Source organism: Pelodiscus sinensis, chromosome 20 (genome assembly GCF_052426305.1).
Source record: "Pelodiscus sinensis isolate ZL-2025 chromosome 20, ASM5242630v1, whole genome shotgun sequence".
Lineage (NCBI taxonomy): Eukaryota > Metazoa > Chordata > Testudines > Trionychidae > Pelodiscus > Pelodiscus sinensis.
In genome coordinates this window covers 17311161-17417500 of record NC_143071.1, presented here as the reverse complement: position 1 = coordinate 17417500, position 106340 = coordinate 17311161, and the positions used below count along the sequence as shown (strand labels likewise).

The window sequence follows — 106340 nt, the reverse complement described above, 5'->3', positions numbered from 1 at the left end:
GTTCATTATTCACCCTCTCCACATCACTCATGATTTTGGATACCTCTATCACATCCCCCCCTCAGTCTCCTCTTTTCTAAACTGAAAAGTCCCAGTCTCTTTAGCCTCTCCTCACATGGGACCCATTCCAAACCCCTAATCATTTTAGTTGCTCTTTTCTGAACCTTTTCTAATGCCAAAATATCTTTTTTGAGGTGAAGAGACCACATCTGTACGCAGTATTCAAGACATGGGTGTACTATAGTTTTATATAGGGGCAGTAAGATATTCTTCATCTTATTTTCTATCCTTTTTTAATAATTCCTAGTATACTATTTGCTTTTTTGATGGCCGCTGCACACAGTGTGGACGTTTTCAGAGAACTATCCATGATAACTCCAAGATCTCTTTCCTGATTAGTTGTAGCTAAATTAGCCCTCATCATATTGTATGTATAGTTGGGGTTATTTTTCCACTGTGCATTACTTTACGCTTATCCACATTAAATTTCATTTGCCATTTTGTTGCCCAATCACTCAGTTTGGTGAGATCTTTTTGAAGTTCTTCACAGTCTGCTTTTGTCTTGACTATCTTGAACAGTTTAGTATCATCTGCAAACTTTACCACCTCACTGCTTACCCCTTTCTCTAGATCGTTTATGAATAAGTTGAATAGGATTGGTCCTAGGACTGACCCTTCGGGAACACCACTAGTTATACCTCTCCATTCTGAAAATTTATCATTTATTCCTACCTTTTGTCTCCTGTCTTTTAACCAGTTCTCAATCCATGAAAAGATCTTCCCTCTTATCCCATGACAACCTAATTTACACAAGAGCCTTTGGTGAGGGACCTTGTCAAAGGCTTTCTGGAAATCTAAGTATGCTATATACTGGATCCCCCTTCTCCACATGTTTGTTAACCCCTTCAAAGAACTCTAATAGATTAGTAAGACATGATTTCTCTTTACAGAAACCATGTTGACTTTTGCCCAACAAATTATGTTCTTCTACGTGTCTGACAATTTTATTCTTTACTATTGCTTCAACTAATTTGCCTGGTACTGAAGTTAGACTTACCAGTCTGTAATTGCCAGGGTCGCCTCTAGAGCCCTTTTTAAATATTGGCGTTATGTTAGCTGTCTTCCAGTCACTGGGTACAGAAGCTGATTTAAAGGATAGGTTACAAACCACAGTTAATAGTTCCGCAATTTCACATTTGAGTTCTTTCAGAACCCTTGGGTGAATGCCATCTGGTCCCAGTGATTTGTTACTAAAAAGTTTTTCAATTTGTTCCAAAACTTCCTCTAATGACACTTCAATCTGGGACAGTTCCTCAGATTCATCACCCACAAAGGACGGTGCAGATTTGGGAATCTCCATAACATCCTCAGCTGTGACGACTGAAGCAAAGAAATCATTTAGTCTCTCCGCTATGGCTTTATCGTCCTTGCAGTTACCCCTTGATTCAGTGGGGCACCATCAGGCCAGACATGCTTTCAAGGAGAAGAGCTCTGCCGGCCATAGTGCTCAACACTTTGCAGACCAAGTCCTTACCGCATTGAGGGCTGAAGAGGTGCATCATCTTACTATTTCCCCTGTGCACCAGGATAAGATTTCCCCCATGTGAATATCCTGCCACAACAGAATGGTCCAGAGCAACTTTCTGCAGTTTCTACATAAATGTAATTGTTCTTTCAAGGTCACTTCAAATACCCCCTTTGGGAGTGAGAAGGCCCGACCAGGGATTGGAGGCAGATGCTCAGCTCTAGTGAATTGCTACAGCTCCACTAACCCCAGAGGTGCTATGCGGATTTGCACCACCCAAGGATCTGGGCTCGTGTTCCTGGCAAACACTTTGCTGTAACTGAAGAGGCTCCCTCTCAAGTCTCCATTTCTCGTATCACACCAGGCCCAGTGCACAATGAAACACATACACATGGAGATCAGAATCCGGCTCAGAGTGGACATGCTCAATAAAAGCCGATACAGCCGGTCCCCGACTTACAAATGAGTTACGTAACAAACACTAGATCGTAACTCGATCTGTTCATAAGTCAGATTACATTCACTTACATACAGCCGTGCTGTTCGTAAGTGCAGATTTCGTTCATAACTCAGGTTCTGGATGTATAGGAGGTTGGTCATAAATACGAACGGTCGTAAGTCGATGCGTTCATAACTCGGGGACTGGCTGTTGTTTCTTGGATGAATGCACTTAGTCACCAGAGACATGTCACTTAGTAAACGAGCCCCTTTGACAAGAGGAAAGTACAGGTTGAACCTCTAGTCCAGCACCCTTGGAACCTGATGGTCCCAAAACAGAGAATTGGCAGGACTATAGAGGTCAATATTGTCTAGCAGCATTTCCAACACTGCCACTGCTTACTGGGCTCTTAGAAAACATTTAGAGGTAAATTAGAGCTAAATAACAGCACAGAACACTGAGAACCAGGGCTGGTGGCTGTAAACAAGCTTTATGGGATGGATCATGGGAAACTTGGCCACACTCATAAGTGGACATCCAGCTAACAAAAATCATGCTGGACCATGGATGTTGCCGGACAAGAAAGTGGCAGATTAGAGAGGTTCAACCTGTACATTCATACCTGAGCCCCATAAATAATGATGTCCACAGACTGTATTTCTGCTCCCAGCTTTTAATACCATTCTCCTGGGGATTAATTCATGTCATCTTCCATATGAACTATGTGGGAAGAAAAACTAGTCTGAGTGAACATGAAGACCTTGCAGGCACAGGATTTAGAGGCACTTTTATAAAAGGCAGGCAATCTTAATCACATTTCAATAAAGTATGGAGCATTTATAAAAATATGAACAACTTGTCAATTGCTTCATTACTTTGAACAACAACATTCCAAAGAACAAGGAGGTAACAGCACCCTGTTCATGCCCCTGCTGGCTTGCAAAGTTTTGGGATATCTGGCTCTGTGCCACAAAGCAGTAGTTTTCAGTAGGGAATATGAGTATAAAACAAAGTAATGTATAGCAAAATTTCTGCAAAACCTAAGAATATGTAAGGAATGAGGGCAAACAATAATTGGCATCTCAATCCATCAGATCGCCTGTAACTGGGCTGGCATGTGGCAGACAAATCTGAATACACAAAACCCATCAAGCCACCTAGTGGGCTAATGTGTCCAGAGAACAAAAGTTTTGCAAGGCTGTCTAGAAGCATATAAAAGCAATTTGACTTTTAAAAGCCAGCCAAAAGCTACGAGAGCTGGAACAGCACAAAGTGGCAACAAATGAAGAAGGCAGCGTTTCAGTTTTGCTTTCTGTTCCAATATAGGAATGTAAGTATCACCTTACTAGTCCCAAACCGAGGTTCATCTGGAGTGGGACACTGGCCTGCACCAGCAGTTTCAGAAGAAAGTTGGAGAACCTTACAGCAGGCAGAAATAGGAGATAGTTTGCTCCCCAGTCTAGGTCTCACACTGATTTCCAAAAGTTAAAGATCAGCTTAAATACTGAAGCATAAGGTTCTAAAGTTTTCATTATAATTATGAAAACCTTACAAACATCAAGCACCTTTTTGGATCATGCTAAGTTTTTGGCCTCTAACTTTTCCAGGGATATTAAGTACCACAGTCTCATTATACAGTATGTGGAAAAATTCATTTTATTAGTTTTGAATTTTCCGTCTCCTTATTTCCTTACATTGTTCCTTGCTCTTATGTCACAAGGCAAGAAAAATAGAAGTTCCTGGTCTACCATTCATTATTTTACATATACCCATTTATATACCCTCTTAGAAGTCTATTATTATAGAAGCATCCCATCATAGCCGTTGTGCTGGTCTCGAATATTGCTGCCTGACACACAGAGGCAGGAAAGCTCGCTGCAGGTTTTTTAGGGTAGTGTTAAACAATGGACAAAGCTACCATGATGCCTGCAACTATTGTGGTTTTTTCTCCTTATAAACATAGAGGATGCACATCCCTTAATTGCACACCATGCCATATGGAGTTGGACACATGAAACCAGATCCATTGGTCTGGTTGAATTGTGCTTAGCACAGGACTGAGCAGAGGTAAGAACGTGTGTGAAGGTGGCATTATCTACCTTGACTATCCCCAGATCCTGATGCATGTCTCCACAAGGAGAACAAGCCCCGTCTTTATTGTGTATCACTGAACGCATCCAATAGCAAACTAAGGATTAAAGGAGCCACTATTTGTATCTCATTACACATAATGGTGCATAAGATATACACAATTAATGCAAGGAAGTGGAGTTGTCAGGACAACGGATGAGTGTTTCCATCAGGCACAGTGCTGAGAGTTATTACTAGAGTTGTGGTAGCACTTAGGAGCCTCGTCCCTAGGCCAGGGCCCAACTGTGCTCGCATTCTGCAAACAGAACAAACCCTGATTGCTCAGGCACACGCAGAGCTCATTTAAAACCAGCATTAGGGCTGAGGGCATTATCCAGCCAGCAAGATCACTACGATCTGGTACCCACCCCTCCTGCAAATCTTACTCAGTTGCTTCCCCGTGTTCTTTGCCAGGAAAATAACTTTTCCTTCCTTCAAGCTGTCAAACGGTCTTTAAAAGATTTGCTTTCGTTGGTATTTTTAAATATTTTATGTACCAATCTGGGCAGCTTCCTCTCTTATTTAGAGATGCATCATGGGGTTAATTCAGGGCAGCGTGTATGCAGTCAGACACTGCTGGCCAAGTTCTTTCAAATGCATCAAACAAGGAAGCACTCCGTCTCATGTAACCCTCTTAGACATTCGCCAGGTGCTATTATCAGCGCTGTCTCAGAAAGCCTGTAAACCCCAGCCTGAGCAAAGCACTTAAGCACACAACGCTAAGTGTTCAGCTTGCCCCATCACCTTCTAGGAGACTACTCATGCTGAAATTACCCACTGAATGAGTTAGGCTTGGGCCCTTAAAGGCATATCACCAAATGCAAATGGGGTCACATTGGCAGATCACTGGATGGCAGCGTTTATATGCAGATAAAAGCTAATGAGCCTATCAGCTTATTGCCAAAAGCACATGATATTTTAAAGAAGCCTCAATTCTGTGAAGTTGTACTAAGCTTCAGACAAGTATAATTACTGAACCTTTCTCCTTCAGATTCCTGCCCCCCCCCCCCCCCACACTCTCCCCAGCTGCATACAGAACACCAGCAACTGATAAAAGGTCTTGACACTTTAACTATGCTGGGATAGTCAATGCAGCAAACAAGGTACCACAGAATGGGGCTTCTCCTGGCTTCCAAGCACACTGTGCCACACCCAGGCTCCTTTCAGAGAACATATCTTAAAACAGGCAAGTAAGCCAACAGAAAACAGTTCTTTGACTCACTTCATCTCAGTCTTCCGGGCCATCCCTCCCATGGTCTCTGGTGTTCCCACTCCTACCACCTTCCTGGCTACTGTCAGCTCTGCTCCTTTCCTAGAGCAGCAGTCCCAGGGCTGCTTCCCTGAGCAGCTTGCTCCACAGACCAAACTGTGGCTTCCTTTTCCCAGGCACTGCCTGGCTCCTTTCCTGCATGTATAGGCTCAGGTGTTGCTCGAGCCCTTCAACTGGCTGGCTGGGACTCACCTGCTCTGACACAGGGCCCAGCTCTGCTCACACAGCTCAGCTGCCCTGTGACACATGGCACTGCTAAAGCAGCAACCCCCCTTTAGCACACATGTAGTTATAGGTGCTCATGCCAGGAGAGCTTATTCTGGGTCAGAGAAGCTAAAGAAGCTGTACAAGTAGGAGCACTTTTGTATTGGTGCTAACTGTGTCTATACCTGGGGCTTTTACTGGCACAGCTATGTTGTATACATGGAGACCTTCAGCAAGTAGCAACTGTGCAGAGCAATAGCAACACTCTTCACCTTGTCCTTCCCCTTACGCCTGTTTCATTCACTTACACTCTAACTAGTGCTGAGGTACAGTAAATTCTTTGCAGTAGGGACTGTATCACCTGCCTGTTTGTACCTGGATTAGAACAATGGGGCCCTGTTTGGCTTCCAGGCCCAGCTGCAATACAAACAAGCGGCTCTGTCCAGAGCCTGGTGCTGCTCTTGTGTAATGAGGGCAAGAGGAAGTGAGCTGCTGATGGAAAAATAAATAAGAGATGAAGCGCATCAGACTGTCAAGTAAGATAACTGAGCCAATTGTCTATTTCAAGGGCTCCTGCCCCTCCCCATTTGTCTGGGTATTTATTCTGCTGTGAAATCACATCATCGGAGCATAGAAGGTGTTTCTGCTAATGCAGTTTGTCAGTGGAAAATATTACAGCAGAAAGAAGCCCACAGACGCAGCAAGGACCCAAAGGATTTTTAGTCCTTTCCTGAAGGGTTTTCTTTGTGCCAGAGGGGAAAAAAAACACAATAGTTGCTAGCAATTAACATTCTCGTGCAAAGCCTGGGCCCAGTCATAGAGCCCTCACTGCTGTGAGTAACTCCACGGCAATTAACAGGACTGGTCCCTTGAGGAGAGGAATCTAAACCAGCAAGATCCACAATGGGAATGGCACCTGTCTGCCTACAGAGAGGCTACCAAGCTGCCTGACACACATTTGCTCCCAGACCTGCCTGCTGCCAACCCACAGCACTTCCTAAGGCCCTGCACAGACAACTCAGAGAACTTTCAAGGAATGCTGTCCCAGGGTAGCACTAAAGGGAGTGACATGAACTGGGAGGACTACCAGAGTGTGGCATCCACGTATTTTTCCTTTCAATTGTTAATGGATTCTTTTCTTGGCCAAGCTAGATGAGTACAGCTAGCAGCAGCCTCCCTCCGAGCATCTGCTGCTGTGGCTGAATCTGGAGAGACCCTAGCAAGGACTGAGAGGGAAATGCATTCTCCCTAGCTAGTCTATTCTTGGCCCACTTGCTAAGGCTCCCAAACAGCAGCGAGATCATGAACAGCACTTTTTAGAATGCTGAGCTTCGGGGAGACATGATGCTCGGGAGCATTTGTAAAGTACGATCCAAGGGTCCCTCAGAGACAGGAATTGAAAGAAGGGAGGCAGGGAGGGATAAATGCATTTTGGGAGAGAGCCACTTTCACTGCAGACAGGTCAGAAAAGCCTGCTCTCCTCCTTTCAATTCACTTTGAAGCGGAACAGATTCTTTTGGAAAATGCATCCTGGAAGCATGTAAGAGCAGGATCCGGGGGTCAAATCCTGACCCCACTGAATCATAGAAATCTACGGCTGGAAGAGACCAGAAGATGTTAGGGTCATCCATCTCTCATTTCCCATCTCTCATCCCTCGAGGCAGGACCAACTACACTGACCAGAGGTAGTCGTTTTTTGTCAATAGCTACATTTTTTTGGTTAAGGTCCAGCCTCCAGATCAAACAAACAAACAAACATCACACAAAAAGCTTTTGAGGTCCTTTATCCAAAAGCATCTGGCTGTCCAGATTTAGCTCTGGTCCAACTATCCTTACCTCCATCCCAGACCATCCCTATTATGTTTGTCTCACCTGATTTTACAAATTCTCCAATGATGGGGCTTTTACAGCCTACCTCGGGACCTCAGCCCACTACTTAACTACTCTCATCATTAGAAAGTTTTCCCCAACATCTAAGTTAAATCCCCTTTGCTGCAGATTAAGCCCATTACATCTGCGGGGCACACGGAGAAGAACGGATCCCAGGGCTCTTTATTTATACCAACCCTTAACATATTTGAAGACTTTTATCAGGCCCCTCCCTCCTCAGTCTTCTTTTCTCAAGGCCAAACACACAGTCAGTTCAGTTAGTAGCAAAACTGGCTCGGAAGTCAGAGAAGCCAGGATTTCCCTCTTCCTACTTGTGATTCTCTGCCGGCCCTTTGCACCCAGCACGGAAGGAAGAGTTAAAAACTTGGCTCTGCTCAGGAGAACGCGTCGGTGCTCGTAAGTCAGAGAACAGTTTGTGCCGCGGATTTACTGCTTCAGGCAACCTGGCTGGGGTTGGGGGCTGGTGCTTTGCAAACACGCCCCGCGTCTGTTGCACCCCCCGTGCGTGTCTCTCTCTTTCCTAATGACACACATTAGCGCCTGGAAACCGACCCGGGCTAGCAGCTGCTCCCGCCGAGCCCTGCTTTGTTGATATTTCGTCTGCTCGGAGGGGAGGGAAGGGCGGAGAGATCATTAGCGCCCTATTATGGGCAAGCCCGAAGCGTCTCGCAGAGCCGCAGTTCGCACCCTATAATCAGCTGCCGCTGGGGAGGCGGGGAGAAGTGGGACCGGAGTGTTAGCGGGAAGCGAGACACGCAGCGGGGATGCACCCCGAGGGACCGCGCCGCAGGGCTGTTACAGGCGCTTCAGGAAACAAACAGCAATCACACGCAGCGGGGAATAAACCCCGCAACTGCCCCTCCCCCCGCGTGTGCCGGGACTCCGCGTGTTCGCAGCCCGGGGTCGGGGTCTTGTGGCCCCTTTGCGGAAGGGCTAATTTCCGCCGCTGTCTCTGTTTCTAACCCGGGTTTATTTCCCTGCCTCCCGCCCGCCCGCCCCCCCAGGAAGAGCAGCCCGCGCGGGTCCCCCACCTTGTGCAGAAGATCCTCGTCGTAGGTAGCGCTGCCCGCTCCCTGGGCGTCCATCCCCGACGCTGCCAGGGCGCCGCCAGCCTCGCTCTGGCCGTCCCAGCCTGGCTGCATCCCCTGCAATTACCCTGCGCGGCTCCCGGCTGGCTCCAATGCAGCAGGCGGGGCCAGGGAGCTTCCCTGCGGGAGCCCTCTACCTGGCCCGCAGCATGCCCTGGGCGTCCGCTGCGCAAGCCAGACGCAGCCCCTGCCAGCGCATCCCGGGAGGCGCGGGGCGGGACAAGAGCGTCCGCTTCGGCCCCCGCAGCAGCTCCGCTTGTCTGCAAAGTGCTGAGCAGGCAGGGTCCGGCGGCCTCTACCCAGCCCGAGAGCCACAGAGGTCGGGCAGGTTTTCAGCACCAGGGTCAGCTCCTACAGCCCCCTCTGCGGGACTAGCACCAGGGACAGCTCTTGCAGCTCCCCACTCCCACCCAGCGGGACTAGCACCAGGGACAGCTCTTGCAGCTCCCCACTCCCACCCAGCGGGACTAGCACCAGGGACAGCTCTTGCAGCTCCTCACTCCCACCCAGCGGGACTAGCACCAGGGACAGATCCAGGGACAGCTCCTGCAGTCCCCTCCTCCCGCCGTGGGATTAACACCAGGGACAGCTCTTGCAGCCCTCCCCCCCCCCCAGACCAATACTTGCAACCCTCCTTCCCCGCCCCCACGGGACTAGCACCAGGGACAGATCCAGGGACAGCTCCTGCAGCCCCCACGCGGTACTAGCCCCAGGGACAACTTCTAACCCCACTGATCCGGGACGGCGCTCGAGCGCTGCAGCTGGAAGGCGAAGCAGCAGCTGCAATTACTCACACTTGGAAGCGCTCGTGTTTCAACCCTGCCCCGATCCCACGCCCGCGGTCTGTCCCAGCTCCCAGCAGCTCCTAGCCTCAGCTCTGTGTTAGACGCAAATAAGGATGCAGCCGTAAGGGAAGGCTCAGGAAACGCAACTGGAGGCCAGGGGCTTCCTCATTCCTTTCTACGGGGACCCTGCCAGCGCAGCTGTTTCCAGAGCCCTGCAGATACCCACTTTCTCTCAGCAGGTATCCGCAGGTGCAGCTAGGGATGCAGAGACCCACTGCTTAGTTTTAGGGATGGGGATACAAATTTTGTATCCACGTAGGGCTCTAGCTATTTCCATCCCTCTTTGAACAGAAAAAAGTATCATCCCTCAGTGGTGGCTGGCAGAGTCTGGCTTGGACAAAGCACATGGTCGTTGGTGGGCTGGGGGTGGGGGGAGTGAGGAAGGGAATTTGGGTCAAGGAAAAGGAGCCATTTCCGATTGTCATAGAACTATTGCATTCCAGGATGGCTCAGCCCAATGGGCCCACAGGCCAATTTATGTCTGTGCCCCTCCTCCAAGTGGTGGGGTGAAGCAGAAGGAGTTTGAGCTCAAATTTAAAACCTTTTCAAACTCAGGAAAGAGACAGGCTGAGGCTGGGCATGAAGAATTTGAGAGACCTGCACAGACTCAGCAGCCACCCCATTGCAGGGCCCCAAAGAGCTCTGTGACCTAGTTAAACTGCAAGGACAAATCACTGGGAAAAATAATGCACCCCATCATTCCTCTCTCTGGCCTCACAGACTATCAGATAGGCCCTTTTCAGGAAGGTGCACTGCCAACAAGATCAGCTAGAGCCAAAAGTCCAAGAGCCATGTGTGAGTTTTAACTCTCATCTCTTCCTGCAGGAAGGACAGATCTGTCAGGGCCCCTAAGAGCTGACCCAGAATTAGTCACCAGGAGTGACTGAATATGGAGAGTCTTTTGACTAGAGAAATTAATCCTCTCTCTTATTTTTATGAATTCTGAAAATTATGACAGCCAGGCTCTAGGAGAGGGGTGTTGTAATCACTGTCATTTAAATAGGTCAGAACCCTTGCACAACAGGACTAAGATATTCCTTGTAGCATGGTGTTTCACAGAGCTGTATGGCTGGGACAGACTTTTTGCAGGCTCTTTGGAGTACCCCTCTTACTGGCCAAGCCCTCAGCTTGGTTCTTCACAAGGCCCAGTTCTGCAGCTTCCCTTCTCCAGGACTGGGCCTTCAAGTGCCAACACTCCCTGCATCTCGCCCCATATCCCACACTCTGCTCACAGGAGTTCAGGTTCCTGTTAGAGTTTTACCCCTTCAAGGAACACCACACCCACTAAGTCTCTGCAGAGATGCAGGACAGTCATTTCTAGACAAGCTGGCATTTGTTAGTCATCTGCAAAATAGCCCTTGACAGCCCTTAAATAGACATGGAAAAGCTAAGCCTAGGCCTGTTAGTTTGACATCTGTAGTATGTAAGATCCTGGAAAATTTTTTGAAGGAGAAAGTAGTTAGAGACATTGAGGCTAATGGCAATTGGGACAAATTACAACATGGTTTTACAAAAGGTAGATCGTGCCAAACCAACCTGATCTCCTTTTTTGAGAAAGTAACAGATTTTTTAGATAAAGGAAATGCAGTGGATCTAATCTACCTTGACTTTAGTAAGGCATTTGATACAGTACCACATGGGGAATTATTGGTTAAATTGGAAAAGATAGGGATTAATATGAAAGTTGAGAGGTGGATAAGCAACTGGTTAAAGGGGAGACTACAGCGGGTCATACTGAAAGGTGAACTGTTAGGTTAGAGGAAGGTTACTAGCGGAGTTCCTCAGGGATCAGTTTTGGGGCCAATTTTATTTAATATTTTATTGCTGATCTTGGCACCAAAAGTCAAAGTGTTCTAATAAAATTTGCGGGTGACACAAAGTTGGGAGCTATTGCCAATTCAGAAAAGGATCGGGATATCATACAGGAAGATCTGGATGATCTTGTAAATTGGAGTGATAGCAATAGGATGAAATTTAATAGTGAGAAGTGTAAGGTTATGCATTTAGGAATTAATAACAAGAATTTTAGTTATAAGCTGGGGACAAATCAGTTGGAAGTAACGGAAGAGGAGAAGGACCTTGGAGTCCTGGTTGATTATAGAATGACTATGAGCCGCCATTGTGACATGGCCGTAAAAAAGGCTAATACGATCTTGGGATGTATTAGGTGAGGCATTTCCAGTAGGCATAAGGAGGTGTTAGTGCCATTATACAAGGCATTGGTGAGACCCCATTTGGAATACTGTGTGCAGTTCTGGTCTCCCATGTATAAGAAGGATGAATTCAAACTGGAACAGGTACAAAGAAGGGCCACTAGGATGATCCGAGGAATGGAAAACCTGTCTTATGAAAGGAGACTCAAGGAACTTGGCTTGTTTACTTTAACCAAAAGAAGGCTGAGGGGGGACATGATTGCACTTTTTAAATATATTAGAGGAATAAATACCAGGGAGGGAGAGGAATTATTTAAGTTTATATACCAATGTGGACACAAGAACAAATGGATATAAGCTGGCTAGTAGGAAGTTTAGACTTGAGATTAGACGAAGGTTTCTAACCATTAGGAGGAGTGAGGTTCTGGAACGGCCTTCCAAGGGAAGTAGTGGGGGCAAAAGATCTATCTGGTTTCAAGATTAAACTAGATGGGTTTATGAAGGGGATGGTTTGATGAGATAACATGATCTTGGTAGCTAATTGACCATTCATTATCAGTGGGAAATAGGTCAATGGAGGGATGATAGGAGTTACTATAGAGAACTTTCTGGGTCTCTGGCTGGTGAGTCTTGCCCACGTGCTCAGGGTTTAGCTGATCGCCATATTTGGGGTCGGGAAGGAATTTTCCTCCAGGGTAGATTGGCAGAGGCCCTGGAGGTTTTTCGCCTTCCTGTGTAGCATGGGGTACAGATCACAGCTGGAGGATTCTCTGCATCTTGGGGTCTTCAAAGTATTTGAAGGCTTCAATATCTGAGATATAGGTGAGAGGATTATTCTAGGAGAGGTGGGTGAGATTTTGTGGCCTGCACTGTGCAGGGGGTCAGACTAGATGATCATAATGGTCCCTTCTGACCTTAAAGTCTATGAGTCTATGAGTCTATGAGACTGAGATGCAACTGCCCCATTTGTCCATGGTTGGCTGGAGTCCATCCCAATCTCTCTCTGATTCTGTGGGTCTGGAGCCCAGTTTATACCCCAGCCACTTGACACCTCCTGCCTTTGTCCCCCTAACAGCCCTGCTGTTTCACACATCTTCTTGGCTGCCAGCTGTTAAAAGCTGTTGTTCTAAATTCAGGAATTCCATTGTCTCAGCAGGGTGCTCCACTGTGTCCAGCTCATGATGGTGCATTTGGGTGAAACCATACAGACATATGGCATCCCTCTCCCTTATTACCCTGTCCCAAGGGGCAAATTACCCCTTCATAGCCAATGATTAACAATATGTGTGGGTAAAATGAGTCATGCATATTGTTCATAAAAGATCTCCAACATTCTTCACAACTGGGACAATGCTGCAGCTGTGTAAACTAAAGCAGTGCCATGAACATCACCGCTACATTACTATTAGGCCTATTTACCAGCATTCACATTAATGGCCCTATGAGCATCTCACACAGCAGTTTTTATTGGAACATGACCAGTTCCACATTTAAAAAGGTCTGTTTGGCTTCTTTGCTGATCCCCTTTTAAAAAAGAACGGCCCTATTTTTTAAAAAAGCTTTTTATCTTTGCCACCTGTTTCAGAATTCTTGGGCAGGATCTGAGCTAGTCCCTGAAATTAGGCAGTTTTCATACTAATTCTTCGCTCACATATTTGGTGGTATTCTCCCAACAGCTCTGGTGAGTTTGTCTCTCTCTGGGGCCTCGATGTCTCTTGCTGAAACTGCAAGATGTCTTCCTTTTTTATTTTTACTTTGCAAGTTTGTCTCTTCCTTGACTTCATTAGAGTTCTATCCTTTCCACACACCCTTTATTCTTTTGAAAAGCATTTTCTGTTCCTTTGTGCCATTTAAAATATATTCTCTAAAGCTTTTCTTCCTTCACTTGTTTATTTGTCAGCTATTTTTCTGCTCACCTATTTTCTCAGGACGTGTCTACTCTAGGAAATTATTTCAAAATAACTTATTTTGAAATAATAACTCCCCAAATAACTATTTTGAAATAATGTGTCCACACTACAGGGAAGCCTCAAAATTAGTCTGCACCATTATTTTGAGATAACTATTGTTATTTCAAAATAACTATTCAAGCATCTACACAGTCATTCTGTTATTTCAAAATAATTTTTGAAATAATGGCCAGCTTATTCTGAAATCTTTAAACCTCATTGTACGAGGAATAACACCAATTTCAAAATAGCTAGTTCAAAATAAGGCATGTGTAGACGCTCCACTGCCACTATTTCGAAATATCCCCTCTTTATCAAGGACAAGCTGCCTCAGTTATCTTTGGGCCTATGTCTAGACTGCAGGGTTAAATCAGAAAAAGATACGCAATTAGGGGTACACAAATTGTGTATCTTTTTCCAATTTACTTTTGAAAGAGGCTTTTCCAAATTTTGGAAAAAAGTGCTCTTTCGACACATCCATTAGGCCTGTTGGCCCCTTGGGCTGAGCAATCCTGGAATGCAGTAGTTCCAAGACAATCAGAAATGGCTCCTTTTCCTTGCCCCAAATCCCCTCCCTCCCGGAAGGGTCATGTGCTTTCCCCAAGCAAGACTCTGCCAGCCACCACTGGCGGATGATACTTTTTCTGTTCCAAGAGGGATGGAAATAGCTAGAGCCCTGCGTGGATACAAAACTTGTATGCACATCTGTAAACATTTTCGAAAAAGCAGACACCATTCCTTGAACATGGATTACTTTTCCAGGATACCTCTGGTATCACAGAAAAGCAATGCAGGTTAGATGTAGCCCTAGTCTCTAACAGGGACCATTTGAGGTTTATATTTTGACATGGATAAAGATTCCCAATAGCGGACTGTAAGGCTGGGCCCAGCAGCCTTATAAACAGAGAGGATGCATGTCCCTTAATTGCACACCATGCCATATGGAGTTGGACACATGAAACCGGATCCATTGGCCTGGTTGAATTGTGCTTAGCACAGGACTGAGCAGCGGTTAGAACATGTGTGAAGGTGGCATTAATCCACCTTGACTATCCCCAGATCCTGAAGTTGCTTTAACTCTCATCTAGCTGCTAACCACATGGATCACAGTGGCTGCTTAGGAGTGGCAGAGAGCACAGCACCCTGGCCACATCCCTTCCCTTTGGGAATGGGCATTTGCCACTTGGAGATTTCCCTTATGGTAGCCAGTCAAGCCAGCTCTCTATCTACTCTTCAGTGCAAGGTTGGCACAGAGCAACTGGGTGGAAACCAGACATTTGGCTAATGTATCTTACAAGTCTAGTTGGACAGTTAATCTACTGCAGGGGTGGGTGAAAAATTGTGTTGAGGAGGGACACTCCAAGATTTTGGAAAGTGATAGAGGGCTGCACTCTTCCAGGATATTAATGGAGGAGGTGCGGGGTCTGGAATAGAGGGTGGATGCAGAAAGGAGCTTGGGGTACGGGACTGGGGTGCAGGGTTTTGGAATGGGATCTAGAGGAGAGGACAAGGGTGCAGGAGTTTGGTTTGTAATCTAGGGTAAAAGGGGATTGTGATCTGAGCAGGGGATTTGGTCTGATGGGGGTATGGGTTCAGGAGGGGGGCAGAGGGTTCGGTTATGTTAAGTGGGGGAGTAGAGGGTTGGGGAAGGGAGAGGCTGGTGTGCCAATGCAGAATCCTGCCAGGAGACTTACCATCCAGCAGCCCAACCATTCTGCCTCCCTGCAGAGCTCAGGCTTGAAGAACTTAAAAAAGTTTTTTGGCCAGCCAGCCTCCCTGCCTGCCTGCCCTGCACCTGCACAGGCTGCCTGGCCATGTGCATACGTGAATAACTGAGCTGCTAGTGCTTCGTGGCTGCCTGTTATTCAAACAGGCAGCTCCCATTGCCCAGTTTCTGGCCAGAAGCCAGCCAGTGGGATTGTGCTGGGGGCAGGAGTTATGCCCAAAGCCTTCCTTCTCACAGTTTTTAAAGAGAAGTGGCCCCACAGCCACATTTCTGAGCGGTGTATAGGATTGCAGGACAAGCAGGGAAACCTGCCTATGGCTCTCCACAGCATCTGTGGGCTGGATCTGGTGGTTTGGTAGGCTGTATTTGGCCTGTGGGCCATATTTTTCCCAGGCCTGATCTACTGGGTCATATTTCATTTTAAATCCATGATATTAAAAAAAAGAAGTCCTGTGGCACCTTAAAGACTAAGAAATTTATTTGAGTATAAGCTCTTGTAGGCAGTGAAAGCTTATGCCCAAAAACATTTGTTACTCTTTAATGTGCCACAGGACTTCTCATTGTTTTTGCTGAAACAGACTAACATGGTTACTCCTCTGTCACTATATTTAAATACCATGATTAGAAGAACATTTGAAGTGAAAAATAAAAAAAACTGAACTCATTTGGCCAGAAGGTTAATCTGTTTTTAAGTTTTTATTTTAATTAGTCAATATCTTGTTTATTTTTATTTCATTTAGAAACTCTTTGGAGAGAGTTGGCATTGTGAGCTTATTTGAAACAAACACATCTGGAATGGGAAGTTTGTTTAAAATCAAGTCATAGCTTAAATGGGCTTCAGTGTACAAATCTCTGTCTTTCCAGGTCAACAGAAGGACCCCAAGCAAGAAAAACAGAAACGGATTCCAAAAACCATATGCATCCAGATAATCTGCTGTTTCACAGCCTGTTCCTGACAAGGCTAATTACGTCTCTCTAGTAATGCCTCAAATGTTTCTGCCAGGCTACTGAAGCTGGTCATCTGGCAACAGGGGAAAAAACCAGGGAGAGCCTGTTTGTTTTCCACAACCAACAAGCAACACTGAAGTCTGACATAAAAACATTACTTGGATCACTTAGGATGCATCGAATGGACACACAACATTGATCTGAAAATGTGAGACCTACTAAAAAGCACCGCCAGGCTGTGATGCCTTAAGAACGGTGCCAGGACCTGATCTTTTAAAAGTTACCAAATTGACATCATCATTGGCATCATGCCAAGCTATCTCAAAGAAAATAAACCAGTAGGATACAGTTTTGAGCAAGGGACTAACCCCATGACAGGAACGTAATTGATTTTAGCAGGAGCAGGATCATTCCCCGCACACAGATCTTTTTCCTTTCCCCTGGGATGTTTTAAGGATCTGATCCAAGCTCCATTAAAGTCAATGGGAATCTTTTCCATTGGCCCCTTAGGCACATGTTCAAGCTTCAACACATTTTGCCATCAGCATTCTTACCGCACTGGGATAGTTGCAGTTATTTATAGAAGCTTGCAAGGTTTAACAAAGCATGTGGGCCAAAATCTGCTGTGTGAATGTAGAGCACAGCCACTGCAGGCAATAGCACTGCTCAGGATTTACACCAATGTAAGAGGGCACAATTTTCACCTTTTATTCAAAACTAGCAAAAATACCCGGCATCACCAGGGGAAAATATAGTAAAAGGTGTGATGAATGCAGGGCTGGCCTTACCATGAGGTGAACTGAGGCACTGACTCAGGTGCCAGACTGTGTGTGTGTGTGTGTGGAGGGGCACCACTAGGACCCAGAGTGTAGAAAATTGTGTCTGCTGCTGGTGCAGATGTATTCTCTCTGATCTAGATGCACAGGGAGGGTAGAGTACCATGAGAGGAGTAGAACAGGAAGAAGGCAGAACTGAGACCTTTCAAAGTTTTGGCCCAAGCGAGGGGACATGGGGGTGTCATTTGAGCTCCCCGCCTCGGGTGGCAAAATGTTGTGGGCCGGCCCTGGATGAATGAACTACGTCAATGACATTAACATAGCATATTTTATTGGAAATACTTTTCTCTTATCTATTACTGTAAGAAATTAACATAGCTAGTACTTTTACTGTCATCATAGGGAAAGGATCTCGTAGTTGCAGTTTATGTGACATGCTTAACAGAAGAGTCTAGCAAATGCCTATGATCAGGTGCTACTAAAAGCTAATTAGTGGCCCAATTGGGACTCTGGGGGAAACGGGGGAACTGATTTCGAGATATAACCAATCCAGTTATTTAAATTAGGAAATCAGTAGTATCCGTGCCAAATTTGGTGTTTCTAGCTCTTATGGTTTCAGAGATCTTTTGAGACAAACAAACAAACAAACTTTCAGAAATATTTATAAGATGATATTATTTACCTGTAGGTAAATTTTGTCCGCAGATCTGTATCTGTATTTGCCAAAGAAGCCAACAGGGGTCATGTGCAGGTGTCCATATTCTGCCCTTAAATCATTAGGCAGCTCTTACACCTTGTTCTGCACACTTGGTGGTGCATAGGCTGTGTATTAGCACAAGCATGAACCTCACCCTGGGAACTAGCTTCACTTCCTTGCTGTATTGAAGGGTAAGCTCCTCTTTGTTCTGTGGCACAGGAACATTTTTAAAAGCGGGGGTGCTGAGGTCCCTTACACCAAATCCAGCTGGAGTATGTTTCCTAACACCCTGGAACAAGACAGCTCCTATGATATTGTCCACAATGGTTCAGTTTCATGATGTGTCTTGCTAGCCAAAGACAGACACTGCAGGCCCATATGCACCAATGCCTGATGGCCCCTCAAGTACGCGTGCCCCAGCCGGCCAGGGGGAAGGCAGGAGCGGTGCATTGCCCTAAGCATCCCTCCCTTGTGCTCCACCAGGGGAAGACTGGGGCACATTCCCACCCTCTTCCCCAGGAGCAAAGCTGGGGGTGGGGCCGGGCCACCATGGCAGGAGCGGAGCAGCCACCAGCCCCTCCCACGGCTTGGGCCAGGTTGCCACGGCCTGGCCAAACAGGCTGATTCTGCCACAAGGTAATTTCTATAAAACCTTTATCACTGTATAAATTGTTAGTATTTATAACAACATCATTTTACCAATCACTGTTTCCACTTCAACCTTTCATCAACTCTCTTCTGCGCACTCATTGCATGACTATTGTGAATCCCTTTATGTTAAAAAAACATTGCGGTCCAACATTTACAAAAAGACCACCCCTACCCCCACAGAAATTCCTGGGTACTGGCCTGCCCTGGTCACGAGAAAAAAAATACAGTCTCAGTTCTTCAGCTAGGGTAAACTGTTGTAGCTCCATTAAGCTAAACAAATGGACAATCGAGGAGATTCTGGCCCACGATATATATATATATATTGCTTCACAAAGATTTTACCAGAGCTAGGCAACCTAAAGACAGCCTTAAGGACTACAAAGCATATTCCTCCAATTATACTCCCCACCCCCTGACACAGCACTCATCTTGCAGAAAAATCCATGTATCCCACTGAACAGTTCATGTTCCTAATTAAGTGTTATCTGAAATCAATGAAGACAGGATACATCTTTGGCCTGTCTCCTCTCAAAGCAGAAAGAAAGGGCCTGGTTCATTTATTTGCCATTTTGCTCTACATTAAGGTTTGTTTTATTGGCCTGACAAAATGTAAAGCAATCAGTTGAATTACTTATCAGGTTACTCAGTGCAGTGCAGGTACAAAAGGAAAATCTACATTTAAGACAGATGTTTTCTTCACTGTTCTTGTTTTGATCATTCTCCATAGAAAATGGGAGGATTTAGGAGGTCTAGTGCCAATACTATCTACTCTATAGGGCATATTCTGGCACATTTGAAGTCAATCACAAATATTCCTATTGACGATAATAAGGCAAGGGTTTATCCTGTGTATTAAGTACCCTCCTCTGTGTATTTAAGTTCTCCTCTTAACATAATTCCTAACCTGTAACCCTTTGCTGGCTAGTGAGTTTGATTTACAAACAATATAACACAGATTAAAACCTGTACTGTTTTAGGTGCCGTATTTCTGTTACAAATAAAATAATGATGCCACGGCATCTGGCAAATCATTTTGGTTTATTCTGGTTATTAGCAGTGAGGTGTGATGGGAGAAATCAGAAAACAGATGTTTGTCATAGAGAAGGTAAACTGAAACTTCTGTCTACATGGACAATTTAACTGAGGATGAAAAGCAACATCATAGGCAAAAAATCCCCAACTGTTTTGTCAAACACCCATAGTTAATTCAGAGCCACGAAGAGATCACTGAAGCCAAGAGCATAGGAAGACTAAAAAAGGTGTTAGGCATTTAAATGGAAAATAATGAGACTGTGACAATTGCATTAGATGGGGCAAATACAACTGAAGAAATATAATCCCTAAGGGTCAGATTTGGAAAAGGCAGTGCCTAAGGATGCAGATAGGAATCAGGACTTTCAAAAGCACCTGTCATAAAATCACAAGAAGTTGGGTTACTAGGTGTTTTTGAAAATCCCAAGTTTACCTACATCTTTAAGCACTTAAAAACCTTTATAAATTTGGCCTTAAGTATTGGGGGTGGAGGGAAAAATCCTTCTTTCATTACCCAGCTTATTCAGTAATTGTCTACAATTTAGTTTCTTGAAACCTTTGCGCTGACCTCTGTCAGAGACAGGATACTGAGTGAGATGGACCACAGATCTGGTATTTTGCAACTAAGGGGGTGGATTCAACTAGTGGTTCTGCCCTTTCACTATTCTGTATCACTATTGTAAAATGACCAGATAACTGTCAGTCCCATTGGCCCCTCTGTGTATGAGCAGGTGTTGGCTGATCCAATAATAGAATGTGCATCTGTTTCAGGCTCCCGGGGGAAAATAAAGAGGTTTTCCTTTGGACAGTGTGAACTTTCCACTCATAGATTCTTGTTATGAATGAAAATTCTGTCCTAAGTCAGAGTTCTTCAGTAGAAAAACAAGCAAATCACAGCAAACTGGATCCACAGACATCTCCAAAGAGCTTGGTCTCTCTTGCCTTATGTGTTTACATCACCAGTTTAATGGTATCACCTGCTTGCTGTGGTAGGCAGACTCTTTTCTCACTTTTTTAATAGACACACACCACTTGCTTATCAGAATGTTAAAGCACAGGCCTTTTACCTCTGGAAACTGGAGCCCAGATCCTATACAGGCTCCAAGTGATGGTGACTTTGGTCATCTCCACACGCACTTGTCATATTGCTAAGACCACTAAGCAGTGCCTCATGATTGGCAGTCTCTACAGAGGGGAGATGACTGCTGAGCTGATGCAGCTCAAGATTGGGATGCTATAATAGAGTGGTGAGCTTCATGCACAGTGTGCTAAGCACTCGCCTCCAGCTGATTTCAATATCACTCGGGGTGTGACAGGGTCCAGGTCTGGCGTGTGAGGGACGATTTGTCCTGGTCGCTCATTTGCAAACAGTCCCTAGTTCTTAAGTGAAGCAGGAAGGCCCTGATCCTGCAGACAACTTACAGCTTGGAAGTAGTTCCATAGACTTTAACAGAGCTCCTCATATTGGTAAAGTTAAGCCCCTGTGCACATTTGTAGGATCAAGGCCTAAACTGGGATTTGATGCAATTACTTGCCAGAAGCATTTTTGAGTGGCTACTGACTAAAACGCATTTCCTTTAAACAGGAAATAATATTTGCATAATTAAGCAGGCAGCCATAATAGGCTTTAACCTGGACCATTTTAAATGCTTTTTTGAAATCTCCACAAGAAAAGGAAGCACTTGCAGCTTTATGGGCCCCTGGAGAGTAATTAACCATGTTAATTAATGCACAGAAATACACGCACATTTTAACAACAATTCACCCCATATGGTTGTGGACCTGCTAGTAAGTCCCTGGGTATTTGCTCTCTGCCCCAGCGCAGAGTTTCTGAGCTTATATTAAGCATGAGGACAAAACCAGGCCATGTATTGTGAGTTATGCAATTATGTTAATTGTTATTGTGATATTAATTACCAGATGTAGAGAGCATCCAGCTCATTCTGGCATCAAAACTTGAGCAATGCACAGATGCTTACCACACTACCTTTAAATATGGGCCTAATCCAAAGCCCATCAAAGGAAATCCATTGACTTCAATTGTCTCTGGAAAGGGCCCTAGATGTTTGGAGAGCCCGGAGGTAGTGATGGCAAGTGGAGGCAAGGTACAGACTTCCAACATGCCTCAAGCCCAAGCATTTTCACTCTGGGATTGAGCCAAAGCCCTGTGATATCAGTGGAAGGGAGTCACGTTGACTTCATTAATCTCTGACACAGGACCTCCAGTCAACGGTCTGTAATATACGATTACAGCAGAGGCTGCTTCTCTGTTTATGACCTTGGGAACCTCTTGCCCAGTTATCCTGGCCCAAGGACAGACATTCCCTCATTCCAGGAACATTCAGCATTAAAGAGGAATCCAAATTCTAGCTGCACCTCACCATCACTTAGGAAAATATAGACAGAAAGAACCAGAGAAAAGTGTTTCTGCCCATGCTCACTGAGCGGAGGGCAATGCTAAAGCCTGGAAGAATGGATCAGTGACTTTGGGTAGACCTGTACAAGAGCTGGAGGCGTAATTTCCAGTGCAAGGAGACAGCCTCACGCTAGTACAAATCAAGCTGGCACACTAAAGACAGAAGTGTAGCCATAAACAATGGTGGGGCCAGGCATCTAAGCACATGCCTAGGGTCTTGGATGGGATTATAATATGGCCACTAGCCTGTCTCACCAACCACACCATTGTGGCTACACTCTATTTTCAGCATGATAGCTTGATCAACACTAGTGTGGGTACGACTTCTCATGCTGGAATCTACACCTTCCAGCAACACTCCAGGCATAGCCACATGACAAAGTTATTGCTCACTGTTCAAGAGTCTGATTCTTGAGCTGAAATGAATAGTCACTGCTAATTGTTTGCAGTACATGTCTAGCACCACTAGTTAGAAACTCCATGTCAAACCCTGCAGCCTTTAAAGATCTCTCTTGGAGCTCAAAAGCACTGGAGCCTGGATTGTTTATTGTGTCAATGGTTTTAATCAGTAGCAAGAAATGACAGGGGAGCCAACCACCACTGTGGGCCCCTGGGCAAAGCAGGGAGACCCCAGCTCCATGCTCCTAGAAGGAGCAGGGCCAGGGGCTGCCAGCCCTTCATGCCACCTGGAGCATGCCATGCTCCCCCAAGCCCTCAGAACCACATGGAGCACACAGCACAGTGCTTTGGTGGCTAATCAAAGGGGCCTGGGGTTCCTGGCTGACATCAGGTTTATTTGCTGGGCCCCAAGGCAACTGCCCCCATTGGCAGGCCTGCCTGATGAGTGTTCAATATTAATAAAAAAATCAGCTCTTACATCGTCACAAGACACTAAAATAAAAAACAGTGTATTAGCCTCCCCCTCTCCCCATCACACATTTAACAGCAAAGCAGCTTTCTTTACTCAATAGCTCCCTTGTAAGGCTCCAGCTGTTAGATTCTTCAGCTGATCAAACTCTACAGCTGATGAGAAGCCTCTCTCAACATCTCTTCTTGTGTGTGTCATGCCCACCTTTAGTGAGTTTGGTTGGCAAGCGGGAGGGCAGGGAATACAGAGCCTCCAGTACATTGAGGACCAAGCATTACAAAAGGGACAAAGGCTGGTTTCATCCCCTCATCCAGTGCCTCCATCCCCCACCAGTGGAATGACGGCTGAAAGAGAGGGGAGGAAGTGAGATTGGTCTGGGGTGGTCAGAGCATTAAAATGCCTCCTCCACATAGCATCTGACCTTCTTGGGGGACTGTTGGCTGGTGGATCCTGAAGGGTCAGGAAGATGATGTGTTAAATGAGAGAAGAGATGACCACCCCGAGCAGTTCAGCACCATGGACAGCTCCCACTCAACCAGGTTGTCTGGCAAATGCAGACCCAGTCCAGCACCAAGGACAGATCCCAGCTGTCTGTGCCCAGGAAAGCTCATGATACCATCTACACGTTTTGTTAGTCTTTAAAGTGCTACCAGCCTATTTGTTGTTTTTTAAGTTTATCCTGTACAGACTAACTCAGCTACCTCCTGAACCTTGTAGTAAGTGTGAGTCCAACAGAATCACTTATTTTGGAGGGGGGGGAGGGGCGGATTAAAATAAAATAAATAAATACAAAAAGACTTGTCTCCATGAGGAAATGTTCCTCCTTCTCAATGAAAAAAATCAAAAAAACTTTGGAAAAATTGATAAAAATGGACCCTCCCCAAGAGAATTTACTGCAGCCTATTTCATTTCCAGTATCTGTGGGTTTTTTCCCTTTGTAAGCCCAGAAAAGTTTGACCTGAATGGAAGTTTTCAATTGAAGTCTGAATTGAAATATTTTGATTGAAAGGAAATCCCACCAGGCATGGGTTGGAATTGCCTCGTGCTGATGGAGCTGTCTAAATGGACAAGGACAGCTTTTAGTTATAAAGGACTGTCCATAAATTACTTAGGGCATTTAAGTATCAGAGGGGGAGCCGTGTTAGTCTGAATCTTGAAAAAGTGGCGAGGAGTCCTGTGGCACCTTATAGACTAACTGAAGTGTTGGAGCATAAGCTTTCGTGGGTAAAGACCCACTTCATCAGATGCATGTAGTGGAAATTTCCAGAGGCAGGTATAAATATGCAGGCCAGAATCAGGCTGGAGATGACAAGGTGGATCCAATCAGGGAGGATGAGGCCCACTTCTAGTAGCTGATCTGGAGGTGTGAATTCCAAGAGAGGAGAAGCTGCTTTTGTAGTTAGCAAGCCATTCACAGTCTTTGTTTAATCCAGAGTTGATTGTGTGAAACTTGAAGATGAACTGTAGCTCAGCAGTTTCTCTTTGAAGTCTGGTCCTGAAGTTTGTTTGCTGCAGGATGGCTACCTTTAGATCTGCAATTGTGTGTCCAGGGAGACTGAAGTGTTCCCCTACAGGTTTTTGTATGTTGCCATTCCTAAGATCTGATTTGTGTCCATTGATTCTTTTAACAGTAGGGACTGTCCAGTTTGGCCGATGTATATAGCAGTGGGGCATTGTTGGCACATGATGGCATATATTACGTTAGTAGATGTGCAGGAGAATGAACATCTACTAACGTAATATATGCCATCATGTGACAGTATGGCTGATCTGGTTAGGTCCTGTGATGGTGTAGCTGGTGTAGATATGTGGGCAGAGTTGGCACCGAGGTTTGTTGCATGGATTGGTTCCTGAGTTAGTTTTATTATGGTGCAGTGTGTAGTTACTGGTGAGAATATGCTTCAGGTTGGTGGGTTGTCTGTGGGCAAGGACTGGCCTGTGAAAGCGAGGGATCATTGTCCAGGATGGGTTGTAGATCATTCTGGCCTGCATATTTATACCTGCCTCTGGAAATTTCCACTACATGCATCTGACGAAGTGGGTCTTTGCCCACGAAAGCTTATGCTCCAACACTTCAGTTAGTCTATAAGGTGCCACAGGACTCCTCACCGCTTTTTCTTAGGGCATTTAAGGCTTTGGGGTGGGGCTTAATTTTGCACATTTATTTCAGTGTTACAAGGAGGGGGTGGGACTTTAAAAAGACACCCAAAATGTGTTGTGTCATGTATGGACAATGCCTACATGTGCTAGAACAATGCAGATCTGGGCTTTAGCCAGGAAGGCCAACCCAAATGGGGCTTCTTCTCAAGCCCAGAACAGCAGGACTAAAGGGTAAGTGAAAGAGGATCATCTCCTGGGACATACATGGAGACTTTACCCTAGCGTCTCAGTGCCTGATATCTACTCTGTGCAGTGCAACATGTACCTGTGAGACCCTGGCTGGGGAGATGGAAGATTCTGCTCCCCTTCTGAGCTAGGCTGCCATGGACAGAAGCTGAATGTGCTGGGGGAATGTGCAGTGGGAGAAAGACAGAGCCCCACACATGCTGGTATCTGGTGGAGCATTGCACTCCCCAGGATAGGTGCAGGGTAAGGGGGTCACCAGAGAAGGTACCAGGAGAAGGCCCAGCCCAGCCCAGACAGGCCCAGAGTCACATGATCCACATTCATGTGGCTCCAGCACCCCCATGAACTGGTGGGACTGTCTGCTCGGGCCCAAGGAGGCGGGGCTGGAAGTTCCTTACAGAGGAGGCACCAGAGGCTTCCTCCTTATATTGTGCCCTTCTGTATCAGGAGATAGGAGTTGTCTATGCTAAGAAGAAGAAACCCTCTCCTTCCCCCAGACAGGCATCTAGTACCAGAGACACATCTCAAGTCTCTCTGCCTCAGAGTGATAAGTTAGTGAAGTCTGCAAGGAACAGTGCTGCCCTCTCGTGACCAATTAGCCTGAATGCCATTCTGCATTAAAACACACCACCATCCTACTGAACATTGATAGCAATTATACCCCAGATGCTTGCAAAGAAGTGACACACTAAGGGTGTGTCTAGACTGCAGGCTTCTTTCGAAAGAGGCTCTTTCGAAAGCATCTTTCGAAAGAGCCTCTTTCGAAAGAGAGCGTCTAGACTGCACGGAGAAATTTCGAAAAAGCGGCTTGCTTTTTCGAAAGAAAGCATCCAGTGAGTCTGGATGCTCTCTTTCGAAGAAGCCCTATTTACATTGAAGAACGCCTTCTTTCGAAAGAGGAACTTTCGAAAGAAGGCGTTCTTCCTCGTGAAATGAGGTTTACCGCCATCGAAAGAAAAGCCGCGTTCTTTCGAATTAATTTCGAAAGAACGCGGCTTGAGTCTGGACGCAGGGGAAGTTTTTTCGAAAAAAGGCTACTTTTTTCGAAAAAACCCCTGAGTGTGGACACAGCCTAAGATATAGAGAGGAAAGTAGAAGGGTAGCTGTGTGTGTGTGTGTGTGTGTGTGTGTGTGTGTGTGTGTGTGTGTAAGGGTAGCTCTGTGTGTGTGTGTGTGTGTGTGTGTGTGTGTGTGTGTGTGTGTGAGAGAGAGAGAGAGAGAGAGAGAGAGAGAGAGAGAGAGAGAGAGGTGGGTGAGCTCATATAGATTTCATATATATTGTCTCAGAATTTGATGAAATTTGAACACACTGTGTGATGTCAGTTCTGATGTCTGCGGGATTTGTTTCCATTTGAATTATTTTGCTCTGATGTATTTTTCATACATTTCTGAACTGGCATGACATATATTAGCATTAAATGGTATAAAAATCACAGCTCTTAGTGCACTGTGATATCTTGTTTCAAGACTCAACGGCTTCTTTGTCCAGTTCCATCATCTCTCAGTTTGCTTCTAACCACTCTGGAGAGTTCATTTGCAATTCTGCCAGAAAGTGTGTATCATGCTCTTATTCAGTCCTAATTGGATTGTGTTAATTTAGGAATAAGGATTTAGAATGGTTCTCTCACTTCACAGGCAATTTCCCTCTCTTCACACCTCCCCATCGGCTGCTGGAGTGAGCCACAATCCACCCTGACTGAATTGGCCTCATTAACACTGGTCCTACACATAGTAAGGGGCTCCCTTCTTTTGATATGCCAGTGTGTGTATATTATATATCCCTGCCTCTGTAATTTGCGCTCCAATGCACTGGACAAAGTGGTTTTTACCCACAAAAGCTTGTGCCCAAATAATTGTTAGTTTATAAGGTACCACAGTTAATATCTGCAAAAATAATGAGTCCTAACACGGTGACCCCTTGGAGACTTCCTTTTATCGGTTAGAATTTCCCACCTCCTAATTGAATTTCCCATTGTTCTCACGTTCCCCATCTAGTTGTTGCACCCCAGGCTTTATAAAAATTGAGTAACACATTAATAAGCGAAAGACATTTCATACAAAATGCATCATATAACATATCGATTTTAAAGTTACAATCTGCTGAATCAGTATTCCCTATATCATTATTACATATCCCATTATTGTATGTGAAGTTAGAAATATGAAGTGTGAATCTGGTTTTCATTCTAAATATGCTAATGAGGGCTATTAGTGATGCTTGAGGAACTTAATGGCTCAGTACTCAAACCAATGACCCAAAAATGAGTTTATTTTTCCTGTAAACCCATTGCCCACCTAACCAACTCTGTCATCGTTCGGGCAGTTTGATCTGCTGGCCTGGCTACATGGCTAGAGCTGCGACAACACAACACACACAAGCACCCCACAACAGGTGTCATTGTATTAGGGCTTCCAGCACCATGGAATGGGGGTGTGTGATGGTTCTGGTATCCACCTGTCTCCAGTTAACCCCGTGACCTCTGGTGGGTGGTACATTCTGTGGTGATCAGCCTACAATATAGGAGAGAGGATACCACATGGCACAACGCTATGAGACAAAGCCAAGGTAGATTGTCCTGAGAGAAGGCTAGGCACCCACAGCTCCTACTGGTTCCAAGGGAGATGCAGGAACTCAGCTCTAGGGATGTTAAATATCGGTTAATTGATTAGTCGATTTACCTCATGAATTCTTATTAGTTAGTTGACTATTCTATAGTGCCCAGATATCCTCTGTCCGGGGGCGGGGAGTCTGAGGTCCCAGACCCGGCATGAGCCAGAACCGAGCTGGGCTGCCTACCTGCCTGGTTCCTAATACACTTCAAATGCAATGCCAGGGGGGGTAGGTCCAGGACCCAGTGCAAACCAGGACAGAGCTGGGCTGGGCTGCTGGCCAGCCTGCTAAAAAATGTACTGGCAAGGTGTGTGTGTCGGGGGGGGGAGGGGGGGGAGGAGGGAATCCGTATAGTCCATAGCACTGACCTATACACTTTTGCTTATCAGTTAATTGGTTAATTGACTATATATAAAGGCACAAAATGAGATCAAACTAGCTACAGGCATAAAGGGAAACAAGAAGACCTTTTATAAATACATTAAAAGCAAGAGGAAGACCAAGGACAGGGTAGGCCCACTGCTTAGTGAGGACGGAGGAGCAGTAACAGGGAACTTGGAAATGGCGGAGATGCTCAATGACTTCTTTGTTTCGGTCTTCACCGAGAAGTCTGGAGGTGTGCCTAACGTAGTGAATACAAGCAGAGAGAGGGTAAGTTTAGAAGATAGGATACACAAAGAACAAGTTAAAAATCACTTAGGAAAGTTAGATGTCAGCAAGTCACCAGGTCCTGATGAAATGCATCCCAGGATACTCAAGGAGCTGATAGAGGAGGTATCTGAGCCTTTAACTATGATCTTTGAAAAATCATGGCAGACAGGGGAGATTCCAGAAGACTGGAAAAGGGCAAATATTGTGCCCATCTATAAAAAGGGGAATAAGAACAACCCAGGAAACTACAGACCGGTCAGTTTAACGTCTGTCCCAGGGAAGATAATGGAGCAGGTAATTAAGGAAATCATATGCAAACACTTGGAAGGTAATAAAGTGATAGGGAATAGCCAGCACGGGTTTGTGAAGAACAAGTCATGCCAAACTAATCTGATAGCTTTCTTTGATAAGATAACGAGCCTTGTGGATAAGGGAGAAGCGGTGGATGTCATATACCTAGACTTTAGTAAGGCATTTGATACGGTCTCGCATGATATTCTTATTGATAAACTAGGCAAATATAACTTAGATAGGGCCACGATAAGGTGGGTGCATAATTGGCTGGATAACCGTAGTCAGAGAGTTGTTGTTAACGGTTCTAAATCCTGCTGGAAAGGGATAACAAGTGGAGTTCCTCAAGGGTCTGTTTTGGGACCCATACTGTTCAATATTTTCATCAATGATGTAGATATTGGGATAGAGAGTACGCTTATTAAGTTTGCAGATGATACCAAACTGGGTGGGGTTGCAACTTCTTTGGAGGATAGGGACATAATTCAAAATGACCTTAGCAAGTTAGAGAAATGGTCAGAGGTAAACAGGATGAAGTTTAATAAAGAGAAATGCAAAGTGCTCCACTTAGGAAGGAACAATCAGTTCCATACATACAAGATGGGAAGCGACTGTCTAGGAAGGAGCATGGCGGAAAGGGATCTAGGGGTCATAGTGGACCACAAGTTGAATATGAGTCAACAGTGTGATGCTGTTGCAAAAAAAGCAAATATGATTCTAGGTTGTATCAACAGGTGTGTTGTAAGCAAAACTCGTGAAGTCATTCTGCCGCTCTACTCTGCACTAGTTAGGCCTCAGCTGGAGTACTGTGTCCAGTTCTGGGCACCACATTTCAAGAAAGATGTGGAGAAATTGGAAAGGGTACAGAGAAGAGCGACAAGAATGATTAAAGGTTTAGAGAACATGACCTATGAAGCCAGGCTTCATGAACTGGGCTTGTTTAGTTTGGAAAAAAGAAGATTAAGGGGGGACATGATAGCGGTTTTCAAATATCTAAAAGGGTGTCACAAGGAGGAAGGCGAAAATTTGTTCCTCTTGGTTTCTGAGGACAGGACAAGGAGTAATGGGCTTAAAGTGCAGCAGGGGAGGTTTAGATTGGACATTAGGAAAAAATTCCTAACTGTCAGGGTGGTCAAATATTGGAATAAATTGCCAAGGGAGGTGGTGGAATCTCCCTCTCTGGAGATATTTAAGAACAGGTTAGATAGACATCTGTCAGGGATGGTGTAGACGGAGCTTGATCCTGCCTTAAGGGCGGGGGGCTGGACTCGATGACCTCTTGAGGTCCCTTCCAGTCCTATTATTCTATGATTCTATGATTATTCAATTCCTACTCAGCTCTGCTCAGAACAGGGCCATTGTGATGGAAGCGGAACATTCTGCTATAAGGGCAGTGTCCTAAACCGACAGACACAGACCGGGAAGAGACCCAGGCATCAGCTTTCATAGGCGAGGGCTGCACAAGTCCAACCCCATCCAGATCACAGGTAAGAATCGGGCCATGAGCCTGGAACACACAGAGCCCAGCTGATGACTCTAAATCTGAAGTGTAATTTGATTCATATGAGAGTTTTTAGAGCCAGAATGAGCCCTCCCCCTACAGCTCCCCTGGCAGGGATTTGGGGTTAATCACTTTGCTTACTGCCCAAATAAGGAGGAAGGGGGGACTGTCAGGGTGCAAGCCCCCACTGTGCCTCAGTGCCTCCTGACTATCCTCATATAACCCCTCTCAGGGTAAGTTACAGTCTGTATGGGTTGCTCATCATTGGCATTGGGATTATCTCTGCAGCCCCGCTTACCTAAGCCACGCTGTGATCCGCCTCCAAACCCAGGGCCTTGTCTCTGGCCCCTAACCAGGGGAGCCTTAGCTGGCCTTCTCCCATCCCTTCCTGGCTATCCCCAGCGGGTCTCCCTCCTGGGAGCTCCTGCTTCCTCTGCAGTCAGCCCCTCACTGGCCTTCCTCTCCTAACCACTGTGCTTCTCTCTGTATAGCTGCCAGCTGGGCTCTCACTAGCCTAACAGCTTCAGCTGGCCTCTCTGTTCCCAGCCCCGGCTCAGGGCCTGAGCCCTGGTCTTAAAGGGCCAGTGCAGGGCAGGCGCCCTGTCACAGGGACAATGACTCACGACTCAGTTGTGATGCAGTGATTTTATTAGCTCAATCACCAGGGCTACAGCATTTCACGCAAGGAAACCATGCAAAGCAGATGGCTACTGCCAGTGGGTGTGAAGATGGGGACCATGGCAAAAGAGTAGGGTCTTCTGGGGTCCAATTGCTTCCTCTGCTAAAGAAGGGAAGGAGACAAAGCAGGACAAAGGAGGAAGGAAAAGCAGGGACAAGGCTGGTGGGTAGAGAAAGGTATCGATAGGGAAGGAGGGGGGGAAATTAGACTAGGTAAGAAACAAACACCAGAGAAGTGCAGAAGGGACAGAGAGGAGGGAAAGGAGCAGGCAAAGAGGCTACAAGTGAAGAGACAGAGGAGTGGATGGGGGTAAAGGAGGAAAACTGGATGATTCCTTTAGGATCATGTGGAACCCTGGTTTCCTTTGCCAAGATAGCAGCAAAACACATTACATTTGTACAATGCACACAGGAAAGGGTGTAAGTGGCCATTGCTGAGAGGTGCCATCACCTTTCCAGAGATGGCATTGCATTGATGGTTCTGCTGATGTGATCTTTGCAGACGTAAAAAGAGAAAATGAGTCTTCTTATTGAGAAGAGAGGGATTCACCTTCTCATAGCAATGGAGAGGAATCTAACCAACCTGACTCTACTTTCAGGTAAAGGGCGTGAATCCATCTTTTGTTGTCAAAATCTACTAGCAAGTTTTGTAAGTATAAAACAATGTACAGAACCAAAGCTGCTGAAAGGTCGGAGAATTATCTACTTGCTCCATTCAAAGATAAGGAAATAGTAAGTTATACCCACTAGATTTTTAACCATACACCAGATGGTACAGAGAAAAAAATACAAACGGATACAGCAGTTCATGCCACAGAAGGTATGTATTTTACTCACTCTTCCCAAATTAATCCAAGGACAAATCATTCACATTTGTTTCCTGACTAGACTACTGTCTGTCAAACACCTCTTTGCAGCAGGACCAATTTTGAGATGGAAGGATGCAGTTTCCAGGAAGGAATTACCTGACCTAACTGATCTATCCCTTTTGGAAGGTAAGAAATACATTACACATTCCATTGCCCACAACAGTCAATGGTTCTGGTCATATTCACAGGTGGAAGAAACAGTAACTGATGAAATCTGCATGTCTCTAAAGAAGGGAAGTTGAGGCACACAAGGACACAAGAAGCTGCTGTACAGAACACTGAAACTAACTGGGAGCTCCTTCTTCAGACGTAAGGAAAGTAGCTGGCAATTCTTAACCATGATCATGATAGCACCTCTTTTACCCTTTCCAGATAGTGCTGTGGGTTGTTCCTACAAGGCAGTAGCGGTTATGTTATTTCATACAAAAATAAAACTAATTGCAACATAAAAAGGAGCTTTAACCTTCTCTTCCATTTCCAGAGATGAGTTAATCCACTGATTGCAGGATTGATCATTCTTGCCTATGGATCAGAGGAAAGAGGAAATCAGTGGAACTGATCATGTCTATCAAGAGGTAAGGAATTCATCTCCTCAGAGTGCAGGGCCAGGAATAAAAGTTTCCATTTCTATTTTTAGGTGAAATGAAGGTCTTACCATTGAAGAGAGGAAGATAGGAGGCAGCGGAACTTAAGGGTAAAGTCAGACAGGTGCTACACCTGTCCATAGGGAAGAAAAGTATGTTTTCCTTCTAGTCGAGAAAAAAACAAAAATGTGCCAATTTTTGGCTTCAAGTTTTAACCTATGTAGCTGGCCATAAGCATCCAAGAATCAAAGCCATGTGGTAGAACTCCATGAGAAGGAGGTGAGCATTGAAAAGCCTAATGATCTACGTGCTAAGGGAGAGTCTCCATCGAAAGCTCTTCATAGCTGGTAATGAGTCATAATACAAAATAAAAATCTTTAAGACATTGTTTACTGCAGGTTTTCCTGATTTGAAATGTGAAAGGGAAGTTATTCCTACCAGGAAGAAGGAAGGGGAATTGGCTTTCCTCCACAAGAGGTAAGAAATACCAGACTCCACATAGCCATGTGCATATCAAGCAGTGTCAATTTCACTTTCAGGTAGAAGAACTGGCTGTTGACCTTACCTGAGAATATGAAAAGCAAAAGACAAAATTTTCCGGTGTTCAATCCATGGAGGAAATGACAGCATCTGGGATTAGTAACAAGGAATTAAAGGTCTGTTACTTCAAACAGGTCTGCTAGTTGTAAATCTGAATTGGAACCAATTCAGCAGCTCATAACAGACTGAGGTGAGCATTTCAGTTTTCCTAGTTGTCAGATGAGTCTGGTGCTAAAGCCACATTTAGACACCAAATCAATCGATCAAACTGGCACTCACTGATCACCTATCTCCAGATGGAAGGAGGCCAGAGGACTATTGTGCTCTAGAAGGGATTAATGCAATTGGAATGAGCTGAGCCAGGCATATCAGTTGGTAACAAAAAAACTCTCATTTTTGAACATTTAAGTGGAAATGAATGGATTCTCTCATTTTTTCAGATGTGGGAAATGCAGCTGATTTGAACTCCGAGGGTGAGAAAGCTTCAGAAAGTTCCTAAAAGATTCTTCACTGCAGCCAAGAGGTAAGGAATTCACCTCAGAACACTAGAGAAGGAATTAATGGATCTGGATTTCCTTTTCAGGTCACAGAAATGCAGCTGATTGGACCTCACAGAGACTATAAGGCATTGCATTATTAAAAAAAAGGAAGACGTGGTCAAACCTGCCGAGAGGAAGTAAAAGTTGCCTTCAGTGACTAAAACTAAGACCAGCGTGTTTCAGACCCACAATGTGGCAGACCAACAAGGAGGTGAGTGTTTGTGGTTCGGTTGTACAAGGTGCTTGACAATCTGTTCCCTTTGGCAACATTTTTGGGACCATAAAACCAATGAGCAACCACATTCCTTGTCCAACTTTGACCCCTACAGCCATGGCTGGGCTTTTCGAGAACTAACTTGCAAAGCAGATTTACCTTTTCAGGAGATCAGGGTTACAGATGCTCAGATTTTCCAGCACCAATGAATGGCTCAAAGCCATTCCTATCACCTGGAAGGACAATTGGTTCTCTCATGATAGGAAAATCCATACACTCCATTCAACAGAGCCACAGAATTGGCTCTGAGGAGAGGTAAGAGAAGCATGTGACAAGCCTAACAAATGTGCAATCAGCTCCACAAAATTGCTAACTTATGTTGTCCCAATGAGTTTGTTACAGGTGATCACACATCTCAGGGTCTGACAGGTGTCAAGTGTGATGGCTGACACCAGAGGATGCATCTTTGTCAAGAGGTGAGGAACCTGCTTATCCCTGAATGCAATTCAGTGGCTGTGGTTGTATTTTCAGAGGAAAGAAAAACATCCCGTGTGGACAGCTTTCAAGAACCAATGTTCAAAACTTGCATGGGGCATCTATAGGCTAAGAGAACAGCGGGTTCCATCAGTTGAGATGCAAGAAGGGGGCTACATGGGAGAAGAGGAAAGCCCTGGAGATTGGTTAATACTGAGACACAGACCAGGGCCTGCCAAGACAGGGTATGTATTTATAGGGACCAGTGGGTCCTTGCTCGCATGCACAGGGTGAAACCGATCGCCATATTTGGGGTCAGGAAGGAATTTTCCTCCAGAGCAGATTGGCCAGAGACTCTGGAGGTTTTTCGCCTTCCTCTGGGGCATTGAGCAAGGACCAGCCCTTTGGGCCATTTAGATAATAAAATCTGTCAAAGAGAACGTGTCTCCTTTTATCTTTTGCATTCTCTATAGACTCATCCTGTGCCCCTCGACTGTGTCCATGCTCCCACCAACACAGCAGGGCAGAGATCTGCCTGGGAGTGCTGCCCCACCCCCATGCATATCCAGCATGATCCCCCACATGGCTCTCTCAGCCCAGCAGGGCCCCAGGGCAGGAGAGAATGTCCCTTCATCCCCAGAGGGGGACAAGCATGTGCATGGCCCCAAGGGACGAAGGGAAACTGGTCACGTGCCCTGGAAGCAGGAAGCCCAGGGGCACCGGTACCATGGTCCTGTCCCAGAATGCCCCTAGACACCAGTGTAGGGCCTTTGGACACACCTTGGATTGGTGGCTCTGGAAATGAGGTCAGTGAACCCAAAGCAACTGTTCCAGTGTCATGGTGGGGCCACTAATTCCTGAGCCCCCACACTGGGCTCACAAAATCACATGGAATTCAGCACAGGCAGCGCCTTTCTCCAAGGGGAGTCACTGGACCGGGGGCATGCAAGAAAGTCTTCCCTTCAGCCAGCCCTTTTATAAGAGCTGGGGCCAGAAGCCTGCTCTCCTCTCCAGTCTGCCCAGTTGGTGCTGGGTTGTTCTCTGAGGGATGGGTTGAACTCAGCCTAGGAAGCCCATTTCTCCAAGGAGAGCCACTGGGTGGAGTGTATGTAAGAAGGTCTTCCCTTCAGCCAGCCGTTTCCAAGAGAGGGGGTGGAAGCCTGCTCTCTTCTCCAGTCTGCCCAGTTGGTGCTGGGTTGTCCTCTCAGAGATGGGTTGGGTCGGCTCACAAGAACTCATTCCCACTGCCTCTCCCAGTGTGGTCTCCATATCCTGTTGCAGGGATCTGGGAAAGCCAGAGGAATTGCTGCAGGGAGTTGACTGAGAGCCCAACCCAGGACAGGGTCAGCGTTAGTAGCACCTCGCTGGAAGGGATGAGAAAAGGAAGGGGGACCAGGAACATATTCCTTCAGTGGGACATTTCTATTGAACCTACAGTTCCTGTAGCCTGTCTAACACAATCCCCCATGTCCACTTCCATCTCCCTCCAGTCCTCTTCCCAGCCACACACTGAGCCCAAACCACAGGGCAACTTAGACAAGCATCTGTAAACCCAGCCTTCCAAAGCCAGCAGGGAGAGATCTCCCCCAAGGTGAAATCAATCTCAGTGACTCAGCCTTGGGAAGATGGTTGCAGAGAGAACTGCGTCTGCTATGGGCAAAGATACCACATAAATTGTAGGTGTCACTCACAACTCACAGGAGGGGAGGACCTAACACTAGAGAAGAGCAAAATGGGGAAGGGCGTGGTCTTGGTTTTGCAAAATCTCCTCTGTTGAACTTCCGTTTGGCAAAACAAAACCCAAGAGGGAGGTCAGATCAGAGTTTTCTTTCATTGTAATTCCCCAGACATCATGGAGAGGGGGCAGAGTGATGATTCTGGCATATCTCAGACCAACCCTAAGGTCACACACTGCCTGTAGACACCCTGCCAGTGAGGAGTTGCTGTAAGTATGTAAAACCACTAGTTAAAACTGCCCAAGCCTTAACACTTGACACATTATGCAGTGCATGGGCTGAAACCATCAGGAAACAACATATAACATATAACCTCAGTCATGCAGAGTGCAATGCTGTACACAGCCTCAAAAACAAATCTAACTTCATACTCCAAGAGGCTGACTAAAGGAGCGCTGTAGTCATCATGCACAGAACAGATTATGAAAAGGCAGCTGCCAGCCAGCTCACCAACACCAGATTCCACAGGCTTCTCTCCTCTGATCTCACTAACAAAATGCCAAATACCCACTAAAACAATTGCCCACGAAGCTCACTGATACTACTCAGGACCAAATCTATGCAAACACCCTCCCTCATCCCCAACCAGGAGTCTGCTACCCAAGATACACAAACCTGGAACTCCCAGAGGACCCAACCTCTCAAGCATCGGCACTTACAAAAGAATTATCTGGCTATATTGATTCTTTCTACAGACCCTACGCTGCCAGCACACCTAGCTGTCTTCGAGACACTGCCGTTTTCCTGAGGAAACTGCAGAACATCAGTCATCTTCCTGAAAACACCGTCCTGGCCACCATGGACGTAGAAGCTCTTTACACCAGCATTGCACATGAAGACAGATTACAGGCTATCAGGAACGCCATCTCTGATGACACCACAGCACACCTGGTTACAGAGCTCTGCAACTTTGTTCTCACCCACAACTATTTCCAATTTGGAGGCAATTTATATCTTCAAGGCAGCGGCACAGCCATGGGCACTCACATGGCCCCACCTTGTGAAATGAGGTGTAACAGTTAATTCTAACTAAGGACTTAGTTCGAATTAACTTTTGACTGCCGCGTGTAGCCGTGGGCAGTTAGTTTGGACTAGGGGTATTTAAAAATGGTGCCCAGACAGGAAGATGCAAATAAAGCCCGGGATATTTATATCCTGGGCTTCATTTGCAACTTCGAATGCCTACATTAGCCTCCCTAGTTCGAACTAGGGGGCTAGTGTAGACATACCCTTAGAGACTAACAAAACAGGTTGATAGTATCATGAACTTGCGTGGGCACAACCCCCTTCTTCAGATGAATGGAGTTAAAAGAACAGTTCCTTGCATACACCCAGGCTCTGCACCACACCAGTGTGTGCTCTGTGTCTGCATAGGGCATTGGGTTATGTTTTCAATACATAAAGAAGAGAGAGAGAGTTTGTCTGAATGATCCATTTTAGTTGCAGGAAGCTGTAATGAACAGGAGAAGTGCTAACCAGCACCAAGGCTATGTCTAGACTGCAAGCCTCTTTCGAAAGATACTTTCGAAAGAGCCTCTTTCAAAAGAGAGCGTCTAGACTGCACGCGGAACTTTCGAAAAAGCGGCTTGCTTTTTCAAAAGAAAGCACCCAGTGAGTGTGGATGCTCTCTTTCGAAGAAGCCCTATTTACATTCAAGAACGCCTTCTTTCGAAAGAGGAACTTTCGAAAGAAGGTGTTCTTCCTCGTGCAATGAGGTTTACCGCCGTCGAAAGAAAAGCCGCGTTCTTTCGATTTAATTTCGAAAGAACACGGCTGCAGTCTAGACGCAGGTGAAGTTTTTTCGAAAAAAGGCTACTTTTTTCGAAAAAAACCCTGAGTTTGGACACAGCCCAAGTGACTAAGGGGTTAAGCTCAGTGAGCTAGCAAAGGTGTTGGCCAATGGGCCAAGTGTTCTATGATTCCCAAAGACCATATCACACCATAGAAGTGAAAATTATTCTAGGAGCCAGCTAGTCCCAAGGCCTTCAGCCAGTGGGCGGAGAAGCTTCCCTTATTCAGCCAGTGGACAAATTTGGCCCCGCTTCTTTGTTTACACATGAGACTAGAGACACTGCTGGGAGTGGAGCCTCCTGGTTTCCAGACTCTGGAGCATTTGCTGTTTCAACCTCAGCAACTGGACTCTGTCTGTTCTCTGTTCCCTGGACATACACAGGCACATCACACTCTCCCCGTCCCTGTCCCTGTCCCACCACCATCTCAGAGCTACCTCCGAACTGATCCACCTCAGCACAGGACGGGCCCGAGACAGTCTTGCGCCCTGGGCCCCGGGAACGAGGCGCCGCTCCCAGGAGTGCAATGCATGCGTGGCCCCGCCTCTGGGCACACAGTGCATGTGTGGCCCCGCCCCTGGTGGACAGCACATGCACGGCCCCGCCCACGGGCGACCGGCGCATGCGCAGTGCTGACCCCGCCCAGCCCAGCAGCCCCACGCGGCGCCCCCTACAATGGGGCGCACTGGGGAGTAGCCTGGTCAGCCCACAGCTTTAGCTGGCTCTGTCTCAGCAGCCTGTCCAGTAACCTACACACAGCTTAAGTAGGTGTCCAGTAATATGTTACTTGTTCATATCTGTGTATAAAAGAGCGGTCACAGAAGATACGTCTTTCCACTGCCCCTCAGCCACACAGAGCCCTGCTGCTGACCGAGCTGTGCTTTGTAAACAAGAAACCTGGTCAAGAGCCTTTGCCCACCTAACCAACTCGGTCATCTTTTGGGCAGTTTGATCTGCTGGCCTAGCTACCTGGCTAGAGCTGTGACAACACAACACACACAAGCCACCCACAACAGGTGTCATTGTTTCAGAGGCCTCTGCACCATAGAAGGGTTCTGGTATCCACCCCTCACCAGCTAACCCTGCCTCCCCTGGTGTGTGGCACATTCTGCAGTGATCAGCCTATAATAGAGGAGGGAGGATACCACATGGCACTGATGGTGCAACACCATGAGACACAGCCAATGTGGATTGTCCTAAGAGGGGGCCGGGCACCCACAGCTCCTGCTGGTTCCCAAGGGAGATGGAAGAACTCAGCTCTGCTCAGAATGGGCCCATTGTGACGGAGGCGGAACATTCCGTCATAAGGGCAGTAACTGAAACCAACAGAGACAGAGACAGACTGGGAAGAGACCCAGGCATAAGCTTTTACAGGCAAGGGCTGCATAAGTCCCACCCCATCCAAATCACAGGGAAGGAGCTGGCCATGAGCCTGGCACAAGCAGAGCCCAGCTGGTGACCAGATCTGAAGTGTAAGTTGACGAATTTCAGAGTTTTTAGAGCCAGACTGAGCCCTCCCCCTACAGCTCCTCTGGCAGGGATTTGGGGCTGGCCAATTTGCTCAATGCCCAAATAAGGAGAAAGGGGGGGACAATGACCCAGGAGTTGGTTGTGATGCAGCGATTTTATTAGGCCAGTCACCGGGGGCTGCAGCATTTCACACCAGAATGCCACACAGAGCACATGGCTACTGCCAGTGGGACTAAAGATGGGGACTACAGAAAACGTGCAGGGTCTTCCAGGGCCCAGTTGCCTCCTCTACTAAAGAAGGGAAGGAGACACAGCAGGACAAAGCAGGGCCAAGGCTGGTGGGTAGGGGAAGGTATCAACAAGGGAGGAGGGGGGAAAATTAGACTAGGTAAGAAACAAACACCAGAGAGGTGCGGAAGGGACAGAGAGGAGAGATGAGAGAAAGGGGCAGGCAAAGAGGCTACAAGGGAAGAGACAGGAGGAGAGGCACGGAAGAAGTGGATGAAAGGGGAAATTTTGGATAATTCCTTTAGGACCATGTGGAAGCCTGACTGCCTTTGCCAAGACAGCAGCAAAACAAGTTGCATTTATACAAGACACACAGGGTACAAGGGTACAAGTGGCCATTGCTGAGAGGTGCCATCACCTTTCCAGAGATGACATTACAACGACCTGGTTCTGCTGATGTGATCATGCAGCTATTCTGTCAGAAGCGCCTATTGTACCACTTAAGACGTAAAAAGAGAAAATGAGTCTTCTTATCGAGAAGAGAGGGATTCACCTTCTCATAGCAATGGAGAGGAAACTAACCAACCTGACTCTACTTTCAGGTGAAGGGCGTGAATCCATCTTTTGTTGTCAAAGGCTACTAGCAAGTTTTGTAAGTATAAAGCAATGTACAGAACATAAGTGGTGAAAGGTTGGAGAATTATCGACTTGCTCCATTCAAAAATAAGGAAATAGTAATGTATGCCCACTAGATTTTAAGCAATACAACTGATTGTACAGAGAGAAACTAACAAAAGAACCAACACAACAGGTCATGCCACAGAAGGTATGTATTTTACTCACTCTTCCCAAATTAATCCAAGGACAAATCATTCACATTTGTTTCCTGACTAAACTACTGTCTGTCAAACACCTCTTTGCAGCAGGACCAATTTTGAGATGGAAGGATGCAGTTTCCAGGAAGGAATTACCTGACCTAACTGATCCATCGCTTTTGGAAGGTAAGAAATATATTACACATTCCATTGCCCACAACAGTCAATGGTTCTGGTCATATTCACAGGTGGAAGAAACAGTAACTGATGAAATCTGCATGTCTCTAAAGAAGGGAAGTTGAGACACACAAGGACACAAGCAGCTGCTGTACAGAACACTGGAACACAAACTGGGAGCTGCTTCTTCAGACGTAAGGAAAGCAGCTGGCAATTCTAACCAGTTATAGTAATAGCACCTCCTTTTTCCTTTCCAGATAGTGCTGTGGATTGTTCCTACAAGGCAGTAGCAGTTATGTTATTTTATACAAAAATAAAACTAATTACAACATAAAAAGGAGCTTTAACCTTCTCTTCCAGTTCCAGAGATGAGTTAATCCACTGATTGCAGGATTGATCATTCTTGCCTATGGATCAAAGGGAAGAAAAAATCAGTGGAACTGATCATTTCTATCAAGAGGTAAGGAATCCATCTCCTCAGAGTGCAGGGCCAGGAATAACAGTTTCCATTTTTATTTCTAGGTGAAATGAAGGTTTTACCATTCAAGGGAGGAAGATAGGAGGCTGCTGAATTAAGGGTAAAGCCAGACAGGTGCGATACCTGCTCAGAGGGAAAAAAACATCTTTTCCTTCTCGTTCAGAAAAAAACAGCCCCAAAAGTGCCAATTTTTTGCTTCAAGATTTAACTCACGTAGCTGGCAATAAGCATCCAAGATTCAATGCTATGTGGTGGAACATCATGACAAGTAGGTGAGCACTGAAAAGTCTAATGATCTGGCTAAGGAACAGTCTCCATTGAAAGCTCTTCATAGCTGGTACTGAGTCATAATAAAAAATAAAAACCTGTCAAACATTGCTGATTGCAGGTTTTCCTGATTTGAAATGTGAAAGGGAGGCCTCTCCTACCAGAAAGAAGGGAGGGGAATTCGCTGTCCTCCACAAGAGGTAAGAAATACCAGACTCCACATAGCCACGTGCATATCAAGCAGTGTCGATTTCACTTTCAGGTAGAAAAACTGGCTGTTGACCTTACCTGAGAATGTGAAAAGTAAAGGCAAAACCTAAAACCTCATAGACTTTCTTGGTGCTCAGTCCATGGAGGAAATGACAGCATCTTGGGATCAGTAACAAGGAAATAAAGGTCAGTTATTTCAAACAGATATGCTAGATGCAAATCCGCATTGGAAGCAATTCAGCAGCACATCACAGACGGAGGTGAGCATTTTAGTTTCTCTGGTTGTCAGATGAATCTGGTGCTCAAGTCACACTTATAGACCAAATCAATTAATCAAACTGGCACTCATTGACTGTTATTGCAGATCACATATCTCCGGATGGAAGGAGACCAGAGGACTATTGTGCTCTAGAAGGGATTAATGCAATGGGAATGAGCTGAGCCAGGCATATCAGTTGGTAAGAAAAAACAAAAAACTCTCATTTTTGAACATTTAAGTGGAAATGAATGGATTCTCTCATTTTTTCAGATGTGGGAAATGCAGCTGATTTGAACTCCGAGGGTGAGAAAGCTTCAGGAAGTTCCTAAAAGATCCTTCACTGTAGCCAAGAGGTAAGGAACTCACCTCAGAACACTAGAGAAGGAATTAATGGATCTGGATTTCCTTTTCAGGTCACAGAAATGCAGCTGACTGTGCCTCACAGAGACTGATAGCTATAAGGCATTGCATTATTAAAAAAAAGGAAGACGTGGTCAAACCTGCCGAGAGGAAGTAAAAGTTGCCTTCAGTGACTAAAACGAAGACCAGCGTGTTTCAGACCCACAATGTGGCAGACCGACAAGGAGGTGAGTGTTTGTGGTTCTGTTGTACAAGGTGCTTGACAATCTGTTCCCTTTGGCAACATTTCTGGGACCATAAAACCAATGAGCAACCACATTCCTTGTCCAAATTTGACCCCTACAGCCATGGCTGGGCTTTTCGAGAACTACTTTGCAAAGCAGATTTACCTTTTCAGGAGATCAGGGTTACAGATGCTCAGATTTTCCAGCACCAATGAATGGCTCAAAGCCATTCCTATCACCTGGAAGGACAATTGGTTCTCTCATGATAGGAAAATCCACACACTCCATTCAACAGAGCCACAGAATTGGATCTGAGGAGAGGTAAGAGAAGCATGTGACAAGCCTAACAAATGTGCAATCAGCTCCACAAAATTGCTAACTTATGTTGTCCCAATGAGTTTGTTACAGGTGATCACACATCTCAGGGTCTGACAGGTGTCAAGTGTGATGGCTGACACCAGAGGATGCATCTTTGTCAAGAGGTGAGGAACCTGCTTATCCCTGAGTGCAATTCAGTGGCTGTGGTTGTATTTTCAGAGGAAAGAAAAACATCCCGTGTGGACAGCTTTCAAGAACCAATGTTCAAAACTTGCATGGGGCATCTATAGGCTAAGAGAACAGCGGGTTCCATCAGTTGAGATGCAAGAAGGGGGCTACATGGGAGAAGAGGAAAGCCCTGGAGATTGGTTAATACTGAGACACAGACCAGGGCCTGCCAAGACAGGGTATGTACCACACCAGTGTGTGCTCTGTGTCTGCATAGGGCATTGGGTTATGTTTTCAATACATAAAGAAGAGAGAGAGAGTTTGTCTGAATGATCCATTTTAGTTGCAGGATGCTGTAATGAACAGGAGAAGTGCTAACCAGCACCAAGGCTATGTCTAGACTGCAAGCCTCTTTCGAAAGATACTTTCGAAAGAGCCTCTTTCGAAAGAGAGCGTCTAGACTGCACGCGGAACTTTCGAAAAAGCGGCTTGCTTTTTTAAAGAAAGCACCCAGTGAGTCTGGATGCTCTCTTTCGAAGAAGCCCTATTTACATTCAAGAACGCCTTCTTTCAAAAGAGGAACTTTCGAAAGAAGGCGTTCTTCCTCGTGCAATGAGGTTTACCGCCGTCGAAAGAAAAGCCGCATTCTTTCGATTTAATTTCGAAAGAACGCGGCTGCAGTCTAGACGCAGGTGAAGTTTTTTCGAAAAAAGGCTACTTTTTTCGAAAAAAACCCTGAGTCTGGACACAGCCCAAGTGACTAAGGGGTTAAGCTCAGTGAGCTAGCAAAGGTGTTGGCCAATGGGCCAAATGTTCTATGATTCCCAAAGACCATATCACACCATAGAAGTGAAAATTATTCTAGGAGCCAGCTAGTCCCAAGGCCTTCAGCCAGTTGGCGGAGAAGCTTCCCTTATTCAGCCATTGGACAAATTTGGCCCCGCTTCTTTGTTTACACATGAGACTAGAGACACTGCTGGGAGTGGAGCCTCCTGGTTTCCAGACTCTGGAGCATTTGCTGTTTCAATCTCAGCAACTGGACTCTGTCTGTTCTCTGTTCCCTGGACATACACAGGCACATCACACTCTCCCCGTCCCTGTCCCTATCCCACCACCATCTCAGAGCTACCTCCGAACTGATCCACCTCAGCACAGGACGGGCCCGAGACAGTCTTGCGCCCTAGGCCCCGGGAACGAGGCGCCGCTCCCAGGAGTGCAACGCATGCGTGGCCCCGCCTCTGGGCATACAGTGCATGTGTGGCCCTGCCCCCGGTGGACAGCACATGCACGGCCCCGCCCACGGGCGACCGGCGCATGCGCAGTGCTGACCCCGCCCAGCCCAGCAGCCCCACGCAGCGCCTCCTACAATGGGGCGCCCTGGGCGGTAGCCCGGTCAGCCCATAGCTTTAGCCGGCTCTGTCTCAGCAGCCTGTCCAGTAACCTACACACAGCTTAAGTAGGTGTCCAGTAATATGTTACTTGTTCATATCTGTGTATAAAAGAGCGGTCACAGAAGATACGTCTTTCCACTGCCCCTCAGCCACACAGAGCCCTGCTGCTGACCGAGCTGTGCTTTGTAAACAAGAAACCTGGTCAAGAGCCTTTGCCCACCTAACCAACTCGGTCATCTTTTGGGCAGTTTGATCTGCTGGCCTAGCTACCTGGCTAGAGCTGTGACAACACAACACACACAAGCAACCCACAACAGGTGTCATTGTTTCAGAGGCCCCTGCACCATAGAAGGGTGTGTGAGGGGTCTGGTATCCACCCCTCACCAGCTAACCCTGCCTCCCCTGGTGTGTGGCACATTCTGCAGTGATCAGCCTATAATAGAGGAGGGAGGATACCACATGGCACTGATGGTGCAACACCATGAGACACAGCCAATGTGGATTGTCCTAAGAGGGGGCCGGGCACCCACAGCTCCTACTGGTTCCCAAGGGAGATGGAAGAACTCAGCTCTGCTCAGAATGGGCCCATTGTGACGGAAGCGGAACATTCCGTCATAAGGGCAGTAACTGAAACCAACAGAGACAGAGACAGACTGGGAAGAGACCCAGGCATAAGCCTTCACAGGCAAGGGCTGAATAAGTCCCACTCCATCCAAATCACAGGGAAGGAGCTGGCCATGAGCCTGGCACAAGCAGAGCCCAGCTGGTGACCAGATCTGAAGTGTAAGTTGACGAATTTCCGAGTTTTTAGAGCCAGACTGAGCCCTCCCCCTACAGCTCCCCTGGCAGGGATTTGGGGCTGGCCAATTTGCTCAATGCCCAAATAAGGAGAAAGGGGGGGACAATGACCCATGAGTTGGTTGTGATGCAGCGATTTTATTAGGTCAGTCACCGGGGGCTGCAGCATTTCACACCAGAATGCCACACAGAGCACATGGCTACTGCCAGTGGGACTAAAGATGGGGACTGTGGAAAACGTGCAGGGTCTTCCAGGGCCCAGTTGCCTCCTCTACTAAAGAAGGGAAGGAGACACAGCAGGACAAAGCAGGGCCAAGGCTGGTGGGTAGGGGAAGGTATCAACAAGGGAGGAGGGGGGAAAATTAGACTAGGTAAGAAACAAACACCAGAGAGGTGCGGAAGGGACAGAGAGGAGAGACGAGAGAAAGGGGCAGGCAAAGAGGCTACAAGGGAAGAGACAGGAGGAGAGGCATGGAAAAAGTGGATGAAAGGGGAAATTTTGGATAATTCCTTTAGGACCATGTGGAAGCCTGACTGCCTTTGCCAAGACAGCAGCAAAACAAGTTGCATTTATACAAGACACACAGGGTACAAGGGTACAAGTGGCCATTGCTGAGAGGTGCCATCACCTTTCCAGAGATGACATTACAACGACCTGGTTCTGCTGATGTGATCATGCAGCTATTCTGTCAGAAGCGCCTATTGTACCACTTAAGACGTAAAAAGAGAAAATGAGTCTTATCGAGAAGAGAGGGATTCACCTTCTCATAGCAATGGAGAGGAAACTAACCAACCTGACTCTACTTTCAGGTGAAGGGCGTGAATCCATCTTTTGTTGTCAAAGGCTACTAGCAAGTTTTGTAAGTATAAAGCAATGTACAGAACATAAGTGGTGAAAGGTTGGAGAATTATCGACTTGCTCCATTCAAAAATAAGGAAATAGTAATGTATGCCCACTAGATTTTAAGCAATACAACTGATTGTACTGAGAGAAACAATCAAAAGAACCAACACAACAGGTCATGCCACAGAAGGTATGTATTTTACTCACTCTTCCCAAATTAATCCAAGGACAAATCATTCACATTTGTTTCCTGACTAAACTACTGTCTGTCAAACACCTCTTTGCAGCAGGACCAATTTTGAGATGGAAGGATGCAGTTTCCAGGAAGGAATTACCTGACCTAACTGATCCATCGCTTTTGGAAGGTAAGAAATATATTACACATTCCATTGCCCACAACAGTCAATGGTTCTGGTCATATTCACAGGTGGAAGAAACAGTAACCGATGAAATCTGCATGTCTCTAAAGAAGGGAAGTTGAGACACACAAGGACACAAGAAGCTGCTGTACAGAACACTGGAACACAAACTGGGAGCTGCTTCTTCAGACGTAAGGAAAGCAGCTGGCAATTCTAACCAGTTATAGTAATAGCACCTCCTTTTTCCTTTCCAGATAGTGCTGTGGATTGTTCCTACAAGGCAGTAGCAGTTATGTTATTTCATACAAAAATAAAACTAATTGCAACATAACCTTCTCTTCCATTTCCAGAGATGAGTTAATCCACTGATTGCAGGATTGATCATTCTTGCCTATGGATCAGAGGAAAGAGGAAATCAGTGGAACTGATCATGTCTATCAAGAGGTAAGGAATTCATCTCCTCAGAGTGCAGGGCCAGGAATAAAAGTTTCCATTTCTATTTTTAGGTGAAATGAAGGTCTTACCATTGAAGAGAGGAAGATAGGAGGCAGCGGAACTTAAGGGTAAAGTCAGACAGGTGCTACACCTGTCCATAGGGAAGAAAAGTATGTTTTCCTTCTAGTCGAGAAAAAAACAAAAATGTGCCAATTTTTGGCTTCAAGTTTTAACCTATGTAGCTGGCCATAAGCATCCAAGAATCAAAGCCATGTGGTAGAACTCCATGAGAAGGAGGTGAGCATTGAAAAGCCTAATGATCTGCGTGCTAAGGGAGAGTCTCCATCGAAAGCTCTTCATAGCTGGTAATGAGTCATAATACAAAATAAAAATCTTTAAGACATTGTTTACTGCAGGTTTTCCTGATTTGAAATGTGAAAGGGAAGTTATTCCTACCAGGAAGAAGGAAGGGGAATTGGCTTTCCTCCACAAGAGGTAAGAAATACCAGACTCCACATAGCCATGTGCATATCAAGCAGTGTCAATTTCACTTTCAGGTAGAAGAACTGGCTGTTGACCTTACATGAGAATATGAAAAGCAAAAGACAAAATTTTCCGGTGTTCAATCCATGGAGGAAATGACAGCATCTGGGATTAGTAACAAGGAATTAAAGGTCTGTTACTTCAAACAGGTCTGCTAGTTGTAAATCTGAATTGGAACCAATTCAGCAGCTCATAACAGACTGAGGTGAGCATTTCAGTTTTCCTAGTTGTCAGATGAGTCTGGTGCTAAAGCCACATTTAGACACCAAATCAATCGATCAAACTGGCACTCACTGATCACCTATCTCCAGATGGAAGGAGGCCAGAGGACTATTGTGCTCTAGAAGGGATTAATGCAATTGGAATGAGCTGAGCCAGGCATATCAGTTGGTAACAAAAAAACTCTCATTTTTGAACATTTAAGTGGCAATGAATGGATTCTCTCATTTTTTCAGATGTGGGAAATGCAGCTGATTTGAACTCCGAGGGTGAGAAAGCTTCAGGGAGTTCCTAAAAGATCCTTCACTGCAGCCAAGAGGTAAGGAACTCACCTCAGAACACTAGAGAAGGAATTAATGGATCTGGATTTCCTTTTCAGGTCACAGAAATGCAGCTGATTGGACCTCACAGAGACTATAAGGCATTGCATTATTAAAAAAAAGGAAGACGTGGTCAAACCTGCCGAGAGGAAGTAAAAGTTGCCTTCAGTGACTAAAACTAAGACCAGCGTGTTTCAGACCCACAATGTGGCAGACCAACAAGGAGGTGAGTGTTTGTGGTTCGGTTGTACAAGGTGCTTGACAATCTGTTCCCTTTGGCAACATTTTTGGGACCATAAAACCAATGAGCAACCACATTCCTTGTCCAACTTTGACCCCTACAGCCATGGCTGGGCTTTTCGAGAACTAACTTGCAAAGCAGATTTACCTTTTCAGGAGATCAGGGTTACAGATGCTCAGATTTTCCAGCACCAATGAATGGCTCAAAGCCATTCCTATCAGCTGGAAGGACAATTGGTTCTCTCATGATAGGAAAATCCACACACACCATTCAACAGAGCCACAGAATTGGATCTGAGGAGAGGTAAGAGAAGCATGTGACAAGCCTAACAAATGTGCAATCAGCTCCACAAAATTGCTAACTTATGTTGTCCCAATGAGTTTGTTACAGGTGATCACACATCTCAGGGTCTGAGAGGTGTCAAGTGTGATGGCTGACACCAGAGGATGCATCTTTGTCAAGAGGTGAGGAACCTGCTTATCCCTGAGTGCAATTCAGTGGCTGTGGTTGTATTTTCAGAGGAAAGAAAAACATCCCGTGTGGACAGCTTTCAAGAACCAATGTTCAAAACTTGCATGGGGCATCTATAGGCTAAGAGAACAGCGGGTTCCATCAGTTGAGATGCAAGAAGGGGGCTACATGGGAGAAGAGGAAAGCCCTGGAGATTGGTTAATACTGAGACACAGACCAGGGCCTGCCAAGACAGGGTATGTATTTATAGGGACCAGTGGGTCCTTGCTCGCATGCACAGGGTGAAACCGATCGCCATATTTGGGGTCAGGAAGGAATTTTCCTCCAGAGCAGATTGGCCAGAGACTCTGGAGGTTTTTCACCTTCCTCTGGGGCATTGAGCAAGGACCAGCCCTTTGGGCCATTTAGAAACAGACAATAAAATCTGTCAAAGAGAACGTGTCTCTTTTTTTCTTTTGCATTCTCTACAGACTCATCCTGTGCCCCTCGACCGTGTCCATGCTCCCACCAACACAGCAGGGCAGAGATCTGCCTGGGAGTGCTGCCCCACCCCAGTGCATCTCCAGCATGATCCCCCAAATGGCTCTCTCAGCCCAGCAGGGCCCCAGGGCGGGAGAGAATGTCCCTTCATCCCCAGAGGGGGACAAGCATGTGCATGGCCCCAAGGGACGAAGGGAAACTGGTCACGTGCCCTGGAAGCAGGAAGCCCAGGGGCACCGGTATCATGGTCCTGTCCCAGAATGCCCCTAGACACCAGTGTAGGGCCTTTGGACACACCTTGGATTGGTGGCTCTGGAAATGAGGTCAGTGAACCCAAAGCATCTGTTCCCGTGCCTTGGTGGGGCCACTGCTTCCTGAGCCCCCACACTGGGCTCACAAAATCACATGGAATTCAGCACAGGCAGCGCCTTTCTCCAAGGGGAGTCACTGGGCAGGGGGCATGCAAGAAAGACTTCCCTTCAGCCAGCCCTTTTATAAGAGTTGGGGCAGAAGCCTGCTCTCCTCTCCAGTCTGCCCAGTTGGTGCTGGGTTGTTCTCTCAGGGATGGGTTGAACTCAGCCTAGGAAGCCCATTTCTCCAAGGAGAGCCACTGGGTGGGGTGTATGTAAGAAGGTCTTCCCTTCAGCCAGCCGTTTCCAAGAGAGGGGGTGGAAGCCTGCTCTCCTCTCCAGTCTGCCCAGTTGGTGCTGGGTTGTCCTCTCAGAGATGGGTTGGGTCGGCTCACAAGAACTCATTCCCGCTGCCTCTCCCAGTGTGGTCTCCATATCCTGTTGCAGGGATCTGGGAAAGCCAGAGGAATTGCTGCAGGGAGTTGACTGAGAGCCCAACCCAGGACAGGGTCAGCGTTAGTAGCACCTAGCTGGAGGGGATGAGAAAAGGAAGGGGGGCCAGGAACATATTCCTTCAGTGGGACATTTCTATTGAACCTCCAGTTCCTGTAGCCTGTCTAACACAATCCCCCATGTCCACTTCCATCTCCCTCCAGTCCTCTTCCCAGCCACACACTGAGCCCAAACCACAGGGCAACTTAGACAAGCATCTGTAAACCCAGCCTTCCAAAGCCAGCAGGGAGAGATATCTCCCAAGGTGAAATCAATCTCAGTGACTCAGCCTTGGGAAGATGGTTGCAGAGAGAACTGCATCTGCTGTGGGCAAAGATACCACATGGATTGTAGGTGTCACTCACAACTCACAGGAGGGGAGGACCTAACACTAGAGAAGAGCAAAATGGGGAAGGGCGTGGTCTTGGTTTTGCAAAATCTCCTCTGTTGAACTTCCATTTGGCAAAACAAAACCCAAGAGGGAGGTCAGATCAGAGTTTTCTTTCATTGTAATCCCCAGACAACATGGAGAGGGGGCGGAGTGATGATTCTGGCACATCTCAGACCAACCCTAAGATCACACACTGCCTGTAGACACCCTGCCAGTGAGGAGTTGCTGTAAGTATGTAAAACCACCAGTTAAAGCTGTCCAACCCTTAACACTTGACACATTATGCAGTGCATGGGCTGAAACCATCAGGAAACAACATAGAACATATAACCTCAGTCATGCAGAGTGCAATGCTGTACACAGCCTCAAAAACAAATCTAACTTCATACTCCAAGAAGCTGACTAAAGGAGCGCTGTAGTCATCATGCACAGAACAGATTATGAAAAGGCAGCTGCCAGCCAGCTCACCAACACCAGATTCCACAGGCTTCTCTCCTCTGATCTCACTAACAAAATGCCAAATACCCACTAAAACAATTGCCCACGAAGCTCACTGATACTACTCAGGACCAAATCTATGCAAACACCCTCCCTCATCCCCAACCAGGAGTCTGCTACCCAAGATACACAAACCTGGAACTCCCAGAGGACCCAACCTCTCAAGCATCGGCACTTACAAAAGAATTATCTGGCTATATTGATTCTTTCTACAGACCCTACGCTGCCAGCACACCTAGCTGTCTTCGAGACACTGCCGTTTTCCTGAGGAAACTGCAGAACATCAGTCATCTTCCTGAAAACACCGTCCTGGCCACCATGGACGTAGAAGCTCTTTACACCAGCATTGCACATGAAGACAGATTACAGGCTATCAGGAACGCCATCTCTGATGACACCACAGCACACCTGGTTACAGAGCTCTGCAACTTTGTTCTCACCCACAACTATTTCCAATTTGGAGACAATTTATATCTTCAAGGCAGCGGCACAGCCATGGGCACTCACATGGCCCCACCTTGTGAAATGAGGTGTAAGTTAATTCTAACTAAGGACTTAGTTTGAATCAACTTTTGACTGCCGCGTGTAGCCGTGGGCAGTTAGTTTGGACTAGGGGTATTTAAAAATGGTGCCCAGACGGGAAGATGCAAATAAAGCCCGGGATATTTATATCCTGGGCTTCATTTGCAACTTTGAATGCCTACATTAGCCTCCCTAGTTCGAACTAGGGGGCTAGTGTAGACATACCCTTAGAGACTAACAAAACAGGTTGATAGTATCATGAACTTGCGTGGGCACAACCCCCTTCTTCAGATGAATGGAGTTAAAAGAACAGTTCCTTGCATACACCCAGGCTCTGCACCACACCAGTGTGTGCTCTGTGTCTGCATAGGGCATTGGGTTATGTTTTCAATACATAAAGAAGAGAGAGAGAGTTTGTCTGAATGATCCATTTCAGTTGCAGGAAGCTGTAATGAACAGGAGAAGTGCTAACCAGCACCAAGGCTATGTCTAGACTGCAAGCCTCTTTCGAAAGATACTTTTGAAAGAGCCTCTTTCGAAAGAGAGCGTCTAGACTGCACGCGGAACTTTCGAAAAAGCGGCTTGCTTTTTCGAAAGAAAGCACCCAGTGAGTCTGGATGCTCTCTTTCGAAGAAGCCCTATTTACATTCAAGAACGCCTTCTTTCAAAAGAGGAACTTTCGAAAGAAGGCGTTCTTCCTCGTGCAATGAGGTTTACCGCCGTCGAAAGAAAAGCCGCGTTCTTTCGATTTAATTTCGAAAGAACGCGGCTGCAGTCTAGACGCAGCTGAAGTTTTTTCGAAAAAAGGCTACTTTTTTCGAAAAAACCCCTGAGTCTGGACACAGCCCAAGTGACTAAGGGGTTAAGCTCAGTGAGCTAGCAAAGGTGTTGGCCAGTGGGCCAAGTGTATATGATTCCCAAAGACCATATCACACCATAGAAGTGAAAATTATTCTAGGAGCCAGCTAGTCCCAAGGCCTTCAGCCAGTGGGCGGAGAAGCTTCCCTTATTCAGCCAGTGGACAAATTTGGCCCCGCTTCTTTGTTTACACATGAGACTAGAGACACTGCTGAGAGTGGAGCCTCCTGGTTTCCAGACTCTGGAGCATTTGCTGTTTCAACCGCAGCAACTGGACTCTGTATGTTCTCTGTTCCCTGGACATACACAGGCACATCACACTCTCCCCGTCCCTGTCCCTGTCCCACCACCATCTCAGAGCTACCTCCGAACTGATCCACCTCAGCACAGGACGGGCCCGAGACAGTCTTGCGCTCTGGCCCCCGGGAACGAGGCGCCGCTCCCAGGAGTGCAACGCATGCGTGGCCCCGCCTCTGGGCACACAGTGCATGTGTGGCCCCGCCCCCGGTGGACAGCACATGCACGGCCCCGCCCACGGGCGACCGGCGCATGCGCAGTGCTGACCCCCCCCAGCCCAGCAGCCCCACGCGGCGCCCCCTACAATGGGGCGCCCTGGGCTGTAGCCTGGTCAGCCCACAGCTTTAGCCGGCTCTGTCTCAGCAGCCTGTCCAGTAACCTACACACAGCTTAAGTAGGTGTCCAGTAATATGTTACTTGTTCATATCTGTGTATAAAAGAGCGGTCACAGAAGATACGTCTTTCCACTGCCCCTCAGCCACACAGAGCCCTGCTGCTGACCGAGCTGTGCTTTGTAAACAAGAAACCTGGTCAAGAGCCTTTGCCCACCTAACCAACTCGGTCATCTTTTGGGCAGTTTGATCTGCTGGCCTAGCTACCTGGCTAGAGCTGTGACAACACAACACACACAAGCCACCCACAACAGGTGTCATTGTTTCAGAGGCCCCTGCACCATAGAAGGGTGTGTGATGGTTCTGGTATCCACCCCTCACCAGCTAACCCTGCCTCCCCTGGTGTGTGGCACATTCTGCAGTGATCAGCCTATAATAGAGGAGGGAGGATACCACATGGCACTGATGGTGCAACACCATGAGACACAGCCAATGTGGATTGTCCTAAGAGGGGGCCGGGCACCCACAGCTCCTACTGGTTCCCAAGGGAGATGGAAGAACTCAGCTCTGCTCAGAATGGGCCCATTGTGACGGAAGCGGAACATTCCGTCATAAGGGCAGTAACTGAAACCAACAGAGACAGAGACACACTGGGAAGAGACCCAGGCATAAGCCTTCACAGGCAAGGGCTGAATAAGTCCCACTCCATCCAAATCACAGGGAAGGAGCTGGCCATGAGCCTGGCACAAGCAGAGCTGGGGCTGGTGACCAGATCTGAAGTGTAAGCTGACGAATTTCCGAGTTTTTAGAGCCAGACTGAGCCCTCCCCCTACAGCTCCCCTGGCAGGGATTTGGGGCTGGCCAATTTGCTCAATGCCCAAATAAGGAGAAAGGGGGGGACAATGACCCATGAGTTGGTTGTGATGCAGCGATTTTATTAGGTCAGTCACCGGGGGCTGCAGCATTTCACACCAGAATGCCACACAGAGCACATGGCTACTGCCAGTGGGACTAAAGATGGGGACTGTGGAAAACGTGCAGGGTCTTCCAGGGCCCAGTTGCCTCCTCTACTAAAGAAGGGAAGGAGACACAGCAGGACAAAGCAGGGCCAAGGCTGGTGGGTAGGGGAAGGTATCAACAAGGGAGGAGGGGGGAAAATTAGACTAGGTAAGAAACAAACACCAGAGAGGTGCGGAAGGGACAGAGAGGAGAGACGAGAGAAAGGGGCAGGCAAAGAGGCTACAAGGGAAGAGACAGGAGGAGAGGCACGGAAGAAGTGGATGAAAGGGGAAATTTTGGATAATTCCTTTAGGACCATGTGGAAGCCTGACTGCCTTTGCCAAGACAGCAGCAAAACAAGTTGCATTTATACAAGACACACAGGGTACAAGGGTACAAGTGGCCATTGCTGAGAGGTGCCATCACCTTTCCAGAGATGACATTACAACGACCTGGTTCTGCTGATGTGATCATGCAGCTATTCTGTCAGAAGCGCCTATTGTACCACTTAAGACGTAAAAAGAGAAAATGAGTCTTATCGAGAAGAGAGGGATTCACCTTCTCATAGCAATGGAGAGGAAACTAACCAACCTGACTCTACTTTCAGGTGAAGGGCGTGAATCCATCTTTTGTTGTCAAAGGCTACTAGCAAGTTTTGTAAGTATAAAGCAATGTACAGAACATAAGTGGTGAAAGGTTGGAGAATTATCGACTTGCTCCATTCAAGGATAAGGAAATAGTAATGTATGCCCACTAGATTTTAAGCAATACAACTGATTGTACAGAGAGAAACAAACAAAAGAACCAACACAACAGGTCATGCCACAGAAGGTATGTATTTTACTCACTCTTCCCAAATTAATCCAAGGACAAATCATTCACATTTGTTTCCTGACTAAACTACTGTCTGTCAAACACCTCTTTGCAGCAGGACCAATTTTGAGATGGAAGGATGCAGTTTCCAGGAAGGAATTACCTGACCTAACTGATCCATCGCTTTTGGAAGGTAAGAAATATATTACACATTCCATTGCCCACAACAGTCAATGGTTCTGGTCATATTCACAGGTGGAAGAAACAGTAACTGATGAAATCTGCATGTCTCTAAAGAAGGGAAGTTGAGACACACAAGGACACAAGAAGCTGCTGTACAGAACACTGGAACACAAACTGGGAGCTGCTTCTTCAGACGTAAGGAAAGCAGCTGGCAATTCTAACCAGTTATAGTAATAGCACCTCCTTTTTCCTTTCCAGATAGTGCTGTGGATTGTTCCTACAAGGCAGTAGCAGTTATGTTATTTCATACAAAAATAAAACTAATTGCAACATAAAAAGGAGCTTTAACCTTCTCTTCCATTTCCAGAGATGAGTTAATCCACTGATTGCAGGATTGATCATTCTTGCCTATGGATCAAAGGGAAGAAAAATCAGTGGAACTGATCATTTCTATCAAGAGGTAAGGAATCCATCTCCTCAGAGTGCAGGGCCAGGAATAACAGTTTCCATTTTTATTTCTAGGTGAAATGAAGGTTTTACCATTCAAGGGAGGAAGATAGGAGGCTGCTGAATTAAGGGGAAAGCCAGACAGGTGCGATACCTGCTCAGAGGGAAAAAAACATCTTTTCCTTCTCGTTCAGAAAAAAACAGCCCCAAAAGTGCCAATTTTTTGCTTCAAGATTTAACTCACGTAGCTGGCAATAAGCATCCAAGATTCAATGCTATGTGGTGGAACATCATGACAAGTAGGTGAGCACTGAAAAGTCTAATGATCTGGCTAAGGAACAGTCTCCATTGAAAGCTCTTCATAGCTGGTACTGAGTCATAATAAAAAATAAAAACCTGTCAAACATTGCTGATTGCAGGTTTTCCTGATTTGAAATGTGAAAGGGAGGCCTCTCCTACCAGAAAGAAGGGAGGGGAATTCGCTGTCCTCCACAAGAGGTAAGAAATACCAGACTCCACATAGCCACGTGCATATCAAGCAGTGTCGATTTCACTTTCAGGTAGAAAAACTGGCTGTTGACCTTACCTGAGAATGTGAAAAGTAAAGGCAAAACCTAAAACCTCACAGACTTTCTTGGTGCTCAATCCATGGAGGAAATGACAGCATCTTGGGATCAGTAACAAGGAAATAAAGGTCAGTTACTTCAAACAGATATGCTAGATGCTAATCCGCATTGGAAGCAATTCAGCAGCACATCACAGACGGAGGTGAGCATTTTAGTTTCTCTGGTTGTCAGATGAATCTGGTGCTCAAGTCACACTTATAGACCAAATCAATTAATCAAACTGGCACTCATTGACTGTTATTGCAGATCACATATCTCCGGATGGAAGGAGACCAGAGGACTATTGTGCTCTAGAAGGGATTAATGCAATGGGAATGAGCTGAGCCAGGCATATCAGTTGGTAAGAAAAAACAAAAAACTCTCATTTTTGAACATTTAAGTGGAAATGAATGGATTCTCTCATTTTTTCAGATGTGGGAAATGCAGCTGATTTGAACTCCGAGGGTGAGAAAGCTTCAGGAAGTTCCTAAAAGATCCTTCACTGTAGCCAAGAGGTAAGGAACTCACCTCAGAACACTAGAGAAGGAATTAATGGATCTGGATTTCCTTTTCAGGTCATTAGGCATTGCATTATTAAAAAAAAGGAAGACGTGGTCAAACCTGCCGAGAGGAAGTAAAAGTTGCCTTCAGTGACTAAAACTAAGACCAGCGTGTTTCAGACCCACAATGTGGCAGACCGACAAGGAGGTGAGTGTTTGTGGTTCTGTTGTACAAGGTGCTTGACAATCTGTTCCCTTTGGCAACATTTCTGGGACCATAAAACCAATGAGCAACCACATTCCTTGTCCAACTTTGACCCCTACAGCCATGGCTGGGCTTTTCGAGAACTAACTTGCAAAGCAGATTTACCTTTTCAGGAGATCAGGGTTACAGATGCTCAGATTTTCCAGCACCAATGAATGGCTCAAAGCCATTCCTATCACCTGGAAGGACAATTGGTTCTCTCATGATAGGAAAATCCATATACTCCATTCAACAGAGCCACAGAATTGGCTCTGAGGAGAGGTAAGAGAAGCATGTGACAAGCCTAACAAATGTGCAATCAGCTCCACAAAATTGCAAACTTATGTTGTCCCAATGAGTTTGTTACAGGTGATCACACATCTCAGGGTCTGAGAGGTGTCAAGTGTGATGGCTGACACCAGAGGATGCATCTTTGTCAAGAGGTGAGGAACCTGCTTATCCCTGAGTGCAATTCAGTGGCTGTGGTTGTATTTTCAGAGGAAAGAAAAACATCCTGTGTGGACAGCTTTCAAGAACCAATGTTCAAAGCTTGCATGGGGCATCTATAGGCTAAGAGAACAGCGGGTTTCATCAGTTGAGATGCAAGAAGGGGGCTACATGGGAGAAGAGGAAAGCCCTGGAGATTGGTTAATACTGAGACACAGACCAGGGCCTGCCAAGACAGGGTATGTACCACACCAGTGTGTGCTCTGTATCTGCATAGGGCATTGGGTTATGTTTTCAATACATAAAGAAGAGAGAGAGAGTTTGTCTGAATGATCCATTTTAGTTGCAGGATGCTGTAATGAACAGGAGAAGTGCTAACCAGCACCAAGGCTATGTCTAGACTGCAAGCCTCTTTCGAAAGATACTTTCGAAAGAGCCTCTTTCGAAAGAGAGCGTCTAGACTGCACGCGGAACTTTCGAAAAAGCGGCTTGCTTTTTTAAAGAAAGCACCCAGTGAGTCTGGATGCTCTCTTTCGAAGAAGCCCTATTTACATTCAAGAACGCCTTCTTTCCAAAGAGGAACTTTCGAAAGAAGGCGTTCTTCCTCGTGCAATGAGGTTTACCGCCGTCGAAAGAAAAGCCGCGTTCTTTCGATTTAATTTCGAAAGAACGCGGCTGCAGTCTAGACGCAGGTGAAGTTTTTTCGAAAAAAGGCTACTTTTTTCGAAAAAAACCCTGAGTCTGGACACAGCCCAAGTGACTAAGGGGTTAAGCTCAGTGAGCTAGCAAAGGTGTTGGCCAATGGGCCAAGTGTTCTATGATTCCCAAAGACCATATCACACCATAGAAGTGAAAATTATTCTAGGAGCCAGCTAGTCCCAAGGCCTTCAGCCAGTTGGCGGAGAAGCTTCCCTTATTCAGCCAGTGGACAAATTTGGCCCCGCTTCTTTGTTTACACATGAGACTAGAGACACTGCTGGGAGTGGAGCCTCCTGGTTTCCAGACTCTGGAGCATTTGCTGTTTCAACCTCAGCAACTGGACTCTGTCTGTTCTCTGTTCCCTGGACATACACAGGCACAATCACACTCTCCCCGTCCCTGTCCCTGTCCCACCACCATCTCAGAGCTACCTCCGAACTGATCCACCTCAGCACAGGACGGGCCCGAGACAGTCTTGCGCCCTGGGCCCCGGGAACGAGGCGCCGCTCCCAGGAGTGCAATGCATGCGTGGCCCTGCCTCTGGGCACACAGTGCATGTGTGGCCCCGCCCCCGGTGGACAGCACATGCACGGCCCCGCCCACGGGCGACCGGCGCATGCGCAGTGCTGACCCCGCCCAGCCCAGCAGCCCCACGCGGCGCCCCCTACAATGGGGCGCCCTGGGCGGTAGCCCGGTCAGCCCATAGCTTTAGCCGGCTCTGTCTCAGCAGCCTGTCCAGTAACCTACACACAGCTTAAGTAGGTGTCCAGTAATATGTTACTTGTTCATATCTGTGTATAAAAGAGCGGTCACAGAAGATACGTCTTTCCACTGCCCCTCAGCCACACAGAGCCCTGCTGCTGCCCGAGCTGTGCTTTGTAAACAAGAAACCTGTTCAAGAGCCTTTGCCCACCTAACCAACTCGGTCATCTTTTGGGCAGTTTGATCTGCTGGCCTAGCTACCTGGCTAGAGCTGTGACAACACAACACACACAAGCAACCCACAACAGGTGTCATTGTTTCAGAGGCCCCTGCACCATAGAAGGGTTCTGGTATCCACCCCTCACCAGCTAACCCTGCCTCCCCTGGTGTGTGGCACATTCTGCAGTGATCAGCCTATAATAGAGGAGGGAGGATACCACATGGCACTGATGGTGCAACACCATGAGACACAGCCAATGTGGATTGTCCTAAGAGGGGGCCGGGCACCCACAGCTCCTGCTGGTTCCCAAGGGAGATGGAAGAACTCAGCTCTGCTCAGAATGGGCCCATTGTGACGGAAGCGGAACATTCCGTCATAAGGGCAGTAACTGAAACCAACAGAGACAGAGACACACTGGGAAGAGACCCAGGCATAAGCCTTCACAGGCAAGGGCTGAATAAGTCCCACTCCATCCAAATCACAGGGAAGGAGCTGGCCATGAGCCTGGCACAAGCAGAGCTGGGGCTGGTGACCAGATCTGAAGTGTAAGCTGACGAATTTCCGAGTTTTTAGAGCCAGACTGAGCCCTCCCCCTACAGCTCCCCTGGCAGGGATTTGGGGCTGGCCAATTTGCTCAATGCCCAAATAAGGAGAAAGGGGGGGACAATGACCCATGAGTTGGTTGTGATGCAGCGATTTTATTAGGTCAGTCACCGGGGGCTGCAGCATTTCACACCAGAATGCCACACAGAGCACATGGCTACTGCCAGTGGGACTAAAGATGGGGACTGTGGAAAACGTGCAGGGTCTTCCAGGGCCCAGTTGCCTCCTCTACTAAAGAAGGGAAGGAGACACAGCAGGACAAAGCAGGGCCAAGGCTGGTGGGTAGGGGAAGGTATCAACAAGGGAGGAGGGGGGAAAATTAGACTAGGTAAGAAACAAACACCAGAGAGGTGCGGAAGGGACAGAGAGGAGAGACGAGAGAAAGGGGCAGGCAAAGAGGCTACAAGGGAAGAGACAGGAGGAGAGGCACGGAAGAAGTGGATGAAAGGGGAAATTTTGGATAATTCCTTTAGGACCATGTGGAAGCCTGACTGCCTTTGCCAAGACAGCAGCAAAACAAGTTGCATTTATACAAGACACACAGGGTACAAGGGTACAAGTGGCCATTGCTGAGAGGTGCCATCACCTTTCCAGAGATGACATTACAACGACCTGGTTCTGCTGATGTGATCATGCAGCTATTCTGTCAGAAGCGCCTATTGTACCACTTAAGACGTAAAAAGAGAAAATGAGTCTTCTTATCGAGAAGAGAGGGATTCACCTTCTCATAGCAATGGAGAGGAAACTAACCAACCTGACTCTACTTTCAGGTGAAGGGCGTGAATCCATCTTTTGTTGTCAAAGGCTACTAGCAAGTTTTGTAAGTATAAAGCAATGTACAGAACATAAGCGGTGAAAGGTTGGAGAATTATCGACTTGCTCCATTCAAAAATAAGGAAATAGTAATGTATGCCCACTAGATTTTAAGCAATACAACTGATTGTACTGAGAGAAACAATCAAAAGAACCAACACAACAGGTCATGCCACAGAAGGTATGTATTTTACTCACTCTTCCCAAATTAATCCAAGGACAAATCATTCACATTTGTTTCCTGACTAAACTACTGTCTGTCAAACACCTCTTTGCAGCAGGACCAATTTTGAGATGGAAGGATGCAGTTTCCAGGAAGGAATTACCTGACCTAACTGATCCATCGCTTTTGGAAGGTAAGAAATATATTACACATTCCATTGCCCACAACAGTCAATGGTTCTGGTCATATTCACAGGTGGAAGAAACAGTAACCGATGAAATCTGCATGTCTCTAAAGAAGGGAAGTTGAGACACACAAGGACACAAGAAGCTGCTGTACAGAACACTGGAACACAAACTGGGAGCTGCTTCTTCAGACGTAAGGAAAGCAGCTGGCAATTCTAACCAGTTATAGTAATAGCACCTCCTTTTTCCTTTCCAGATAGTGCTGTGGATTGTTCCTACAAGGCAGTAGCAGTTATGTTATTTCATACAAAAATAAAACTAATTGCAACATAACCTTCTCTTCCATTTCCAGAGATGAGTTAATCCACTGATTGCAGGATTGATCATTCTTGCCTATGGATCAGAGGAAAGAGGAAATCAGTGGAACTGATCATGTCTATCAAGAGGTAAGGAATTCATCTCCTCAGAGTGCAGGGCCAGGAATAAAAGTTTCCATTTCTATTTTTAGGTGAAATGAAGGTCTTACCATTGAAGAGAGGAAGATAGGAGGCAGCGGAACTTAAGGGTAAAGTCAGACAGGTGCTACACCTGTCCATAGGGAAGAAAAGTATGTTTTCCTTCTAGTCGAGAAAAAAACAAAAATGTGCCAATTTTTGGCTTCAAGTTTTAACCTATGTAGCTGGCCATAAGCATCCAAGAATCAAAGCCATGTGGTAGAACTCCATGAGAAGGAGGTGAGCATTGAAAAGCCTAATGATCTGCGTGCTAAGGGAGAGTCTCCATCGAAAGCTCTTCATAGCTGGTAATGAGTCATAATACAAAATAAAAATCTTTAAGACATTGTTTACTGCAGGTTTTCCTGATTTGAAATGTGAAAGGGAAGTTATTCCTACCAGGAAGAAGGAAGGGGAATTGGCTTTCCTCCACAAGAGGTAAGAAATACCAGACTCCACATAGCCATGTGCATATCAAGCAGTGTCAATTTCACTTTCAGGTAGAAGAACTGGCTGTTGACCTTACCTGAGAATATGAAAAGCAAAAGACAAAATTTTCCGGTGTTCAATCCATGGAGGAAATGACAGCATCTGGGATTAGTAACAAGGAATTAAAGGTCTGTTACTTCAAACAGGTCTGCTAGTTGTAAATCTGAATTGGAACCAATTCAGCAGCTCATAACAGACTGAGGTGAGCATTTCAGTTTTCCTAGTTGTCAGATGAGTCTGGTGCTAAAGCCACATTTAGACACCAAATCAATCGATCAAACTGGCACTCACTGATCACCTATCTCCAGATGGAAGGAGGCCAGAGGACTATTGTTCTCTAGAAGGGATTAATGCAATTGGAATGAGCTGAGCCAGGCATATCAGTTGGTAACAAAAAAACTCTCATTTTTGAACATTTAAGTGGAAATGAATGGATTCTCTCATTTTTTCAGATGTGGGAAATGCAGCTGATTTGAACTCCGAGGGTAAGAAAGCTTCAGGAAGTTCCTAAAAGATCCTTCACTGCAGCCAAGAGGTAAGGAACTCACCTCAGAACACTAGAGAAGGAATTAATGGATCTGGATTTCCTTTTCAGGTCACAGAAATGCAGCTGATTGGACCTCACAGAGACTATAAGGCATTGCATTATTAAAAAAAAGGAAGACGTGGTCAAACCTGCCGAGAGGAAGTAAAAGTTGCCTTCAGTGACTAAAACTAAGACCAGCGTGTTTCAGACCCACAATGTGGCAGACCAACAAGGAGGTGAGTGTTTGTGGTTCGGTTGTACAAGGTGCTTGACAATCTGTTCCCTTTGGCAACATTTTTGGGACCATAAAACCAATGAGCAACCACATTCCTTGTCCAACTTTGACCCCTACAGCCATGGCTGGGCTTTTCGAGAACTAACTTGCAAAGCAGATTTACCTTTTCAGGAGATCAGGGTTACAGATGCTGAGATTTTCCAGCACCAATGAATGGCTCAAAGCCATTCCTATCACCTGGAAGGACAATTGGTTCTCTCATGATAGGAAAATCCACACACTCCATTCAACAGAGCCACAGAATTGGATCTGAGGAGAGGTAAGAGAAGCATGTGACAAGCCTAACAAATGTGCAATCAGCTCCACAAAATTGCTAACTTATGTTGTCCCAATGAGTTTGTTACAGGTGATCACACATCTCAGGGTCTGAGAGGTGTCAAGTGTGATGGCTGACACCAGAGGATGCATCTTTGTCAAGAGGTGAGGAACCTGCTTATCCCTGAGTGCAATTCAGTGGCTGTGGTTGTATTTTCAGAGGAAAGAAAAACATCCCGTGTGGACAGCTTTCAAGAACCAATGTTCAAAACTTGCATGGGGCATCTATAGGCTAAGAGAACAGCGGGTTCCATCAGTTGAGATGCAAGAAGGGGGCTACATGGGAGAAGAGGAAAGCCCTGGAGATTGGTTAATACTGAGACACAGACCAGGGCCTGCCAAGACAGGGTATGTATTTATAGGGACCAGTGGGTCCTTGCTCGCATGCACAGGGTGAAACCGATCGCCATATTTGGGGTCAGGAAGGAATTTTCCTCCAGAGCAGATTGACCAGAGACTCTGGAGGTTTTTCGCCTTCCTCTGGGGCATTGAGCAAGGACCAGCCCTTTGGGCCATTTAGATAATAAAATCTGTCAAAGAGAACGTGTCTCCTTTTATCTTTTGCATTCTCTACAGACTCATCCTGTGCCCCTCGACTGTGTCCATGCTCCCACCAACACAGCAGGGCAGGGATCTGCCTGGGAGTGCTGCCCCACCCCCATGCATATCCAGCATGATCCCCCACATGGCTCTCTCAGCCCAGCAGGGCCCCAGGGCAGGAGAGAATGTCCCTTCATCCCCAGAGGGGGACAAGCATGTGCATGGCCCCAAGGGATGAAGGGAAACTGGCCAGGTGCCCTGGAAGCAGGAAGCCCAGGGGCACCGGTACCATGGTCCTGTCCCAGAATGCCCTAGTGTAGGGCCTTTGGACACACCTTGGATTGGTGGCTCTGCAAATGAGGTCAGTGAACCCAAAGCAACCGTTCCAGTGCCATGGTGGGGCCACTGCTTCCTGAGCCCCCACACTGGGCTCACAAAATCACATGGAATTCAGCACAGGCAGCGCCTTTCTCCAAGGGGAGTCACTGGGCAGGGGGCATGCAAGAAAGTCTTCCCTTCAGCCAGCCCTTTTATAAGAGCTGGGGCCAGAAGCCTGCTCTCCTCTCCAGTCTGCCCAGTTGTTGCTGGGTTGTTCTCTCAGGGATGGGTTGAACTCAGCCTAGGAAGCCCATTTCTCCAAGGAGAGCCACTGGGTGGGGTGTATGTAAGAAGGTCTTCCCTTCAGCCAGCTGTTTCCAAGAGAGGGGGTGGAAGCCTGCTCTCCTCTCCAGTCTGCCCAGTTGGTGCTGGGTTGTCCTCTCAGAGATGGGTTGGGTCGGCTCACAAGAACTCATTCCCGCTGCCTCTCCCAGTGTGGTCTCCATATCCTGTTGCAGGGATCTGGGAAAGCCAGAGGAATTGCTGCAGGGAGTTGACTGAGAGCCCAACCCAGGACAGGGTCAGCGTTAGTAGCACCTAGCTGGAAGGGATGAGAAAAGGAGGGGGGGCCAGGAACATATTCCTTCAGTGGGACATTTCTATTGAACCTCCAGTTCCCGTGGCTTTCTAACACAATCCCCCATGTCCACTTCCGTCTCCCTCCAGTCCTCTTCCCAGCCACACACTGAGCCCAAACCACAGGGCAACTTAGACAAGCATCTGTAAACCCAGCCTTCCAAAGCCAGCAGGGAGAGATCTCCCCCAAGGTGAAATCAATCTCAGTGACTCAGCCTTGGATAGATGGTTGCAGAGAGAACTGCGTCTGCTATGGGCAAAGATACCACATGAATTGTAGGTGTCACTCACAACTCACAGGAGGGGGGGACCTAACACTAGAGAAGAGTGAAATGGGGAAGGGCGTGGTCTTGGTTTTGCAAAATCTCCTCTGTTGAACTTCCGTTTGGCAAAACAAAACCCAAGAGGGAGGTCAGATCAGAGTTTTCTTTCATTGTAATCCCCAGACATCATGGAGAGGGGGCGGAGTGATGATTCTGGCATATCTCAGACCAACCCTAAGGTCACACATTGCCTGTAGACACCCTTCCAGAGAGGAGTTGCTGTAAGTATGTAAAACCACCAGTTAAAACTGCCCAACCCTTAACACTTGGCACATTATGCAGTGCATGGGCTGAAACCATCAGGAAACAACATATAACATAGAACCTCAGTCATGCAGAGTGCAATGCTGTACACAGCCTCAAAAACAAATCTAACTTCATACTCCAAGAGGCTGACTAAAGGAGCGCTGTAGTCATCATGCACAGAACAGATTATGAAAAGGCAGCTGCCAGCCAGCTCACCAACACCAGATTCCACAGGCTTCTCTCCTCTGATCTCACTAACAAAATGCCAAATACCCACTAAAACAATTGCCCACGAAGCTCACTGATACTACTCAGGACCAAATCTATGCAAACACCCTCCCTCATCCCCAACCAGGAGTCTGCTACCCAAGATACACAAACCTGGAACTCCCGGAGGACCCAACCTCTCAAGCATCGGCACTTACAAAAGAATTATCTGGCTATATTGATTCTTTCTACAGACCCTACGCTGCCAGCACACCTAGCTGTCTTCGAGACACCACTGTCTTCCTGAGGAAACTGCAGAACATCTTCCTGAAAACACCGTCCTGGCCACCATGGACGTAGAAGCTCTTTACACCAGCATTGCACATGAAGACAGATTACAGACTTAATTCGAATTAACTTTTGACTGCCGCGTGTAGCCGTGGGCAGTTAGTTCGGACTAGGGGTATTTAAAAATGGTGCCCAGACGGGAAGATGCAAATCAAGCGCGGGATATTTATATCCTGGGCTTCATTTGCAACTTCGAATGCCTACATTAGCCTCCCTAGTTCGAACTAGGGGGCTAGTGTAGGCATACCCTTAGAGACTAACAAAACAGGTTGATAGTATCATGAACTTCCGTGGGCACAACCCCCTTCTTCAGATGAATGGAGTTAAAGGAACAGTTCCTTGCATACACACAGGCTCTGCACCACACCAGTGTGTGCTCTGTGTCTGCATAGGGCATTGGGTTATGTTTTCAATACATAAAGAAGAGAGAGAGAGAGAGAGAGAGAGAGAGAGAGTTTGTCTGAATGATCCAGTTTAGTTGAAGGAAGGGGTAATGAACAGGAGAAGTGCTAACCAGCACCGAGTGACTAAGGGGTTAAGCTCAGTGAGCTAGCAAAGATGTTGGCCAATGGGCCAAGTGTTCTATGATTCCCAAAGACCATATCACACCATAGAAGTGAAAATTATTCTAGGAGCCAGCTAGTCCCAAGGCCTTCAGCCAGTGGGCGGAGAAGCTTCCCTTATTCAGCCATTGGACAAATTTGGCCCCGCTTCTTTGTTTTCACATGAGACTAGAGTCACTGCTGAGAGTGGAGCCTCCTGGTTTCCAGACTCTGGAGCGTTTGCTGTTTCACCCTCAGCAACTGGACTCTGTCTGTTCTCTCTTCCCTGACATACACAGGCACATCACACTCTCCCCGTCCCTGTCCCACCACCATCTCAGAGCTACCTCCGAACTGATGTGAAGATGGTGTCGCCAGGAGGGCTTCTTCTTCCTTGACCACGGGGTGCTCTTCCAGGAAGGACTGCTTGGCAGAGATGGAGTTCACCTAACCAGAAGCGGGAAGGCCTTGTTTGGACACAGACTGGCTAACCTTGTGAGGAGGGCTTTAAACTAGGTTCAACGGGGACAGGTGAGCAAAGCCCACAGGTAAGTGCTGAATGTGCGGGACTGGGAGATGGGTTGGAAATGGGGGGGGGGGGGACTACGGCCTATAATGGCAAGGAGAAAGGAGGGTCAGGGCACAATGGGGAGGCAAGATCAAATCAGTATCTTAGATGCCTATATACAAATGTGAGAAGTATGGGTAATAAGCAGGAAGAACTGGAATTGCTAACAAATAAATACAACTATGATAGCATTGGTATTACAGAAACCTGGTGGGATGGGACGCACAATTGGAATGTTGGTATGGAAGGGTACGGCTTGCTTAGGAAGGACAGACAGGGAAAAAAGGGAGGAGGGGTTGCCTTGTATATTAAAAATGTACACACTTGGACTGAAGTGGAGATGAACGTAGGAGATAGCTGTGTAGAGAGTCTCTGGGTTAAGCTAAAAGGGGTAAAAAATGAGGGTGATGTCATGCTAGGAGTCTACTACAGGCTACCTAGCCAGGTGGAAGAGGTGGATGAGGCCTTTTTTAAACAATTAACAAAACTGTCCAAAGCCCAAGATTTGGTGGTGATGGGGAACTTCAACTATCCAGACATATGTTGGGAAACTAACACAGCGGGGCACAGGCTATCCAATAAGTTTCTGGACTGCATTGGAGACAACTTTCTGTTTCAGAAGGTTGAAAAAGCTACCAGAGGAGAAGCTGTTCTGGATTTGATTTTAACAAATAGGGAGGAACTAGTTGAGAACTTGAAAGTGGAAGACAGTATGGGGGACAGTGATCATGAAATAATAGAGTTCATGATTTTAAGGAAAGGTAGAAGGGAGACCAGCACAATTGAGGTAATGGATTTCAGGAAGGCAGATTTTGATAAGCTCAGAGAACTTGTAGGTAAGGTCCCATGGGAAGCAAGACTGAAGGGAAAAACAACTGAGGAGAGTTGGAAGTATTTCAAAGGGACGTTGTTAAGGGCCCAAAAGCAAACAATTCCGCTGTGTAGGAAAGATAGAAAATATGGCAAAAGACCAGCTTGGCTTAACAAGAAGATCTTGCATGATCTCAAAATAAAAAAGGAGTCCTATAAAAAATGGAAACTAGGAGAAATAACAAAGGATGAATATAGGCAAGCAACACGGGAATGCAGGGGCAAGATAAGAAAGGCAAAGGCACAAAATGAGATCAAACTAGCTACAGGCATAAAGGGAAACAAGAAGACCTTTTATAAATACATTAGAAGCAAGAGGAAGACCAAGGACAGGGTAGGCCCACTGCTTAGTGAGGACGGAGGAGCAGTAACAGGAAACTTGGAAATGGCGGAGATGCTCAATGACTTCTTTGTTTCGGTCTTCACCGAGAAGTCTGGAGGTGTGCCTAACGTAGTGAATACAAGCAGAGAGAGGGTAAGTTTAGAAGATAGGATACACAAAGAACAAGTTAAAAATCACTTAGGAAAGTTAGATGTCAGCAAGTCACCAGGTCCTGATGAAATGCATCCCAGGATACTCAAGGAGCTGATAGAGGAGGTATCTGAGCCTTTAGCTATGATCTTTGAAAAATCATGGAAGACAGGGGAGATTCCAGAAGACTGGAAAAGGGCAAATATTGTGCCCATCTATAAAAAGGGGAATAAGAACAACCCATGAAACTACAGACCGGTCAGTTTAACTTCTGTCCCAGGGAAGATAATGGAGCAGGTAATTAAGGAAATCATATGCAAACACTTGGAAGGTAATAAAGTGATAGGGAATAGCCAGCACGGGTTTGTGAAGAACAAGTCATGCCAAACTAATCTGATAGCTTTCTTTGATAGGATAACGAGCCTTGTGGATAAGGGAGAAGCGGTGGATGTCATATACCTAGACTTTAGTAAGGCATTTGATACGGTCTCGCATGATATTCTTATTGAAAAACTAGGCAAATGTAACTTAGATAGGGCCACGATAAGGTGGGTGCATAATTGGCTGGATAACCGTAGTCAGAGAGTTGTTGTTAACGGTGCTAAATCCTGCTGGAAAGGGATAACAAGTGGAGTTCCGCAAGGGTCTGTTTTGGGACCCGTACTGTTCAATATCTTCATCAATGATGTAGATATTGGGATAGAGAGTACGCTTATTAAGTTTGCAGATGATACCAAACTGGGTGGGGTTGCGACTTCTTTGGAGGATAGGGACATAATTCAAAATGACCTTGGCAAGTTAGAGAAATGGTCAGAGGTAAACAGGATGAAGTTTAATAAAGAGAAATGCAAAGTGCTCCACTTAGGAAGGAACAATCAGTTCCATACATACAAGATGGGAAGCGACTGTCTAGGAAGGAGCATGGCGGAAAGGGATCTAGGGGTCATAGTGGACCACAAGTTGAATATGAGTCAACAGTGTGATGCTGTCGCAAAAAAAGCAAATATGATTCTAGGTTGTATCAACAGGCGTGTTGTAAGCAAAACTCGTGAAGTCATTCTGCCGCTCTACTCTGCACTAGTTAGGCCTCAGCTGGAGTACTGTGTGCAGTTCTGGGCGCCACATTTCAAGAAAGATGTGGAGAAATTGGAAAGGGTACAGAGAAGAGCGACAAGAATGATTAAAGGTCTAGAGAACATGACCTATGAAGCCAGGCTTCATGAACTGGGCTTGTTTAGTTTGGAAAAAAGAAGATTAAGGGGGGACATGATAGCTGTTTTCAAATATCTAAAAGGGTGTCACAAGGAGGAAGGAGAAAATTTGTTCCTCTTGGTTTCTGAGGACAGGACAAGGAGTAATGGGCTTAAAGTGCAGCAAGGGAGGTTTAGGTTGGACATTAGGAAAAAATTCCTAACTGTCCGGGTGGTCAAATATTGGAAGAAATTGCCAAGGGAGGTGGTTGAATCTCCCTCTCTGGAGATATTTAAGAACAGGTTAGATAGACATCTGTCAGGGATGGTGTAGACGGGGCTTGGTCCTGCCTTGAGGGCGGGGGGCTGGACTCGATGACCTCTTGAGGTCCCTTCCAGTCTGTGGGGGTTCAAGTCCCACCCCCTCCTTCTTGTGCTACCTTGCCCTGTTTTCGAGTGCTCAACAGTCCCCAGTCCACACGTTTATTTCGCCAGGATATGTGGGGTGGGGGGTCTGGGCCCACCCTCACTCCCAGACTCCAGCCCAGGGCCCTAAGGACAGTATCGCTGGGGGATCTGTCCCACCGGGGGGGGGGGGTGTCCGACCCCGAAACCCGCCGGTGGGCCAGCTCCTCGCCCTGCCCTGGGCTACTTCCACCCCACCTGCGCCTCCCTATGCCTCCCGTGCTCCTGCTTGTGCTCCTGTTCCTGCTCCCGCTCCTTCCCCCGTGTTTGCCCTGCTCCTCTCCTCTTGTATCTTAACCCCCTCGTCCGGCTCCTCCCCCCTCTGACGTCATTTCCGGCCACCATTTTCTGGGCCCCGCGCGTCTGACGTTGCCTAGCAACGTCCCCTTCCCTGCCCCTCACCAGACGCGCGGCCGCGCTACACAGCCGGCACGTGCGGAGTTCGCGTCGGGCGGCCCCCCGCAGCGAGAGGGCAACCGCTGGATCAGTGCGGGGTGGGCCCGTTTCGGGGGGGGTAGGCGGGCCCCACCCCGTCACACAGTCCTATAATTCTATGATTCTATGATCCACCTCAGCACAGGACGGGCCCGAGACAGTCTTGCATCCTGGGCCCCGGGAACGAGGCGCCGCTCCCAGGAGTGCAACGCATGCGCGGCCCCGCCCCTGGGCACACAGTGCATGTGTGGCCCCGCCCCCGGTGGACAGCGCATGCACAGCCCCGCCCACGGGCGACCGGTGCATGCGCAGTGCTGAACCCGCCCAGCCCAGCAGCCCCACGCGGTGCCTCCTACAATGGGGCGCCCTGGGCAGTAGCCTGGTCAGCCCATAGCTTTAGCCGGCTCTGTCTCAGCAGCCTGTCCAGTAACCTACACACAGCTTAAGTAGGTGTCCAGTAATATGTTACTTGTTCATATCTGTGTATAAAAGAGCGGTCACAGAAGATACGTCTTTCCACTGCCCCTCAGCCACACAGAGCCCTGCTGCTGCCCGAGCTGTGCTTTGTAAACAAGAAACCTGGTCAAGAGCCTTTGCCCACCTAACCAACTCGGTCATCTTTTGGGCAGTTTGATCTGCTGGCCTAGCTACCTGGCTAGAGCTGTGACAACACAACACACACAAGCAACCCACAACAGGTGTCATTGTTTCAGAGGCCCCTGCACCATAGAAGGGTTCTGGTATCCACCCCTCACCAGCTAACCCTGCCTCCCCTGGTGTGTGGCACATTCTGCAGTGATCAGCCTATAATAGAGGAGGGAGGATACCACATGGCACTGATGGTGCAACACCATAAGACACAGCCAATGTGGATTGTCCTAAGAGGGGGCCGGGCACCCACAGCTCCTACTGGTTCCCAAGGGAGATGCAGGAACTCAGTTCTGCTCAGAATGGGCCCATTGTGACGGAAGCGGAACATTCCGTCATAAGGGCAGTAACTGAAACCAACAGAGACAGAGACAGACTGGGAAGAGACCCAGGCATAAGCCTTCACAGGCAAGGGCTGAATAAGTCCCACTCCATCCAAATCACAGGGAAGGAGCTGGCCATGAGCCTGGCACAAGCAGAGCCCAGCTGGTGACCAGATCTGAAGGGTAAGTTGACGAATTTCCGAGTTTTTAGAGCCAGACTGAGCCCTCCCCCTACAGCTCCCCTGGCAGGGATTTGGGGCTGGCCAATTTGCTCAATGCCCAAATAAGGAGAAAGGGGGGGACAATGACCCATGACTCAGTTGTGATGCAGCGATTTTATTAGGTCAGTCACCGGGGGCTGCAGCATTTCACACCAGAATGCCACACAGAGCACATGGCTACTGCCAGTGGGACTAAAGATGGGGACTGTGGAAAACGTGCAGGGTCTTCCAGGGCCCAGTTGCCTCCTCTACTAAAGAAGGGAAGGAGACACAGCAGGACAAAGCAGGGCCAAGGCTGGTGGGTAGGGGAAGGTATCAACAAGGGAGGAGCGGGGAAAATTAGACTAGGTAAGAAACAAACACCAGAGAGGTGCGGAAGGGACAGGGAGGAGAGAAAGGGGCAGGCAAAAAGGCTACAAGGGAAGAGACAGGAGGAGAGGCACGGAAGAAGTGGATGAAAGGGGAAATTTTGGATAATTCCTTTAGGATCATGTGGAAGCCTGACTGCCTTTGCCAAGACAGCAGCAAAACAAGTTGCATTTATACAAGACACACAGGGTACAAGAGTACAAGTGGCCATTGCTGAGAGGTGCCATCACCTTTCCAGAGATGACATTACAACGACCTGGTTCTGCTGATGTGATCATTGCAGCTATTCTGTCAGAAGCACCTATTGTACCACTTAAGACGTAAAAAGAGAAAATGAGTCTTATCGAGAAGATAGGGATTCACCTTCTCATAGCAATGGAGAGGAAACTAACCAACCTGACTCTACTTTCAGGTGAAGGGCGTGAATCCATCTTTTGTTGTCAAAGGCTACTAGCAAGTTTTGTAAGTATAAAGCAATGTACAGAACATAAGTGGTGAAAGGTTGGAGAATTATCGACTTGCTCCATTCAAAAATAAGGAAATAGTAATGTATGCCCACTAGATTTTAAGCAATACAACTGATTGTACAGAGAGAAACAAACAAAAGAACCAACACAACAGGTCATGCCACAGAAGGTATGTATTTTACTCACTCTTCCCAAATTAATCCAAGGACAAATCATTCACATTTGTTTCCTGACTAAACTACTGTCTGTCAAACACCTCTTTGCAGCAGGACCAATTTTGAGATGGAAGGATGCAGTTTCCAGGAAGGAATTACCTGACCTAACTGATCCATCCCTTTTGGAAGGTAAGAAATATATTACACATTCCATTGCCCACAACAGTCAATGGTTCTGGTCATATTCACAGGTGGAAGAAACAGTAACTGATGAAATCTGCATGTCTCTAAAGAAGGGAAGTTGAGACACACAAGGACACAAGAAGCTGCTGTACAGAACACTGGAACAAAAACTGGGAGCTGCTTCTTCAGACGTAAGGAAAGCAGCTGGCAATTCTAACCAGTTATAGTAATAGCACCTCCTTTTTCCTTTCCAGATAGTGCTGTGGATTGTTCCTACAAGGCAGTAGCAGTTATGTTATTTCATACAAAAATAAAACTAATTGCAACATAAAAAGGAGCTTTAACCTTCTCTTCCATTTCCAGAGATGAGTTAATCCACTGATTGCAGGATTGATCATTCTTGCCTATGGATCAAAGGGAAGAAAAAATCAGTGGAACTGATCATTTCTATCAAGAGGTAAGGAATCCATCTCCTCAGAGTGCAGGGCCAGGAATAACAGTTTCCATTTTTATTTCTAGGTGAAATGAAGGTTTTACCATTCAAGGGAGGAAGATAGGAGGCTGCTGAATTAAGGGTAAAGCCAGACAGGTGCGATACCTGCTCAGAGGGAAAAAAACATCTTTTCCTTCTCGTTCAGAAAAAAACAGCCCCAAAAGTGCCAATTCTTTGCTTCAAGATTTAACTCACATAGCTGGCAATAAGCATCCAAGATTCAATGCTATGTGGTGGAACATCATGACAAGTAGGTGAGCACTGAAAAGTCTAATGATCTGGCTAAGGAACAGTCTCCATTGAAAGCTCTTCATAGCTGGTACGGAGTCATATTAAAAAATAAAAACCTGTCAAACATTGCTGATTGCAGGTTTTCCTGATTTGAAACGTGAAAGGGAGGCCTCTCCTACCAGAAAGAAGGGAGGGGAATTCGCTGTCCTCCACAAGAGGTAAGAAATACCAGACTCCACATAGCCACGTGCATATCAAGCAGTGTCGATTTCACTTTCAGGTAGAAAAACTGGCTGTTGACCTTACCTGAGAATGTGAAAAGTAAAGGCAAAACCTAAAACCTCATAGACTTTCTTGGTGCTCAGTCCATGGAGGAAATGACAGCATCTTGGGATCAGTAACAAGGAAATAAAGGTCAGTTATTTCAAACAGATATGCTAGATGCAAATCCGCATTGGAAGCAATTCAGCAGCACATCACAGACGGAGGTGAGCATTTTAGTTTCTCTGGTTGTCAGATGAATCTGGTGCTCAAGTCACACTTCTAGACCAAATCAATTAATCAATCTGGCACTCATTGACTGTTATTGCAGATCACATATCTCCAGATGGAAGGAGACCAGAGGACTATTGTGCTCTAGAAGGGATTAATGCAATTGGAATGAGCTGAGCCAGGCATATCAGTTGGTAAGAAAAAACAAAAAACTCTCATTTTTGAACATTTAAGTGGAAATGAATGGATTCTCTCATTTTTTCAGATGTGGGAAATGCAGCTGATTTGAACTCCGAGGGTGAGAAAGCTTCAGGAAGTTCCTAAAAGATCCTTCACTGTAGCCAAGAGGTAAGGAACTCACCTCAGAACACTAGAGAAGGAATTAATGGATCTGGATTTCCTTTTCAGGTCATAGAAATACAGCTGACTGTGCCTCACAGAGACTGATAGCTATAAGGCATTGCATTATTTAAAAAAAGGAAGACGTGGTCAAACCTGCCGAGAGGAAGTAAAAGTTGCCTTCAGTGACTAAAACGAAGACCAGCGTGTTTCAGACCCACAATGTGGCAGACCGACAAGGAGGTGAGTGTTTGTGGTTCTGTTGTACAAGGTGCTTGACAATCTGTTCCCTTTGGCAACATTTCTGGGACCATAAAACCAATGAGCAACCACATTCCTTGTCCAAATTTGACCCCTACACCCATGGCTGGGCTTTTCGAGAACTACTTTGCAAAGCAGATTTACCTTTTCAGGAGATCAGGGTTACAGATGCTCAGATTTTCCAGCACCAATGAATGGCTCAAAGCCATTCCTATCACCTGGAAGGACAATTGGTTCTCTCATGATAGGAAAATCCATACACTCCATTCAACAGAGCCACAGAATTGGCTCTGAGGAGAGGTAAGAGAAGCATGTGACAAGCCTAACAAATGTGCAAACCATCAGCTCCACAAAATTGCTAACTTATGTTGTCCCAATGAGTTTGTTACAGGTGATCACACATCTCAGAGTCTGAGAGGTGTCAAGTGTGATGGCTGACACCAGAGGATGCATCTTTGTCAAGAGGTGAGGAACCTGCTTATCCCTGAGTGCAATTCAGTGGCTGTGGTTGTATTTTCAGAGGAAAGAAAAACATCCCGTGTGGACAGCTTTCAAGAACCAATGTTCAAAACTTGCATGGGGCATCTATAGGCTAAGAGAACAGCGGGTTTCATCAGTTGAGATGCAAGAAGGGGGCTACATGGGAGAAGAGGAAAGCCCTGGAGATTGGTTAATACTGAGACACAGACCAGGGCCTGCCAAGACAGGGTATGTACCACACCAGTGTGTGCTCTGTGTCTGCATAGGGCATTGGGTTATGTTTTCAATACATAAAGAAGAGAGAGAGAGTTTGTCTGAATGATCCATTTTAGTTGCAGGATGCTGTAATGAACAGGAGAAGTGCTAACCAGCACCAAGGCTATGTCTAGACTGCAAGCCTCTTTCGAAAGATACTTTCGAAAGAGCCTCTTTTGAAAGAGAGCGTCTAGACTGCACGCGGAACTTTCGAAAAAGCGGCTTGCTTTTTTGAAAGAAAGCACCCAGTGAGTCTGGATGCTCTCTTTCGAAGAAGCCCTATTTACATTCAAGAACGCCTTCTTTCCAAAGAGGAACTTTCGAAAGAAGGCGTTCTTCCTCGTGCAATGAGGTTTACCGCCGTCGAAAGAAAAGCCGCGTTCTTTCGATTTAATTTCGAAAGAACGCGGCTGCAGTCTAGACGCAGGTGAAGTTTTTTCGAAAAAAGGCTACTTTTTTCGAAAAAAACCCTGAGTCTGGACACAGCCCAAGTGACTAAGGGGTTAAGCTAAGTGAGCTAGCAAAGGGGTTGGCCAATGGGCCAAGTGTTCTATGATTCCCAAAGACCATATCACACCATAGAAGTGAAAATTATTCTAGGAGCCAGCTAGTCCCAAGGCCTTCAGCCAGTTGGCGGAGAAGCTTCCCTTATTCAGCCAGTGGACAAATTTGGCCCCGCTTCTTTGTTTTCACATGAGACTAGAGACACTGCTGGGAGTGGAGCCTCCTGGTTTCCAGACTCTGGAGCATTTGCTGTTTCAATCTCAGCAACTGGACTCTGTTCTCTGTTCCCTGGACATACACAGGCACATCACACTCTCCCCGTCCCTGTCCCTGTCCCACCACCATCTCAGAGCTACCTCCGAACTGATCCACCTCAGCACAGGACGGGCCCGAGACAGTCTTGCGCCCTGGGCCCCGGGAACGAGGCGCCGCTCCCAGGAGTGCAATGCATGCTTGGCCCCGCCCCTGGGCACACAGTGCATGTGTGGCCCCGCCACCGGAGGACAGCACAGCCCCGCCCACAGGCGACCGGTGCATGCGCAGTGCTGACCCCGCCCAGCCCAGCAGCCCCACGCAGCGCCCCCTACAATGGGGCGCCCTGGGCGGTAGCCCGGTCAGCCCATAGCTTTAGCCGGCTCTGTCTCAGCAGCCTGTCCAGTAACCTACACACAGCTTAAGTAGGTGTACAGTAATATGTTACTCGTTCATATCTGTGTATAAAAGAGCGGTCACAGAAGATACGTCTTTCCACTGCCCCTCAGCCACACAGAGCCCTGCTGCTGACCGAGCTGTGCTTTGTAAACAAGAAACCTGGTCAAGAGCCTTTGCCCACCTAACCAACTCGGTCATCTTTTGGGCAGTTTGATCTGCTGGCCTAGCTACCTGGCTAGAGCTGTGACAACAACACAACACACACAAGCAACCCACAACAGGTGTCATTGTTTCAGAGGCCCCTGCACCATAGAAGGGTTCTGGTATCCACCCCTCACCAGCTAACCCTGCCTCCCCTGGTGTGTGGCACATTCTGCAGTGATCAGCCTATAATAGAGGAGGGAGGATACCACATGGCACTGATGGTGCAACACCATGAGACACAGCCAATGTGGATTGTCCTAAGAGGGGGCCGGGCACCCACAGCTCCTACTGGTTCCCAAGGGAGATGGAAGAACTCAGCTCTGCTCAGAATGGGCCCATTGTGACGGAAGCAGAACATTCCGTCATAAGGGCAGTAACTGAAACCAACAGAGACAGAGACAGACTGGGAAGAGACCCAGGCATAAGCCTTCACAGGCAAGGGCTGAATAAGTCCCACTCCATCCAAATCACAGGGAAGGAGCTGGCCATGAGCCTGGCACAAGCAGAGCCCAGCTGGTGACCAGATCTGAAGTGTAAGCTGACGAATTTCCGAGTTTTTAGAGCCAGACTGAGCCCTCCCCCTACAGCTCCCCTGGCAGGGATTTGGGGCTGGCCAATTTGCTCAATGCCCAAATAAGGAGAAAGGGGGGGACAATGACCCAGGAGTTGGTTGTGATGCAGCGATTTTATTAGGTCAGTCACCGGGGGCTGCAGCATTTCACACCAGAATGCCACACAGAGCACATGGCTACTGCCAGTGGGACTAAAGATGGGGACTATGGAAAACGTGCAGGGTCTTCCAGGGCCCAGTTGCCTCCTCTACTAAAGAAGGGAAGGAGACACAGCAGGACAAAGCAGGGCCAAGGCTGGTGGGTAGGGGAAGGTATCAACAAGGGAGGAGGGGGGAAAATTAGACTAGGTAAGAAACAAACACCAGAGAGGTGCGGAAGGGACAGAGAGGAGAGATGAGAGAAAGGGGCAGGCAAAGAGGCTACAAGGGAAGAGACAGGAGGAGAGGCACGGAAGAAGTGGATGAAAGGGGAAATTTTGGATAATTCCTTTAGGACCATGTGGAACCCTGACTGCCTTTGCCAAGTCAGCAGCAAAACAAGTTGCATTTATACAAGACACACAGGGTACAAGGGTACAAGTGGCCATTGCTGAGAGGTGCCATCACCTTTCCAGAGATGACATTACAACGACCTGGTTCTGCTGATGTGATCATGCAGCTATTCTGTCAGAAGCGCCTATTGTACCACTTAAGACGTAAAAAGAGAAAATGAGTCTTCTTATCGAGAAGAGAGGGATTCACCTTCTCATAGCAATGGAGAGGAAACTAACCAACCTGACTCTACTTTCAGGTGAAGGGCGTGAATCCATCTTTTGTTGTCAAAGGCTACTAGCAAGTTTTGTAAGTATAAAGCAATGTACAGAACATAAGTGGTGAAAGGTTGGAGAATTATCGACTTGCTCCATTCAAAGATAAGGAAATAGTAATGTATGCCCACTAGATTTTAAGCAATACAACTGATTGTACAGAGAGAAACAAACAAAAGAACCAACACAACAGGTCATGCCACAGAAGGTATGTATTTTACTCACTCTTCCCAAATTAATCCAAGGACAAATCATTCACATTTGTTTCCTGACTAAACTACTGTCTGTCAAACACCTCTTTGCAGCAGGACCAATTTTGAGATGGAAGGATGCAGTTTCCAGGAAGGAATTACCTGACCTAACTGATCCATCGCTTTTGGAAGGTAAGAAATATATTACACATTCCATTGCCCACAACAGTCAATGGTTCTGGTCATATTCACAGGTGGAAGAAACAGTAACTGATGAAATCTGCATGTCTCTAAAGAAGGGAAGTTGACACACACAAGGACACAAGCAGCTGCTGTACAGAACACTGGAACAAAAACTGGGAGCTGCTTCTTCAGACGTAAGGAAAGCAGCTGGCAATTCTAACCAGTTATAGTAATAGCACCTCCTTTTTCCTTTCCAGATAGTGCTGTGGATTGTTCCTACAAGGCAGTAGCAGTTATGTTATTTCATACAAAAATAAAACTAATTGCAACATAACCTTCTCTTCCATTTCCAGAGATGAGTTAATCCACTGATTGCAGGATTGATCATTCTTGCCTATGGATCAGAGGAAAGAGGAAATCAGTGGAACTGATCATGTCTATCAAGAGGTAAGGAATTCATCTCCTCAGAGTGCAGGGCCAGGAATAAAAGTTTCCATTTCTATTTTTAGGTGAAATGAAGGTCTTACCATTGAAGAGAGGAAGATAGGAGGCAGCGGAACTTAAGGGCTACACCTGTCCATAGGGAAGAAAAGTATGTTTTCCTTCTAGTCGAGAAAAAATCAAAAATGTGCCAATTTTTGGCTTCAAGTTTTAACCTATGTAGCTGGCCATAAGCATCCAAGAATCAAAGCCATGTGGTAGAACTCCATGAGAAGGAGGTGAGCATTGAAAAGCCTAATGATCTACGTGCTAAGGGAGAGTCTCCATCGAAAGCTCTTCATAGCTGGTAATGAGTCATAATACAAAATAAAAATCTTTAAGACATTGTTTACTGCAGGTTTTCCTGATTTGAAATGTGAAAGGGAAGTTATTCCTACCAGGAAGAAGGAAGGGGAATTGGCTTTCCTCCACAAGAGGTAAGAAATACCAGACTCCACATAGCCATGTGCATATCAAGCAGTGTCAATTTCACTTTCAGGTAGAAGAACTGGCTGTTGACCTTACATGAGAATATGAAAAGCAAAAGACAAAATTTTCCGGTGTTCAATCCATGGAGGAAATGACAGCATCTGGGATTAGTAACAAGGAATTAAAGGTCTGTTACTTCAAACAGGTCTGCTAGTTGTAAATCTGAATTGGAACCAATTCAGCAGCTCATAACAGACTGAGGTGAGCATTTCAGTTTTCCTAGTTGTCAGATGAGTCTGGTGCTAAAGCCACATTTAGACACCAAATCAATCGATCAAACTGGCACTCACTGATCACCTATCTCCAGATGGAAGGAGGCCAGAGGACTATTGTGCTCTAGAAGGGATTAATGCAATTGGAATGAGCTGAGCCAGGCATATCAGTTGGTAACAAAAAAACTCTCATTTTTGAACATTTAAGTGGAAATGAATGGATTCTCTCATTTTTTCAGATGTGGGAAATGCAGCTGATTTGAACTCCGAGGGTGAGAAAGCTTCAGGAAGTTCCTAAAAGATCCTTCACTGTAGCCAAGAGGTAAGGAACTCACCTCAGAACACTAGAGAAGGAATTAATGGATCTGGATTTCCTTTTCAGGTCACAGAAATGCAGCTGACTGGGCCTCACAGAGACTGATAGCTATAAGGCATTGCATTATTTAAAAAAAGGAAGACGTGGTCAAACCTGCCGAGAGGAAGTAAAAGTTGCCTTCAGTGACTAAAACTAAGACCAGCGTGTTTCAGACCCACAATGTGGCAGACCGACAAGGAGGTGAGTGTTTGTGGTTCTGTTGTACAAGGTGCTTGACAATCTGTTCCCTTTGGCAACATTTCTGGGACCATAAAACCAATGAGCAACCACATTCCTTGTCCAAATTTGACCCCTACAGCCATGGCTGGGCTTTTCGAGAACTACTTTGCAAAGCAGATTTACCTTTTCAGGAGATCAGGGTTACAGATGCTCAGATTTTCCAGCACCAATGAATGGCTCAAAGCCATTCCTATCACCTGGAAGGACAATTGGTTCTCTCATGATAGGAAAATCCACACACACCATTCAACAGAGCCACAGAATTGGATCTGAGGAGAGGTAAGAGAAGCATGTGACAAGCCTAACAAATGTGCAATCAGCTCCACAAAATTGCTAACTTATGTTGTCCCAATGAGTTTGTTACAGGTGACCACACATGTCAGGGTCTGAGAGGTGTCAAGTGTGATGGCTGACACCAGAGGATGCATCTTTGTCAAGAGGTGAGGAACCTGCTTATCCCTGAGTGCAATTCAGTGGCTGTGGTTGTATTTTCAGAGGAAAGAAAAACATCCCGTGTGGACAGCTTTCAAGAACCAATGTTCAAAACTTGCATGGGGCATCTATAGGCTAAGAGAACAGCGGGTTTCATCAGTTGAGATGCAAGAAGGGGGCTACATGGGAGAAGAGGAAAGCCCTGGAGATTGGTTAATACTGAGACACAGACCAGGGCCTGCCAAGACAGGGTATGTACCACACCAGTGTGTGCTCTGTGTCTGCATAGGGCATTGGGTTATGTTTTCAATGCATAAAGAAGAGAGAGAGAGTTTGTCTGAATGATCCATTTTAGTTGCAGGATGCTGTAATGAACAGGAGAAGTGCTAACTAGCACCAAGGCTATGTCGAGACTGCAAGCCTCTTTCGAAAGATACTTTCGAAAGAGCCTCTTTCGAAAGAGAGCGTCTAGACTGCACGCGGAACTTTCGAAAAAGCGTCTTGCTTTTTTGAAAGAAAGCACCCAGTGAGTCTGGATGCTCTCTTTCGAAGAAGCCCTATTTACATTCAAGAACGCCTTCTTTCAAAAGAGGAACTTTCGAAAGAAGGCGTTCTTCCTCGTGCAATGAGGTTTACCGCCGTCGAAAGAAAAGCCGCGTTCTTTCGATTTAATTTCGAAAGAACGCGGCTGCAGTCTAGACGCAGGTGAAGTTTTTTCGAAAAAAGGCTACTTTTTTCGAAAAAAACCCCTGAATCTGGACACAGCCCAAGTGACTAAGGGGTTAAGCTCAGTGAGCTAGCAAAGGTGTTGGCCAATGGGCCAAGTGTTCTATGATTCCCAAAGACCATATCACACTATAGAAGTGAAAATTATTCTAGGAGCCAGCTAGTCCCAAGGCCTTCAGCCAGTTGGCAGAGAAGCTTCCCTTATTCAGCCAGTGGACAAATTTGGCCCCGCTTCTTTGTTTACACATGAGACTAGAGACACTGCTGGGAGTGGAGCCTCCTGGTTTCCAGACTCTGGAGCATTTGCTGTTTCAACCTCAGCAACTGGACTCTGTCTGTTCTCTGTTCCCTGGACATACACAGGCACATCACACTCTCCCCGTCCCTGTCCCTGTCCCACCACCATCTCAGAGCTACCTCCGAACTGATCCACCTCAGCACAGGACGGGCCCGAGACAGTCTTGCGTCCTGGTCCCTGGGAACGAGGCGCCGCTCCCAGGAGTGCAATGCATGCGTGGCCCCGCCCCTGGGCACACAGTGCATGTGTGGCCCCGCCCCCAGTGGACAGCACATGCACGGCCCCGCCCATGGGCGACCGGCGCATGCGCAGTGCTGACCCCGCCCAGCCCAGCAGCCCCACGCGGCGCCTCCTACAATGGGGCGCCCTGGGCAGTAGCCCGGTCAGCCCACAGCTTTAGCCGGCTCTGTCTCAGCAGCCTGTCCAGTAACCTACACACAGCTTAAGTAGGTGTCCAGTAATATGTTACTTGTTCATATCTGTGTATAAAAGAGCGGTCACAGAAGATACGTCTTTCCACTGCCCCTCAGCCACACAGAGCCCTGCTGCTGCCCGAGCTGTGCTTTGTAAACAAGAAACCTGGTCAAGAGCCTTTGCCCACCTAACCAACTCGGTCATCTTTTGGGCAGTTTGATCTGCTGGCCTAGCTACCTGGCTAGAGCTGTGACAACACAACACACACAAGCAACCCACAACAGGTGTCATTGTTTCAGAGGTCCCTGCACCATAGAAGGGTGTGTGAGGGGTCTGGTATCCACCCCTCACCAGCTAACCCTGCCTCCCCTGGTGTGTGGCACATTCTGCAGTGATCAGCCTATAATAGAGGAGGGAGGATACCACATGGCACTGATGGTGCAACACCATGAGACACAGCCAATGTGGATTGTCCTAAGAGGGGGCCGGGCACCCACAGCTCCTACTGGTTCCCAAGGGAGATGGAAGAACTCAGCTCTGCTCAGAATGGGCCCATTGTGACGGAGGCGGAACATTCCGTCATAAGGGCAGTAACTGAAACCAACAGAGACAGAGACACACTGGGAAGAGACCCAGGCATAAGCCTTCACAGGCAAGGGCTGAATAAGTCCCACTCCATCCAAATCACAGGGAAGGAGCTGGCCATGAGCCTGGCACAAGCAGAGCCCAGCTGGTGACCAGATCTGAAGTGTAAGTTGACGAATTTCTGAGTTTTTAGAGCCAGACTGAGCCCTCCCCCTACAGCTCCTCTGGCAGGGATTTGGGGCGGGCCAATTTGCTCACTGCCCAAATAAGGAGAAAGGGGGGGACAATGACCCAGGAGTTGGTTGTGATGAAGCGATTTTATTAGGCCAGTCACCGGGGGCTGCAGCATTTCACACCAGAATGCCATGCGGAGCACATGGCTACTGCCAGTGGGACTAAAGATGGGGACTACGGAAAAGGTGCAGGGTCTTCCAGGGCCCAGTTGCCTCCTCTACTAAAGAAGGGAAGGAGACACAGCAGGACAAAGCAGGGCCAAGGCTGGTGGGTAGGGGAAGGTATCAACAAGGGAGGAGGGGGGAAAATTAGACTAGGTAAGAAACAAACACCAGAGAGGTGCGGAAGGGACAGAGAGGAGAGATGAGAGAAAGGGGCAGGCAAAGAGGCTACAAGGGAAGAGACAGGAGGAGAGGCACGGAAGAAGTGGATGAAAGGGGAAATTTTGGATAATTCCTTTAGGACCATGTGGAAGCCTGACTGCCTTTGCCAAGTCAGCAGCAAAACAAGTTGCATTTATACAAGACACACAGGGTACAAGGGTACAAGTGGCCATTGCTGAGAGGTGCCATCACCTTTCCAGAGATGACATTACAACGACCTGGTTCTGCTGATGTGATCATGCAGCTATTCTGTCAGAAGCGCCTATTGTACCACTTAAGACGTAAAAAGAGAAAATGAGTCTTCTTATCGAGAAGAGAGGGATTCACCTTCTCATAGCAATGGAGAGGAAACTAACCAACCTGACTCTACTTTCAGGTGAAGGGCGTGAATCCATCTTTTGTTGTCAAAGGCTACTAGCAAGTTTTGTAAGTATAAAGCAATGTACAGAACATAAGTGGTGAAAGGTTGGAGAATTATCGACTTGCTCCATTCAAAGATAAGGAAATAGTAATGTATGCCCACTAGATTTTAAGCAATACAACTGATTGTACAGAGAGAAACAAACAAAAGAACCAACACAACAGGTCATGCCACAGAAGGTATGTATTTTACTCACTCTTCCCAAATTAATCCAAGGACAAATCATTCACATTTGTTTCCTGACTAAACTACTGTCTGTCAAACACCTCTTTGCAGCAGGACCAATTTTGAGATGGAAGGATGCAGTTTCCAGGAAGGAATTACCTGACCTAACTGATCCATCGCTTTTGGAAGGTAAGAAATATATTACACATTCCATTGCCCACAACAGTCAATGGTTCTGGTCATATTCACAGGTGGAAGAAACAGTAACTGATGAAATCTGCATGTCTCTAAAGAAGGGAAGTTGACACACACAAGGACACAAGCAGCTGCTGTACAGAACACTGGAACAAAAACTGGGAGCTGCTTCTTCAGACGTAAGGAAAGTAGCTGGCAATTCTAACCAGTTATAGTAATAGCACCTCCTTTTTCCTTTCCAGATAGTGCTGTGGATTGTTCCTACAAGGCAGTAGCAGTTATGTTATTTCATACAAAAATAAAACTAATTGCAACATAACCTTCTCTTCCATTTCCAGAGATGAGTTAATCCACTGATTGCAGGATTGATCATTCTTGCCTATGGATCAGAGGAAAGAGGAAATCAGTGGAACTGATCATGTCTATCAAGAGGTAAGGAATTCATCTCCTCAGAGTGCAGGGCCAGGAATAAAAGTTTCCATTTCTATTTTTAGGTGAAATGAAGGTCTTACCATTGAAGAGAGGAAGATAGGAGGCAGCGGAACTTAAGGGCTACACCTGTCCATAGGGAAGAAAAGTATGTTTTCCTTCTAGTCGAGAAAAAATCAAAAATGTGCCAATTTTTGGCTTCAAGTTTTAACCTATGTAGCTGGCCATAAGCATCCAAGAATCAAAGCCATGTGGTAGAACTCCATGAGAAGGAGGTGAGCATTGAAAAGCCTAATGATCTACGTGCTAAGGGAGAGTCTCCATCGAAAGCTCTTCATAGCTGGTAATGAGTCATAATACAAAATAAAAATCTTTAAGACATTGTTTACTGCAGGTTTTCCTGATTTGAAATGTGAAAGGGAAGTTATTCCTACCAGGAAGAAGGAAGGGGAATTGGCTTTCCTCCACAAGAGGTAAGAAATACCAGACTCCACATAGCCATGTGCATATCAAGCAGTGACAATTTCACTTTCAGGTAGAAGAACTGGCTGTTGACCTTACATGAGAATATGAAAAGCAAAAGACAAAATTTTCCGGTGTTCAATCCATGGAGGAAATGACAGCATCTGGGATTAGTAACAAGGAATTAAAGGTCTGTTACTTCAAACAGGTCTGCTAGTTGTAAATCTGAATTGGAACCAATTCAGCAGCTCATAACAGACTGAGGTGAGCATTTCAGTTTTCCTAGTTGTCAGATGAGTCTGGTGCTAAAGCCACATTTAGACACCAAATCAATCGATCAAACTGGCCCTCACTGATCACCTATCTCCAGATGGAAGGAGGCCAGAGGACTATTGTGCTCTAGAAGGGATTAATGCAATTGGAATGAGCTGAGCCAGGCATATCAGTTGGTAACAAAAAAACTCTCATTTTTTCAGATGTGGGAAATGCAGCTGATTTGAACTCCGAGGGTGAGAAAGCTTCAGGGAGTTCCTAAAAGATCCTTCACTGCAGCCAAGAGGTAAGGAACTCACCTCAGAACACTAGAGAAGGAATTAATGGATCTGGATTTCCTTTTCAGGTCACAGAAATGCAGCTGATTGGACCTCACAGAGACTATAAGGCATTGCATTATTTAAAAAAAGGAAGACGTGGTCAAACCTGCCGAGAGGAAGTAAAAGTTGCCTTCAGTGACTAAAACTAAGACCAGCGTGTTTCAGACCCACAATGTGGCAGACCAACAAGGAGGTGAGTGTTTGTGGTTCGGTTGTACAAGGTGCTTGACAATCTGTTCCCTTTGGCAACATTTTTGGGACCATAAAACCAATGAGCAACCACATTCCTTGTCCAACTTTGACCCCTACAGCCATGGCTGGGCTTTTCGAGAACTAACTTGCAAAGCAGATTTACCTTTTCAGGAGATCAGGGTTACAGATGCTGAGATTTTCCAGCACCAATGAATGGCTCAAAGCCATTCCTATCACCTGGAAGGACAATTGGTTCTCTCATGATAGGAAAATCCACACACTCCATTCAACAGAGCCACAGAATTGGATCTGAGGAGAGGTAAGAGAAGCATGTGACAAGCCTAACAAATGTGCAATCAGCTCCACAAAATTGCTAACTTATGTTGTCCCAATGAGTTTGTTACAGGTGATCACACATCTCAGGGTCTGAGAGGTGTCAAGTGTGATGGCTGACACCAGAGGATGCATCTTTGTCAAGAGGTGAGGAACCTGCTTATCCCTGAGTGCAATTCAGTGGCTGTGGTTGTATTTTCAGAGGAAAGAAAAACATCCCGTGTGGACAGCTTTCAAGAACCAATGTTCAAAACTTGCATGGGGCATCTATAGGCTAAGAGAACAGCGGGTTCCATCAGTTGAGATGCAAGAAGGGGGCTACATGGGAGAAGAGGAAAGCCCTGGAGATTGGTTAATACTGAGACACAGACCAGGGCCTGCCAAGACAGGGTATGTATTTATAGGGACCAGTGGGTCCTTGCTCGCATGCACAGGGTGAAACCGATCGCCATATTTGGGGTCAGGAAGGAATTTTCCTCCAGAGCAGATTGGCCAGAGACTCTGGAGGTTTTTCGCCTTCCTCTGGGGCATTGAGCAAGGACCAGCCCTTTGGGCCATTTAGATAATAAAATCTGTCAAAGAGAACGTGTCTCCTTTTATCTTTTGCATTCTCTATAGACTCATCCTGTGCCCCTCGACTGTGTCCATGCTCCCACCAACACAGCAGGTCAGAGATCTGCCTGGGAGTGCTGCCCCACCCCCATGCATATCCAGCATGATCCCCCACATGGCTCTCTCAGCCCAGCAGGGCCCCAGGGCGGGAGAGAATGTCCCTTCATCCCCAGAGGGGGACAAGCATGTGCATGGCCCCAAGGGATGAAGGGAAACTGGCCAGGTGCCCTGGAAGCAGGAAGCCCAGGGGCACCGGTACCATGGTCCTGTCCCAGAATGCCCTAGTGTAGGGCCTTTGGACACACCTTGGATTGGTGGCTCTGCAAATGAGGTCAGTGAACCCAAAGCAACCGTTCCAGTGCCATGGTGGGGCCACTGCTTCCTGAGCCCCCACACTGGGCTCACAAAATCACATGGAATTCAGCACAGGCAGCGCCTTTCTCCAAGGGGAGTCACTGGGCAGGGGGCATGCAAGAAAGTCTTCCCTTCAGCCAGCCCTTTTATAAGAGTTGGGGCCAGAAGCCTGCTCTCCTCTCCAGTCTGCCCAGTTATTGCTGGGTTGTTCTCTCAGGGATGGGTTGAACTCAGCCTAGGAAGCCCATTTCTCCAAGGAGAGCCACTGGGTGGGGTGTATGTAAGAAGGTCTTCCCTTCAGCCAGCCGTTTCCAAGAGAGGGGGTGGAAGCCTGCTCTCCTCTCCAGTCTGCCCAGTTGGTGCTGGGTTGTCCTCTCAGAGATGGGTTGGGTCGGCTCACAAGAACTCATTCCCGCTGCCTCTCCCAGTGTGGTCTCCATATCCTGTTGCAGGGATCTGGGGAAGCCAGAGGAATTGCTGCAGGGAGTTGACTGAGAGCCCAACCCAGGACAGGGTCAGCGTTAGTAGCACCTCGCTGGAAGGGATGAGAAAAGGAAGGGGGGCCAGGAACATATTCCTTCAGTGGGACATTTCTATTGAACCTCCAGTTCCTGTAGCCTGTCTAACACAATCCCCCATGTCCACTTCCATCTCCCTCCAGTCCTCTTCCCAGCCACACACTGAGCCCAAACCACAGGGCAACTTAGACAAGCATCTGTAAACCCAGCCTTCCAAAGCCAGCAGGGAGAGATATCTCCCAAGGTGAAATCAATCTCAGTGACTCAGCCTTGGGAAGATGGTTGCAGAGAGAACTGTGTCTGCTGTGGGCAAAGATACCACATGAATTGTAGGTGTCACTCACAACTCACAGGAGGGGGGGACCTAACTCTAGAGAAGAACGAAATGGGGAAGGGCGTGGTCTTGGTTTTGCAAAATCTCCTCTGTTGAACTTCCGTTTGGCAAAACAAAACCCAAGAGGGAGGTCAGATCAGAGTTTTCTTTCATTGTAATCCCCAGACATCATGGAGAGGGGCCAGAGTGATGATTCTGGCATATCTCAGACCAACCCTAAGGTCACACACTGCCTGTAGACACCCTGCCAGTGAGGAGTTACTGTAAGTATGTAAAACCACCAGTTAAAACTGCCCAAGCCTTAACACTTGACACATTATGCAGTGCATGGGCTGAAACCATCAGGAAACAGCATACAACATATAACCTCAGTCATGCAGAGTGCAATGCTGTACACAGCCTCAAAAACAAATCTAACTTCATACTCCAAGAGGCTGACTAAAGGAGCGCTGTAGTCATCATGCACAGAACAGATTATGAAAAGGCAGCTGCCAGCCAGCTCACCAACACCAGATTCCACAGGCTTCTCTCCTCTGATCTCACTAACAAAATGCCAAATACCCACTAAAACAATTGCCCACGAAGCTCACTGATACTACTCAGGACCAAATCTATGCAAACACCCTCCCTCATCCCCAACCAGGAGTCTACTACCCAAGATACACAAACCTGGAACTCCCAGAGGACCCAACCGCTCAAGCATCGGCATTTAGAAAAGAATTATCTGGCTATATTGATTCTTTCTACAGACCCTACGCTGCCAGCACACCTAGCTGTCTTCGAGACACTGCCGTTTTCCTGAGGAAACTGCAGAACATCAGTCATCTTCCTGAAAACACCGTCATGGCCACCATGGCCGTAGAAGCTCTTTACACCAGCTTTGCACATGAAGACAGATTACAGGCTATCAGGAACGCCATCTCTGATGACACCACAGCACACCTGGTTACAGAGCTCTGCAACTTTGTTCTCACCCACAACTATTTCCAATTTGGAGATGTGACAGGGCGCTCGCCCTGCACTGGCCCTTTAAGGGCAGACCCCGGCCTGAACCAGGGCCGGGGAATTTAGCCCAGCTGAGGCTGTACTAGCCCATTAGGGCCCAGCTGGGCGCTATAATAGAGGATGGGCTGCTACTGTGAAAGGAAGCAGTGAGAACCTGGCTGCTGAGGGAGGAGGAGGCTCCCTGGAGCTAGGACAGGGCTGGGGAGCCCAGGCAGGGCTAGGGGAGCTCTGGCCAGCAAATACTCGGACTGCAGGGCTTGAAAGAAGGCCTGCTGGAGGAACATCAACCCCCGGAAGGGGGGCTCAGAGACAGACTTGGGCACTGCCGGAGGGCAGTGTGGCGAAGAGGACGCCGCAGCCGGGAGTAAAGAGGGGAGGCACCACCCCAGAGAAGGCACCCTACCTGCCAAGGGAGGCAATTCCGGAAGACAGACGGCAGGGGGATACGGTGGTGAGTGCGAACCCCCTCACAGGAGACAATTTATATCTTCAAGGCAGCGGCACAGCCATGGGCACTCACATGGCCCCACCTCGTGAAATGAGGTGTAACAGTTAATTCTAACTAAGGACTTAGTTCGAATTAACTTTTGACTGCCGCGTGTAGCCGTGGGCAGTTAGTTCGGACTAGGGGGATTTAAAAATGGTGCCCAGACGGGAAGATGCAAATAAAGCCCGGGATATTTATATCCTGGGCTTCATTTGCAACTTTGAATGCCTACATTAGCCTCCCTAGTTCGAACTAGGGGGCTAGTGTAGGCATACCCTTAGAGACTAACAAAACAGGTTGATAGTATCATGAACTTGCGTGCGCACAACCCCCTTCTTCAGATGAATGGAGTTAAAAGAACAGTTCCTTGCATACACCCAGGCTCTGCACCACACCAGTGTGTGCTCTGTGTCTGCATAGGGCATTGGGTTATGTTTTCAATACATAAAGAAGAGAGAGAGAGTTTGTCTGAATGATCCATTTTAGTTGCAGGAAGCTGTAATGAACAGGAGAAGTGCTAACCAGCACCAAGGCTATGTCGAGACTGCAAGCCTCTTTCGAAAGAGAGCGTCTAGACTGCACGCGGAACTTTTGAAATAGCGGCTTGCTTTTTCGAAAGAAAGCACCCAGTGAGTCTGGATGCTCTCTTTCGAAGAAGCCCTATTTACATTCAAGAACGCCTTCTTTCGAAAGAGGAACTTTCGAAAGAAGACGTTCTTCCTCGTGCAATGAGGTTTACCGCCGTCGAAAGAAAAGCCGCGTTCTTTCGATTTAATTTCGAAAGAACGCGGCTGCAGTCTAGACGCAGGTGAAGTTTTTTTCGAAAAAAGGCTACTTTTTTCGAAAAAAACCCTGAGTCTGGACACAGCCCAAGTGACTAAGGGGTTAAGCTCAGTGAGCTAGCAAAGGTGTTGGCCAATGGGCCAAGTGTTCTATGATTCCCAAAGACCATATCACACCATAGAAGTGAAAATTATTCTAGGAGCCAGCTAGTCCCAAGGCCTTCAGCCAGTTGGCGGAGAAGCTTCCCTTATTCAGCCAGTGGACAAATTTGGCCCCGCTTCTTTGTTTACACATGAGACTAGAGACACTGCTGGGAGTGGAGCCTCCTGGTTTCCAGACTCTGGAGCATTTGCTGTTTCAACCTCAGCAACTGGACTCTGTCTGTTCTCTGTTCCCTGGACATACACAGGCACATCACACTCTCCCCGTCCCTGACCCTGTCCCACCACCATCTCAGAGCTACCTCCGAACTGATCCACCTCAGCACAGGACGGGCCCGAGACAGTCTTGAGTCCTGGGCCCCGGGAACGAGGCGCCGCTCCCAGGAGTGCAACGCATGCGTGGCCCCGCCTCTGGGCACACAGTGCATGTGTGGCCCCGCCCCCGGTGGACAGCACATGCACGGCCCCGCCCACGGGCGACCGGCGCATGCGCAGTGCTGACCCCGCCCAGCCCAGCAGCCCCACGCGGCGCCTCCTACAATGGGGCGCCCTGGGCGGTAGCCAGGTCAGCCCATAGCTTTAGCCGGCTCTGTCTCAGCAGCCTGTCCAGTAACCTACACACAGCTTAAGTAGGTGTCCAGTAATATGTTACTCGTTCATATCTGTGTATAAAAGAGCGGTCACAGAAGATACGTCTTTCCACTGCCCCTCAGCCACACAGAGCCCTGCTGCTGCCCGAGCTGTGCTTTGTAAACAAGAAACCTGGTCAAGAGCCTTTGCCCACCTAACCAACTCGGTCATCTTTTGGGCAGTTTGATCTGCTGGCCTAGCTACCTGGCTAGAGCTGTGACAACACAACACACACAAGCAACCCACAACAGGTGTCATTGTTTCAGAGGCCCCTGCACCATAGAAGGGTTCTGGTATCCACCCCTCACCAGCTAACCCTGCCTCCCCTGGTGTGTGGCACATTCTGCAGTGATCAGCCTATAATAGAGGAGGGAGGATACCACATGGCACTGATGGTGCAACACCATGAGACACAGCCAATGTGGATTGTCCTAAGAGGGGGCCGGGCACCCACAGCTCCTACTGGTTCCCAAGGGAGATGGAAGAACTCAGCTCTGCTCAGAATGGGCCCATTGTGACGGAGGCGGAACATTCCGTCAGAAGGGCAGTAACTGAAACCAACAGAGACAGAGACAGACTGGGAAGAGACCCAGGCATAAGCCTTCACAGGCAAGGGCTGAATAAGTCCCACTCCATCCAAATCACAGGGAAGGAGCTGGCCATGAGCCTGGCACAAGCAGAGCCCAGCTGGTGACCAGATCTGAAGTGTAAGCTGACGAATTTCCGAGTTTTTAGAGCCAGACTGAGCCCTCCCCCTACAGCTCCCCTGGCAGGGATTTGGGGCTGGCCAATTTGCTCAATGCCCAAATAAGGAGAAAGGGGGGGACAATGACCCATGAGTTGGTTGTGATGCAGCGATTTTATTAGGTCAGTCACCGGGGGCTGCAGCATTTCACACCAGAATGCCACACAGAGCACATGGCTACTGCCAGTGGGACTAAAGATGGGGACTGTGGAAAAGGTGCAGGGTCTTCCAGGGCCCAGTTGCCTCCTCTACTAAAGAAGGGAAGGAGACACAGCAGGACAAAGCAGGGCCAAGGCTGGTGGGTAGGGGAAGGTATCAACAAGGGAGGATGGGGGAAAATTAGACTAGGTAAGAAACAAACACCAGAGAGGTGCGGAAGGGACAGAGAGGAGAGATGAGAGAAAGGGGCAGGCAAAGAGGCTACAAGGGAAGAGACAGGAGGAGAGGCACGGAAGAAGTGGATGAAAGGGGAAATTTTGGATAATTCCTTTAGGACCATGTGGAACCCTGACTGCCTTTGCCAAGTCAGCAGCAAAACAAGTTGCATTTATACAAGACACACAGGGTACAAGGGTACAAGTGGCCATTGCTGAGAGGTGCCATCACCTTTCCAGAGATGACATTACAACGACCTGGTTCTGCTGATGTGATCATGCAGCTATTCTGTCAGAAGCGCCTATTGTACCACTTAAGACGTAAAAAGAGAAAATGAGTCTTCTTATCGAGAAGAGAGGGATTCACCTTCTCATAGCAATGGAGAGGAAACTAACCAACCTGACTCTACTTTCAGGTGAAGGGCGTGAATCCATCTTTTGTTGTCAAAGGCTACTAGCAAGTTTTGTAAGTATAAAGCAATGTACAGAACATAAGTGGTGAAAGGTTGGAGAATTATCGACTTGCTCCATTCAAAGATAAGGAAATAGTAATGTATGCCCACTAGATTTTAAGCAATACAGCTGATTGTACAGAGAGAAACAAACAAAAGAACCAACACAACAGGTCATGCCACAGAAGGTATGTATTTTACTCACTCTTCCCAAATTAATCCAAGGACAAATCATTCACATTTGTTTCCTGACTAAACTACTGTCTGTCAAACACCTCTTTGCAGCAGGACCAATTTTGAGATGGAAGGATGCAGTTTCCAGGAAGGAATTACCTGACCTAACTGATCCATCGCTTTTGGAAGGTAAGAAATATATTACACATTCCATTGCCCACAACAGTCAATGGTTCTGGTCATATTCACAGGTGGAAGAAACAGTAACTGATGAAATCTGCATGTCTCTAAAGAAGGGAAGTTGAGACACACAAGGACACAAGCAGCTGCTGTACAGAACACTGGAACAAAAACTGGGAGCTGCTTCTTCAGACGTAAGGAAAGCAGCTGGCAATTCTAACCAGTTATAGTAATAGCACCTCCTTTTTCCTTTCCAGATAGTGCTGTGGATTGTTCCTACAAGGCAGTAGCAGTTATGTTATTTCATACAAAAATAAAACTAATTGCAACATAACCTTCTCTTCCATTTCCAGAGATGAGTTAATCCACTGATTGCAGGATTGATCATTCTTGCCTATGGATCAGAGGAAAGAGGAAATCAGTGGAACTGATCATGTCTATCAAGAGGTAAGGAATTCATCTCCTCAGAGTGCAGGGCCAGGAATAAAAGTTTCCATTTCTATTTTTAGGTGAAATGAAGGTCTTACCATTGAAGAGAGGAAGATAGGAGGCAGCGGAACTTAAGGGTAAAGTCAGACAGGTGCTACACCTGTCCATAGGGAAGAAAAGTATGTTTTCCTTCTAGTCGAGAAAAAATCAAAAATGTGCCAATTTTTGGCTTCAAGTTTTAACCTATGTAGCTGGCCATAAGCATCCAAGAATCAAAGCCATGTGGTAGAACTCCATGAGAAGGAGGTGAGCATTGAAAAGCCTAATGATCTGCGTGCTAAGGGAGAGTCTCCATCGAAAGCTCTTCATAGCTGGTAATGAGTCATAATACAAAATAAAAATCTTTAAGACATTGTTTACTGCAGGTTTTCCTGATTTGAAATGTGAAAGGGAAGTTATTCCTACCAGGAAGAAGGAAGGGGAATTGGCTTTCCTCCACAAGAGGTAAGAAATACCAGACTCCACATAGCCATGTGCATATCAAGCAGTGTCAATTTCACTTTCAGGTAGAAGAACTGGCTGTTGACCTTACATGAGAATATGAAAAGCAAAAGACAAAATTTTCCGGTGTTCAATCCATGGAGGAAATGACAGCATCTGGGATTAGTAACAAGGAATTAAAGGTCTGTTACTTCAAACAGGTCTGCTAGTTGTAAATCTGAATTGGAACCAATTCAGCAGCTCATAACAGACTGAGGTGAGCATTTCAGTTTTCCTAGTTGTCAGATGAGTCTGGTGCTAAAGCCACATTTAGACACCAAATCAATCGATCAAACTGGCACTCACTGATCACCTATCTCCAGATGGAAGGAGGCCAGAGGACTATTGTGCTCTAGAAGGGATTAATGCAATTGGAATGAGCTGAGCCAGGCATATCAGTTGGTAACAAAAAAACTCTCATTTTTGAACATTTAAGTGGCAATGAATGGATTCTCTCATTTTTTCAGATGTGGGAAATGCAGCTGATTTGAACTCCGAGGGTGAGAAAGCTTCAGGGAGTTCCTAAAAGATCCTTCACTGCAGCCAAGAGGTAAGGAACTCACCTCAGAACACTAGAGAAGGAATTAATGGATCTGGATTTCCTTTTCAGGTCACAGAAATGCAGCTGATTGGACCTCACAGAGACTATAAGGCATTGCATTATTAAAAAAAAGGAAGACGTGGTCAAACCTGCCGAGAGGAAGTAAAAGTTGCCTTCAGTGACTAAAACTAAGACCAGCGTGTTTCAGACCCACAATGTGGCAGACCAACAAGGAGGTGAGTGTTTGTGGTTCGGTTGTACAAGGTGCTTGACAATCTGTTCCCTTTGGCAACATTTTTGGGACCATAAAACCAATGAGCAACCACATTCCTTGTCCAACTTTGACCCCTACAGCCATGGCTGGGCTTTTCGAGAACTAACTTGCAAAGCAGATTTACCTTTTCAGGAGATCAGGGTTACAGATGCTCAGATTTTCCAGCACCAATGAATGGCTCAAAGCCATTCCTATCACCTGGAAGGACAATTGGTTCTCTCATGATAGGAAAATCCACACACACCATTCAACAGAGCCACAGAATTGGATCTGAGGAGAGGTAAGAGAAGCATGTGACAAGCCTAACAAATGTGCAATCAGCTCCACAAAATTGCTAACTTATGTTGTCCCAATGAGTTTGTTACAGGTGATCACACATCTCAGGGTCTGAGAGGTGTCAAGTGTGATGGCTGACACCAGAGGATGCATCTTTGTCAAGAGGTGAGGAACCTGCTTATCCCTGAGTGCAATTCAGTGGCTGTGGTTGTATTTTCAGAGGAAAGAAAAACATCCCGTGTGGACAGCTTTCAAGAACCAATGTTCAAAACTTGCATGGGGCATCTATAGGCTAAGAGAACAGCGGGTTTCATCAGTTGAGATGCAAGAAGGGGGCTACATGGGAGAAGAGGAAAGCCCTGGAGATTGGTTAATACTGAGACACAGACCAGGGCCTGCCAAGACAGGGTATGTACCACACCAGTGTGTGCTCTGTGTCTGCATAGGGCATTGGGTTATGTTTTCAATACATAAAGAAGAGAGAGAGAGTTTGTCTGAATGATCCATTTTAGTTGCAGGATGCTGTAATGAACAGGAGAAGTGCTAACCAGCACCAAGGCTATGTCTAGACTGCAAGCCTCTTTCGAAAGATACTTTCAAAAGAGCCTCTTTCGAAAGAGAGCGTCTAGACTGCACGCGGAACTTTCGAAAAAGCGGCTTGCTTTTTTAAAGAAAGCACCCAGTGAGTCTGGATGCTCTCTTTCGAAGAAGCCCTATTTACATTCAAGAACGCCTTCTTTCAAAAGAGGAACTTTCGAAAGAAGGCGTTCTTCCTCGTGCAATGAGGTTTACCGCCGTCGAAAGAAAAGCCGCGTTCTTTCGATTTAATTTCGAAAGAACGCGGCTGCAGTCTAGATGCAGGTGAAGTTTTTTCGAAAAAAGGCTACTTTTTTCGAAAAAAACCCTGAGTCTGGACACAGCCCAAGTGACTAAGGGGTTAAGCTCAGTGAGCTAGCAAAGGTGTTGGCCAATGGGCCAAGTGTTCTATGATTCCCAAAGACCATATCACACCATAGAAGTGAAAATTATTCTAGGAGCCAGCTAGTCCCAAGGCCTTCAGCCAGTGGGCGGAGAAGCTTCCCTTATTCAGCCAGTGGACAAATTTGGCCCCGCTTCTTTGTTTACACATGAGACTAGAGACACTGCTGGGAGTGGAGCCTCCTGGTTTCCAGACTCTGGAGCATTTGCTGTTTCAATCTCAGCAACTGGACTCTGTCTGTTCTCTGTTCCCTGGACATACACAGGCACATCACACTCTCCCCGTCCCTGTCCCTGTCCCACCACCATCTCAGAGCTACCTCCGAACTGATCCACCTCAGCACAGGACGGGCCCGAGACAGTCTTGCGCCCTGGGCCCCGGGAACGAGGCGCCGCTCCCAGGAGTGCAACGCATGCGTGGCCCCGCCGCTGGGCACACAGTGCATGTGTGGCCCCGCCCCCGGTGGACAGCACATGCACGGCCCCGCCCACGGGCGACCGGCGCATGCGCAGTGCTGACCCCGCCCAGCCCAGCAGCCCCACGCGGCGCCTCCTACAATGGGGCGCCCTGGGCAGTAGCCTGGTCAGCCCACAGCTTTAGCCGGCTCTGTCTCAGCAGCCTGTCCAGTAACCTACACACAGCTTAAGTAGGTGTCCAGTAATATGTTACTCGTTCATATCTGTGTATAAAAGAGCGGTCACAGAAGATACGTCTTTCCACTGCCCCTCAGCCACACAGAGCCCTGCTGCTGACCGAGCTGTGCTTTGTAAACAAGGAACCTGGTCAAGAGCCTTTGCCCACCTAACCAACTCGGTCATCTTTTGGGCAGTTTGATCTGCTGGCCTAGCTACCTGGCTAGAGCTGTGACAACACAACACACACAAGCAACCCACAACAGGTGTCATTGTTTCAGAGGCCCCTGCACCATAGAAGGGTTCTGGTATCCACCCCTCACCAGCTAACCCTGCCTCCCCTGGTGTGTGGCACATTCTGCAGTGATCAGCCTATAATAGAGGAGGGAGGATACCACATGGCACTGATGGTGCAACACCATGAGACACAGCCAATGTGGATTGTCCTAAGAGGGGGCCGGGCACCCACAGCTCCTGCTGGTTCCCAAGGGAGATGGAAGAACTCAGCTCTGCTCAGAATGGGCCCATTGTGACGGAGGTGGAACATTCCGTCAGAAGGGCAGTAACTGAAACCAACAGAGACAGAGACAGACTGGGAAGAGACCCAGGCATAAGCCTTCACAGGCAAGGGCTGAATAAGTCCCACTCCATCCAAATCACAGGGAAGGAGCTGGCCATGAGCCTGGCACAAGCAGAGCCCAGCTGGTGACCAGATCTGAAGTGTAAGCTGACGAATTTCCGAGTTTTTAGAGCCAGACTGAGCCCTCCCCCTACAGCTCCCCTGGCAGGGATTTGGGGCTGGCCAATTTGCTCAATGCCCAAATAAGGAGAAAGGGGGGGACAATGACCCATGAGTTGGTTGTGATGCAGCGATTTTATTAGGTCAGTCACCGGGGGCTGCAGCATTTCACACCAGAATGCCACACAGAGCACATGGCTACTGCCAGTGGGACTAAAGATGGGGACTGTGGAAAAGGTGCAGGGTCTTCCAGGGCCCAGTTGCCTCCTCTACTAAAGAAGGGAAGGAGACACAGCAGGACAAAGCAGGGCCAAGGCTGGTGGGTAGGGGAAGGTATCAACAAGGGAGGATGGGGGAAAATTAGACTAGGTAAGAAACAAACACCAGAGAGGTGCGGAAGGGACAGAGAGGAGAGATGAGAGAAAGGGGCAGGCAAAGAGGCTACAAGGGAAGAGACAGGAGGAGAGGCACGGAAGAAGTGGATGAAAGGGGAAATTTTGGATAATTCCTTTAGGACCATGTGGAACCCTGACTGCCTTTGCCAAGTCAGCAGCAAAACAAGTTGCATTTATACAAGACACACAGGGTACAAGGGTACAAGTGGCCATTGCTGAGAGGTGCCATCACCTTTCCAGAGATGACATTACAACGACCTGGTTCTGCTGATGTGATCATGCAGCTATTCTGTCAGAAGCGCCTATTGTACCACTTAAGACGTAAAAAGAGAAAATGAGTCTTCTTATCGAGAAGAGAGGGATTCACCTTCTCATAGCAATGGAGAGGAAACTAACCAACCTGACTCTACTTTCAGGTGAAGGGCGTGAATCCATCTTTTGTTGTCAAAGGCTACTAGCAAGTTTTGTAAGTATAAAGCAATGTACAGAACATAAGTGGTGAAAGGTTGGAGAATTATCGACTTGCTCCATTCAAAGATAAGGAAATAGTAATGTATGCCCACTAGATTTTAAGCAATACAACTGATTGTACAGAGAGAAACAAACAAAAGAACCAACACAACAGGTCATGCCACAGAAGGTATGTATTTTACTCACTCTTCCCAAATTAATCCAAGGACAAATCATTCACATTTGTTTCCTGACTAAACTACTGTCTGTCAAACACCTCTTTGCAGCAGGACCAATTTTGAGATGGAAGGATGCAGTTTCCAGGAAGGAATTACCTGACCTAACTGATCCATCGCTTTTGGAAGGTAAGAAATATATTACACATTCCATTGCCCACAACAGTCAATGGTTCTGGTCATATTCACAGGTGGAAGAAACAGTAACTGATGAAATCTGCATGTCTCTAAAGAAGGGAAGTTGAAACACACAAGGACACAAGAAGCTGCTGTACAGAACACTGGAACAAAAACTGGGAGCTGCTTCTTCAGACGTAAGGAAAGCAGCTGGCAATTCTAACCAGTTATAGTAATAGCACCTCCTTTTTCCTTTCCAGATAGTGCTGTGGGTTGTTCCTACAAGGCAGTAGCGGTTATGTTATTTCATACAAAAATAAAACTAATTGCAACATAAAAAGGAGCTTTAACCTTCTCTTCCATTTCCAGAGATGAGTTAATCCACTGATTGCAGGATTGATCATTCTTGCCTATGGATCAGAGGAAAGAGGAAATCAGTGGAACTGATCATGTCTATCAAGAGGTAAGGAATTCATCTCCTCAGAGTGCAGGGCCAGGAATAAAAGTTTCCATTTCTATTTTTAGGTGAAATGAAGGTCTTACCATTGAAGAGAGGAAGATAGGAGGCAGCGGAACTTAAGGGTAAAGTCAGACAGGTGCTACACCTGTCCATAGGGAAGAAAAGTATGTTTTCCTTCTAGTCGAGAAAAAAACAAAAATGTGCCAATTTTTGGCTTCAAGTTTTAACCTATGTAGCTGGCCATAAGCATCCAAGAATCAAAGCCATGTGGTAGAACTCCATGAGAAGGAGGTGAGCATTGAAAAGCCTAATGATCTGCGTGCTAAGGGAGAGTCTCCATCGAAAGCTCTTCATAGCTGGTAATGAGTCATAATACAAAATAAAAATCTTTAAGACATTGTTTACTGCAGGTTTTCCTGATTTAAAATGTGAAAGGGAAGTTATTCCTACCAGGAAGAAGGAAGGGGAATTGGCTTTCCTCCACAAGAGGTAAGAAATACCAGACTCCACATAGCCATGTGCATATCAAGCAGTGTCAATTTCACTTTCAGGTAGAAGAACTGGCTGTTGACCTTACATGAGAATATGAAAAGCAAAAGACAAAATTTTCCGGTGTTCAATCCATGGAGGAAATGACAGCATCTGGGATTAGTAACAAGGAATTAAAGGTCTGTTACTTCAAACAGGTCTGCTAGTTGTAAATCTGAATTGGAACCAATTCAGCAGCTCATAACAGACTGAGGTGAGCATTTCAGTTTTCCTAGTTGTCAGATGAGTCTGGTGCTAAAGCCACATTTAGACACCAAATCAATCGATCAAACTGGCACTCACTGATCACCTATCTCCAGATGGAAGGAGGCCAGAGGACTATTGTGCTCTAGAAGGGATTAATGCAATTGGAATGAGCTGAGCCAGGCATATCAGTTGGTAACAAAAAAACTCTCATTTTTGAACATTTAAGTGGCAATGAATGGATTCTCTCATTTTTTCAGATGTGGGAAATGCAGCTGATTTGAACTCCGAGGGTGAGAAAGCTTCAGGGAGTTCCTAAAAGATCCTTCACTGCAGCCAAGAGGTAAGGAACTCACCTCAGAACACTAGAGAAGGAATTAATGGATCTGGATTTCCTTTTCAGGTCACAGAAATGCAGCTGATTGGACCTCACAGAGACTGATAGCTATAAGGCTTTGCATTATTTAAAAAAAGGAAGACGTGGTCAAACCTGCCGAGAGGAAGTAAAAGTTGCCTTCAGTGACTAAAACTAAGACCAGCGTGTTTCAGACCCACAATGTGGCAGACCAACAAGGAGGTGAGTGTTTGTGGTTCTGTTGTACAAGGTGCTTGACAATCTGTTCCCTTTGGCAACATTTCTGGGACCATAAAACCAATGAGCAACCACATTCCTTGTCCAAATTTGACCCCTACAGCCATGGCTGGGCTTTTCGAGAACTAACTTGCAAAGCAGATTTACCTTTTCAGGAGATCAGGGTTACAGATGCTCAGATTTTCCAGCACCAATGAATGGCTCAAAGCCATTCCTATCACCTGGAAGGACAATTGGTTCTCTCATGATAGGAAAATCCACACACTCCATTCAACAGAGCCACAGAATTGGCTCTGAGGAGAGGTAAGAGAAGCATGTGACAAGCCTAACAAATGTGCAATCAGCTCCACAAAATTGCTAACTTATGTTGTCCCAATGAGTTTGTTACAGGTGATCACACATCTCAGGGTCTGAGAGGTGTCAAGTGTGATGGCTGACACCAGAGGATGCATCTTTGTCAAGAGGTGAGGAACCTGCTTATCCCTGAGTGCAATTCAGTGGCTGTGGTTGTATTTTCAGAGGAAAGAAAAACATCCCGTGTGGACAGCTTTCAAGAACCAATGTTCAAAACTTGCATGGGGCATCTATAGGCTAAGAGAACAGCGGGTTTCATCAGTTGAGATGCAAGAAGGGGGCTACATGGGAGAAGAGGAAAGCCCTGGAGATTGGTTAATACTGAGACACAGACCAGGGCCTGCCAAGACAGGGTATGTACCACACCAGTGTGTGCTCTGTGTCTGCATAGGGCATTGGGTTATGTTTTCAATACATAAAGAAGAGAGAGAGAGTTTGTCTGAATGTTCCATTTTAGTTGCAGGATGCTGTAATGAACAGGAGAAGTGCTAACCAGCACCAAGGCTATGTCTAGACTGCAAGCCTCTTTCGAAAGAGAGCGTCAAGACTGCACGCGGAAATTTCGAAAAAGCGGCTTGCTTTTTCGAAAGAAAGCACCCAGTGAGTCTGGATGCTCTCTTTCGAAGAAGCCCTATTTACATTCAAGAACGCCTTCTTTCGAAAGAGGAACTTTCGAAAGAAGGCGTTCTTCCTCGTGCAATGAGGTTTATCGCCGTCGAAAGAAAAGCCGCGTTCTTTCGATTTAATTTCGAAAGAACGCGGCTGCAGTCTAGACGCAGGTGAAGTTTTTTCGAAAAAAGGCTACTTTTTTCGAAAAAAACCCTGAATCTGGACACAGCCCAAGTGACTAAGGGGTTAAGCTCAGTGAGCTAGCAAAGGTGTTGGCCAATGGGCCAAGTGTTCTATGATTCCCAAAGACCATATCACACCATAGAAGTGAAAATTATTCTAGGAGCCAGCTAGTCCCAAGGCCTTCAGCCAGTTGGCGGAGAAGCTTCCCTTATTCAGCCAGTGGACAAATTTGGCCCCGCTTCTTTGTTTACACATGAGACTAGAGAGACACTGCTGGGAGTGGAGCCTCCTGGTTTCCAGACTCTGGAGCATTTGCTGTTTCAACCTCAGCAACTGGACTCTGTCTGTTCTCTGTTCCCTGGACATACACAGGCACATCACACTCTCCCCGTCCCTGTCCCTGTCCCACCACCATCTCAGAGGTACCTCCGAACTGATCCACCTCAGCACAGGACGGGCCCGAGACAGTCTTGCGCCCTGGGCCCCGGGAACGAGGCGCCGCTCCCAGGAGTGCAATGCATGCGTGGCCCCGCCTCTGGGCACACAGTGCATGTGTGGCCCCGCCCCTGGTGGACAGCACATGCATGGCCCCGCCCACGGGCGACCGGCGCATGCGCAGTGCTGACCCCGCCCAGCCCAGCAGCCCCACGCGGCGCCCCCTACAATGGGGCGCCCTGGGCAGTAGCCTGGTCAGCCGACAGCTTTAGCTGGCTCTGTCTCAGCAGCCTGTCCAGTAACCTACACACAGCTTAAGTAGGTGTCCAGTAATATGTTACTTGTTCATATCTGTGTATAAAAGAGCGGTCACAGAAGATACGTCTTTCCACTGCCCCTCAGCCACACAGAGCCCTGCTGCTGACCGAGCTGTGCTTTGTAAACAAGAAACCTGGTCAAGAGCCTTTGCCCACCTAACCAACTCGGTCATCTTTTGGGCAGTTTGATCTGCTGGCCTAGCTACCTGGCTAGAGCTGTGACAACACAACACACACAAGCAACCCACAACAGGTGTCATTGTTTCAGAGGCCCCTGCACCATAGAAGGGTTCTGGTATCCACCCCTCACCAGCTAACCCTGCCTCCCCTGGTGTGTGGCACATTCTGCAGTGATCAGCCTATAATAGAGGAGGGAGGATACCACATGGCACTGATGGTGCAACACCATGAGACACAGCCAATGTGGATTGTCCTAAGAGGGGGCCGGGCACCCACAGCTCCTACTGGTTCCCAAGGGAGATGGAAGAACTCAGCTCTGCTCAGAATGGGCCCATTGTGACGGAGGCGGAACATTCCGTCACAAGGGCAGTGACTGAAACCAACAGAGACAGAGACAGACTGGGAAGAGACCCAGGCATAAGCCTTCACAGGCAAGGGCTGAATAAGTCCCACGCCATCCAAATCACAGGGAAGGAGCTGGCCATGAGCCTGGCACAAGCAGAGCCCAGCTGGTGACCAGATCTGAAGTGTAAGTTGACGAATTTCAGAGTTTTTAGAGCCAGACTGAGCCCTCCCCCTACAGCTCCTCTGGCAGGGATTTGGGGCTGGCCAATTTGCTCACTGCCCAAATAAGGAGGGAGGGGGGACAATGACCCATGACTCAGTTGTGATGCAGTCATTTTATTAGGTCAGTCACCGGGGGCTGCAGCATTTCACACCAGAATGCCACACAGAGCACATGGCTACTGCCAGTGGGACTAAAGATGGGGACTATGGAAAACGTGCAGGGTCTTCCAGGGCCCAGTTGCCTCCTCTACTAAAGAAGGGAAGGAAACACAGCAGGACAAAGCAGGGCCAAGGCTGGTGGGTAGGGGAAGGTATCAACAAGGGAGGAGGGGGGAAAATTAGACTAGGTAAGAAACAAACACCAGAGAGGTGCGGAAGGGACAGAGAGGAGAGATGAGAGAAAGGGGCAGGCAAAGAGGCTACAAGGGAAGAGACAGGAGGAGAGGCACGGAAGAAGTGGATGAAAGGGGAAATTTTGGATAATTCCTTTAGGACCATGTGGAAGCCTGACTGCCTTTGCCAAGACAGCAGCAAAACAAGTTGCATTTATACAAGACACACAGGGTACAAGGGTACAAGTGGCCATTGCTGAGAGGTGCCATCACCTTTCCAGAGATGACATTACAACGACCTGGTTCTGCTGATGTGATCATGCAGCTATTCTGTCAGAAGCTCCTATTGTACCACTTAAGACGTGAAAATGAGTCTTCTTATCGAGAAGAGAGGGATTCACCTTCTCCTAGCAATGGAGAGGAAACTAACGAACCTGACTCTACTTTCAGGTGAAGGGCGTGAATCCATCTTTTGTTGTCAAAGGCTACTAGCAAGTTTTGTAAGTATAAAGCAATGTACAGAACATAAGTGGTGAAAGGTTGGAGAATTATCGACTTGCTCCATTCAAAGATAAGGAAATAGTAATGTATGCCCACTAGATTTTAAGCAATACAACTGATTGTACAGAGAGAAACAAACAAAAGAACCAACACAACAGGTCATGCCACAGAAGGTATGTATTTTACTCACTCTTCCCAAATTAATCCAAGGACAAATCATTCACATTTGTTTCCTGACTAAACTACTGTCTGTCAAACACCTCTTTGCAGCAGGACCAATTTTGAGATGGAAGGATGCAGTTTCCAGGAAGGAATTACCTGACCTAACTGATCCATCGCTTTTGGAAGGTAAGAAATATATTACACATTCCATTGCCCACAACAGTCAATGGTCCTGGTCATTTTCAGATGTGGAAGAAAAGGTAACTGATGGAATCTGCATGTCTCTAAAGAAGGGAAGTTGAGACACACAAGGACACAAAAAGCTGCTGTACAGAACACTGGAACACAAACTGGGAGCTGCTTCTTCAGACGTAAGGAAAGCAACTGGCAATTCTAACCAGTTATTGTAATAGCACCTCCTTTTTCCTTTCCAGATAGTGCTGTGGATTGTTCCTACAAGGCAGTAGCACTTATGTTATTTCATACAAAAATAAAACTAATTGCAACATAAAAAGGAGCTTTAACCTTCTCTTCCATTTCCAGAGATGAGTTAATCCACTGATTGCAGGATTGATCATTCTTGCCTATGGATCAAAGGGAAGAAAAAATCAGTGGAACTGATCATTTCTATCAAGAGGTAAGGAATCCATCTCCTCAGAGTGCAGGGCCAGGAATAACAGTTTCCATTTTTATTTCTAGGTGAAATGAAGGTCTTACCATTCAAGGGAGGAAGATAGGAGGCTGCTGAATTAAGGGTAAAGCCAGACAGGTGCTATACCTGCCCAGAGGGAAAAAAACATCTTTTCCTTCTCGTTCAGAAAAAAACAGCCCCCAAAGTGCCAATTCTTTGCTTCAAGATTTAACTCACATAGCTGGCAATAAGCATCCAAGATTCAATGCTATGTGGTGGAACATCATGACAAGTAGGTGAGCACTGAAAAGTCTAATGATCTGGCTAAGGAACAGTCTCCATTGAAAGTGCTTCATAGCTGGTACTGAGTCATAATAAAAAATAAAAACCTGTCAAACATTGCTGATTGCAGGTTTTCCTGATTTGAAATGTGAAAGGGAGGCCTCTCCTACCAGAAAGAAGGGAGGGGATTTCGCTGTCCTCCACAAGAGGTAAGAAATACCAGACCCCACATAGCCACGTGCATATCAAGCAGTGTCGATTTCACTTTCAGGTAGAAAAACTGGCTGTTGACCTTACCTGAGAATGTGAAAAGTAAAGGCAAAACCTAAAACCTTTCTTGGTGCTCAGTCCATGGAGGAAATGACAGCATCTTGGGATCAGAAACAAGGAAATAAAGGTCAGTTACTTCAAACAGATGTGCTGGAAGCAATTCAGCAGCACATCACAGACTGAGGTGAGCATTTTAGTTTCTCTGGTTGTCAGATGAATCTGGTGCTAAGTCACAGTTATAGACCAAATCAATTAATCAAACTGGCGCTCATTGATTGTTATTGCAGATCACATATCTCCAGATGGAAGGAGATCAGAGGACTATTGTGCTCTAGAAGGGATTAATGCAATTGGAATGAGCTGAGCCAGGCATATCAGTTGGTAAGAAAAACCAAAAACTCATTTTTTAACATTTGAGTGGAAATGAATGGATCCTCTCATTCTTTCAGATATGGGAAATGCAAAGAGTCAGAACTCAGAGTGAGAAAATTTCAGGAAGTTTCTAAAATGTCCCTCACTGCGGCCAACAGGTAAGGAACTCACTTTAGAATGCTAGAGAAGAACTTAATGGATCTGGATTTCCTTTTCAGGTGACAGAAATTCAGCTCATCGGGCCTCACAGGGTCTGAAAGCTATAAGGAGTTGCATTATTAAAAATAAAGGAAGAAGTGGTCAAACCTGCAGGGAGTAAGGAAAAGTTGCCTTCAATGACTAAAACGAAGACTCATCACCATCAAGTTTCAAACCCACAATGTGGCAGACCGACAAGGAGGTGAGTGTTTGTGGTTCTGTTGTTTAAGGTGCTTGACAATCTGTTCCCTTTGGCAACATTTCTGGGACTGTAAAACCAATGAGCAACCACATTCCTTGTCCAACTTTGACCCCTACAGCCATGGCTGGGCTTTTTGAGAACTAACTTGCAAAGCAGATTTACTTTTTCATGAGATCAGGGTTACAGATGCTCAGATTTTCCAGCACCAGTGAATGGCTCAAAGCCATTTCTATTACCTTGAAGGACAGTTGGTTCTCTGATTATATTAAACCCCAGGAATCCTGTTCAATGGAGCCACAGAAATGGTTCTGAGGAGAGGTAAGAGAAGCATGTGACAAGCCTAACAAATGTGCAAACAATCAGCTCCACAAAATTGCTAACTTACGTTGTCCCAATGAGTTTGTTACAGGTGATCACACATCTCAGAGTCTGAGAGGAGTCAAGTGTGATGGCTGACACCAGAAAATGCATCTTTGTCAGGAGGTGAGGAACCTGCTTATCACTGCTGAGTGTAAATCTGTGGCTGTAGTTGTACTTTCAGAGGAAGGAAACAGCCTGTATGCACAGCATTCATGAAACAATGTTCAAAACTTGCATGGTGCATTATTGAGTTAAGAGAAGAGTGGGTTCCATCAATTGAGATGCAAGAAGGGGGCTGCATGGGAGAAGAGGAAAGCCCTGGAGATTGGTTAATACTGGGACACAGACCAGGGCCTGCCAAGACAGGGTATGTAACCATAGTGACAAGTGGGTCCTTGCTGGCATGCACAGGGTGAAACCGATCGCCATATTTGGGGTCAGGAAGGAATTTTCCTCCAGAGCAGATTGGCCAGAGACTCTGGAGGTTTTTCGCCTTCCTCTGGGGCATTGAGCAAGGACCAGCCCTTTGGGCCATTTAGAAACAGACAATAAAATCTGTCAAAGAGAACGTGTCTCCTTTTGTCTTTTGCATTTGCTGCAGACTCATTCCGTGCCCCGGGGCCTTGCCCACACTCCCACGCGCAAAGCAGCACAGACTTTTACCTGGGTGTGCTGCCTCTCCCTCGCACAGCTCCAGCATGGCCCCCAACATGGCTCTCTCAGTCCAGCAGGGCCCCAGGGCAGGAGAGAATGTCCCGGTCGTTCCCAGAGGGGAACAAGCGTGTGCATGGCCCCAAGGGATGGAGGGAACCTGGCAAGTGACCAGGAAGCAGGAAGCCCAGGGGCACCGTTACCATAGCCCTCTCCCAGGCTGCCCCTAGAAACCAGGATAAGACCTTTGGCCTGTCACATCCAAGCTTCCTGCTGTGCTGCTGTGGCTGTAAGAACCCCCTGGACACACCTCAGACTGGCAGCTCTGGAGAGGTGGTCTGTGAACCCAAAGCAACTGTTCCAGTGACATGGTGGGGCCACTGCTTCCTGAGCCCCCACACTGGGCTCACAGACTCCCATGGAATTCAGCCTAGGAAGCCCATTTCTCCAAGGAGAGCCACTGTGTGGGATGTATGTAAAAAGGTCTTCCCTTCAGCCAGCCATTTCCAAGAGAGGGGGTGGAAGCCTGCTCTCCTCTCCAGTCTGCCCAGTTGGTGCTGGGTTGTCCTCTCAGGGATGGGTTGGGCCGGCTCACAAGAACCGGAAATTCAAAAGAAATGTACCACTAAAGTAATATGTTGTTGGCCCCCTTCCTTTGAGGAGTAACATTAGTTCGGACTAAGGGCTTTAGTCCGAACTAATGCGTCCCGGCGCGCACTT

At 47.0% G+C, this 106340-nt stretch overlaps 8 long non-coding RNA genes across 20 annotated transcripts; all 8 read left to right on the top strand.

Moving 5' to 3' along the window:
• The first annotated feature begins 30683 nt into the window (after window positions 1–30683).
• LOC112543598 (uncharacterized) lies at window positions 30684–46402 on the top strand. 8 transcript variants are annotated; one of them, XR_016347562.1, is made up of 4 exons: window positions 37663–38903; window positions 39732–39955; window positions 40053–42644; window positions 45405–46402. It is a non-coding gene; the product is annotated as an uncharacterized LOC112543598 (long non-coding RNA). The 8 variants fall into 8 exon arrangements; XR_016347563.1 differs by having other exon boundaries at window positions 38469–38903; window positions 39732–42644; window positions 45405–45628; window positions 45726–46402; XR_016347560.1 differs by having other exon boundaries at window positions 38473–38903; window positions 39732–41534; window positions 41606–42644.
• A 6811-nt stretch (window positions 46403–53213) lies between these two features.
• On the top strand, window positions 53214–55862 carry LOC149521950 (uncharacterized). Its single transcript, XR_016347564.1, has 3 exons — window positions 53214–53363; window positions 53853–54991; window positions 55108–55862. It is a non-coding gene; the product is annotated as an uncharacterized LOC149521950 (long non-coding RNA).
• Window positions 55863–55887: 25 nt separating this feature from the next.
• Window positions 55888–72768, top strand: LOC142819106 (uncharacterized). 2 transcript variants are annotated; one of them, XR_016347554.1, is made up of 4 exons: window positions 55888–56723; window positions 59479–62336; window positions 71122–72261; window positions 72378–72768. It is a non-coding gene; the product is annotated as an uncharacterized LOC142819106 (long non-coding RNA). The 2 variants fall into 2 exon arrangements; XR_016347555.1 differs by lacking the exon at window positions 72378–72768 and having other exon boundaries at window positions 71122–71345; window positions 71443–72356.
• A 2930-nt stretch (window positions 72769–75698) lies between these two features.
• Window positions 75699–78291, top strand: LOC149521949 (uncharacterized). The gene is made up of 3 exons (XR_016347551.1): window positions 75699–75957; window positions 76786–77369; window positions 77529–78291. It is a non-coding gene; the product is annotated as an uncharacterized LOC149521949 (long non-coding RNA).
• A 3104-nt stretch (window positions 78292–81395) lies between these two features.
• Window positions 81396–84161, top strand: LOC149521948 (uncharacterized). 3 transcript variants are annotated; one of them, XR_016347546.1, is made up of 4 exons: window positions 81396–81571; window positions 82400–82983; window positions 83143–83508; window positions 83628–84161. It is a non-coding gene; the product is annotated as an uncharacterized LOC149521948 (long non-coding RNA). The 3 variants fall into 3 exon arrangements; XR_016347545.1 differs by having other exon boundaries at window positions 81412–81571; window positions 83143–84161; XR_016347547.1 differs by having other exon boundaries at window positions 81419–81571; window positions 82400–82798; window positions 83143–84161.
• A 5487-nt stretch (window positions 84162–89648) lies between these two features.
• LOC149521947 (uncharacterized) lies at window positions 89649–92230 on the top strand. The gene is made up of 2 exons (XR_016347550.1): window positions 89649–90404; window positions 91233–92230. It is a non-coding gene; the product is annotated as an uncharacterized LOC149521947 (long non-coding RNA).
• A 3624-nt stretch (window positions 92231–95854) lies between these two features.
• LOC149521946 (uncharacterized) lies at window positions 95855–97854 on the top strand. 2 transcript variants are annotated; one of them, XR_016347549.1, is made up of 3 exons: window positions 95855–96015; window positions 96844–97427; window positions 97600–97854. It is a non-coding gene; the product is annotated as an uncharacterized LOC149521946 (long non-coding RNA). The 2 variants fall into 2 exon arrangements; XR_016347548.1 differs by having other exon boundaries at window positions 96844–97854.
• Window positions 97855–98894: 1040 nt separating this feature from the next.
• LOC142819107 (uncharacterized) lies at window positions 98895–105537 on the top strand. Of its 2 annotated transcripts, none has more exons than XR_016347552.1 (3): window positions 98895–99721; window positions 102442–103581; window positions 103698–105537. It is a non-coding gene; the product is annotated as an uncharacterized LOC142819107 (long non-coding RNA). The 2 variants fall into 2 exon arrangements; XR_016347553.1 differs by lacking the exon at window positions 98895–99721 and adding an exon at window positions 100978–101621.
• Window positions 105538–106340: the final 803 nt, after the last annotated feature.